The 144,179-nt window shown below is 39.0% G+C and overlaps 6 protein-coding genes, 1 long non-coding RNA gene and 1 other non-coding gene across 12 annotated transcripts in view; 3 read left to right on the top strand and 5 right to left on the bottom strand.

Annotated features, from left to right (window-relative positions):
- Positions 1-33,809: 33,809 nt before the first annotated feature.
- On the bottom strand, positions 33,810-40,296 carry LOC129347831 (uncharacterized). Of its 2 annotated transcripts, XR_008600109.1 has the most exons (4): positions 39,923-40,296; positions 39,297-39,398; positions 38,419-38,560; positions 33,810-37,448 (listed from the first exon to the last, which is right to left on the bottom strand). It is a non-coding gene; the product is annotated as an uncharacterized LOC129347831 (long non-coding RNA). The 2 variants fall into 2 exon arrangements; XR_008600108.1 differs by lacking the exon at positions 38,419-38,560.
- A 3,126-nt stretch (positions 40,297-43,422) lies between these two features.
- Positions 43,423-57,687, bottom strand: gdi2 (GDP dissociation inhibitor 2). Its single transcript, XM_055006609.1, has 10 exons — positions 57,529-57,687; positions 50,821-50,928; positions 50,471-50,570; positions 49,895-50,029; positions 49,589-49,787; positions 49,315-49,446; positions 48,565-48,664; positions 47,716-47,887; positions 46,378-46,577; positions 43,423-44,629 (listed from the first exon to the last, which is right to left on the bottom strand). The coding sequence occupies exons 1-10, from the start codon at positions 57,571-57,573 to the stop codon at positions 44,477-44,479; spliced, it is 1,344 nt and encodes a 447-aa protein (XP_054862584.1). The 5' UTR covers positions 57,574-57,687; the 3' UTR covers positions 43,423-44,476.
- Positions 57,688-58,167: 480 nt separating this feature from the next.
- Positions 58,168-68,277, bottom strand: ankrd16 (ankyrin repeat domain 16). The gene is made up of 7 exons (XM_023286514.3): positions 67,422-68,277; positions 64,497-64,717; positions 64,317-64,359; positions 63,845-63,953; positions 63,596-63,757; positions 60,853-60,931; positions 58,168-59,312 (listed from the first exon to the last, which is right to left on the bottom strand). The coding sequence occupies exons 1-7, from the start codon at positions 67,754-67,756 to the stop codon at positions 59,149-59,151; spliced, it is 1,113 nt and encodes a 370-aa protein (XP_023142282.2). The 5' UTR covers positions 67,757-68,277; the 3' UTR covers positions 58,168-59,148.
- trnay-gua (transfer RNA tyrosine (anticodon GUA)) lies at positions 67,237-67,323 on the bottom strand. The gene is given in 2 exon segments: positions 67,237-67,272; positions 67,287-67,323. It is a non-coding gene; the product is annotated as a tRNA-Tyr (tRNA).
- A 998-nt stretch (positions 68,278-69,275) lies between the features above and the next one.
- On the top strand, positions 69,276-82,211 carry glt8d2 (glycosyltransferase 8 domain containing 2). Its single transcript, XM_023286497.3, has 10 exons — positions 69,276-69,462; positions 74,544-74,587; positions 76,268-76,360; positions 77,273-77,474; positions 77,585-77,702; positions 77,824-77,908; positions 78,235-78,347; positions 78,622-78,788; positions 80,905-81,017; positions 81,246-82,211. Exons 2-10 carry the CDS (start codon positions 74,569-74,571, stop codon positions 81,422-81,424), a joined length of 1,089 nt encoding a protein of 362 aa, XP_023142265.2. The 5' UTR covers positions 69,276-69,462; positions 74,544-74,568; the 3' UTR covers positions 81,425-82,211.
- A 1,975-nt stretch (positions 82,212-84,186) lies between these two features.
- Positions 84,187-87,604, top strand: LOC111579290 (E3 ubiquitin-protein ligase TRIM39-like). Its single transcript, XM_023286518.3, has 2 exons — positions 84,187-84,341; positions 84,582-87,604. The coding sequence occupies exon 2, from the start codon at positions 84,584-84,586 to the stop codon at positions 86,210-86,212; it is 1,629 nt and encodes a 542-aa protein (XP_023142286.2). The 5' UTR covers positions 84,187-84,341; positions 84,582-84,583; the 3' UTR covers positions 86,213-87,604.
- Positions 87,605-111,744: 24,140 nt separating this feature from the next.
- On the bottom strand, positions 111,745-123,572 carry adm2a (adrenomedullin 2a). The gene is made up of 3 exons (XM_023286517.3): positions 123,416-123,572; positions 122,823-123,109; positions 111,745-113,710 (listed from the first exon to the last, which is right to left on the bottom strand). The coding sequence occupies exons 2-3, from the start codon at positions 122,918-122,920 to the stop codon at positions 113,293-113,295; spliced, it is 516 nt and encodes a 171-aa protein (XP_023142285.2). The 5' UTR covers positions 122,921-123,109; positions 123,416-123,572; the 3' UTR covers positions 111,745-113,292.
- A 17,830-nt stretch (positions 123,573-141,402) lies between these two features.
- Positions 141,403-144,179, top strand: part of sbf1 (SET binding factor 1) — a 67,567-nt gene continuing 64,790 nt past the window's right edge. For all 4 annotated transcript variants that reach the window (XM_023286502.3, XM_023286501.3, XM_023286500.3 and 1 more), the window contains exon 1: positions 141,403-141,608. In XM_023286502.3, the coding sequence (XP_023142270.1) occupies positions 141,554-141,608 (55 nt within the window). In that variant the 5' untranslated portion in view covers positions 141,403-141,553. The remainder of the gene's footprint in view (positions 141,609-144,179) is intronic.

The raw sequence follows: 144,179 nt of genomic DNA, 5'->3' as shown, positions 1-144,179 counted from the left end.
CTTGAGGATGCTACAAAGGTTCTCAATAGGTTTGAGGTCAGGGGAGGATGGGGGCCACACCATGACTTTCTCTCCTTTTATGCCCATAGCAGCCAATGATGCAGAGGTATTCCTTGCAGCATGAGGTGGTGCATTGCCGTGCATGAAGATGATTTTGTTCCAGAAAGCACAGTTCTTCTTTTTGTACCATGGAAGAAAGTGGTCAGTCAGAAACTCCACATACTTTGCAGAGGTCATTTTCACACCTTCAGGGACCCTAAAGGGGCCGACCAGCTCTCTCCCCATGATTCCGGCCCAAAACATGACTCCGCCTCCTCCTTGCTGACGTCGCGGCCTTGTTGGGACATGGTGGCCATCCACCAACCGTCCACTACTCCATCCATCTGGACCATCCAGGGTTGCACGGCACTCATCAGTGAACAAGACTGTTTGAAAATTAGTCTTCATGTATTTCTGGTCCCACTGCAGCCATTTGTGCTTGTGAGCATTGGTTAGGGGCGGCTGAATAGAAGGTTTATGCATAACTGCAAGCCTCTGGAGGATCCTACACCTTGATGTTCGCGGGACTCCAGAGGCACCAGCAGCTTCAAATACCTGTTTGCTGCTTTGTGATGGCATTTTAGCAGCTGCTCTCTTAAGCCGATGTATTTGTCTGGCAGAAACCTTCCTCATTGTGCCTTTATCTGCACGAACCCGTGTGTGCTCTGAATCAGCCACAAATCTCTTAATAGTCCGATGATCACGCTTAAGTTTCCGTGAAATATCTAAGGTTTTCATACTTTGTCCAAGGCATTCAACTATTTCACGCTTTTCAGCAGCAGAGATCCTTTTTCTTTCCCATATTGCTTGAAAATGGCGGTCTGCTTAATAACGTGGAACATCCTTCTTCAGTAGCTTTTCCTTTAATTGGGCTCACCTGGCCAACTAATTATCACAGGTGTCTGAGATTGATTTCAGTGATCCAAAGAGTCCTGCGACACAATAACATCCATGAGTTTAATTGAAAAACTAAAAATTTAATCTTTATGACACTTAAATACAATTTGCATAATTTGGAACGTGGTATAATATTTATTTTTAATTGTCACTACCACCAGTACTACTAATACTACCACCAGTAGGATTAATCACTACTTTTAATGTACCACTCCTCCCTCAGTAGCCCGCTTTACACACACACGCTGTAAATGCTGCTGTTTATGGGTGTTTATATTGTTCTGGTTTATTTCTTTACTCCTCTACTTTACTTTTAGTTCTTAGCTTATTTCCCTGTTTACTGCACACAGAGCTGAGACTCACCAGAGTCACATTTCTTATTTATGTGTAAAAACTGGGCCAATAAAGTTGATTCTGATTCTGATCTGATTCATTTCTTTCTTCTATTGTTTAATTTCGTGCTGTGTTTTTGACTTATTCCTGCTGGAACCAGAACAAGGACCTGTCCAACATGTTCTACGCGGACCTACAGACCTCAGGTTCCAGCTGATAGATCCTCATGATGAGAACATCTTCATGTTCCAGCTGACAGAGCCTGATGATCAGGTTGACCTTTGACCTCTGTGTGAATGTGTTTCACTGAGCTGTTGAAGTTCAGACGTTCTCACTGTGATGGAAAGAAACCAAGTGGAACACTGAAGATGCAGAGTTTTCCTTTATTCACGATAAAATCAGACAGAAGAACCAAACAACAACCTGTGCGTAAATCAGAGTCGGTCTTCAGCTGGTCTTCAGTCTCCAGATCTTCAGCTGGTCAGTAGTGATGGCTGATCGAGGCTTTGTTGAAGCTTCGACACTTCATTCAAAACATGGTTCATTACTCGAGGCCTCAATGACACACAGTGCTCGAGTAGGACATCTAGTGGTCAATAATATGAAGTGCAATCAAGACGTGGTCGGTTCATGGATTGTTTTGGATTTGATTCGCCATGCACACATTCCTGTTTGACTACACTAGATGATTGTATGGGTTGTAGTGGACACAAAAATAATATTACTAGTAATAATAATGACAATAACTATTGAAGAGCACGTTTCTTATTTCCCATGTTTGTCTGTATCCCTATATACTCTTTGCTTATATTCTGTGTTATGAAACATTTAAACGGTGCTGCTACATTCATGAGATGCTCTACAAATACAGACTGATGTCATTTTCACATGGGGCTGGTGCAAATAAAGATTTTATGGATTATTATGGATTTTGGCAAAGTATGTCTTGGGGTTTATTGATAAAGAGGTCAGTAAAGAGGGTGTGCTTATGTAACTGGCTATGAGTTTTTATTGAGAAATAATTTATCAACAGTTTTGGGACCACTGTTCCCTCTAAGCTGCGCGCGTGCGCAATTGCGCACTGCTGACACGGTCTCCGCGCACAGAAAATCTGCGCTGCGCACAAAAAAAAAATCCAACCTAAATTGTAAATAAAATAAACACGTAACAATTCATTCTGTGCTATTTTTCAGTGTGAGTCTGTGAGTTACCGGTGACTGGCTGCTGCAGCCAATGATGCGATTCACATACGTATTTACCATAGACTGTATATAATGGTATTTACGCAGCTAATCAACGTCATGCGTCCTTATGTGCAGCCACTGTTGTTCTCATAGATATGAATGAGTAGATAGGACACGCCCCTTTGAGCTGCGTGCTACAGGCTAAGCTAGTGGGGACAAAGTTTCAGTGCATTCTGTTGATGTAGACGGCGTGAAAACGAAAACAAGTATGCCGTCTCACTGTGCTGCGTACAGTTACACACTACGTCGTACGACTGAGACAAGGAAACTTGGAATGACTTTTCATAGGTAAGAATAGTTTTTGGCTCTTTTTTCATTATGAAATCTTGTTGAGAGCTTCCAGTCTATGAGAGCTAACTAGTTAGCCACTAGCAAAACACTAATGCGAGCTAGCAGCTTGACAAGCAAATACCAGACGATTAATAGTAGCTGTAGTATAGTTGTACAAGCAGTAGTAGTAATACTAAAAGTACAAGCAGCAGTAGTAGTATAAACAGCTGTCAGAGTCGTAGAAGTAGTATCAGCATTTGTAATACTATTACAAGTTGTAGTAGCAGTGCCAGTATCAGCAGCAGTAGTGTCCTACCACTACTACTAGTAGTAGTCATATTGCTATTACTACCACCAATACTACCAATAGTAGTTATAAAGCCTAACTCATGTATATCCAGATTACCATCTATGTTCTTCCTCCAAACCCATTTTATGATTGGGATTACAGGCAATTCTTTAGGACTGCTCTCAAATAATAGAAATGTTACTAAACAAGGTTATACTTATCAAATTAAATAGCTCTGGTCTCCAGTATATTGGTGAATTCGGTTCTTTGTACTTAATTTATTAGCATGATTTCTTTTTAATATGTTGTCTACAGACTTAATTACTTCTCTGTCTACTTTTCTTACTCCATGTAGGTTTCCCAGAGACTATGGGTTGAGGAGGAATTGGAAGTTTGTCGGCTTAGACCTGGTGTCATTCCATCAGTGTTAAACTTCCCGGCTCATCTTGGAAGAGTACGTGCCAGAAAGACCACGACCAAGCAGCCTTGAGATCTTAGGCAGCGTCTCCCTCAGGTGGGTGTCGACGGTGTTCACGGTCAGGTCTGTAGAGGGGGGAGGCCGCCACCCACCTCCCCGCCTACTCTCTACCCAGACTCCGCCTTGGCTCCACCCATGTGGTCATTTTATTAACTACGATGCCAAACGGACGACGAAATTACTTCTTTTCCTCTGATCTGTAGCTCAGTGAGTTAAGGGTTTATCTGTAGAGCTGCAGGTCGCTGGTTCAAGACCAGACCCTTCTTAAATTTTATCAAAATCCTGACAAAGACAAAGAAAAATGCCAGTGGTGGGTCTTGAACCTACTACCTTCCACTTGGTAGTCTCTCTTCTGACCCCCTGAGCTACTCACTCAGATACTTTTTTTTTTTTTTTTTGCGCATTTATCATCTATTTTTTTACCATTTTCAAGTTTTTTTAACTTGAGTCTCGACTCGATCGTTTTTCTCAGGAGGTTGGACTTTAGCCTTTGTGCTGGAGGGTGGAACCCTCAGTTCCAAGACTTTCAAAGCCTCCAGACCTCCCGAGTCCTCAGGACCTGAGCTTTCACACAGTCTGAGGGCTGAAATTTTCTAAGTCCCACAGTAGTTCTCTGTTAGATTGAACTTCCAGACAGTCCAAGGACTGATATCTTCTAAGTTCCTGAGTAGTTCTCTGTTAGTTTGAACCTTCAGACAGTCTGTTAATGTTTCGACTAAATCCTTAAGGTTTTTCTTTTTAAATGTTTTACCAACTTTTAATGTTTGATTTTCTTTTTAAATCCTTCATTGTATTTTCTGTGTAATTCCTATTTGAACTTTTATTGTCTTTAAGATATAATTTTCTAATTAAACATTTAATTTTTTAATTAAATGTTTTGTCTTTTTATTGGATAGATGTAGTGAGAGACAGACAGGAAACAGGGGAGAAGAATCAGGGGAAGACTTGCAGCAAAGGGCCACTAGCGGGACTCGAACCCGGGACGCTGCGTCAGGAACCAGCCCCTGTACATGGATCACCTGCTTAACCCGTTGAGCTATATGGGCGCCCATGTTTTGTCTTTTTAAGGGTTTAATAATCTGATTAAATGTTTTGCATTTTTAAAAATGTTTAACATTCTTCTTGTTTAATTGTATTTTTTAAATGTTTAATGATGGAAAATACTTTATCTGTAATTTCTAATATTTGTATTATAAAAATTTTGTTTAATTTCATAATGACATGTATTGTATGTTGTTGAATTATCTCATTCCATATTTTTGTCTGTTTAATAGAGTTAAACATTAAATTACATTAAATTATATTAAACAGACAAAATATGGAATGAGATAATTCAACAACATACAATACATGTCATTATGAAATTAAACAAAATTTTTATAATACAAATATTAGAAATTACAGATAAAGTATTTTCCATCATTAAACATTTAAAAAATACAATTAAACAAGAAGAATGTTAAACATTTTTAAAAATGCAAAACATTTAATCAGATTATTAAACCCTTAAAAAGACAAAACATTTAATTAAAAAATTAAATGTTTAATTAGAAAATTACATCTTAAAGACAATAAAACAAAATATAAAACATAAGACATAAAAAGACATAAAAACAAATAGGAATTAAACAGAAAATACAATGAAGCATTTAAAAAGAAAACAAAACAATAAAAGGTGGTATATGTACATATAATTTAATTGTATTTAATGTTTAACTCTATTAAACAGACAAAATATTGAATTAGATCATTCAACAACATACAATACATGTCATTATGAAATTAAACAAAATTTTTATAATACAAATATTAGAAATTACAGATAAAGTATTTTCCATCATTAAACATTTAAAAAATACCATTAAACAAGAAGAATGTTAAACATTTTTAAAAATGCAAAACATTTAATCAGATTATTAAACCCTTAAAAAGACAAAACATTTAATTAAAAAATTAAATGTTTAATTAGAAAATTACATCTTAAAGACAATAAAACAAAATATAAAACATAAGACATAAAAAGACATAAAAACAAATAGGAATTAAACAGAAAATACAATGAAGCATTTAAAAAGAAAACAAAACAATAAAAGGTGGTATATGTACATATAATTTAATTGTATTTAATGTTTAACTCTATTAAACAGACAAAATATTGAATTAGATCATTCAACAACATACAATACATGTCATTATGAAATTAAACAAAATTTTTATAATACAAATATTAGAAATTACAGATAAAGTATTTTCCATCATTAAACATTTAAAAAATACCATTAAACAAGAAGAATGTTAAACATTTTTAAAAATGCAAAACATTTAATCAGATTATTAAACCCTTAAAAAGACAAAACATTTAATTAAAAAATTAAATGTTTAATTAGAAAATTACATCTTAAAGACAATAAAACAAAATATAAAACATAAGACATAAAAAGACATAAAAACAAATAGGAATTAAACAGAAAATACAATGAAGCATTTAAAAAGAAAACAAAACAATAAAAGGTGGTATATGTACATATAATTTAATTGTATTTAATGTTTAACTCTATTAAACAGACAAAATATTGAATTAGATCATTCAACAACATACAATACATGTCATTATGAAATTAAACAAAATTTTTATAATACAAATATTAGAAATTACAGATAAAGTATTTTCCATCATTAAACATTTAAAAAATACCATTAAACAAGAAGAATGTTAAACATTTTTAAAAATGCAAAACATTTAATCAGATTATTAAACCCTTAAAAAGACAAAACATTTAATTAAAAAATTAAATGTTTAATTAGAAAATTACATCTTAAAGACAATAAAACTTCAAATAGGAATTAAACAGAAAATACAATGAAGCATTTAAAAAGAAAACAAAACAATAAAAGGTGGTATATGTACATATAATTTAATTGTATTTAATTTTTAACTCTATTAAACAGACAAAATATTGAATTAGATAATTCAACAAGATACATGTCATTATGAAATTAAATAAAATTTTTAAAATACAAATATTAAAAATTACAGATAAAATATTTTCCATAATTAAACATTTAAAAAATAAAATTAAAGAATATTAAACATTTAAAAAAATGCAAAACATTTAATTAGATTATTAAACCTTTAAAAAGACAGAACATTTAATAAAAAAATTAAATGTTTAATTAGAAAATTACATCTTAAATTTCTTAAATCTTTTTAATAATAAAACTTTTAAAAAGTTTTATTGTATTTTTTTTTGTTTGATTTAATTGCTTTTTTTTATGTAGTTTATTTCTTTAATATTCTTTTTCTGTCAAGATTTTAACCCCAACCTTAAAAATGAAATAAACCCTTAAATCTCAATGAAAATACTTCTGTTGTCACAATCATGAGTTAGTCAATTATTCAGTTTATCAATTCAACTTTATTTGTTTAGCACCTTTTACACAGATGACAAAACTAAACAAGCAAAGACAAAAAACTATGATTAAAACTCAAAAACATTAAAAAAACAAACAAACAAAAAAAAAAACATTTAACATGGTAATAAAATATGTTGTGTCCAGGGGATGGAGGGAGTTTATTGAAGTCTTCTTGGGCTCACATGGGAAATCATTTAAAATATAAACTTGATATTCAGTCTAAGGAAAGTGCAGAGCGACAGAAGAAGCAACAATATCTCCTGTTTTCTCCTTTAATGAGTCGACTCTTCTTGTGCTTTCAGACCAAAGAACTACAGACTCTTCACAACCTGCTCAAACTCTTGGTACAGGACCTCACCACACGGGTCAAGAAGGTTTCTGTCTCATTTCTACTCTGAAGCTCACCTTCTCCTGCTCAAACTGCTGACAAATGTTTCTGCTGCTCTAAAGTCTGCTCTCCAGAACTTCCTAAAAACTCTCAAAGTCTTTTCTGCTGCAGGTTGCTTTGTAGAACTGTTCCAGAAAACCTCACTAAACCACATGGAGGAGCCTCAAGATAGTCGTCCAAATGAAACCGTACAAAAACCAAAGTAGCACAACCCAAACACTAAAGTCTCCTGCAGCCTACCAGAGAACCTCTGAGAACAGAGAATCAGGACAGGAACTCTTACCTTCTGGACAACCAACGTTGGTTCACAAACAAGAATACAGAATGTGTCTGACCAAAAACCTCTAAAGACTCACTACAGCCAAGATAAAGACACAACTCAGCTGCACCAAATCCACTAATCACTGCACACATTAGCACCATGTGCTAACTGTGGCTAAAGAACCACATTTACCAAGACAGCTATCCAGTACAAAGCCCTAAAACACACCAAGAAACACATTAAAGACGATTTTACTGCTGGAAGCTGCAAGCCAACGCCTAAAGAACAAACTAAAGCAATGGCGCCAAACCCAGTTCAGTTGGTGAAGAGAAGCAGAGGAAATGTTTGTCTGCAGCTAAACAAAGCAGGAAGACACTGAGCTGCTCAGGTGTTCCTGATAACACCAAGCTGCTCAGGTGTTCCTGATAACACCAAGCAGCCACCTGGACAGCCAATAGGAACACAGCTTACTGGAAGTCCAGAGGGCTGGGTTAGTGAAGGAAATTTAGTTTAAAGTTGAAGCAGAAAGTTAACAAAGAAAGTTGAAAACCACCTTCTGATACCTGAAATCTCTGAGTTTTCACACAAAGAACACCTGAACATGTCAAACTGGTTCCATAGTAGAACCATCATTGTAAAAACATCATAGTATGGTGTGTTGCTCAAAAAACATTAGGACCCGGCTGTCAGGGGACAAACATGTAAGAAACATGAGACCAGAGAGAACCCAACCAGTAGGTCACAGTTTATCATCCCCCAGTCATCTCCTGAAGTCCATATGGTGAGAGACATCAGTATCTGGTTGTTAATTTACCAGAGGATGCTTATAATCATGCTGATGTGGTCTGCACTCTACAGTATTTTAGTGACTCAATAAATGCCTAAGTTGTTTTTTTAAAAATGCTTTTTAGTTTTTAATAAACATTTAAGAGCCTATATGTAATCAATAAATGGCCTTTGCCTATTTTAAGAAAAACTCACTCAGAACTCTGATATGTTAACAGTACTAAATAAATCAATAAATACATGCATACACACATAAATAAGTTAATACATTAACTGTGTTAAGATAAGATTTAGATTTTTTTTAAAAAGTTGTTTATGTTTTTGCAGAATCCAGTATTGCTCACTGGTTGGTCATTACATTTTATTAGTTTGATTTCACTGTTTAAAATGATGCCACCTCTTTTCAGACAGAACCTGTAATAATAAAACAATACAAAATGTTTAGTTCCGTGTTAATAAAGCACTTAAAGCTTTAAGTATGGCTAAATGCTTTTTTCAAAATTAAATATATCACTCCTTAGGTGGTAGTGGCCCCAAGTTCAGTAAAGTTGGAAAGATATTCAGATTCAGACTTCCAGCATCAATAACTCATTAGATATAGGTTGTCAAAACATAAACGGTGCCTCTTTCCCATTGTTGCAAGGCAGACAATGTGCTACAAGCCCAGTTTTATCAAAAGTAGCTGTCTTTCAAGCTACAGGAATAACACTGGTGTCTACGGAGTGAACAGGGTCTGTCTGCAATTTGCAAAACCGCTGCAAGAGTAAAGAGAGACAAATATTCAATAACTTCACTCTTATACATTGTAGTGTCACTAAAATCACTGCAGCCTTCAACTGGCTCCTGTTGACAAAGTGTTTTAACAGAAATGTAAATGCTGTAATGTGATTCTTTTAATGAACCATGTAACTTGAATGGATGTGATGCTGGTGTGACCACAGTGCACACGTCTGATGTTGCTCACAGTGGTCCAAGGGATGCTCAGGGAGTTTGTGTGTTTGCTCAGACTCAGGAAAAATTACAGGGAACATTGTTTGGGACTCAAGCAGTTCCTTCTTTTACTCACTATCTCCCCAGCCTTAGAAAAAAAAACCTGTTCACACGGCACAGATGAGGCTGAGGTACACAGGAAATGTTTGGCTCCATTGTACAAGTTTGGGTAAACAGTTTTGTGGGTTGCCCAGTAAGCCAGTGGGTCTGCCGTTCTTTCTACAATTGCATTCGCTGTGGCGCTTTGCATTTGCCAGGCTCTACTTGCGTCTTCGTCTAATAGGCTCCACAGTTGAACTGAAAAATATTGAAGATTATCATCATCATCATCACCAGAAATGTCAGTCATTCCCTATTCAGAAGAGAAAAAAAAATACCTGTGGAAGGTGCTGCTGGTGGTGGAGGACGAGGCTGTGGTGGTGCTTGTGACGTAGATGACTGCTGCTTGGCATTCTTTATGTTAATTGTTGTGCATTCTGTTATTAAACGTTCTTTCACACTGGCTGCCACTCTGATTGGTGAATCCAAAAGTTTTGAACTGCAGAGCCACAAGTGTAGCAACAGCCAGTGAACTGTTTTGTTCTTTGGTATATATATATATATATATATATATATATATATATATATATATATATATATATATATATATATATATATGTATATGTATATGTATATGTATATGTATATGTATATGTATATATATATATATATGTATATGTATATGTATATGTATATGTATATGTATATATATATATATATATATATATATATATATATATATATATATATATATATATATATATATATATACACCTATTTATCTATATCTAACGTTAATGAGGACAATCTATCTATCTATCTAATTTTTACTTTTTTTCAGTCAAAAACAACAAACAACAAATTTTTCTGGTGTTTTGGAGATTCCGACATGAAAGCTCGGATCGTTCTGCAGTTACTGTCCTCAGCTCCTCCCCGTCCCAAAGCACAGGCGGTCAGTCTACTAACCCCACAGCATCCCGCTGTCTCATTAGAGGAGACCCACATCACTCAGCGGCCACACGGCAGATCAATCACACATGCGCAAAGTCGCTCAAGATCCCGTCCTGGCTTACAGACGGGATGGAAATGAAAATCTTTCTTCACTGTCCTACGAAAATAAATCACTGCATTTAGCCTCTACTTCAAAAACATATGTCGGCTGTTTTATACTCACTTTTTATCTCTCCCACAATGCTATTCCTCTCTCCCACACCCTTAATGACAATTACGTGCAAACCAAAAGCTATGCAAATTAGGCGATGACGTCATTTAGCGACTTCTGGCGACTTTAAGGACAACCAATAGCTACTTTCCTTACTGAGGAGTTGGCAACACTGTCTGCATGTACAGAGGATCCATGAGGACCCTCAATGACTTTGTGAATGATGGAATTTATGTCATTTACATTCTTTCAGACGGACTCGGAAACCGTAAAGTGGCCTTCGTCCTCCTGCAACAGTTGTTTAGCAATTTCCTCAGACATGCTTAAACTTAAATTTGACCCGCAGGACAACGTAAGGGTTAAGCATGTTGTAAAAGAACAAAGCATCATTTGAAAAAATTTTATTTTCTGAGGTGGGCGTCAAATACCTGTTTACGATAAACATATTTTAGGATTGTGCACATTTTTATGTGTAATTTAATTGTAGACTTACACTTTATAGTCATTTACCATTTTCTAATCACTAATATGCAATGTAATAAAACTGAACATTTAAAATTAACAGTAAATTCAAGTATGTATAAAAATTTTATTAAAACTGTTTAAAAAGTATATTTTCCAGTGCACCAAAGATATATAGTATTATATAATTTGTGCAAACCATTTACATTAATTTCTGTTTATTAGTTCATAAAGATAGAATGTGCATGAACCAACTTCAAAATAAATGCAAATATATCTGAGCTATAGCCACAGTAATATTTTTTTTTTATCACCAGTGTCTTTTAGTGATGCTGAGATATTTAATATAATTATTTATAATCCAGCATAATATGTCACATTTCACGTATGAGACGTCCTGGAAAACATCTAAAACAGGTTGTTCATGTTCTCTTTTCTGTCAGTCTGTAAACTTTGTATTTGCACCATTTTTCTGCATTTGTGTTTTTAGTTGTTTTTTTTGTTTTTTGTTTTTTTAATCTCTGCTTCTGTCACTCTTCAGATATTTGCAGTGAAATTTCCTCCCAGACTTGGTGTTCAGCAAGAACTTGGAGAGCTGCACAAATGAAGTCTTTTATTTCTTTTTGTGCAGAGTGAAGTTAAAATATGACAGCTTTTCCTCCTTTTACAATCATTTTTTCTTGTGTCTATGGTGAAGTACGACTGTAAATAAAGGCTCATGGGGTGGTTTCTACTAGAAATGAAAAAGAAACTTTATTAATTAACCCTTGTGTCGTCCTGCGGGTCAAAATTGACCTGTTTTAAAGCTTGAAAATGTGAAAAAAAATATATTTTCACAGTGAAAGTTCTGATGTCCACATTTTCAACATTTTTGGGAAATCTTTGAACAATTTTTGGTGGAAAAAAAGAAATGTTAAAAATGTTTCTTAAGAACATTCACAAAAAATCAACCAAAATCCAACGAGTTTCGCTGGATTTTGGTTGATTTTTTTGTGAATATTCTTAAAGAAAATGTTAGAAGTTTTACTGATATATATGTAATCATTTTCGATATTTTTTTTAGGATTTTTTTTGAAAATTTTTACTCATTTTTTGAAAATATTTACAAGAATTTTCTTGCCAAATTTGGGGGATTTAAAAAAATAAATAAATAAAACCTTCAAGGAAAACTTTTAAGGAATTAGTTGAATTTTCTTCCTGGCAGTTTTGCAAATTTTCTGAAATTTGGGGAATTTCTTTTGCTTAAGTTTTGGATTTTTTTCAGACAAGGAAACAATATTTTTTGGTGCTTAAAAATGAGGACAACAGGAGGGTTAACAGATTCACAAAACTGCACTTTTTGCTACTGAAACTGATCAAACAAATCAACGAGGGCAACATCTAACACCATGGTTTTTTTTATTACTGTTTTTAAATGGCTGGTTCAGGTAATTTTTTTTTTTTTTTTTTTCCAAGATGGCGCCGTGCCAGCGGCAGCTAGTTACAGCAGCTCCGGTTAACTTTAGGTCTGTTTAGTTATTTTGTAGTTTTCTTCTCTTTTTAAGTTTTTCTTTTCAGCAAGTAGGGTGACGCTTTTGTACGGGACAGACATGGATGTGCAAATAGCGTTTTCCCTACTTTGTTTACTACTGTTTTCGGAACTTTTTAAATCCGCATCTGGTGACCCGTTCAGCCATGGCTCCATTGTTTACAGTCGGGAACAGCTGTTGGCGCTGAGCCAGGCCAGGCCGCCGTCGTGGGAGAGACCAGACATCCCAGCTGAGCTCCGCAGAAGGAGGAGAGGATGCCGGGCAGGACTGAAGCGTCGGGAGAAGAGGAGACGCTACAAGCCGTCCGTTCCATCTGTGATTATGGGGAATGTGAGGTCTCTCCCGAATAAGATGGAAGAACTGACGGCGCTGACCAGGCTGCAGTGGGAGTATAGGGAGAGCAGCCTCATGATGTTCACGGAGTCATGGCTGAACGAACTCACTCCGGACTCACTTTTAACTCTGGACGGATTCCATCTGGTCAGAGCGGACCGGAACGCGAGGGAGAGTGGTAAGAGAAAGGGTGGGGGCCTCGCGATGTATGTGAATGAGAGATGGTGTAATGCTGGACACATTAGCGTTAAAGAGCAGCTCTGCACTAAGGATGTAGAATTACTGGCGGTCAGTCTGCGTCCGTTCTATCTGCCCCGGGAGTATTCACATGTAATAGCCATTACTGTGTACATCCCTCCCTCGGCTGATGCGGCTGCAGCCTGTGAACTCATCCACAGTGTAGTGTCCCAGCTGCAAACATCTCACCCTCAGTCTCTTATTATCATCTCAGGAGACTTTAATCATGCATCGCTCTCTGCCACTCTCCCCACGTTCACCCAGTACGTGACCTGCCATACCAGAGACAATAAAACCCTGGACCTGCTGTATGCAAACATCAAGGATGCATACAGCTCCTCACCCCTCCCCCCACTGGGCCACTCAGATCACAACCTGGTGAGACTGCAGCCCATTTACATACCTATGGTGAAGAAACAACCCCCCACCACCAGGTATGTGAAGAAGTGGTCTGACGAGGCCACTGAGGCGCTGCAGGACTGCTTTGAGACCACAGACTGGGATGTGCTGTGTGGTCCACACGGGGAGGACATTGATGCACTGACAGACACTGTTACGGACTATATCAACTTCTGTGCAGAGAACATCGTACCGACCAGGAAAGTACGGTGTTTCTCTAACAGCAAACCCTGGGTGTCCCTGGAACTGAAGGCCCTGCTGAAGGAGAAGAGGAGGGTCTTTGGATCTGGGGACAAAGAGGAGCTGAGGAGGGTGCAGAAGGAGATAAAGAAGAAGATCAAGGCGGACAAGGCCAGCTACAGGACCAAGATGGAATCTCACCTGCAGGACAATAACACAAGGGAGGTCTGGAGAGACCTGAGATCCATCTCTGGTTACAGCAGAGGCCATGAGAGGGGAGCTGCAGCAGGAGGCCAGGAGTGGGCCAATGAGCTGAATCTGTTCTTTAACAGATTCGACTCTGCTCCCACTCCTCCCCCCTCTCATCAAAGCACCGACCAGCCAGCTCCTTCTTCACACCTCAGCTCTCTACCACCACCACCACCAACAGCACCCCTCCTCCCATCCCCGTCTTCTACCACCTCCGGACTCCGCATACAGCCCCATCACCCCTCCTCGTCTCACCCCCCACCACCACCATCACCCCTCCTCCTGCCACCCTCCCCCTGCCTCTCCATAACAGCTGATCAGGTGAGAAGTGAACTTAAAAAGATCAAGACCAGGAAAGCTGCAGGTCCTGATGGAATCAGCTCCAGACTCCTTAGAGACTGTGCAGACCAGCTCTGTCAGGTGCTGCTGCACATCTTTAACCTGAGCCTGAGTCTGGAGAGGGTTCCTCTGTTATGGAAGACTTCCTGCCTGGTTCCTGTCTCTAAGACCAGGAACCCCAGGGAGCCTAACCACTTCAGACCTGTGGCCCTCACTTCTCACCTGATGAAGACCATGGAGAGGATCGTCCTCAAGAACCTCCGTCCCCCAGGTGAGCCAGTATCTGGATCCACTGCAGTTCGCCTACCAACCGAACATTGGAGTGGATGATGCAGTGGTCTACCTGCTGCACAGATCACTGACTCACCTGGAGAAACCCAGCAGCACTGTGAGGGTCATGTTCTTTGACTTCTCCAGTGCTTTCAACACCATCCAGCCTTCTCTGCTTAGGGTGAAGCTTGAAGGAGTGGGAGTAGACTGTCACCTGGCTGCTTGGACCATCGACTACCTCACCAATAGACCACAGTACGTGAGGCTTCAGGACTGTGTGTCTGATGTGGTAGTCAGCAGCATGGGGGCCCCACAGGGGACAATGCTCTCCCCCTTTCTCTTCACCCTGTACACATCGGACTTCCACTACAACTCTGGGAGCTGTCACCTCCAGAAGTTCTCCGATGATACAGCCATTGTTGGGTGCGTATCTGAAGGGGACGAGCGGGAGTACAGGATGGTCATCTCTGACTTTGTGGACTGGTGTGAGCGAAACCATCTGCAGCTCAACGCCAGTAAGACGAAGGAGATGATCGTGGACTTCCGCAGGAGGAGGACACCCCGGACTGCACCGGTGAACATCCAGGGTTTGGACATTGACATGGTGGACACATACAAATACCTGGGTGTTCACCTCAACAACAAACTGGACTGGACACACAATACAGAGGTCCTGTACAAGAAGGGCCAAAGTCGTCTCCACCTGCTGAGGAGACTGAGGTCCTTTGGAGTGTGCAGGACTCTGCTCAGGACATTTTATGACTCTGTGGTAGCGTCTGCTATTTTCTATGCAGTGGTCTGCTGGGGAGCAGGGAGCACTGAAAGGGACAGAAAGAGACTAAACAGACTGGTCAGGAGGGCTGGTTCTGTCCTGGACTGTTCCCTGGACTCCATAGAGGAGGTGGGTGAGAGGAGGATGTTGTCAAAGCTCACATCCATCATGGACAATCCCTCTCACCCACTGCATGACACTGTGGGGTCTTTAAGCAGCTCCTTCAGCAGCAGACTGAGACATCCACCCTGCAAGAAAGAGCGCTATCGCAGGTCCTTCATCCCATCTGCTATAAGACTTTACAACATCAGCATCACTGGCTGATGTTAACATAAACTGGACTATATCATTACCACCCCAAACCATAAAATTTGCACAGACATTCTTGCACTGCACATCTTTGCACTTTTAAACTTTATTTTTATTTTTATTTTTTCTGTTAAAAATTTTGCCACCCTTGTATATATTGTAAATAAAACTGCTGTAACAATGTAAATTTCCCCTGGAGTGGGGAGAAATAAAGAACTTTATCTTATCTTATCTTATCTATTAATAATTTCTTGCAGTTTTTGAAAGATAACCCTGCTGATGTGTGTAAATGTGTTATTCTTCCGTTTTTTTGTAGGAGTTTTTCTCTTTTGTGCATTTTTTGTCATTACGTGCCTCTTCGTGCTCATTTTATGTGATTTAGTGAGAGTTTTACTTCTTTTAATAACCATTTTGCATCTCACAGTTTTGTGTTTCTTTCTTTTTGCATTTATTTTGTCTATATGTGGAGTAATGAGTCTCATTGCTATAATTTTGCATCTCATTATAGTCATTTTTTGTGTACTCCATCTCATTACACATTTCATTTCTTTTCTGTTTGATTTGTGGGTCTTTGCTTTCATTTTTGCATTTCATTGTGGTGCCTTTGTGAATCTTTGCATGTCTTTGTGGTGTTTTTTTGTTGTAATTTTGCCTCATGTCATTTTGTGTGCTTGTTTTGTCATTTTGCATGCCATTTTCATTCTGGTTGTTTTGTGTACTCATTTTGTGTGTCATTGTGGTAGTTCTCTACATTTTTGAGGCCATTTTGCTTTTTTTTTTTTTTTTTTACTCTGCAGTCGATTTCTTTCTTTCTCTCTACAAAATTAGTGTTACTTTGCATGATTGTGGTAGGAGTTTTAGGTCCTTTTTTCTCGTTTTCATGTGTTTTGATCTGGCTGCTTTGTGTCTTTTTGTAGTGGTTTTGTGTCTTTTTTGGTTTGTGTTTATTGGGATTTTCCATGTAAATCTTGCTATTTTGGGTCTATTTCTTATCATTTTGGGTTTTGTTTTCGTTGTCATGGTTTTGTTTTCGTTTATGGTGGATTTATGTCTCGTTTTTGCCATTTTCCACTTCAGTGTGCTGGTTTTGTATCTCTTTGGGGCAGATTTTTGGTCTTCTTGTCATGGTTTTGTGTTTCTTTATCATCATTTTGCATCTGTTTAGGGTCAATTCCGGATCCATTTGTTCGTATATTGTGTTGTGTTTCTCATGTCTCACTTTGCATTTTATTGTTTTGCGTCTTTTTGTGATGTTGTTTTGTCTTTTTGTAGTGGTTTAGGTTGTTTTTATTGGCATTTTGGATGCATTTCCTGTCTTTTCACTTTGCTTTGCCACTGAATCGTGTCACATTTGCAGTTTATTGTGGGATATATTTTAATGTTTTGTGTCACAAATTAAAAAATACATTTCTAGAAAATTGTCAATGTTGCGTTTCCTTCTATACACTAAGAAATTTCCCCGTAAATTCACAGTAAAGAGCTGGCAGCAAAAGTTGCCAGCAGGACGCTGTTATTCTACAGTAAACCTACCGTATCCTACAACAACAGTTTATTACTGTAAAAAATATTACAGTATTATGATGTTCAGAGTTTATGCTTACAGTATATTACTGTCAGTATTTTGGTGTCATTATACTGTTATTTTACTGTTTGTACTGTAATCTTCATAAACAGTTTATTACTGTAAAATTGATATCAAAGAATGTGATGATATGAAGTGATAACATTGCTGAAAACTAATGATTTAAAAATGTCACATCTCAAAATGAAAGCCCCGGGAAATAGCATAGCATAGAAATGGCTCAGACAAGAGATGACTTTTCAACATTCAGCTTTTATTAAAACCAATTCTGTATCAAACATATTTCAAAAACTGACTTATTTAACCCATTAAATTTTAGTAACATACAATCATTTCCTCATGGTGAATAGGTTCCCATTGTGCATGTTCTAGTTCAGGTACACTGAGTTTGGATTTCCATTTTTCCTGAACTGTAACGAAAGATATCTATATATCATTTAAATTATTTAATACTGCATTGAGCACATTCAGCAGCTAACAAATTTCAAGTAATTCAAGTCTTGCAAAATAAAATCTACAAAAAAAAATTAATGATGTTTAACATGTTGTCAACAATCTGCTTAAAAATTGCACATCACATTTCAGGTACTCTGCCTTCAGAATCAGTCTTTCATAACTCATGATCATGTTCAATAAACACCACATCATGGAACAAACCTGGAACTTCAAAACTGAGAGACGTGGACTGAAGTATTTTATACTGAACCAAACACAATACTGAGACTTGTTACCTTAGAATGACAGCATGAACATCTGGTTGCAGACTGGGCTTTTCCTTTGTCAAAGTGAGGTTCTGTGTGGAGAGGTGCTGTGGGTTTACATGAAGTCCCACTCAGAGTCCATCAGTCTTTTTATAAGGGTGACTACATGGGGATTTACAGTAGATGCCTTCTTCTGGAGCAGCTTCCCCGACCTCTTGGACATCACCTTCTCCTGGCTGGCCTTTGTTCCCCTCTCAGGGTTGATACCAAGGAAGCGCCTACAATGAAATGACAAAGAAAGAGTATATTAGGTGTGGTAGGCAAACATCCCTTAAACTCAGTATGGAACTCTGTCACATTCATCAAAAAAAAAAAACAAAAAACAGACAAAAACAAAAACAGGAAACTAAAATTATTTAGCAAAACAGAGGCTTCCACTTATAACAGCTATTTAGTTCAGTACACATTTAAATCTAATTTTTGCAGCCGTTTGCAAAACAAGCAAATTTACTTTTCCTAAGTGGAGAGAAAAGCAACATGACACATCCTACAAACTTTTTTTAAAACTTGAACTTCATGGAGGACTAAAAGTGCCAAAATTAAATAAATAAATCATTAAATAATTAATTAAATATGTCATAAATTAATTAACATTGGAATTAAATATGTCATTAATTAATTAAAATTGGAATTAAATACATAAATGTGTTATTAAATATGTCATTAATTCATTAAAATAGCAATTCATTTTAGGTTAAAAAAACATATATTATTATTTCACTAATTAATTAATTATTTCATGGTCCTTGTGTTGCAGGGGATCATGAATTTATTTTATCTGTCAACCTCGCCCGTCAAAGTCGGTGGGCGGATCCTAACATCTGATTGGTTAACCTGCACATCAAGTCAAGGCAAATCGCTTCCAGGTAATGGATTGATGCAGAGCTTGTGAACACATTCCGATACACTGGGTGGCGCTATTCACCTCTACGTTGGTTTGGATTAAACAAAACTTTATTGGCAACCTGCTAAAGACTCGGTCCTCTACCCCAAATGTTGATACAAGCACGGTGCAAGACAAAATTTCCTTTAGCGTTTCCTTTAGCACCTACTCGGCGCGGTACGGCTCGCCACTACTGTACTGGACTCGGCTCGTCTCGGTTTAGTTGTTTTTCCATCACATTGAGTACCACCTCATCGTGGGTGGAGTCGTCATAGCACGGCGGACCGAAGGTCCTTTACCGTCATTTGTGTGCGACACAAATGCAACACAACAATAGACATGGAGGCGATGATTCACCTGCTGCTCGGTCTGTGGCTTTCTGTCAGATTCAGAGTAATAGAAGAGTCGGAGAAAGCTGAGAGCGACGAGTCGAAACACTCAGGAGACACACAGGAGAGTTTGGGAGGCGATACAGCAGCATCAAGCCGAAGACAAGAGGATATGAACTATGATATGAGGGTAAGCTAATGCTAGTTCGCTAGCTATCGTATATTAGTCCTGTGAACGACCCTGTAATGGCTGCAGTTTATCGCTATTAGGTATTAAAATATGTAAGTTAGATAAAATTGTTAAGATATTCACAGATTCGGACTTCTGGCATCAATAACTCATGAGATACGTTGTAAAATCATAAATAATGCCTCTTTCCCATCGTTGTAAGCTAGACAATGTGCTACAAGGCCAGTTTTATCAAAACTCGCTGTCTTTCAAGCTACAGAAATAACATTGATGTCTATGAGCAGCTGGCTGTGCAACGAGTGAACAGGGACCGTCTGCAAATAGCAAAACCGCTGCAACAGCGAAGAGAGGCACTACACAAATATTCAATTACTTAACTTTTATACACTGTAGTGTCACCAAATTTACTGCAGCCATCATTTGTCTCCTGCTGGTCATACTACAACTCTTGGTTTGACACTAAATGCAAAATCAGAATTTTAAGGAATTTTTATTATTTTATTATTATTTTATTAGTCATAAAATTCAATAACTTCACTCTTGTTTACTGTAGTGTCACCAAAATCACTGGAGCCTTCAGTTGTCTCCTGCTAGTCATACTACAACTCTTGTTTGATACTAAATACAAAATCAGAATTTTAAGGAATTTTCATTGTTTTAGTATTGTTTTATTAATAATAAAACTCAATAACTTCACTCTTATATACTGTAGTGTCACCAAAATTATTGGAGCCATCAGTTGGCTCCTGATTGTCATACTACAACTCTTGGTTTGACACTAAATGTAAAAAAAATCTGAATTTTAAGGAATTTTTATTATTCTATTATTATTGTATTAGTCATAAAATTCAATAACTTCACTCTTATGTACTGTAGTGTCACCAAATTTACTGCAGCCATCAGTTGTCTCCTGCTGGTCATACTACAACTCTTGGTTTGGTAATAAATTAAAAATCTGAATTTGAAGGATTTTTTTTTCTTATTTTCTTATTATCTTATTAGTAATAAAATTCAATAACTTCCCTCTTATGTACTGCAGAAAGATTACACTCAGTCTAACTATCAGTTGGCTCCTGTTGATCATACTACAACTCTTGGTTTGATATTTAACTATTTTTCATGATTTTAAGGATTTTTTTATTAGTATTGAAATTGTTATATATCTCAAATATTTTTTGTTGTAACAGATAAAAGTGCTCATCCATTTTTTTGGTAGATTGTGGAACATTAATAACCAAAAGTAACTGAATTTTATTTTATTTGGGTTGCTTATTGCCATGTGAAGGTGTGCACACTATTTAGTGTGCATGCTTGTGTATGAAGTTTAAGGATTATGAGTAAATTAGCTTTGATGGCTCTTCTCTTGATGCATGTGGTGCTATATTTTTAGATCCACAGTGCACCTGTTTGTCCAAATACAGACCTGATCAAAATCTTAAGACCAGTTGAAAAATAGCTAGAATTTACCTTTTGCACATTTGGATCTTAATGAGGTTTTAAGTAGAGCTACAACATGCAACAGCAAGAAGGGGGAGTGAGACAAAAAGCACTTTGAAAAAGTAATTTATTGAAAACAACAAGTAAACTGAAATATGCTGTTTATCAGCTGATCAAAAGTTTAAGACCATCGCTCAAAAAATTACAAAAAACTCTCCAAACCAGAACAAAAAAATGTTCTCAGTAGGACTCAGTAATGAGTAGCTCCACCGTTCTTGTTAATCACTTCAAAAATTGGTTTGGGCATGCTTGATGCGAGTGTTTCCAGGAGGCTGGTGGGAACATTGCTCCAAGTGGTGAAGATGGCTTCACAAAGGGCATCAACTGTCTGGAACTGATGGCCATTTTTATAAACTTCCCTTGCCATCCATCCCCAAATGTTCTCTATGGGATTTAAATCAGGGGAACATGCGGGATGGTCCAAAAGAGTGATGATATTCTCCCTGAAGAAGTCCTTGGTCAAGCGAGCATTGTGAACTGCAGCGTTGTCCTGTTGAAAAACCCAGCTGTTACCACACAGACGAGGGCCCTCAGTCATGAGGGATGCCTGCTGCAACATCTGCACGTAACCAGCCACCGTTTGACGACCTGCACCACCTGAAGCTCCAGTGTTCCACTGAATGAAAAAGCACCCAGATCATGATGGACCCCCCTCCACTGTGCCGGCTAGAAAACATCTCAGGTGGGATCTCCTTGTCATGCCAGTAACGTTGGAAGCCATCTGGACCGTCAAGGTAAAATTTTTCTCATCAGAGAATAAAACTTTTTTCCACCTTTCAATGTCCCATGTTTGATGCTCCCTGGCAAAGTCTAAATGGGCAGTTTTGTGGTGTTGTAGGAGACGAGGTCTTTGAATTCATTTTTTGTTTTTGAAACCCTTTTCCCACCGTCTGATGGTTATTGCGCTGCAGTCGGCACCAGTAAGGGCCTTAATTTGGGTCGAGAACCGCCCTGTGTCTTGACGGACAGCCAATCGGATCCTCCGGCTCAGCGCAGGTGTAATTTTTTGGGTCTTACCACTTGACTTTTTTGATCCATAATGCTCAGGATCTTTCAAAAAATTTAGAATGACTGTCTTACTGCGTCCAACCTCAGCAGCAACGACACGCTGCGAGAGGCCTTGCTTATGCAGCTCGGCGATCCGACCACGTTTAAGAAGAGAAAGTTTCTTAGCTTTAGCCATCAGGAGGGCATGACCGTGTGAATGCCTGACAGAAAATGAGAATTTTGAGCAGATTTGGGCTTTTATAGCCTGTGGTCTTAAACTTTTGATCAGCTGATAAACAGCCTATTTCAGTTTACTTGTTGTTTTCAATAAATTACTTTTTCAAAGTGCTTTTTGTCTCACTCCCCCTTCTTGCTTTTGCATATTGTAGCTCTACTTAAAACCTCATTAAGATCCAAATGTGCAAAAGGTAAATTCTAGCTATTTTTCAACTGGTCTTAAGATTTTGATCAGGTCTGTACATGATACTGAATCCTCACCAAAGAGAGGATCAGATAACACCAATATACCAAACTAAACTGTTTAGACTGTCTCCTCAAGTACTGACGATTGGGAAGAAAGACAATAAGATGCCTTCTTACAAGGCTACAGCGTTAACTGATTCATTTAAACCATAATGTTAAACAGCTAATAATATTTTCCAAGTTAAGGACTGTACGGACAATACTTGGAAGAAAAAACCTGAAGGTATGATCAGTACGACCTTTTGATGGTTGGATTGAGTTTATTTTTTCTGCAGTGTTTAAGAGTAAAGTGATTGAAATTTATTTACTACAAAAATTCCTTAAAATTCTGATTTTTTAAAAAAATATCAAACCAAGGGTTGTAGTATGACAATCAGGAGACAACTGATGGCTCCAGTGAATTTGATGACACTACAGTACATAAGAGTGAAGTTATTGAATTGTATTACTAATAAAAATAACAATAAAATAATAAAATTCATTAAAATTATGAAAAAATGTTTTTATATCAAGCCAAGAGTTGTAGTATGACCATTAGGAGTCAATTGATGGCTCCAGTGATTTTGGTGACACTACAATGTATAAGAGTGAAGTTATTGAATTTTATTACCAATAAAAATTCCTTAAAATTCAGATTTTTAATTTATTACCGAACCAAAAAATGTCATAGTATAGCATGTCGCTAAAAAATCGTCATAGTATAGCATGTCGCTCTAAAAACGTCATAGTATAGCATGTCGCTCTAAAAACGTCATAGTATAGCATGTCGCTCTAAAAACGTCAGAGTATAGCATGTCGCTCTAAAAACGTCATAGCATAGCATGTCGCTCTAAAAACGTCATAGTATAGCATGTCGCTCTAAAAACGTCATAGAATAGCATGTCGCTCTAAAAAGTCATAGTATAGCATGTCACTCAAAAAACATCATAGTATAGCATGTCGCTCTAAAAACATAGTATAGCATGACACTCAAAAAATGTCATAGTATAGCATGTCGCTCTAAAACGTCATAATATAGCCTTTCGTCCAAAAAACGTCATAGTCTAGCATGTCGCTCTAAAACATCATAGTATAGCATGTCGCTCTAAAACCGTCATCGTATAGCATGTCGTCCAAAAAACGTCATAGTATAGCATGTCGCCCAAAAAAATGTCATAGTATAGCATGTCGCTCTAAAAACGTCATAGAAAAGCCTTTAGTCCACAAAAGCTTGTTATGTCCCGGCTGTCTGAAGTAGATGAGGAGCAACACAAAAACAGTCCAAACGCTTGTTTCCAGAGGGTTAGACGAGTATTTATTGAAACTGCTGGCTAAAGATAATCGTAAATACAGTAAGATTGTTATTCATGTCGGCGGTAATGACACCCGGTTACGCCAATCGGAGGTCACCAAAGTTAGTGTGGCATCGGTGTGTAACTTTGCCAAAACCATGTCGGACTCCGTAGTTTTCTCTGGACCCCTGCCTGATCTGACAAGCGATGATATGTTTAGCCGTATGGCATCGTTTCGCCGCTGGTCGTCTACGTGGTGTACTGCAAACGACGTTGGCTTTATAGACAATTGGAGCTCTTTCTGGGGAAAACCTGGTCTGATTAGGAGAGACGGCATCCATCCCACTTTGGCTGGTGCAGCTCTCATTTCTAGAAATATGGCTGATTTTATTAGAACTCCTAAAGCATGACAACCCAGAGTTCAGACCAGGATGCAGAGTTGTAGTCTTCCACACCTCTCTGCAGTTTCCTCTCAGCTGTCACCCTCCAGTAATTCAGCTAGCTTTATTGAGACTGTGTCTGTCCCCCGACCACCAAAATTCAATAAATTAAGCAAATCAAAAATAAACAAAAGACATAGTAACCATAAAAATCTAATTAAAATTAATACCACTATTTCAACTGAGCGAAGAAACAGGACAATTAAATGTGGTCTGTTAAATATTAGATCTCTCTCGTCTAAATCTGTTAGTAAATGATTTGATAACTGATAACCAGATTGATTTGTTCTGTTTGACTGAAACCTGGTTGCAGCAGGAAGAATATGTTAGTCTAAATGAATCAACTCCTACTAGTCATACTAACTGTCATGTTCCTCGAATCACGGGCCGAGGAGGAGGAGTGGCAGCAATTTACCGCTCTAGCTTAAAAATGAACCAGAGACCTAAACCTAGTTACAGTTCATTTGAAAATCTTACTCTCAGTCTCTCTCATCCAGATTTAAAAGCTCAGAAACCAGTTTTATTTGTTGTTGTATATCGTCCTCCTGCTCCTTACTCTGAGTTTTTATCTCAATTCTCAGACTTTTTATCTGATTTAGTGCTCAGCTCAGATAAAGTCATTATTGTGGGTGACTTCAACATTCATGTTGACGTGGACAGTGACAGCCTTACGACCGCTTTTAATTCAATATTAGACTCAATTGGGTTTTCTCAACATGTAAATAAACCAACTCATAGTTTTAATCATACCCTTGACCTCGTTCTGACTTATGGCATAGAAATCAAACAGTTAACAGTATTTCCCCGGAACCCTCTTCTTTCTGACCATTTTATGATAACATTTCAATTTACAACAATAGATTGTATAGGAGTTAAGAATAAATATCATTACAGTAGATGTCTGTCTCACAATTCGGTGACTAAATTTAAGGAAATAATACCCTCTCTATTTAGTCCAGCACCACTTACTGATATAATGGAAGGGAAATATTATAATTTTACCCCCACAGAAGTGGATTATATTGTTAATAATGCTGCAGCCTCACTGCGTACAACACTTGATAGTGTTGCACCTGTAAAAAAGAAAGTTCTATCTCAGAGAGGACCTGCTCCTTGGTATAATTCCCAGCTGCGGACTTTAAAGCAGGCGTCCCGAAAGCTGGAAAGGAAGTGGTACTCCACTAATTTAGAGGAAGTTTATGTAGCTTGGAAAAAAAGTCTAGTAATTTATAAAAAAGCTCTTCGTAATGCCAGGACAACATATTATTCATCTTTAATAGAGGAAAACAAGAACAACCCCAGGTTTCTCTTCAGCACTGTAGCCAGGCTGACAAAGAGTCAGAGCTCTGTTGAAACTTGTATTCCTTTAGCTTTGAGCAGTAACAACTTCATGAGCTTCTTTACAAATAAAATTATTACGATTAGAAAAAAAATTAATCTGGCCCTTCCTGCAAATGTCACAGATGTATCATCGAGTACAGATACTTTAGAATTGGCTGTAAGACCAGATGGATATTTAGAATTTTTCACCCCCATACATCTCTCTGAACTCATTTCAATAGTTTCTACATCCAAACCATCAACATGTCTTTTAGATCCTATCCCAACTAGACTGTTCAAGGAGGCTTTACCTTTAATTAATTCCTCAATGTTAGATCTGATTAATCTCTCTCTAGTAACAGGTTATGTACCACAGGCTTTTAAGGTTGCTGTAATCAAACCTTTACTTAAAAAGCCCACTCTAGATCCAGATGTTTTAGCCAACTATAGACCAATTTCCAACCTCCCATTTCTCTCTAAAATTCTGGAAAGAACAGTTGCAAATCAATTATATGAACATTTACAAAGGAATAGCCTGTTTGAAGAGTTTCAGTCAGGCTTCAGAGTGCATCATAGCACAGAAACAGCTCTGGTGAAAGTTACTAATGACCTTCTCATAGCGTCAGATAATGGACTGGTCTCTATACTTATTTTATTGGACCTTAGTGCAGCATTCGATACAATCGACCACAAACTTTTATTACAGCGACTAGAACATTCTATTGGCATTAAAGGGACAGCACTGGACTGGTTTAAATCCTACTTATCAGACAGGTTCCAGTTTGTGCATGTCAACAATGACTCTTCTGAGCATACTAGGGTTAATCATGGAGTTCCTCAGGGTTCTGTCTTAGGACCAATACTGTTCACATTATACATGCTTCCCTTAGGCAACATTATTAGGAAGCACTGTATTAATTTCCATTGTTATGCTGACGACACTCAATTGTATTTATCTATGAAGCCAAATGAAACTAATCAGCTAGCTGGACTGCAAGATTGTCTTAAGGACATAAAGACCTGGATGACCTATAATTTCTTACTACTAAATTCAGACAAGACTGAAGTCATTGTATTTGGCTCCAAACATCTTAGAGAATTGCTTTCAAAGCATATAGTTACTCTGGATGGCATTACATTGGCCTCCAGTACTACTGTGAGGAACCTCGGTGTTATCTTTGACCAGGACATGTCCTTTAACTCGCACATAAAACAAATCTGTAGGACTTCCTTTTTCCACCTGAGAAATATTGTGAAAATCAGGAACATCCTGTCTCAGAGTGATGCAGAAAAACTAGTCCATGCATTTGTTACTTCTAGGCTTGACTACTGTAATTCCTTATTATCAGGTTGTCCCAATAGCTCTCTGAAACATCTACAGCTGATCCAAAACGCTGCAGCCAGAGTACTGACGGGAGTTAGCAAGAGAGATCATATTTCTCCTATATTGGTTTCTCTTCATTGGCTCCCTGTTAAATCTAGAATAGAATTCAAAATCCTTCTTCTGACATATAAAGCTCTTAACAACCAATCTCCATCATATCTTAAAGACCTGATAGTACCATATTACCCTAGCAGAACTCTTCGCTCTCAGACTGCAGGCTTACTTGTTGTTCCTAGAATCTCTAAAAGTAGAATGGGAGGCAGAGCCTTCAGTTATCAGGCACCTCTCCTGTGGAACCAGCTCCCAGTTTGGGTTCGGGAGGCGGACACCCTCTCTATTTTTAAGACCAGGCTTAAAACCTTCCTTTTCGACAAAGCTTATAGTTAGGGCTGACTGGGTGACCCTGATGGGGTGAGCTGGTGTTTTCATTTGCACAACTGACTTCCCCTCTTGACGTCCCTTTAGTTTGCCCCTAGTTATGCTGCTATAGGCCTAGGCTGCTGGGGAACCTCTCTGGATACACTGAGCCCTTCTCTAACTACCTATGTATTTACTATATATACCATTATTGCATTACATTCACTCTGTTTCTTTCTGTGTCCTTTCTCCGAGTGTCCCTGGTCCCAGAGCTGGATGCTGGATGCTTCAGATGTGTGGCTGTGTTTTATGGTCCTTGTGTCCCACCCCCCCACCTCTCTATCTCTACCCCTCTATCTGTATCCCTCTATCTCTACCTCTACCCCTCTATCTCTACCTCTCTACTTCTTCTGTCCCTCTCAACCCGCCCGGCCAGCAGGCAGATGGGTCCCCCCACATTAGAGCCGGGTTCTGCTCGAGGTTTTTTTCCCTGTTAAAAGGGTGTTTTCCTTGCCACTGTCGCCTTTTGGCTTGCTCTGGGGGTCAGGCATATGGGTTCTGTAAAGCGTCTCGAGACAATTTGACTGTAATTGGCGCTATATAAATAAAATTGAATTGAATTGAATGAATTTATTTGAAAGAGTAAGTTTACAACAACACAACATGTGAGGGGGTTAAAAGCAAATGGGTGTTAGTAAAATAAAAATAAATAAACAGAACTAAAAGTGAACTTCACATTGACATTGATGGGCATTCCACCCAGGAACAAAGTAAAAGACAATCAATACAAAAAACCTCTTCCTGTTCACTTATTAAAACCCAAAAACAAACTGCAGTAGCACCCTAAACTAAAACTGCCAATGGGTTCCCTGTTTTCCTTTCTGAACAATTCAAAGGTCCCTCTCTATCTCCCCACAGATCCACCAACCACTGGAACACATCTCCAAAGTTCTGCTGGTCCAGCTCAGCTTCCCCTCAGAAGAAGTGGCGCCACCTGCCAGATGAAGGAAACTTTTTAGAGGCAGCTGGCATCGTGATTGGACTGTACTTTGGTCTGTTCCAATCCAGCTTCAGCTCCAGAGACGGCAGGCGGGACGAGTCAACGGAGGCCGGGTGGACGAAGGCATGCAGCTGAGTACAATCCAGAAAACAACAGAGGAGGAGGAAACAAACATAGTAGCATAGTGTAAAATATACATAGTATATTGTATAAATAACAAGTCAAAGCAAAGAGACATACACTGTAGAATTGTAGTAATTGTGGGCTGACTGATTTTCTGATTATTGGTATTTTTTACCGGTAATAAATACATTTACTTTGGCTCTGAACCTTTATCTACCTGTGGTCGCTCTGTCTTCTGGAGTGATTTGATTGGTTATACGTCACAAAAAGTTTCCTTTACCTTAACATCTGTAAAACATGAATAAACAACACGGTAACAACAAAGTTTTCTGTTAAAGTTCTTCTAAGTTTAACACCAAGATTTTAAATACTTTCATTTACTGCAAATGAATATCTACTCCAAATGTCTCACTCATAATCATTGTCAGCCTTAAAAACCCACAAAACACCCCTCTATACTCGACCACACTTAGTACAGTCTGGTTCCCCCTTCTATAAATCTGCTTGGAATCTTCCACTTCCTGTTTGTCAAAGTGGCCTTCTACCTGGACAGGTTTTGTTGGAGCTCATGCAACAAACATTTTGGGTAACTGCACTTTAATATGGATGGATGACACTGAATTAGAGTCTGTTTTAATGAAACTGAGTTAAGATGTGTAGCTCTGTCATTAAATAGGAAATTATTTCTCAGAATTCACAGAGAAAAGTCTGAAATGTTTGCTAGGTTAGCGTCCCACATGTTCTTTGGCTCAGCTAAAGCTAACTCTCTCCAACTTCTGGATCTCTTGAGTTGCTTGTTGTTAAAATATCTTGCTAGAGGTGCTGAAGCTCAGAAAGTCTGAGATGTTTGTTCAAAATAAGCTCATTCTCAAGTCTTATCTGAACTGTCCTCTTTTGTTTGAACTTTCCCTAAACTTAGGAGTTAATGACAGAGCAGCACATCCAGACTCAGTCTCATTTATGTAGAGATTAAACTTCAGTGTCATTCATTGATGTTAAAGTGCAGTTTTTCAAATGTTTGTTGCACATGCTCCCGACCAAACCAGTCCAGGTGGAAGACGATGTGAAGAGAAAGCTCCAGAGGATGAATATCACACATTTACGTTGGAAATAAATGTCCTTTAATTAGACATTGTCATGCAAAAGTTGGATTTCCCTTTAATGATGTTCAAATCTTTGTTGAGTGTTTTGTTGATGTTGGTTTCTAAATGTTTTTTGACACTCGGCCCCAAAGATTAAAACCTTCTACGGCTCACAAGCTGCAACAATTCACACATTATCAACTATCTTTCTGACTAAACTAAGATAAAAAGTGAAAAACTGCCTGATTCCTGCATCATGAATGTAAATCTTTTTGGTTTTTATGACAGTAAACTGAATATATTTGGGTTTGACATTTTATAAACCAAAACAAGAAATGAATTACTGGAGAAAACAATCAACAGATTAATGGACAAAGAAAATGTGTTTTCCAACATATATGGCTGAATTACTCCAACATTACAAGATACATACAATTTTAATTCAATTTTATTTATATAACGCCAATTACAGGTCAAATTGTCTCAAGACGCTTTATTTTTATATTTTTTGTCATATTTAAAATATGACAAAGTAAGAAATTTAAACCTCTTGACTAATCCAATTTATTATTTGGTTTTTAAGAGACTAATGGACAATTAAAATAACTTTCTCCACTAAAACTAATAAACATGAAGTCAAATAGAAGGAACAGTTTTAAATACTGCAGTCCCACGATGACAAGACTAAAGTTTGTCAACAAAGTCTAAATCTGCTGGTGGATTCCATTAAAGTCCTAATAAATGATAATAAAGTGTGATACTAAAGGTTTGTGGTGCTAAAAATCTCCAAGTAAAGTTATCAAGTTGAACATCTGGATGGAGGTTGATAAAAGTTGACCTTTCATTTCTCTGGAGCGACTCCATCGATTTTATGGATGGTGGTTAAAGACCTGCTCTTCTAGTGGTCTTCCTTCTAGTCGCTGTAAAAAGTCAGTCCATCCTTCAACACCGCTTCATGACAACTTGTGCCTCCGACCTCGTGGAAACTCCAGAAACTCGGGAAAACCTGTGGAGACTCGAAGAACTCGTCAAGATTCGAAGAACTCGTCGGGCGGGGGAAGGTGTGGTGGGTGGTGGTGGGAGGTGGGGGAGTAGAGGGGGGAGGCCGCCACCCACCTCCCCGCCTACTCTCCGCCCTGACTCCACCCAGACTCCGCCTTGGCCCTGCCCATGTGGTGACTTCAGTAACTACGATGCCAAAGGGACGACGAAATTATTTCTTTTTATCTGATCTGTAGCTCAGTGAGTTAAGGATTTGCCTATGGAGCTGCAGGTCGCTGGTTCAAGACCAGACCCTTCTTAAGTTTTATCAAAATCCTGACAAAGACAAAGAAAGAAAACTGCCAGTGGTCGGTCTCGAACCTGCGACCTTCCACTTGGTAGTCTTCTTCTTATCCCCCTGAGCTATTCGCTCAGATACTAATTCTTCTTTTTTTTGCGCATTTATCATCTATTTTTTGTCGTTTTCGAGTTTTTTTTTTAACTCGAGTCTCGTCTCGACCGTTTTTCTCAGGAGGTTGGACTTCAGCCTTTGTGCTGGAGGGTGGAACCCTCAGTTCCAAGACTTTCCAAAGCCTCCACACCTCCCGAGTCCTCAGGACCTGAGCTTTCACACAGTCTGAGGGCTGAAATTTTCTAAGTCCCACAGTAGTTCTCTGTTAGTTTGAACCTTCAGACAGTCCAAGGACTGATATCTTCTAAGTTCCTGAGTAGTTCTCTGTTAGTTTGAACCTTCAGACAGTCTGAGGGCTGAAATTTTCTCAGTCCCAAAGTAGTTCTCTGTTAGATTTAACTTTCAGACAGTCCAAGGACTGATATCTACTAAGTTCCTGAGTAGTTCTCTGTTCGTTTAAACCTTCAGACAGTCTGAGGACTGAAATCTTAAAAGTTTCTCAGTACTTCTCTGTTAGTTTGAACTTTCTGGTGAACAGAAGCCTTAAAACTTGTGACCATGAGTCTTGATTTCACATTTAGATCATCCATCTGAGTTCTTCTCAGACTTTCACCTGTGGGTTTTTTAGAAATCCTCAACAAACTTTGATTCTCTTCACTGAACAGTAAAGTTTGTGGAGATCAGAAGGTAACATTAGTTTGATAAATGCCGTCAACTACTAGTAGACTTTATCTGGAAAGCAGTTTTCTGAAATGAGTTCTTAGTAAATCTGTCCACAATCAAACCAAGAACACAGAAAGAGGAAATGTTTGAAGAAACAACTTGATGTTTTCATTTCAGACTAGAAAAGACTTTAAGGTCTTTATCTGTTTTTGCTCTTTTGATCATTTTATTGTCTCCTCTGTTTAATTTGATCTTCTAAAGTTTAACTGGTGTCTTTTCAAATGTTTTGTCTTTAGTTTGATTCTTCTTAAACGTTTAGTTTTGCTGTTTTCTCACCCTTTATTCTTTCTAATGTCTGATTTGATTTAGAAATGTTTTGTCTTTTTAATGGTTGTTTTTTCAAATGTTTTATCGGCTTGTTTGAAAATTTTCTTTTCTTTCCCAATGTTAAATTTTTTGATTAAATCTTTAAGGTTTTTCTTTTTAAATGTTTTACCACCTTTTAATGTTTAATTTTCTTTTTAAATGCTTCATTGTATTTTGTTTGATTCCTATTTAAAGTTTTATTGTCTATAAGATTTAATTTTCTAATTAAACATTTTTTAATAAAATGTTTTGTCTTTTTAAAGGTTTAGTAATCTAATTAAATGTTTTGTATTTTTTGAAATGTTTTATCATTCTTGTTTAATTGTATATTTTAAATGTTTAATTATCTAAAATATTCCATCTTTAATGTTTAATATTTTTGTTTAAAAAATTTTGTTTAATTTCATAATTACATTTTGTATCTTCTGTTTATCTAATTAAATATTTTGTCTGTTTAATATAATTTAATTATATTTAATGTTTAATTTTTTTTTCAAAGTTTTATTGTATGAAATGTTTTTCCTTCGATTTAATTGCTTTTTTTAATGTAGTTTATTTCTTTAATCTTTTTTTTCCTGTCAAGATTTTAACCCCAACCTTAAAAATGAAACAAACCCTGAAATCACAATGAAAAATACATCTGTTGTCACAATCATGAGTTACTCAATTATTCAGTTTATCAATTCAACTTTATTTGTTTAGCAGCTTTCACACAGATGACAAAACTAAACAAGCAAAGAGAAAAAACTATGCTAAAACTATGATTAAAACTCAAAAACATATCAAAAAAAAAAAGATTTAACATCATAATAAAATATGTCATTTCCAGGGAATGGACGGAGTTTATTGAAGTCTTCTTGGGCCCACATGGTAAATAATTTAAAATATAAACTTGATACTAAGGAAAGTGCAGAGCGACAGAAGAACCAACAATATCTCCTGTTTTCTCCTTTAATGAGTCGACTCTTCTTGTGCTTTCAGACCAAAGAACTACAGACTCTTCACAACCTGCTCAAACTCTTGGTACAGGACCTCACCACACGGGTCAAGAAGGTTTCCATCTCATTTCTACTCTGAAGATCACCTTCTCCTGCTCAAACTGCTGACAAATGTTTCTGCTGCTCTAAAGTCTGGTCTCCAGAACTTCCTAAAAACTCTCAAAGTCTCTTCTGCTGCAGGTTGCTTTGTAGAACTGTTCCAGAAAACCTCACTAAACCACATGGAGGGGCCTCAAGATAGTCGTCCAAATGAAACCGTACAAAAACCAAACTAGCACAACCCAAACGCTAAAGTCTCCTGCAGCCTACCAGAGAACCTCTGAGAACAGAGAATCAGGACAGGAACTCTTACCTTCTGGACAACCAACGTTGGTTCACAAGAACACAGAATGTGTCTGACCAAAAACCTCTAAAGACTCACTACAGCCAAGACAAAGACACAACTCAGCTGTACCAAATCCACTAATCACTGCACACATTAGCACCATGTGCTAACTGTGGCTAAAGAACCTCATTTACCAAGACAACTATCCAGTACAAAGCCCTAAAACACACCAAGAAACACATTAAAGACAATTTTACTGCTGGAAGCTGCAAGCCAACGCCTAAAGAACAAACTACAGCAATGGAGCCAAACCCGTTTCAGTGGTGAAGAGAAACAGAGGAAATGTTTGACTGCAGCTAAATGAAGCAGGAAGACACTGAACTGCTCAGGTGTTCCTGATAACACCAAGCAGCCACCTGGACAGCCAATAGGAACACAGCTTACCGAAGTCCAGAGGGCTGGCTTAGTGAAGGAAATTTAGTTTGAGGTTGAAGCAGAAAGTTAACAAAGAAAGTTGAAAACCACCTTCTGATACCTGAAATCTCTGAGTTTTCACACAAAGAACACCTGAACATGTCAAACTGGTTTCATAGTAGAACCATCATTGTAAAAACATCATAGTATGGTGTGTTGCTCAAAAAAACATGACGACCCGACTGTCTAGGGTCACCGAGGAGCAACACATAAAAACAGGACAAACGCTGGTTTCCAGGGGGTTAGGAGGATATTTATTTGAAAGAGGAAGTTTACAACAACACAACATGTGAGCAGAAAAATCACAAAATCTGTCTTTAGTTCAGCTGAAAATATTGGTTTTTGTCTTTTTTATTGACCAAACTTTTCAGGAAGTAGATGAAGAATAATTAAAGCTCTCATGTAGAAGTCCAACTTATTTTGGATCCTTGTGGAGAGTTTAATCTTAGAGTTTGTAAAGCTGTTGAGTTTTTAGAGTCACATGGATTGTTTTGACATTTAATAACTGAGTCCTGAAATAAAATTACAGTTGTAGATTTCTGTCATTTAGACTGGACTAAACAAATAACAGCAGCATAAATCTCAAACATCATTATGAGGAGTCTGGATTGAGGTTTCTCGCTTGATAATGATTAAAACATGAAATTTAGGTTGGTTTAAAGGAATATTCCACCTTAAATCTTTGGATGTTGACCTAAAAGTTTGGTTTCAGGAAGTATTCCACCGACAAGGTCCTCAAACATCCACATTAAAGGAACATTCCACCAAAAATCCTTGGACATGCACCTAAAATGTTGGTTTAACTGAGTATTTCATCCAAAATCCTCAGAGAGCTGAGGGGCTGGTTAAAAGGAATATTCCACCTAAAACCTCAAATATAGACCCGAAAGGGTGGTTTAGAAAAAATCCTTCAATGTAGACCAAAAAAGTTAGTATGGAGGAATATTCCACCTGAAATGTAGACCTGAGAAGTTGGTTTGGAAGAATATACCATCCTAAACATCCTTAAATGTAGACTAAAAGACGGTTTAAAAGAAATTCCACCTAAAATCCTCCAATGTAGACCTAAAAGGTGAGTTTAATGGTATATTCTACCTAAAATTCACTACTGTAGACCTTGGAGGTTGGTCTGATGGTATATTCCACCCAACATCCTTGAACAGAAACTTAGAAAGTTCGTTCAAAGGAATATTCCACCTAAAATCCTTCAATGTAGACCAAAAAATCATGGTGTAAAGGAGTATTCCACCTTAAATGTAGACATAAAGGATGGTTTGGAGTAATATTCTACTCTAAAATCTTCCAATGTAGACCTAAAAGGTTTATCTGATGGTATATTCTACCCAACATCTTGGAACATTTACCTAAAAGGCTGGTTTAATGGTATATTCCCAGAAGAACCCTTGAACATTGGGCTTATTGGTATATTCCACCCAAAATACTTGTACATATACCATGAAGTCAGTGTCAAGGAAATGTAGACCGAAAAGGATTGTTTAAAGGAGTATTTAAACTATTATTTTCATTATTTAATAATCTGTTATCAGTCAGAACCCTGGCAAACTTATTTTCATCAGTTTTTTTAGTGGAAGTCACAAATAAAGGAGCTCTTGGCTTTTCCTGGCGTTACTGAGTCCAAAGCTGCTGTTTCAACACAGAACTTTCACATGCATCCACAAACCTCTCAGCACTCAAACACCCACAGACAGGAGGCCGGCTGGGCCGAGGCTCGGCGGCGTCCTCAGACCCACGAGTCGGGGAGTCGCTGAACTTGTTGGTCCGGTTTGAAGGCCTCCGTGTGGTCCAGTAGAAGTCCACGTAGTCGGTGTTGGCTTTGAACCGCAGCGACTGGCCGCCATCAGGTGGACCAGCTCGTCCTTGTAGGACTCCTCCTGTAGCCTTGAGGGGACCACAGGAACATTCAGTAGCTGGAGGAGTTCTTCCTGTCAGGCTCATGGTAGAACGGCTCTGAAGAATCTTGTACTTGTCTTATCTGGAACAATCTAACAGCTCTAGGTCACTCTGTAGGTTGTTTGTTGGGTGAGACTCTTGGACCTCCATCAGCTGACGTGGATGTTTGATGGTCTTCCTCTCTAGTGCCAGATGATTCATCCATGAATTCAGCAGCTACAGACTGAAATGAAGCTCATGCTGCCGTTATTGAATTCCTGTTCCAGATCAAATGTTCAGAGCTCACCTTGAATGCAGCCGTCTGCTGTCTGATAGTTTTTCTCATTGTAGTCTTCAATAAAGTCTTTTTCCTCATGTCAGGATGTGGTGAGACTCTTTCTCAGTCTCTGCAGACGTCCCTCATTGTGCATCTCCAGAGAAGAAACAGAAAAACTGATCACTGCTTCAGCATCAAACGCTCTCCAGCATTGAGAGTGTTTTAGGAATTCATTCATTGTGTTGTGAACTTTGAAGGAGCAGAAACTTTACAGCTGCCAAAGATATGAGCTCCAATTCTGGATGTTTTAGGAAATGAAGTTCATCAAATGAATACTTGATTTTTGCTGATAACTCATTAAATTACTGAAGAAATCTAACATAAAAACCTGTAAACTCTCAGGCAGCTTTTGTTAAAGTTTGTCTATAATTCTATCATCATGTTCTGGAACCAGGACTCTGCAGAAGTTCCTTCAATCAGATACTTGTGTGTTTCTATTTAAGGCCTCAGGTTTGAACGTACAGCAGAGGATTAGAAAGGAGTGATTTTAATATTTAAATCAGTCCAGTAAATGTTTGGAGTAAAAATGATTCAAATTTTGATTTCAATAGATTTGTGTCAAATAATATTGTAGAGTCTCATTTAAATATATCCAAATTCAGTGTATTTACATTTTAAAGAATATTTGATTTCTTAATCTCAATACTGTAGGGTCTGACCCTAAATATTATAATAATGATGTCAATTTAAATAATATTTTAGTGCAGAGTCATAAACTTTAATCAGCTAAACTTACATAATAAATATCACTGCACAATCTTAACCTGAACATTCATATTATTGAGGTAAATTTAAATAAATCATGATATTCTAGAGTCTTAAATGGAATATTTCTAACATTAATCTTTTTGTATTGTGCTGATAAACAACAATAACTCGACTTTCAGATGATATTTATTGTCTGTGATTGTGAGACTAAATTCCTCCACATTCTAGAACTTTAAATGCAGCAGCTGTAGGAATAAATAAAAATCGAATCTGTTCATTTCCACATTATGCACATTTATTTATTCTTAATATCTCAGACTGAAAGGTAGCTGGCAGTAAAAACAAACTCATCTGATCATTCTTATCAATATTCCATGATCAATATCAGGACAGATGTTGTAACTCCAGCTGTTCCATTAGACTGCAGTTATTCACAGAGAAATTCAAACATCACATTCCTCATAAAAACTAGATGGGACTTTTATTAAATAAAGTGTTGGTGAATAAACAGTGTAAAAAGTGCAAAGCAGCTCCATTAAATCAGGAGATGTGAGACTTCCACAGCATGGATCACCATCTGCTGTGTTGATTCATAGCTGAATGTCAGAATGAACTGAGCTAGAAAAGCTGCTCTGAGCTGCAACATTACGGTCTGACAATCCAACACCATCACAGTTTTCATCTGGAAGGATTTACTTCTAAGTTCTAATTCAAGTTTCAGTTGGAGCACATTGCATTCACAAAGAAAAACAGTGATACCTTCATAGCAACATTTAATAAACCTAAAGCTTCCCTGTTGGCTCATTGGTGGAGTTTGTTACTGAGCATCTGAACCTTAAATCCAGTGAGACGACCATCTTCAGTCGAGGCCAGTCAGAGAACTTCAAGACCTTCCATCAGCTGGACCAGATGTGGCATCATCTCCCTCTGAACATCTGGATGACAGGAGAAAAGACAGAAATCAAACACAGATCACAGAAATACAATTTATTCACTTTCATCATTTTATAAAAGTAGCATGAACTTTATTAAAACTTGACAACATCAGTAATGAAAGTAAATGTTTTCATCTCGTGTTGAAGCTAAATTTAAAGTCAATTTTAATGACAGTTTATCCTGAGGAGTGAGAATGGTGTGTTTCTTTCCTTTTTACAATAGTCCCTCAAAATATTCAGTTTATTATTGGCTTTAGAAGCATTTTTCTTTACTTATTTATTTTTAGATACCTCAGACTGACACACTTTGCTGGTTTGCAGATAATTTAATGTACAATGACAATAAAGATCTTCTATTCTAACATATTTTGCTGAAACAAGAACTGAAACCTTCTCAACCATCTCTCAGTCTGCAAAATTCCAATTGTGACAAAGAATTATCTGATGTAGTTATTATTATAATCTTTACTGAACCAGCCCTGGAATTAATAAAAATCTGTATATGGATATGATTTTCTCTGATGGGACCACTATGGAAGCCGTAGTAACAATTAACTATCCTTTGAAGGGAAAGATTGGGTCTTCATTCAGGTGGATAAAAAAAATGATCTCCCTTAAAAAAACTGCATACAGTAAAGTAAATCTCTTCTGCACTGCACACATACTACACTTTTGTATAACTCTGGATGTCAGAGTAAAGGCAGACAGATCCACTGATCAGCCACAACATTCTGACCACTGACAGCTGAAGAGAACAACATCCATCATCTTGTTCTAATGCAACGTTCTGCTGGGAAACCTTGACATTCATGTGGATGTTTGACATGTACCACCACCTAAACACTGCAGGACAAACAACCCCTAGTCTCCATGGCAACAGCAGTCCTTGATGCCAGCTGCCACCCTCAGCAGGACAAATTAAAACTGCTCAGGAGTGGCCCGAGGAACACGACAGAGCTAAGCTGTTCACCTGGGTTCCACACTCCTCACATCCAGATCTGATGGAGCATCTGTGGGATGGTCCAGGATCAGCCTGGTCTAGGTAGGACCCACCCTGCAACCCACAGGATCCACAGAATCCACAGGACATCCCCAGAGGTTCTGATGAAACACTGGGTCAGAGGAGTTTTAGCAGCATAAAGGGACCAACACAGTATTAGTCAGGTGGTCAGAATGTTCTACTGTTATATTGTCATGCTGATTATATGATCAGTAAATGTTACCATCAATTATAACGTCCACATTGATCAGGAAAAAAAAACAACTATCAGTTCATTCAGAAACTGTGGGGTTAAACCTAAAAACACAGACCTCAACTGCAGTTTGTTTCAAAGCAGAACACCAACCGGTTTTCACTAAAGAAGCTTTCAGAGCAACAACTAAATGACAGTTTTGTTCTCATTAAGTTCACAGAGTCAGAGTCAGCCAAAATAATGTACACACATCAGGAAAAGAAAAACTTTTACAGATATTTCATTTGTATAAGTACTTATATACATATAGATTCCTCTTTCTAAGTTTGATCAAATCACGATAACTCTGTGTCCTGTTGTACGATGTTTTCCCAACAGATGGCGCTACCCTCATGAATGGAGCATCAACAAGTGACGTCTACAACACAACAGAAATGTCTGGAAGCCAGTGGCCACCACTTTGAGCACCTCTTGTAATTGTAGAGGCCAAAGATAACTTTTATTACTCTCATGATGTCTGAATAAATTTGGTATTGAAATATTTATGCAAGTTTTTCTTTTCCTGATGTGTGTAAACATTATTTTGGCTGACTCTGTATGATGGGTTTCTGACAGGTCACCAGGCAACATCTTTTTATAATAATGACAAACATACCTGCATTCTACAGGAGTGATTTTCCTCATGTGCAGGTAAAAGATGTGTGAGGAGCTTAGAGATGACAGGAGCAGGAGTCATCCTCACTAATTCAGCTTCCACCTAGAAACAGAAAGACCACAAACAAACACACTGATAAACTCTCAAACATTCAACCTCACAGCCTCAAAATATCTGTTTAGGAGGTGTTGTGTTTCTAAATTCTGCTGAAAGCATTGACAGAGAAGGAATTTAATGAAATTATGGAGATTCAGAGAGATAATGTTGCGGAATGTTAAGTTTAGCGTGGTTTAATTCAAACCAGCTGAATGTTAAACTTCAGTGCAGCTGAACGAGTTTGTTAACCTTAAAGTAAAATAACTTTTTTAAAAGCTAAAATACACAGCAGAGAAATACAGGTTGAGAAGTTCACTCTAATAATGAGGACAGCTGCGACAGTAACTAACACAGGTGTTCAGCGGTAAGTTAGCCACCTGTGTGAATTAGCCCGCTAGCTAACTTAGCCGCTTAGCTAGCTAGCGCGTCTGGATCAACTGCTCAAACACGACAAAACACAAGTCTTCACAAGTCGCTGACTTAACGTACAACAAAACAACGCTGCTGGTTAGAAGTATTTATCTTCTTACCATGTTTTACTCCAAAAACAAGGTCAACAGCAGCCAGAGATGCTACCAGACGTTCCGACCATAGACATATATAGCAGACTACATCCGCTAGCGCGTTGTCTTCTATACGTCTATGGTCTGACCAATCACTGCTCTCTGGCTCCGCCCTCTGAGAATCTTGTTGTCGTTTGGCTCCACACTTGAGTTAGGTAAAGTTGGCAAGATATTCACAGATTCGGACTTCCGGCATCAATAACTCATGAGATATACGTTGTAAAATCATAAACAATGCCTCTTTCCCATCGTTGTAAGCTAGACAATGTGCTACAAGGCCAGTTTTATCAAAAGTCGCTGTCTTTCAAGCTGCAGAAATAACATTGATGTCTATGAGCAGCTGGCTGTGCAACGAGTGAACAGGGACCGTCTGCAAATATCAAAACCGCTGCAACAGCGAAGAGAGACACTACACAAATATTCAATTACTTAACTTTTATACACTGTAGTGTCACCAAATTTACTGCAGCCATCATTTGTCTCCTGCTGGTCATACTACAACTCTTGGTTTGACACTAAATAAAAAAATTCTGAATTTTAAGGAATTTTCATTGTTTTAGTATTGTTTTATTAGTCATAAAATTCAATAACTTCCCTCTTATGTACTGCAGAAAGATTACACTCTGTCTAACTATCAGTTGGCTCCTGTTGATCATACTACAACTCTTGGTTTGATATTTAACTATTTTTCATGATTTTAAGGATTTTTTAATTAGTATTGAAATTGTTGTTATATATCTCAAATATTTTTTGTTGTAAGCACAGATAAAAGTGCTCATCCATTTTTTTGGTAGATTGTGGAACATTAATAACCAAAAGTAAGTGAATTTTATTTCATTTGGGTTGTTTATTGCCATGTGAAGTTGTGCACACTATTTAGTGTGCATGCTTGTGTGTGAAGTTTAAGGATTATGAGTAAATTAGCTTTGATGGCTCTTCTCTTGATGTATGTGGTGCTATATTTTTAGATCCACAGTGCACCTGTTTGTCCAAATACATGATACTGAATAGTAATGAAACTTGGAATCCTCACCAAAGAGAGGATCACATGAGACCAATATACCAAACTAAACTGTTTAGACTGTCTCCTCAAGTACTGACGATTGGGAAGAAAGACAATAAGATGCCTTCTTACAAGGCTGCAGCGTTAACTGATTCATTTAAACCATAATGTTAAACAGCTAATAATATTTTCCAAGTTAAGGACTGTACGGACAATACTTGGAAGAAAAAACCTGAAGGTATGATCAGTAGGACCTTTTGATGGTTGGATGGAGTTTATTTTTTCTGCAGTGTTTAACAATAAAGTGATTGAATTTCATTTACTACAAAAATTCCTTAAAATTCAGATTTTTTTAAAAATTTAATATCAAACAAGAGTTGTAGTATGACCAGTAGGAGTCAATTGATGGCTCCAGTGAATTTGGTGACAATACAATGTATAACAGTGAAGTTATTGAATTTTATTACCAATAAAAATTCCTTAAAATTCAGATTTTGTACTTAATATCAAACCAAATGTTGTAGTATGACCATCAGAAGCCAACTGATGGCTCCAGTGATTTTGGTGACACTACAATGCATAAGAGTGAAGTTATTGAATTTTAATACTAATAAAAATTCTTTAAAATTATTTTTTTTAATTTAATGTCAAGCCAAGAGTTGTAGTATGACCAGCAGGAGACAACTGATGGCTCCAATCATTTTGGTGACACTACAGTAAACAAGAGTGAAGTTATTGAATTTTATGACTAATAAATAATAATAAAATAATAAAAAATATTTGTGTAGTGTCTCTCTTCGCTGTTGCAGCGGTTTTGCTATTTGCAGACGGTCCCTGTTCACTCGTTGCACAGCCAGCTGCTCATAGACATCAATGTTATTTCTGTAGCTTGAAAGACAGCGAGTTTTGATAAAACTGGCCTTGTAGCACATTGTCTGGCTTACAACGATGGGAAAGAGGCATTGTTTATGATTTTACAACTTTACCTAACTGTCAGCAGGTCCTGCTTCCACATACTCTGCAAGGTCTAAAATATCTCTCACCAACTCTCTAGAAAGTTTAGTTGTTTAGTTCATGTCACCTTGCCCCTGTGAGGTCCAATCAGACCTGGTTTAGTCCTGATTTTTGTTCATATCACCCTGCTCCCATGGGACAGAGTTTAGTGTCTGACTGTAATTCGGTTCAGTAAATGGATAATTTAAATTATGAAGATATGTTTTGTTTTTGCTTAAGCACTTTTTATTGTTTATTTGGCTGATGTGGTCAACTTGAAGCTGTTGAGTGTGTGCATTAAAATCCTCCAAGACAAATGTTACAAAGTGGTTGCTGGAGTTATTTCAATTATGCATATATTTATGGAAAATACTGAAATGTGGTGTGCACATCCAGCCACAGAACTTTCATCCATATTTTACATGAAGAACCATTTTCAGTACTGCCTGCCCTTGCTGTTTTTTCCCTGCTTTTTTCAGCTCAATGTTTTTTGTTTTTTTCTATTATCCCTTAATGTTATCTCTATAATAAGATTTTAACAGGCAAAATGCTCTTAAAATACACCAGAATGCAGGAAATAGGAACAATAATTTTCAAAATTTTCTGGGGGGGGGGTGGGGGGTGGGGTGGTCCCCCAGACCCCCGTCAGCATCCTGCACAAACCAAATCTCACTCTAAGGTCTGGTCACAAGTTGGCAGCCCTGATGCAGTTAGGTGCAAGATTATTCCTAGTCATGCCTAAATGTAGATTTATGATGAGTTTTTATTTGATAAATAGGTTTATTTAGGCTGGAAATACCATTAACAAGGGTCAACAGCCAATAAGACTTTGATTCCTACTAGAGGTTTCTCACAGCATGGAACTTAAAGTACTTTTTGTTTTGCACTGTGGCCACTGGCATTTTGTGTGCAGTAATTTAGCCAAGAGTTGCATTTGACTAGTGACTGACAAGAGAAGTACTGCATTGGCTATTCTCAGGTTATAGTGTTTCAGAATGCTGTACAATGGTATAGATTTTACCAGAATCAAGACAAAACAGAACTAGTGTAGACATATCCTTAACATTCCCAACACAGTATCTTCCATCTTCTCTTGCTTCCAGCCAAAAGAAACCGACTGAGCAAGTAAAAAATCATTATAAATCAAGGGTTAGCATGAGTGTGAATAATTTTGTTTTTAACATTACGTTCTATGGTAATTGCAAAGTGAATACGTCGAACATCTATTAAGTGTTACCAACACTTCCTGTTTGCATACCCTCTAATGGATTTGCTGTCCAACTGAGACCGACATCATTTTTCACTTTTAGTTTTTGGATCAAAGTTGGAAGGTTAAAATGCAAATTTAGTGCCACTATTTGTGTTATAAACTGAAACCCTGGCAAATAAAATAATAAAAACTCCCCTTAAAATATAATTTGTTCCTTTCATTGCACATCCACTAACTGAAAAATAAAGAAACTGAATGCAGTTTTGGTTATTGACTTTTTTTTTTACTTTGCAGTACAGAAATCATTTGAGCCCAAGATTTTTTTTAAACAGTTGTTCAAAACAGAAGATATCACAGGGCTCTCATCAATTCAATACTGCTGCAGTACACATTTGGTCCTTCTTAAGCAATTACAGTGAACCACATTTGCCATCAATCTGCTGTTAATGCTTGGGTCTTCCATCATTTTGCATAATACAGGAACTAATATATCTCCTCTGATGCATTATAGTAACTCAAGCTGTTGAAAACAGGTTCAGGTAGTTATGCTGAACTACAGTTGCCACTGTGGCTTGGCTTACGATTTACTGTCTGACAACACTGGGGGTTAAAAAAAAAAAAAAGAAAGATTACACAAAAATTTCAAGCCCAAACACCACTACACCACTTTGTTTCACAAAATCTGACCATATGATGTGACAGCTGAGGTGCCGCTTGGCACAGCAGTGTGCTGGGGCTGAATGTGCTCCAGCTGCCACATCCTATGAGGAACACTCAGCTACTCGCATGATTTAATAGAGATGCACAAAGCCAAGCCACTTCTCTCTCAACCTGACATGAAAAAATACCTGCAGAGACAAAGTATCGCACGTGTAGATGATGTACATCTTCCAGAACTTTCTATACAATGACAGAAAAATTGGACCCTCCCCCCGCCCCCCTCAGGACACTCTCTTCAATATACTAATGATTATGAATTATCATTTGATTTGGCATCTTTGGGCTATGCATCATCTTAACATGATGAATCAGAAGAATGTAGGGTATTACTGTCAATTAGGCATAATCAGTGTTTAGTGCAACATCCTCCTGAATGTGATCTGAAAAAGCATAGCTCCCTCCCTGAACCCTATCCAACAATACTATGTCATATCTCTCTATATATCATGAACTTCCTCAATGGGCAAACATTATACTTGGATAATCAGCTGGCCCATTGGTGTGTACATATTTGTGTAGATTTTCTATTTTTTGTAAGATTTCAGTTGTCGGCAGCGTTGTCTTTGATGTTCAGGAGTGTTGCGGACTGTCGTCTCTACTCTGCGGCGTCGCCAAAGATATCCTGCTTCTTGCGCTCCATTTCGGCAAAGTCAAAGTCTGAGCCTGTCATCCTCCGGTAGATGTCCTTGATGTCATCGCAGGTGGTCTCAAAGTGAGTTGTTGCATCATATGAACGGGAAATGAAGATCTAGAGAAGGAAAAACAAAATTAAGGGTTCTTTAGGTCAGATATAGTTTTAATTATCAAAGGATGTCCAAGTCCACACAAGGAATATGCATAAAACTACACTGAACAGAAATAGAACTCAGCATGCAAATGGTCTTTTTTCTGGCTTAGAATCAAAGTCCTATTGTTCTAGTGTGAAAATGGTTACATTTCACCAGTTGTGCACTAAAACTTCTTGAGTTGCTTAACTGATGACAAATTTCCAACAACTGAGTTAAAATGAATTAGGTGTGTCTTTAGGGGCAATGATCAGATAGTGACCAACACACAGATCCTCCTTTGACCAGTGACTAAAAGGCACCTTCAAGTGTCGCTTTATTAAATGACACAATGCCATAGTTGACAAGAGAAAGACGGAAATGGGTTGTTGTCCTGTTGAATGCTTGCATGTCAGTTAGTGCTGTAGACAGGCACTTCAACGTCTAGTGTTCTACCATTTGTTCCCAGGAATTCATTTCAGACAGCACAGTACGATCATCTGCCACATGCCTACACACCACCTGAGTCCGAACCCGTCACACTGAAGTAGTCCATCTTTGAAATAGTTTGTGATCGGTTACAGAGACACTGATGAAGCTGTTGGTGTGCACAACTAGAGAATGTCTGTGCAAACTTGCAAACTTTGAGGAATAATCTGAGGAAAGCTAGCTTGTGTGCCTATTCAACAATAGGACAGCTCAATTCAGACGTGTTGAAAGTGATACAGAAATGTTACATGTCCAACCTAGTAAGTTTACTGGGGTGACTGTTGCACAACGGAGTGAAAATATGAAAGGAGCTTCAGTGATAAAAGTTATGGTAATGGGATATCTATCCTTATTACTCTGCCAAGGAACATGGCAAAGTTATGTGAAGATCACCGTTGGTTTTTCTGTCTGTCTGTTTGTAACATTACTCAAAAACAGATTAAAGGATTTCTATGAAATTTTCAGGGAAGGTCAGAAATTACACAAGAACCAAGTGATCAAATTTTGGCAGTGATGCAGCTTATAGTCTGGATCCACGATCTCTGTATCATTGATAACGGCATGGAGTCACTCACGATGACAACAAGTGAACACTACATCAGCTGCCTGTTGAAGATCACATGATTGTGATCCTACTACAAACCCACCGCTGCGGACTTATCTGTCGGAAATGATACAAGGAATGAGCAGCCTTGGTGGAGTACTGCACCCTGAGTGCTTTTCTAGTTCCCATATTTTAAAAGAGACATCATATTTATTGCTATGTAATGTTTCAGTTCAGGTTATAATTCAAACTGCTGGTTAGTAACATCTGAGAATTAAGGCTGAAGGTATCTGATATCTCAGTTGTTCCTTCTGAGAGTCCTAAGCTGATGCTAACTAGCTCAGGAACCAGACAATTATTGTGCAGAGCTGAAATTTGAGGTCTGTTAATGCTAGATTGTTTACATACAAACAGAAACAGATTTTTTTTTTCACTTTTTTCTCAACCATAAAATAATGTAATACTCGGCAGTTTTGCAGCCATCGTAACAGTACAGAGAAAACATCTTTCTGAAACAAACTAACTTTGGCCAGTTGTATGCATACTGAGTTGCAATAGAAGTTCATCAGATAACAACCGTCATTTGAAGGCCACCATAGGTACACCTGATAACATGTAAAATAGGAGAAACCCATTAACAGCAATGATACTTCCCATCACAGTAGCTGGACATGACTCATCGTGTCGCAGTGTTCATACCTGGCTGTCAGTGCCCATGTCAGTGGGTGCATACTGGTCGCTGATGCTGACAAACTTCTGCTCAATGGGCTCCAGTAGATCCAGGGCCGGCTTGATCTCTTTCTCAGGGTCGCTGGTCTCCACTGTGGTGCTGACAATGGCGATATATTTCCCCTGTGCTGCCACATTGTGAGCGAAGGAGATCATACACACGTAGATGTCTGGAAAGGAAAAAAATTCAGTTATTTCTAGCAGTTTCACTGTGCAGAAGATCTCACATTAATTTCTATCACCCAACCAGTTCATGTTGGTAGACATTTAGAACACTACATTTCCTGTGTGTGTGTGTCAGCATTCTGTGTATGAACTCTATTCCATCTCACTACAATGGGTAGCAGGTTACAATATGAAAAAAGTCTGCTATAGGCCTGGGTAATAACATTATAGAAATATGTGATGACAGTTATAACCAGTCTTTGTCTTTCAGCGCCTTAACTTTTGCACAGTGAGGCAGCTTCAGCCCTCATTGCCATCAGTGCATCTCTAGGTTTTACTTGCTTACTTTATGAAATGTGTATCAAGGTGAGAAAATTGTTTCATCCATATTTATCTGTATATGTAGATTATTTTATTTATGTTTTCATTATTATGTTGTGGTAACAGTAAAATGACCAGTTTGCATTGATAAATGGGCTAAAGTAGTTGAATTAAAAATATTCTATCTGCTGGTTTTGACCAAAATTGAGCATTGATTATTGACAGACTGAAAAGAAACCATTATTGTGGTGACACTTTTTAGCTATATTGCCCAATCTTTCTTTGTCTGAGGGTTTAAAAGGCATGTTATTTTTTATTACATATTTTATTGCCCAATTTAAACCATTAATCATAGCAAATAAAGTGCAAAAACAGAAAGAATTGTACGATTTTTAACTTACTGAAAACTTTGATAAGATAAAAATCTGGATATTGCTACAAAATTCCCGTCTTTTACATGTTTTTAAAATTTGCAGATCCAGACCCAGATTCAGCACTTCCCGGAGCTATCAAGAAACTATTATTGTCACATTGTGGTACTTTTTGGCTGAGATGCAGACTGCATTTACACAGAGCAGACAGGAGACAAAGATGGAATCAAATAATTAACACAAAAAGTAAAATATTTATAGCATATAGTCTCCTCTTTTCCTAGTAACACCTGTAAGCACCTGTGAAATTGTTGTACATGTCTGATTCTGTGGCAACGTTCCCATGTCTATTTCAAGTAAAGATGCAAAAAAAAACATTTTTACTATTCACTAATCGGACTACTCTTATAAACTATAAAGTCTAGGTCATCTGCTCATTTTCCGGGCTCACCGTGCTTCCTGTTGACCTGATTCTGGGGGATGATGATTTGGCAAGAGTTGATATCGCCAGTGTTGCCAATGGGATGACTCAAGATGCAGATGACTCTGATCACCTGACCCACTTTCTTGGTGCGATCCATAAGGTAGCTGGGGTCGCAGATCAGCTGCTTGCACCTGGCAATCTGTGGTGGACAAACACAGTCAAGGAGGAAACGTTTACTTCCTGAGAAGGGGAAAATAGCAAAGGATGTCTGCCTTAATACTACGTAAAAAATAACGTCATAAAGCCAATTAAGAAAACTGTGTATGGACTCCTGAACTTTTACTTTAATGCAATTAATGTATGACTAAATTCGGATTCCCACATAAACATTTAACTAGCTGAAGACTGAAATTGTTAGCTGCTGCTAAATTTGATTCCATATGTTACTGCTCATTATGGTTCGAGGTCACAAGAAAACCCGTCGCTATGAGCACTGACAGTCTGCTAACATTGCATCACCACTTTGGACCCAAGAAACAGGGATTGTGATGTAGGACAAGCACAGACTGTGCAACAGACAATAACTCAACGGGTGCTAAAATAATAAAAATAATAATAATTCATTTTATTTGTATAGCGCTTTTCAAAATATTCAAAGATGCTTTACATAAAAATCATCAAACACTAAAAATATAAAAATAAAACAAGTCATGTAATACATCATAAAAATAAGTTCATATAAAAATAACATGAATCAAAACTAACAGCGAGTGGTATCCTGCATAAACCTGAACGAGCTTCTATTTTCTCACAAAGTGGATGCTTGTTAGCCCAGCGTACAAACTCAAAGAACAGCGTTGAGGCCAGCATGCTCACCTCTCCCTCAGACTTGACTCCCACCACCTTCCCATTCTCCACCACGATCTCTTCTATGGGCTTGTTCAACATGTAGGTCCCTCCATAGATAGCACTCAGTCTGGAAGGAAATCAGAGTTGGGCACATTCATACTACAAGATCATCTTCAAACTTGATGCCCTCAATGAGCTGATTCTGGAAATCACTTTATCATTTTGGGAACACAATGTGAGGTGTTACTTTCTACTACCAAAAGGTCTTTTAAATATATACATCTGGAAAAGCTGAGTCTTGAAAAAAGCAACAAACAAAAAACCAAATACAAGACAGGTCATTACCTAAATGCTTATGATGCGGCTACACATGTGCACTATCCCACTCCAAATAAGAACTATGCTGAAGGAACATTTACAGCCTCAGTAATGTAAAAAAAAACCACACTGCTTAAGTGAGTATTAATGGGATATTTTCATTCCTATTCTTTGTTACTTCTATTAGTGGCATGATTATGCTCCTAGTATGACGTTGATGTAATTTGCAGCTTACTAAAGTTACTGTTAAATACAAATCCACTGTATCTAACTAGTATTGACATTAAGACAAGGAGTGAAGGTTCCTGTGCTTTTCCTGACATTCTGTAACATCTACAAGTCTATTTTGATGTTAAGTCTTTTTAAACATTTATTTGGCTAATTAATGTACACTATATGCTCAATGCACTGACACACACAAATATTACATATATGTATAATTAATACACATTGGCTTACCTGGCAAAGCCTTGTGGCAGTTCTCCCAGGCCGTAGAGAGGGTAGAGGTATGGACTCTTGCCATATCTGGCCAGAGACTCGCTGTAAAGCTTTATCCTGTTTATTGTGTCGATGCAAGGCAGATCCAGGTATCTGGGTGCAGAGAAGTAAAGGTAATTTAAACTCTACAAACTGTACAATTTACCACGTTTGAGAGGAGGAGGCAAAATGCCATGCAATAATAATAATAATAACAAAAAAAAGAACTTATCAAACAGCTACAAAAACCACTGACTCGTCTGTGCGGTAGAGTGCAAGGGAGTGGCCGGTGAAGTCAATGACCTCCTGGCCCAGGCTAAACTTCTGGAAAATGGCCCTCATCGTTGTCTTTTGGGGGTCAACACCCTCCATAGTCTTTGGGTCGTTCTCGTCAAAGTTGGCGATGAAGATCAGGAATTTTCTGAAGCGCCGTTTCTCAAACAACCCCATTAGACCTTTAGGAGACAGACATTGGACATTAAGTGAATCTGAGCCAAAAGCAGCACAGCATGAGTGAAAAGGACATCTTACGTCAAACTGTTCAGTAAATTACAAGACTTACTAGATGCCAGAGCCTCAGTCTCAGTGGATGGGACTTTATAAATTTTGCCACCCTTGTACACATAACTGCCTTCAATCACTTTGAAATCCAGGTAGCGAGTCACCTGTGTGATCAGCAGCATGCGGACCAGTTGACCTGAAATAAGGAGGTACAAACATCAGTGTTACTTTCACAATAACCAGAAGTATCAGCATCCTCATAATTATAGCTTCTTCATTGATCATTTTTAGCCACAGATGGGTGGTAATTGTGGTTCTTGTTACTACATAAGGATATTTTGAACACCTAACACCATTTTAACTATTATATGACTAATATCTATAGCACATTTGTTCCAGTAATGGTTACATCTGTAGGCAATGTTTGTAAAGTCAAGATACAAAAAGTTCAACTTTCAAGTCATGGCTGTGCTGTTTCCATTGAGGTGCAAGACTTGATATTGCTTTGAAAAATATTCCTACAGTACATTAAAATGTGACAGGAGCAAAAGTAAAACAAAAGCGAAAAGTAGTTCAGAGAGCTAAATGGCAACCTAAACCTGCATGTCTTCATAAAATGAGAGTGATTCAGGTGTACCGTTGGCCATAAGGAATTTGGGGATGAGGTCCACATTCCAGTCCCGGCCTTTTCCCATTGACTCAGGAGGTTTGCCAGGGAGGTTGAAACGCTTGTAGAGCTGTAGGAGAGACAGAACAATCACATTAAAATACAGCTGAGCTTACTGTAAGAAATTAGCCTTAATTTCACAAAAAGGTACAACTAAGCTGAGGGTAAAGGGTATGGTTTTTCAGGTTAACTCATGTTACAAAAAAAAGCAATTATTCACCACACGGTAGAAATTATATGTTTATCAAACTTCCAAATCCAACCAATCTGACCTCCCCAGTATAAATAAATGAAACCACTGGGGTCAAGGGTAAACTTACATCTTCCAGAGGTGTGATAGAGGCGCTCTCAGCTCCATAGTAGGAGTTGCGGTCCATGTGCAGGACCTTCTTCCCCTTCACTGACATGATGCCTGATAGAATGCATTCCTTTTAGGAGACAAAAAACAAAACAAAAACAGAGAAGTAAGAACAAAAATCAACAGTCTGCTATTGTTTTATACCTGTGCTTAAATACACAGAAGCAATCCGAATATTCGGATCTCAAAATTAATATTGGGATACCACCGTAACGACTAAATATTTGGATATTCGGGTCCAGCCCTATACCTTAGAAAAGCTGCCTAAATCATTGTGGTTTTGCAGATTTTGCAAATCTTTGCTCACAACCCTTTGGGCAAATCAGAGACAAAATTTTGAGGTTACAGAGTAGACAAATCTCTTAAATAGCAGAGGAGGCATTCATGATACAAATCACGCTCCTTTGCATGTAAAAGGTTAAAACAAATAGTTCTGGTAGCAACCCATGGAAAGCATTACTTCAACCACTGATTTATTTAGAATAAAGGTCAATAGCTGGGTTATTGCAGTCCTATATATGCAGTGAGGTGTGGAGAAATGCAGACATACACTCAAGAGTTGTCTGAACTGTCGTGGCAACAATCTTTGGCCTCATAAAACACTACAATGATGCTAATCAATAAAGCAGAGTTCTTTATGGAGATACAGTGGTCCCTTGTCTATCGTGGGGTTACGTTTCAGATTAAACTACAGTGAGACCACGAAAAGTGAACCGCGATATGGCGAGGGACCACTGTATTTACACATTCATCTTCATGGACAACTGTTCACACATAAATGTAGCATCCCAGATTCTGTTCCAGCCACCCTACAGCATTTTGCTCTCCACCAATTATTCTGTCTATTTTAACAGTCTACCTATTGTATGAAACCACTTAAAATATCAAGTTTCAGAAAAATTATTTTTTCAATTTGTCCAGTAAAAAAGCATCTTTTCACTCAAAGCAATGGCAGCACTGCTGCAAGTTCAGATTTATAGCTGAACCTCATTAACAACAAAGCAACATTTAACAGCAGTACTGTATGTGAGCTATCTGTGCTTTAACTATACTCCCCACATACTGTGTTTAAATTCTTGTAATCACTTCATAATACACAGTAACAGTGGCCTACATATTCTTACACAATCAAATGCACAACTTGAAATCCTCGCAATCATGATTTTATGCATGACTAGTTTTTCCTTGAGCTAATGTTAAATATGGTTTTGGCCACATCAGTACAGTCAGATATTGGCAGATTCAAGAATTCAGTTCCGACACACCCAATACCAGTGGATGCATGACATGATTGTGTGGCGCTGGTAGGATAATTGCAGCTTTCACAGGACTTTAAGTGTCAGCGGCTTGGTAATGATGAGGGGAAAATGTTAGCCAGAGTCTGGAATTCCCACACACTAAAGGCTTTAATACGATTACAGTAACAGGTCTGCAGATGCAAGCAAACGCTGTGTCCACCATGTGACTGAGGACTTTTAAACAAGTTTTACTACTGAATGAGAGCTTACACTCAGCTAGTACATGGCATAACTTCCTCACATGATAAAAAAAACTACACAACATAACTCTCACTGGGTGATACCATCTAGTCTCAATGTTTGTGACAAATGACCGAGGAAATAATGGGAATAGTACAACTCGGTTCTTTCAATTAGGACAAACTAGTGTGTTATTGCATTACAGACAATACAATAAAGAATGGTGACAACAATCAACTTACATGTTCCTCACTAAATTAATCAATTTTATTTAAGGCTGTCAATCAATAACTGTGAAGAATGGTCAGTTGGCCACTCTGAAAATGTAATGTATCACACATGAACAATTAAGTAAAGAGACTACAAGCTAAAAATGACAGTTTAAAGCTGTAACACTTCTCTACGGAAATTCTACAGACCACAAAACCCTATGTTGCTCAGTTTGTCTATTCGGTACATTTTCATACCAACTACAACTATCTTTTTGACTTTAACATTTGCTCACAACTCTATATAATACATGCCGTTGTCCCATTATATCCATCCAGAAATAGAAAGAGGAAAGTCAAACTCATTAGAAAAGGTGGGTTGAGCTCTGAATGGCAAATGCTTCAACTAAACACTCCTTTACATTTCCTGTCTCTGACAAAAGCTGAAAGACATAGATAACATTTTCTGCAGTCATCACCAAATCAAATTTAGGACTTGCAATACATTTTAATTTCACTACAATTTAATATCTCATTCACAGTTAAAAATTATGGAAATCAACAATCTACAATTCCTTATCAAGGAAATTAACTGATTGAAATGTTCAGCACTTTTGTCAGTGCTTATTTCTACCTGTTTCCATACTTCCCAGTAATGCAATGAATCAACAAGAACTTGACTCATGTATGGATAACTGAACAGACCTGGAATCAGGCTGACCATGAACTGAAACCGTACAGCTAACATGTATTGTTTGACAGGAAAAGAACACACAAAGAGTAGAACTACAGACTCAAACCAACAGAACTACTGCTAAAACTGACATTTGTCCACTTCATAGAAACTGCCACCCAACAAGCAAAATGCTACCTCCAAAACCATTTGAGGGAACCAAATAAAATACTGAACTTCAGGTTCTCTACAATACACAATTAAATCATATTTAATAGTGTTCAGTTGCACAGCGTAATATGCAACTTGTTAAGCTTCTAAAATGAGCCAATATATTATCCATCTATAAGCAGCTTAATGTGAAATTTTTCACTGTAAGTAAAGCTATCTCCACACTCAACACCTTGTCTGCCTGACAACAAATGGTAAAACCTACAATATATATGAAATTCTTGACAAATCAAGCTGGCAGGCCTGCACAAATTCCCCCTGCCAAGGCCAAAGGAAATGTGGTCACTCAATTGTAAACCCTCTGCAGTGACACCGTCTAAAAACAGCGCGTCTCTCTGTTAGCTTTCCTGGAATGTGGTAAATATAAATGTAAATATAAATTTACCTGAGTGTCTAATCACTCCTTTCATAACCTTGGTGTCACTTCTCTGCATCCTGCACCATCAGAGCGAGCTTCTGCATAGATGTTCTCCCAAAATAACACATGCTGCAGTGAAATCAGATCATGTCCATCTGTAAATGTTTCACCTACTGTATGATCTTGCAATGTCCTGACTTAAAGGACATGCAGTCAGGCATGTAAGACATAAATCTTTGAGGCAGAAAGAGCAGTTGTGATGTGTCACTGTCACTCCTTTGGGGTGATGTGCAACTGAGGCCGACCTGCTGCCGCCTACATAAATGCAGGCTTTGACAGAGAGCCGGACGCAGCCTAGTCATCAATACCTCAGCCAGATAGTAGTGGCCATGCTGACAGAGGGGAAAACACACTGATCCAGCGTACAGTCAGGCACAAAGTTTAGCCAATATAAAATATTAGAAGCAGTGACAAAGTCCTAGTTCAATTTTTAACACATACGACCCATAAAAATCAGAGACGGGGGCTGAGAAGCAGCAAAGTCCAACACAGGCCAGAACTGATGACTTTGCCAAGATACAACCACATGACAGAAAAACTACAATTACAACATAATGACACAAGCCTTGAATTTGCTGCAGTGAAAATTCACAACACACTCTCAACCGTTATGGCACTCTGTCACAGATAGATTTGAATCCACATACATCTGTAAAGATTTTATCAGGCATGAAGTTTTACAGCTGGAAATGTATTTATCAATAGCCACTTGTCATGTTGGTAGCACAAAACAAGGTATCTGAAGACATCAGCTTGGAAAAGTACCACAGCCACTTTTCATTATTTTATAAACAATAAGACTGACAAATCAATAAGGAAAGTAACTACAAATACTATACAATACAACTTGAAAATAAACTGTAGCCTACTGTACTGCATGGTTTAGTTCACCACAGCAGCCTGCCAATTAAAGTTCTACAAGCAAAACATGTGATAAGCTTACAAAATTAGAATGGAATGTGCTAGATACAGGGGAATTTGGATTTTTAGAAATGCAGTTTATACCAATATTTGCTAATATAACGCTAGGCATGCATCTTTATAATTTGTATGCTTTTTGTGATTGTTTATTATCACCTGATCAGCAAATTCTCAAACCTCTATACAAGCAAGCACTGTGTCCATTTCCTTTCTTTTAAAATCATTTCCTCCTCTTGTTGGACACAAAGATAGCAGCAGCTGCATGCTTCCTAATGGAAAACCCAGTGATAGCCTAGGTAAATGAAAACAATTTGCACTTTTAGTACAAACCATTTGGTACATTTAATTTTACTACTACTTTACTATTTTCATTGTGTACTCAAGCACAACGGTCATTTTGGTTTATCGTATTGTCACAAAATAATCGGAAAATGCATCGATTTCTGGAAATTGTTAACAAAAAGTCATGGCGTTTACTGTATCACACAGGCAAAGTCATCCCTCATTTGCTCCATTTTGTTGCCATTTGATTATTGGTGCTCCATTGTTAGTAGATTTCATCATCACAAATTTTACCCCACAAACACTGGTTGATGCATCAGTCATTGTTGATGTCCTGTTTGATGCACAATTGTCACAGCAGTCTCTGTACACTCCTCAACCACTAAAAGTTGCCCTATTCCAACAGCATCATAACATGAAGCAGACTCCACTTATCTACAGTTTGATATCTTATGCCAAGCCACGCCCCTAATTTGTCATTAGTAGTGGACAGATGGGGAACCCCATCCCCCAGCTACACATCAAAAATGCTAACTGGGATACAAAGGTCTGCCTGATCATCTCCTTTCAAATGCTACAGCAGCAAGATGAGTGAATTTGATCTTTTAAAATTGACAAAGCGTAACAAACTGTAATATTAACAGGGGTTGACTTCTGACTAGAACTTCTAGTACTTTTAAAACATGTTTTAAGAGGCAACTAATTTAGTTTTTAAAAATCCTCTTTCCTTGAAATGCAACCCTGAGCAAAAAGTTCATTTTTCATATTAAGTATTTACACCAGTAAGAAAACACAACAGGTGGGAATTCCCCTGTAGCAACATCTAATGTGAATAAAATAACATACACATGTTCATGTTAGTGTGTTGCATAAAAGGAGAAGATGGCTAGTATACAGAAGTGAAGCTGCTGATTTGCATGAGGAACTAAAGCCATGTAAAGCTACTCTACACGGCCTCAGCCTTTTAGTCTGCATGTCTGTTTTGGCTGGCTGGCCACCAATTCTCAGTAAAGCAGGCCTGCAGAGTACTTTCGCTTCCTTGGTATTGGTAGAACCACACCCTAGTGTGAGCTAAATCTACATCCCGCCCACCCTAAATTTTAAACCAACGTCCCTTCTGCATGACTGCTTTTACCCAGCTTCCCTGGTCTATTGTGAGTTTGAAGCACTTTAGAACTCTTCTGTTTACAGGAACTTCATCTCCACAAGCTACCAAGACTAGGTTGGGTCATTCAATAATAACACTTAAATGGTATACTAAAGTTTCTCAGGTTAACAACAGTCCAATAGATGCAATCAGTGTAGTTCTTCAGAGTTCAGAGGAAGCTACAATGAAATCTTGAAGCCATCACGGGATTTCGATGACTTGCTTCCGCGACATACAACTGACGGCAAGTCAGGAGGCCTATCAGAGTAGAATATTCTCTATGAGGCTACACCATGGAGAATGCTGACTAAGATAGTTCCGTGGTAAACAAATCCTTCACATACGAGAATAGCTCATAAACTGTTCTGTGTGTGTGTGTGTGTGGAATCAGCTTTTAGGGCCTTTTACTGAGCAGGTTGACGTTCGCATAAAGTTCAACTTGAAGGTCCAGGTTAACTGCCCTACTACTCAAGTGACCGGCTGTTAGTTACAGGGTTCAAAGCAATGCAGCGATTTAGGATAAGGAGCCATTCCGGTATTTTCCCCAAATGTCTTCTCCTTTAATAACTAGAGTGCTGAAGCTTCTTTAACTTTGAGTCAGGCTGCTATATGAAGCACGTAGACGATCTATCTTTACCATTCAGGGTGTCCAGCCCACAATACGGACAGGCGCTAAACGGAAACTTACGGCAGACTAAGTTAGTTAGCAAGTTTAGGTTACAACTACTGTCATCAGATAAGTGACAACATTTGCCGAAATGACAGCAGACTGTAAAAAAAAATCAATAATCTAGTTACTAGCGACGCGTACAAAAGATTAATTCGAGGAAGCTGTGGCAACTCTGTCGTTAGCAGGCTAATTAGTTAGCTTAATGTAGGTCGGCTAACGTTAGCAGACTAATCGTCCGCGATATAATCTTATCTTGACTGTGAAAAGCTGCCCGACCTGGCGCTAAACTTTCAAATAACCGGTTGAGATACTGTGACAGTTGCATTCAGAGTTAACTGAATCCTTACTAACGACAGAAACAGCCTGAGACTTTAGAGTTATCTTGTGTAAGTTGGTATCGTTAATCTTTTCAGGCAGATAGCAGCTCCAGGTAGCACATTGCTAACCGCTAGCTACTACCGTTTCCATTACCTAACATGCAGTTGCTCACTCTCGGTTAGCAGCTAAGCTAGCTACTTAGTGTTAGCCCTGCTTATAAGGCCTAGTTATCTCAAAGCCGAACTGTCAAGCGCTAACTGCGTCGGTTAACAGGTTGCAAATCAATTCCACGTTGCGTATCACAACGTTTCAATTTGTCTCACCGTGAGCCCGGTGCCCAGGACGATAACGTCGTATTCTTCATTCATTTTTCCAAATCTTTACTCTTCTGCTCCTGAATATGGGGAAAGAAGAAAATGGAGATCTGCGGGGCTGGAAATGAGAAGGGGCTGCGGTTCAGCGTCAGGCGCCTCTGGGGGCGGGGCTTATCCGCCTGTCAATCACCTGGAAGAAGAGGCGCTGTGTGTGACAGCTGAGGAGAGAACAGGTCAGACGACCTGCTGATGTCTTTACAAAGTCCACACAACAGGCCTTCAGTATGGATCACGTAGGTAAAGTTTTAGCACAGTGAATAAATAATTACAGCATCTACTTAAAGAAATTAAAAAGTCTTATAACAATTCAAAACATGCAGTAAACAATATTTTTAAAGTATCATATCACCCAATAATGCCTAAAAGAAGAGCATTGTGAGATGAGAAGACAGTCATGTCCATTCTTAACAAAGAGAGATACAGCAAGAGAATCCTAGCTGGCTTGGAATCAGTAAAGCAGTTGTCCATTACAACCTGAAGCACAAATACAGTGTGACTCCACCAAAGGAAAAGGCAGGAAACAATTTTTTTTGAAACTGCATTTCATAAAACTGAGGTACAATAGGACAGCCAAGAAAGAGACTGACATGTTTAAAGATTGCGACTTTTTATTAGGTCCTCACAGTCACTACATCCTAAGCTTCTTGCAGCTTGGTAGGTTTAAAATTCTGTACGTTTCTTTAGAGTCACAACAAACCAGTCAGTTACAGTCTTGAGTTAATTACTAAGTCTTGTAGGTTTCTGAAAACAGAAAAACACCTGAGTGCTCTCTACAGTCTCTTAATTACCTCCCTGCATAATAAATAAACACTCAGTATCATTCATTAAAGCTATAGCAACTTTAAAAAAATTTTTTGGCAGGAACACATCATCATATCTCAGGAAGAGTAATGATGTAACAGCATACCTTCTCTATTTGTGTTGCCAGTGTGAACTAGTTTCATGGCTGACACACCTGCTTAACAAACCCAGTGACAAACAGTAAAACTATTCTCATTGTTAGCCGTCAATGTCCTGCATCAGTCTGCAGAGGCCACACAGGCTGCCAGCAAACTAAAGAGAACTGCAGTACAGAACATATCATTTCAGGGAGTAAAAACCCCAATAAATTACTGAAGGCCAAGACAAAACTCTATTCTCAAAAACTATTTCATACTCATGCTTATACTCACTTTTACAAATGGTACTTTCATGAAAAGCCATACACACTATCCAGCAAAGGGGACTATGGAAGCACCTGAGGTTTGCTAATAATAAGAGCTTCATTTTTGTTTTGTGTCAGGCTTGTACTGGCAGGCTAAAGGCTTTATGATGATATCAAAATACAATCAGACAAGGCAGCTGAGCTTGTCTTTAGCATGTCTAATCATGTGCCACCCCTACCTCACTGCACAGCTTCTCCTAAATAAAAAAAAAAAGATGCCAAACCACAAGTGTCCGAGATTTACTACAATCAACACAACCAGAGCTGATTAACTTGCATCACGTGAAATGTTAGTCTCTTTTCTTTAATTAAATTAGATATTAAAACCAATTACAAATGCGCAGTTGGATTTAGAACAGTATTGTTTACGATGTGTCTGAAGAGCCACATTCCAACACCTTCACTACGTCTGGTCTCCTGGCGAGCTGCCGTGCTGTCGTTCCAGACGCGTCCTCGGAGTCTCTGAGGCCGAGCAGCAGCAGCGTCCTGGCTGCTTCTGCATGCTGCCCAATGCAAGACATGTGAAGAGCTGAGAGGAGAGAAGGAGACGGAGCTGAGCGCTGAATGGTAAACTGCAGTAATAGTAAACAATGAACATGAAGAAAACTATTACTTATTATTGTTTTTATTTTTTATTACTGATTGACCTTTATTTGACCAGGAGAAATCCCTTTGAGGTTAACAACCTCTTTTTCAAGGGAGTCCTGGCCAAGATAGGCAGCAGCAAAGACAAAACACTTATAAAATGACACGGTTAAAACAGAATTAAAACACAAGCAAAAAACTAATACAAAATTTAATTCACAAGCACGGTATGAAAAACAAGTTCATGTTGTGGAGTCGGCCTCAAGAAGTCGCAGTTTAGAATTAAAAACGCACAATGAGATTAACTCGGTTATTTTCCAGTCTTTCTACAACACATTCCATGCAAAAGGTGCAGAGTAAATACAAGCCATTTTAGCCAATTCAGTACAGGAATATGGAAGAGAAAGCAACAAATGATCTTGTGAACAGAGAGAGTAACGATCAGCACTTTTCTGTGCAGTTAGAGAACAAATGTAGGTGGGCAGTAGTTCAAGTATTGCCTTATATATGAAAATATACCAATGACAGATCCTTCTGGTGGCTAAATCTGGCCATCCCACCCAAGAACAGAACTCACAGTGGTGTGTCAGCACTTTACAGTTCGTAATAAACCTCAGAGAAGCCTGGTAAACAGTGTTAACCATCTACAGGCATTGAGCACAAGCATTCATGTACAAAAGATCTCCGAAATCGAACACAGACAAAAAAATCACAGCGACAAGCCGCTTTTTTTCATTAAAAGAAAAACACAACTTTTTTTGGAAAATAAAAACAGCTTCTTCACAAGATTCTCCACATGTGGCTTGAAAGTGAGGGAGTCATCGATCAAGACACCCAGATATTTATACATGTGAACCCCCTCTAGTTCATCTCCCTCAAGTGTGGACACAGGGAATCATTTGTAGCCATGTACTATAACTGGAAAACAACATTAGCTTGGTCTTGTCTGCTCTCTTGTCAGTTATTAAATGGCATAATCTCTTTGATTGTAGTCATTTATTCATGGTTCATTTCTCATGTGTTTCATTTGTTTTGGGATTATCAGCAGCTGACTCAGATTTCTGAAGCTTTTCACTGTTTCTTTAATGCATTTGGTTTGCAGGTGAAGTTCAACATGCAAACACAACACCACTATCTACAAGTAAGCGGTGACTATTTGTTCACAGAGATGCTCACAGTACTATTCACATGTTTCTGCAAGTTCTAAAAAGACATGAGAACAAAAGCAAACTACAATGGTAGATGTGGGCTTGTTTGTTCTATGCTGTCAGTCAAATCTGATGAGTTCACACCCACACAGCTGTGATGAACCACAGCCAGTTTGGGGTTTTTATCTCTCGATGAAACACCCTTTAAAATGTGATTTTGATTGCTGCTTATTTAGACATCACCATTTAACGCTATTGGACAAACCTCAAATTCATGGGCTTTACATTAAATACTAAATTTTATTCAAATAAAAAACAGCACATCATGGGGCTTACCAGATCTTCCCTTTTTGTCCCGAACGTGAAGATCTGCTCCCAACTCCAGCAGTGTTTTTATAGTAGACGTGTGTCCTTCCTGAAAAATGCAGATTCAGCTGTGAATAGCTGTCATACTGTGATTCCACTACTGTCACTCTGTATCACAGGAGAGGGATCTCTACACTGTGGCTCTCACTGAGGGCTTTTAGAGCAGTTTGCTATGAAAAGCTGACCACGTACGCTTTACCTGATTTCCAAATGGTATATAAGCTAACAAAACATAGTTTGTCTATTAATCTTTGTAATCACAAGTGCAGTTTTGCAGCCTTCATTTTGAGTCATGTCCTCACATAAGTCATATATTGTTGTGATTCCTTGAGTCTTGTTGTAATTAATATCAGTTGATAAAAGTAATCTATAATCGTTAGCCCTGTGTCTGATGTCGGAATCCGAACGTAAACTGCCTACTTGTCTGAATTTTTTCAGCAACTAAAATAGGCCAAACAGGCAAGAATAGGAACGTGGAGGCTGCTTTTCTGTGCCAGATGGTGAAAAATTAGCAACTGCAAATGAAGCAGCAGATTAAAAAATGTAATTGCTCCTAGTGACTGCTACAGAAACGTTCAAATCGATTTAAATTAAAAAAAAAAAAAAACATAGACAGATTAAACCTTTATTGATCCTGTAGCGGGGAAATTTTACACTCACTCACTACTGATGGCTTAGTGCAAGAAAACATAACTACTGACACAAAGAAATGTCAGATTCTATGGTCAAGGGTAACAACACTGGCTATAAGCTATTTGGTCTAACTATCAGGAAACATAATCAAATCAAAGACAGACACCAGCCATGCTAGTAGATCTCAGCAAGTTCTGATAGTCTAACTACCTAATTTAATCATTTATTTACAGAAAAATATATGAAACCAAAGAGGACCTATTAAATTAAATGAGCACTATTTTGTCAGAAATCTGGGATTTAACCTTGGATTCTAGCCTTTTGTCAGACGTACCTCTGAAGGCCTAGCAGGAGAATTTAAGCACCTCTTCATCAATGCTACTTTTTAATTCAACCTTTTATCCATAAGACTTATCTGTTTTTACCATTTAGCCATTACTTTTAGCAAAATATTCCATGCATTTTTGAAATATTTTTAGCTAACCAACTAACCATTTCAGCCTTTAGTACTTTAAGCCACTTTGCTATTAATCCTTGACTTTTAGCTAATAATTTCAATGATTTAATCAGTAGTTTTAGCTTTTTTACAGTTTATTCATTGCTTTTAGTAACAGTTTCAGCTACCTTTTCATCATTTTTAGCAGACAGTTTCAACCCCACATGAGCTAACAATGTCAATGTTTATTCATTTCTTTCAGCTAATTATTTTAACTATTAACCTTTTCCTTTAGTTATTTCAATAAATTATTACTTCTGGCTATTTTACCTTGACCCATTCATTGTCAAACTGTACCAAGAATTTCAACCATTTGTTCAATAGTTTTTGCTATTTCACAATTTAAGTGCTCACCCATTGTGAAATAACTAAAACTATTAGCTGCTTCTAATAGCCGATACCTAATAGTGGCTGAAATGGTTAGTTTAAACTTTAAACTAACCATTTCAACTAACCATTTCAGCCACTCATCATTTACTTTAAGCTGGCATATTTAGAATTTATTTCCCCCCCTTTAGCTAATCATTTTAACATTGTATTCATCATTTTCGGCAATGATTTCAACTCTTTATCAACTAGCTATTTCAGTCCTTTATGCATTCCATTAACTAACCATCTCAACTATCCATCATTTATTTTAACCTAACAAATTCACAATTTATTCATTGCTTTTAGCTAAGCATCACAATGCTTCTCACAGTTTTACTGTTTGTCATTTTCTTTTAGCAAACCATTTCAATCTTATGTCTCTAGCTGCTATTTTAACTGTATATCCATTACTTGAATTTTCACTAAGCTAGCCATTATTTTAACTCAGTTTATTTTTTTTAGCCAGTTATCCATTACTTTTAGATTGCTTACTAACTAGTTTCAATACATTCTCAATACATGGTGTGTAACAGCTGACTCAATATGTAGATATACACTGATCGGACATAACATTATGACCACCTGCCTAATATTGTGTTGGCCTCCTTTATGCTGCTAAAACTCCTCTGACCCAGTGGGTCATGGACTCAGGACCTCTGGGGATGTTCTGTGGCACCAGGATGGTGGCAGTGAATCCTGTGGGTCCTGTGGGTTACAGGGTGGGATCTACCTAGATCAGGCTTATCCTGGTACATCCCACAGATGCTCAATAAGATTTGGATCTGGGGAGTGTGGAACCCAGGTGAACAGCTTAGCTCTGTCATGTCCCCCGAATCACTCCTGAACAGTTTTTGTAGTGTGTCGGAGTGAATTGTCCTGCTGAGGGTGGCAAATGGTATCAAGGACTGCTGTTGCTATGGGGTGGAGGGTTGGGGGGTTACTTGACCTGCAGTGTTTAGGTGGGTGGTACATGTTAAACATCCACATGAATATCAGGACTCAAGGTTTCCCAGCAGGACGTTGCATTAGAACAAGATGGCTGATGTTATTCACTTCATCTGTCAGTGTTCAGAATGTTGCGGCTGATCGGTGCATATGATTTTCTTAAAGTTTCTATTTTCAGATTAGATGATCTATTCTATAATCTTTCCACATCTTCTACTGGAAGTACCAGTTAAAATATAAGTCCTGCTGATTGGGAACAAGTGATCTAACCTTGGCAGCGTAGTGCAGCGCAGTGAGCTGGATGCCAGTCGCCCTCTGATTCACGTCTACATTAAGCTCCTGCACCAGGAACCGCAGAGCCTCCTCCTGACCGGTGACAGCGACCTGGTGCACCGGCTGAGCCCCCAGTACGTCAGCTGATGTCGGAGATGCCTGCAACACACAGGTCAGGGTTAGAGAGTACACAGAAAGGTCTATACCAGCACTGCAGAATTAGTGCTTTTAAATGCCTTATTCTACCTGGTGCTTCTCTAAAAGCAGCCTGGCCACAGAGATGTGTCCGTTCCTCACAGCATCCATGAACGGAGTGACTCCACAGCTGTCGGTGCAGTCTGGGGTGTAGCCACATCTGGAAGAGGACCAGTGCAGGTGAAGGTCAGACAGACGCAGTTATCCCTGTAACTCATCAACATTCCAAACAGGTCAGATCAGCGTTAGCATTGAAATCTCTCAGTGGAATAAAAAAGTGCTGCACATTTCTTTTCCACCAGCCGCATTTATCCTGTCAAACTGAGAATCACAACAGCCACCTCTGGGTCATGATTATGTGGCTTATCAGGTTTATTTTTTTTGTTTTATTTTACGGCATTTTGAGCAGCAATTTTGTGAAAAAAGTCTGGGGAAGCATATGCCAAACATCACACATGACATCCAGAGCTGACTGGAAAAATGTACAAATGCTACTTTTCCTATGATGTATTCCTCAGCCTACCTCTCCAGCAGGATCCTAATAACCTCCTCACAGCCGTGCATTGCTGTATGATAAACACAGAAAGTATCAGTCAGAATTAGGCAGTTCATGTAAAACTTGTAAACCAGCTAATATGTAGCCACCCGGCTATTAGGTCACATTTCATAGTTGATCCTGGACCTGGGGATGCGGATGCTTTACCTGCCGTGTGCAGCGGTGTCCTGCGTGTCTTGCTCTCCGTCCTCCAGACGTCCGGCGCAGCATTAAGGAGATGCTGGATGACCAGAGGATCGCCCTCCCTGCAGGCGATGTGGAAGGAGTTCCAGCCGTCCTTGTTTCTAAGCGCAGGGTCGGCGCCGTGGCTCAGCAGCTCCTGGATCACAGGGAGGTTCCTCCGAGTGCAGGCCATCATCAGAGGAGTCCTGACGGAGCAGACAGACCGCGATGAGGCTGCAGTCACATTACAGCAGAAGGCAAAGCATGTCCTGTGGTATTTTGCAAAGAGAGTTATATGTAGTGTACAGATTCTGTTTTGGGGAAGTAGGGTAGAAGCAAAAAAAAAAATACAGAAAGGTTTCCAGTTAATTATTGAATCCAGTAACTTTTCACAAAATCCAAAAACCTGGAATTGTACATTCTGCCAAGATTTTCAAACGGTTAATAAAACTGCTAAAGCTTTTTCACAGTATTTACACTAAATGGTGTGGTGTCTTTGATGAGTCAGTTTGTGTCCAACATCTTTAAAATTGAAACTTATATTGCTCATTTGCGAGAAAAATATACATTACCTTTCAAAGGTTTGGGGTCACCTAGACAATTTCATGTTTTCCATGAAAACTCACACTTTTATTCATGAGCTAACATAACTGCACAAGGGTTTTCTAATCATCAATTAGCCTTTCAACACCATTAGCTAACACAATGTAGCATTAGAACACAGGAGTGATGGTTACTGGAAATGTTCCTCTGTACCCCTATGGAGATATTCCATTAAAAATCAGCTGTTTCCAGCTAGAATAGTCATTTACCACATTAACAATGTCTAGACTGGATTTATCATTCATTTAATGTTGTCTTCATTGAAAAAAAAATGTTTTCTTTCAAAAATAAGAACATTTCTAAGTGATCCTAAATTTTTCACGGTAGTATATAAATAAACACTGAAGTCAAGAATGATTGTCTTTGAAATTATTGTATTAATGCTGCTGTCTCAAGATCGCAAGTAGATTTATTTCAATATCACAAAGAAATAAAGTTCATATTCCCATTATAACAAGTGATTTATCTAGTTCAATACAATTTTAAGTGAGGAGTGAATCTTTTTTCCTCAAGAAATGTTTGAAAAAGTTTGAATGAAATGCTTTCCAAGACAGAGAGACATCCAACAGAAACTCTGACATGGAATTATGAATTGACATATCTAAACAAATAAACAATATTCTAAATAAAGATTTTTAACAACATATAATTCTCAAATAGGCTCTTATGACCATAATTAAGGAGACTGACAGCTACGTGGGACTTGATGAATGAATATGGCGACCATACCATCCACTAGACCTATTATTGATGAGCAAACTGCACAAAAATTGCAAAAAATAAAAATCTTTTATTTCCAAGAAATGCTGTCTTATTTATGTATTATTTTATATCGGCTGCAGTTATTAAATTTTCAGAGGATTTTGAAAAACATTTATTAATGCTATGCCATTCACGTAATAACCAACCAGTAACGTAATAACTGATTACATTACTGGCTTTATTACATTTTAAATGGCCAAATTTATTCCATTTTTGGCTGGTATTAACAACAACTACGAGTCTGAACTCTGAAACTTTGGATTGTTGGGTTTTCTGTTCTCTGTTTATGATTCATAAGGTCTGTATCTTACTATGCTGAGCGCTGTGAGACGACATGCTGTGAATCTATAAAGATATAAAACTGAAATGTTACTGAAGTGTCCCCAGTGACATTAACAGACAGACATGCAGGAACAATGGACCTCAAGTTGTAAGAAATGGTTTGTGAAAGACTTTTTTTTGGCATTTTAGCACAAATATTGGTCCAAAAACATCACACAGAATAAAAGACACCTTTTGCTGCCAAAATCATAAAACAACTATCTCATTTACGTTGCTACCACTGCATTAAATGAAATGTCCATTAAAATGAACATTAAGACAATATGTCAGAGATTCACCAATAATAAATGCAACTGAGGATTTGACAAAACATTAACAGGAGCTAAATGTTAATTTGTTGCTTCCAGCTGTTTGTAGGAGTTTTTTCTCTGAGTTTATGAAATACCTGCAGCACGATCCATACGAGTGTTTTCAAAGACAGAAATGTGGATTTACATATGTAATGCATGCAATTCATTACTTATAATTATAAATGATCCCCCTTATGAAGGCAGGACTAATCAGGATTTAATGGAAGGTCACATGGTGTACTTCAGGTCACTTCAAAAAGAGAAACTTTATTTCTCCCCACGCCAGGGGAAATTTACATTGTTACAGCAGCTTATGTAGCAATAGATGTAGTAATAGGAATAAAATAATAATAGAACAGTAGTAATAATATTTACAATATATACAGGGGTGAGAGATGAGGATGAACTAGTACAGTATTGACACACTGTAAGACAATGCAGTATAAAGTGGCTTAAAAAAATAAAGTTTAAAAGTGCAAAGATGTAGCAGTGCAATAATGTCTGTGCAAATTTTATGGTTTGAGGTGGTAATGATATGAGTCCAGATTATGTTAACATCAATCCTTTAACACGAAAAATGTGGCGCTAAACGTAATTCCGGCGGCTCTGGGCTTCCGTACATCCACATACGCAAAAGAAACCAACCTAGATCTATTCGTCTGACGGTTGACCATCGATGATATATATATTGGAAGCAGTTGTATTGATTATTAAATCAAAAGGGTTGCTCCTTCGAGCCGGATTCGAACCAGCGACCTAAGGATTTCAGCGTCAAGCCCTACAGTCCTCCGCTCTACCAACTGAGCTATCGAAGGGAGCTGGATGCCACCTAGCGACGGTTCCTTTTTATAGCTAGCAATATGATGTTGATTCTGGAAATCAATTAATTTGACTTTAAAGCGAATACTCTCACCAGTCAGCCTTCTTCAGACTGTCCACCTTGGCTCCTTCCTGCAGCAGGTAGCTAACACAGTTCTCGTGGCTCATGGAGGCAGCTTCGTGCAGCGGCCTCTTGTAATCGTTGTTGTAAACCTCCACGTCCATGTCCAGCTTTAGGAGATACTCCACGATGTCACGGTGTCCGTGTCTGGCTGCGTAGTGCAGCAGGGTGTCTCCTGACCGGCCGAAGTGTTTGCTGCTGACCGCCTGCACCGCCGCGGAGCCGCCTAACGTTATCTGTTTCTCCAGAGAGCTTAGCTGTCCCTCCTGGGTGAGCTTCACCAGCTGTTTCAAAGTGTTTTCATCCATGCTGGGTGAAGGAGAGTGGCTGCTGCTGGAGCACAGAGTCACTTAGCGCTCAAACTGACAGAAACACTAACTGTGAAGCGTAGAAGACCTGCTGGAGAGGAATGTTTACCTGCTCTGTCTGCACGCTGGGAGGAAATTAGATGGCCAACAAAGACCTTACCCTGTACCCTCTGTCAGTACAAAAGACACGCAAAACAACAAACACAAAACATTGCTATTATCACTAGTATTCATGTAGTATAATTAATCATATATTATTGGATATTTTACATAGCAATCCATGAGTAAAAAAAGCAAAAAAAAAAAAAAAAAAAGCATTTCTGCTACCTCAATATGCCAGATCAGGAGGATTTTTTAACGTTTAGTTCCAAAGTGTTTTACGATATTTTCCCCAAATCACACACACAGTAAAGGTGGCAGAGATAGCATGCAGGTCGCTAGCCTCATTGGGTCCAACCTAAGCATCAGCGTCCTGCCTAAGGACAATTTGGCATGTGGACGGCCCGGGGCTCGAACCACCGCCCTCCCGATCAGTGGCCCTTTCAGTAAAAGAAAGTCCCTATTAGGTATGTACTCCGATAGATGGCCGAAACAGCACGCTGTTCGCCTTTCCTTAGAAATCGCGATAGCAAACTTAGGATTTTGTATGTAGTAACATTCATTCATCACTTTAAACAAGGCACAAGTCTGAACTACACTCAACAACATTACCAGAGAACCTGTAGACCGAGCTGTGTGCATCGTTTCTCAATCAATGTGGGAGGTGTGTCTATGCTCTGAAGTCGTGAGGAACATCAACAATAAACAGCACTATGTTTGGATGACAGAACTTTGTAACGTTAAGAGACGAATGAAGCTACAGTTTTGCATAGCTCGTGTTTTAAAGGGGATTAATATGGTGGCAAACCTTTCAATACAGCATCATCAAACCAAGTTTACTGTACACCACAGTAGAATGGCATTAAAGAGGTAGCTAAACAATTAAACAAACTAAAAACGATAAAACCTGGAGCTGATAAATCAAATAAATCAAATAAATTAAATAAATAAATAAAGAAAGAAAGAAAGAAAGAAAGAAAGAAAGAAAGAAAGAAAGTGACGAGCTCAAGCTGACCAAGGGTTAGATTTTTGTTGTCCTTTCCAGCAGAGCAGCTCCTTTGGCATTATGGGAAATGTAGTTTTTTTCCCCACAACATGCGATTTTGTTCTTAAAGGCTCCACACTGCTTTAAATCAGGTCTTTCTTACAAGATGTGACCTCGTGACACTTACTTAATATTAGGATAATAACTACCTCTAATTATACACCACAGCTCATGCTTATGGTTAAAATACAGCAGAAGCTTTTTTTTTAATTAATTTATTTTTTTTGCAGTTTTGGCTGACTTTGTTTTTTCTTAAATCATGGCTGAAGTCACAAATCTGGGGCAGACACTGTTTTCACAGCAGAAATTAATCTTTCAGTATCACTGTTATGATTCCATGAGAGGAGAGATGATAATCCAGTTTCTGGCTAAATGACAGCGAGGAGTAAAAACACTGGTGAACAAGATGAGTCACATCTGGTGGGAGGAAGGAGGGGAAAAAAGGTGGGAGAGGAGAAAAAGTGGGATTGTTGGTGAGGGTGAGCCTCAGTCCTCAGAGGTTTTACAACATGGACCATGAACTCCAGGAATGAGACTGACCAGAACAACCACCCTCTTGCTGGTGAGTACATTTCAGATAGTAATATGTGCTTAAACTGGGCTTAATTACAAATGATGATATGCACATCAGAGCAGCAGTGACACGCCTCCTTCACTTTATCTCTGTTTCCTAAAGCATGCATCTACTAATATAATGTAGTTTTAAAGTTTTATGTCTGGTATGTATGTGTGCTGTAAAATATGCCTCTTGCATTTTGTGCTTTGTTGCAGCTTTGCTTCATGTCAGACTTGGGAACTTTTTGTCCTGTTACACTGAAAGAAATATCATTCCTTAAAAAGTGTCAAAAGTTAATTACTCTTAACTTTAAAAATAGTTCTAGAGTTTACCAGTGCATGTTGCATGACTCAGTTTTAGTTAGTTTCTACACAATTCAATACTTTTCTCCACTTATACTGAGGGACAATGTAAATCTCTTTTTTTTATTGTGAGGGACGGGGGACAAACTGTGATCTGCCTCCTATTTGTTTGTTTCAAACATCTGCAGTTTTTTATCTTTAAAAAACTTGAAATGCTTAACGCTTTCTTCTCCTGGAAATATGAAGCACTCGATCCAGGCTGGGATATTTCTTGCAGTGTGATGACTTGTGTGTCTTGGTTTGGACCCACAACCCCCATCCACCACACACTTACACACTCTGTTAGGAACTCCTATTAAAAGAGCACTTTATTAGCTGTCAGCTTTATGCAAAACAACCAAAAATAACTCTGTTTATCACATTCCTTAATGACGTCTTAAAACAGAGTACAAACCTTTTGCATTGATATTTAGCGTCTTTCATTTCACATTTTCTCCACAGTGAAGAACAAGCTTTAAATGATGTAGGAGAGTCTGTGTAGATTCTCAGTCATCCAGGTCATGGTAATTGTAGGAGCTTCAGTAAAAATACAGTAAGTTGATTTTTACCGCAACTCCTACGATCCTGTGAGAGAGGAGTAAAAGCTGGACAATGTGGCTCTACTTGCCGTGAAATCGAAGGACATCTTACATGTAAGCTGGAAAGCACTGTGACTCAAGAAGGTCTTGAATGGATCGCTAATTGTTCGAATGCTGACTGGAGGCAGTACGTTTGGGAGCGAAGCTGATCAGTTCCAGATGTTTTGGGCGGCTCTAAACAGCGACAAACAAACCAGAAACAAATGCATGGCACAAACCACACGTCCTGTTTCATCTCAGCTGACTGGAGTTTGACTGGGTGGGTTTCTGGGGGAGGGCTGCAACACTGAAAGCAGCAAGAGGAGTAGACGTCTGACTCTTAGCTGATGAGTTAAAATGTTGTGATTCGTCGCTGCTAAACTGATGCTCACTGATCCTAGGATGAGGAGGTAGAGATAGAGCGAAGCCAGGGAGGGACTTTAGAGCTTTAAGACTACAGAGACGTGTGTGGACCTGAGAGTCGAGGTGTTTGGGTGCAAATGGCGTCAGCAGTGAGTCCCAGCCGGCTCGGACCTTTACATCATGTGACTCTCCTTCCTCTAATTTCCTGCCTCTCTCCTCTGTCTAATAAAACAGCCAAAAGCACCAAACAAAACACTCTGTAGAGATTCTTCTCAGTAATGTACAAAGTTAAGGACATTTACTGGAAGAAGTAATGTCAATTTTATGTTGATGTTTGCCCCTTAGTTCAATATGTACATAATACTCTTCAGTCTTTTGGAGTTAAGTGCCATTATAATGCCAGTGCAGTTGTTTAAGTACAGTTTTAAGAGAGGACTGAATCATTTTTCCTTTAGAAATGTTTGAAAAAAGTTTTCATGAAATGTTATCTGAGAAAAAAAAAAGAGTAAATTAATTTGACAATGCAGCATCCAGCCGAGACGCTGACATGGAATGATGAATTTACATATCTAAGCAAATAAACCATATTCTAAATAAAGATTTTGTGCAATAAGTAATTCTCAGATTGACTCTGACAACTATAATAAAGGAAAGTGAGAGCTACATGGGACATGATGAATGAATATGATAGCTATGTCATCCCTTATACCTATTGTTGATGAGCAAACTGCACAAAAACTACAAAAAATTATTTTATTTGCAAGAAATGTAATCCCATTTATGTATTATTACATTATCAGCTGCAGTAATTACATTTTCAAAGGATTTTTAAAAACATTTTTTAGTGCTATGCCATTCACGTAATAACCCACCAGTAACGTAATAACTGATTACATTACTGGCTTTATTACATTTTAAATGGCCATATTTATTCCATTATTAGCTGGTGTTATGTTATTGGCTGTTATTGGCTTCTACACTGCCAATAAAGATTTTACTATATTTCTGTATCACTTTCAACAACTGCGAGTCTGAACTCTGAAACTTTGGATTGTTGGGTTCTCTGTTCTCTGTTTATGATTCATAAGGTCTGTATCTTACTATGCTGAGTGCTGTGAGACGACATGCTGTGAATCTATAAAGATATAACAGTGAATTGAACTGAAGTGTCCCCAGTCACATTAACGGACAGACATGCAGGATCAATGGACCTCAAGTTGTAAGAAATGGTTTATGGAAGACTATTTTTTGGGGGGCATTTTAGGACAATCATCACAGAGAGTAAAAGACACCATTTGCTGCTGAAACCACAACACAACTGTCATTAAGTGAAACGTTCTTCCCCTAATTTCCTGCCTTGCTCCTCTGTCTAATAAAACAGCCAAAGGCACCAAACAAAAAGACTATAGAGATGTGTCATTTTGTCATCCACTGTGTGAGCTGTTCTTGCAGTTCTATAAAAGTTTGAGAGGCTGGAGGGCAAATAGATTCCTTGATGAAGCCCTGGCATCAGGAAGGAAGGAAGGAAGAGGTGGACGGTTCTGGACAAAATATAGACACATGTGTCGGCCAGTGACTCCAGACTGTAGGACCTCAGTGGGTTTACTGCAGGTCAGGTCACGCTGGCAGTTAGGGTGCTTTTATTTAAAATAATTTTATTGTGTTGTGTTGATTTTCAGTGTGATCATAGCTTTTGGAGAAACACAGCCAATGCTTCTTCTTTATTACTTGCATATAATAGACCTGAGGCTGATAAAATCTTTTTGAATTTGATCACATTATTTTATATACAGCCTCTCATTGTCCAAATAACTTTTAGCTTCTTTTGAAATTTGCTCGATACGTGTAAGTTAATGAAGCAAAGGATATAGTTCAAGAAAGACAGCCTGGTTCAGCAGGAGCTTCATGTGCTAACTGAAAGTAAAAAACACCAAAAACAACAGATAAGTGTGGACATTTTTATGTGAATTGAAACAAGCAAAAACTAGAAAAGCACTCAGAGAGTACAGTACTCCACCAAGGCTGTCAGAAATGCAACATTTTTTTGTCAGAAATGCAGCATTTGTTTATTAATTACTGATGATCAGAAATCAAGGCAACATAGAATGTGTCCATTTAATATAGATGTGCCCACAAACAAAATGACCTTGTGCTGAGTACAGGTGTGTGTTATGCATGTGTACGTTATGTACGGATACTGAATCACATGACCTAAATATGTAGCAGGTGGCGGGAATTGATGGGACTCAGAAACACTCCCCATACAAATGCAAAAACACATTAAGAAGTCAAGTTATTTTGCAAATGAACCTTGACAAGGCACACCTGTGAAGTGAAAACTATTTCAGGTTCTACCTCATGAAGCTCATCCAGAGAATGCCAAGAGTGTTCAAAGCAGGAATCAAAGTAAAAAAATCTAAAATCTAAAACATGTTCAGACTTTTTTTGTTTACTACATAATTCCATGTGTTTTCTTTCATTGTTTTGATGTCTCTGGTATTAATCTATGATGTAGAAGATAATTAAAGTAAATTAAAACCATTGAAAGAGAATGTGTGTCCAAACTTTTGACTGGTACTGGAAGAGAGTCCTCCAAGTGGACTCCAGCTGAGTAGGAAAGTAGTACAGTAAGAACAAGTACGTATTTGTGGTGTCTGCAGCTGTCCTTGTGTACATCTGCAAGGGAGTAATAATCAAGGCTTTATACCAGAATCCATGAGAGTCAGCATGGACCCCTCCACAGACAACCATTATGATACAAGGGCAGTGTTTGGTACTACTGTGCAACACACAGACGCTGACCTGCTGCACAAGTCAGGCAAGCAGACTAGAAAATAGTATAGTAGCAACAAAAACGTACCTGTGATGTCCACAGCTGTTCGTATGCATGTCTGCATGAAAGTTTAATCAAGGCTTCACACGAGACAAACTGCAGATCCATGAGTCCAGATAGTTCCAATGTAGCCTCGTCACTCCACAAAACTAACTCGGTGAACATTACTGCTGGCCGTTTCACTTTTTTACTTGTATATTCAAGTTAACTTTTTCTGGTCAAGATTTTAAGTGCCTGTTCGGTGTTTCTCTTACAGTCTGGGGCTTTGTCTCCTGCCTTCATCAGGCCTCTAGCAGGTTTTCTCAGCTGTCCAATTCCCCTTTAGAGAAATTGTACCTTTTTCTTCACATCTAGGAAGGTTTGCTGCTGTGCCATGATACTTAAACTGGCATGCAGTGTTATCCACGTTGCCTTTTGAAACTTGAAGTGTGTTGGAAATCCACAGCCTTTTTCATGACATAAAAACGTTTAAACTTCACAAGAAGGCATCATTACATGTGAAAATAGCATCTCTTATTCTGCTATAGTCAACACAAACATTAAAAATGAACAGATTTTAGAGAATCTGATATTTTCAAAAAGATTCTTCGTGTAGTCATGAATAACTTAATAAAATTTTATCTCAATTATTCACTGTACCTTTTAGATTTCCGCTGTATTTTATGTGCTTTAGGTTTCGAATGCATTCTGTTGATCTGTCATCAGATTATTTCACAGCAATAATAAGAAAAACTTGACAGCTAAATGTTTTTTAAACCCACTTTTACAGTTCATCTCCTCTCCACAAACATCTGAGAGCTGTTGTCCTTATAAGTGAAAAGACACTTCAGTCACTCAGCTGTGTGGACAGACTCCAGGGTTAACACCTCACTAAGGAAACTGGCAAATCCTCCAGAAATAAGAAATAGCTCATACTATGTTTCTGTTGAGTGACTTCATCGCCTCTCTGTCTCTTTCTCTGTGTGTTTGCAGATGTCACTGGAAGCAAATGTGAAATATGGCTCTCTTGAGGAAAAGTAAGTAAAAATAATACAAATGTAGGCTAATATGACAGATTTATGGTCTTGGGTGACATAAATTTACATGAGATAAAGGGAAATGTCAATGTCTGTCTTGTGTTCTTGTAGATGGGCAGTAATACATTTAGATCATTTTGTGTTAAATGTGGAGTTGAGCTTGTGCAGTCATTGCCAGTAAAGGAGCTTTAAATTCTCTCCAGGGATGGAAACGGGGAGCAGAAACACACATGCACTGAATGTGAGTGTGGTGGGGGAGGGTGTAATGAAATAACCAGATGACAGGAGTCTGTAAGGAGCTACACTCAATGATTCCATCCATTCGCCTACCGAGTCAACAGCTGTTTGGACTGAAGGCATGAATTTACTAAAAGGATGCAGGCTTTCTGTGGCAGTTTAAAAACTAGTGTTGTTTTCCTCCTGCAGATTTGAATTACCTTAATCTGCTCTTTCAGAAAATCTACTACCTTCTAGCTGATGAGATGTAGCTAAATGATCCTAAACATTTACAACAACTTACTACTGGATGGTCCTTCAGTTAAACAGACAGATGAGTAAACTGCCTGGATGTTTCAGTGAACAGATGCTCCTCAGGTAGTGTACTGTACAGCAGCAGGGCTTTGGAAATTGTGCCCACTAACATTAGCTATGGTCCCACAAGGCCAAGAATGATGAAATGAGCTTGTAACAGGTTGCACATGGGTATTTGACCCTATTTTTTCTGTAGTCTGTCTTACGGCTGCTGCGAAAAGGATGTGATCACAATGTGAACCTCCTGCTTTGTGAAAATTTTAATTCCTGTAAAATGTCAACTGATTTCATGCAGATTTTGTGTTAATGTTTCATGCTAAAGAACTTAGACAGCCAGTAAACTGATTTTAATGCAATGCTGATAAACGCTTGAATTGATTAAAGTAATAGTTTGAAATACCCTCTTCTTGGTTGAGCTTTAGGAGCTAAGCTGTTAGCCTGGGTTAGCAGAAAGACTAGAGGCAAGATTTGCCTGATTCTGTCTGAATTTCAAAAATGCATCTATCAGCTCATCAAAAGCTCATTAACACAGAATGAAAACAATTTCATTCATACTTAAACATAAAAGCTATTTGTGGTTGTAAAGGGGAGTTACAGGGAGAGTAACCTTCTTGTTGAACAGTTTATTAGCAGAGCAGGCTGTTTATCATTTCTCCATTGTGCCCATAAACGCTTTTTTTCCTGTTAGTGTGTGGATTAAACACACAAACCACAATGTATTCATTATCTTTGTTTGTTTGTTGTTTTATTTTGGATAGAACCAGAGTAATTGTTTGCCCCCAGCTTTAAGTCTTGCTAAGCTGCGTAGTCAGAAGCGGTATTTATTTTTCTGGCCCAACTAATTAGAAAAGTAATTATTGACTGAAGTTAATTGTTTAGCAGAAATTGTCTGTTTTACATCACTGTACCATGATTGTTTTGGGGTTTTGACTGATGGCCTTACAAAATATGCAATATGAAGATGTCACTTTGGCCTTTATAATCTAACAGGGGGACTTTCATCTTCTTTTTCTGTATTAAACAACTGAAAAAACTAAAATATTCACATTGATACTGAAAGTACACATGCTTGTGAATGCTTCACACCAAATACTTAGAGATTTTTTTCAAATTTGACTGGAGTGAAGTTACGTATAAACTGTGTTTCAGTAAATCGTGTTCTCCTGGGTCTGCTGGTGCTGATGGTGTGTGTTCTCCTGCACAGTACTCTGCTCAGAGCCTCCACTCGGCCCACAATCTCAGGTACAATGACGCTTTAAGTCACTGCTTGGATTTTTCATAATTCATACATGTTTTTCACAAGCCTATGTGATAGATATAGATTAATAGACCTTTATAATGATCAAATATATTATTTATCTGGAAGTCTTAGGATGTTTAATTATGTCTGGTGATGTTTTTTTTCATATTTTCAACAAATACCATATAAAGAGCCAAATTTACAGCTAACATGCATTCCACTAATATGCATTGTTAAAAATGGATGAATTATCTTTTCTGTCTGCATCATAGAAGTGTATTTTGGGAATAAATCTGAATGCAAATTCTGCAAAAGTAATTACAAGCAGATTCTTGATGCACATTGTTGATCTCATTTTCCTTCATTAACATAAACACTGTAGTTATATTTTGACATAATCCTGCAGATCCTATACCATCCTGCTGCTAGAGGGGCTCACTATAGAGCCAAATGTGCATTAATCCGCTGCTGAAAGTAGTCCCATACAAATGCATAATTTATTTCTGATTAACTTTTGCTAAAACCGGCAGTGTCCAGCTTTTTGAGTAAATTATTGAGCCAAATCTAAATGTACATGTATGGTTGGCTATAGAGAACACATTACTCATTTTGGACTTTTTACAGGTTTTGTGGACACTAAGACAAAACTTGTGGCAAGCAAATATAGTCAGTGCCATCAATATCTCATGAGCTCCATTTCATTTTATATAAGGATCATGCATTTGTTAAAAGTTTTGACAACTTAAAAAACTAAATGAGAAGAAAAAGCTAACAAAAAAAAGGTTGTGTAAGATTTTGTAGGGAGGCATCGACAGTTTAATACTGTAAACCTGATCGTTCTTATCTGAAATCACCTGCCTTCAAAATGAGATAACAGTCTCAGCTCATAACAGTTTGTCCCTGATTCTTCTCAGATCACAGGAAGCGCCTCAGTGGTGCAGCACAGGTTTCCTCGGTGGGAGCGTCAGAGGTGGATAATGTCGTCCCTGTCATCATCTGTTCATCTGAAGAGCATATGGGTGCAACCATGGCAACCATCAACAGCATCATCAGCAACACAGATGCTAGTGTTTTCTTCTACATTGTTACTCTGCGTGATGCTGTCAAACTTACCAGGTGAATATAAAATAATGTTGATGTGGAGATCTGGATCACCTGACTCCACAGTAATACTGGCTATCATGAGGAACTTCATAACTAACTGGACTTTTTTTGCATTTTCCCAGGAGGTACATACTGAAGTCAAAACTGAAAGGTATCCAGTATAAGATACTGGAATTTAACCCGATGGTTCTAAAAGGAAAGGTGAAGCCAGATTCATCCCGACCTGATCTCTTACATCCAGTGAGTTCTGAGTTCTGGCAGCAGTAAACATATTATACAAGCACAGATGCATCTCTACAATGTTCTAGCTCACAATTTGAAGGTAGAAGAGAGCCGAAATAACTTTGATTTTGTTTTGCAGCTCAACTTTGTGCGTTTTTACCTACCTCTGCTCGACATTAGCCATAAGAGGGTGATATACTTAGACGATGATGTCATTGTGCAGAGTGAGTATGTGATCATGACAGGAGAGAACCAATGTGAAGAAATGTTATATACATATCCTTCAGATTACATGATTAAATTGTGCTTCTTTTAAAAATCAACTGCAAACACCTTCAGGAGTATTTGTTAGATTCTGTTACCATATAGTGATATTGTGTGTAATGATTGTAACTTCTGCCATGGAGGTTTTCAAAGTGTCTCTTCTTTGTCTGTAATGGAAAAGTTGACAAAACCAGTTTAAATGACATTTGACAGTAGTGGCAGCTGTGCTGTCAATATGGACTGTGTCTATATATTTCACACACTAAGGGAATTTTTTGCTTTCCAGGTGACATCAAGGATCTGTTTAATATCAAACTGAAACCAGGACATGCTGCTGCTTTCGCCACAGACTGTGACCTTCCCTCCACACATGAGATGGTGCGCAGCATCGGCATGCAGGTGGATTTTTAATGCTCTTATTAAACTGCATTGCATACCAATTTGCCAATTAGAAATGGAAGGCTTTAAACTTTACCATATGACTTTCAACTGCATTGCATTTGATTCAGTTTATAATGAATACATGTTGTCGTGAATTGTTGTGAGTGGCGTGGAAACTAAATGTTAGAATCCTGGAGAGCCACTTTTGCAATAACTCTCCATAGTCACATTTGAAAAGACTCCACTTTGATAGCTGAAATATGGTGTCCACTCCTCTGAGCTCGTCCCCTAGACAACCTACATGGGGTTTCTGGACTACAGGAAACAGGAAGTTAGAGACCTGGGCATCAACCCCAGGGACTGCTCTTTCAACCCTGGAGTGTTTGTAGCAGATATGAAAGAGTGGAAGAAACAGAAGATCACCAAACAGCTGGAGAAGTGGATGGAGGAGAATTTCAGGTACACACTCTGAGCAGAGATTTCTGGAAACTTTCATGCTGCATTTGAGCACATTTCTTGCTCAAAGATGAAGCTCTGGAGAAATACACAGAGACCGTCTTGAAGAATGACTTTCTGAGGACTTGTGTTAGCAGACAAACAATACTACTGGGAAAGCAGACATACATGAGACAATGGAAGGATTCCTGAGTGGAAAATGGCAGAATAAAGACAAAATTTAGGCCTAAATAGGAAGACTCCAGTTTTACAATAGGAGCTATTCAGAACACTGATGGTATTTGCATGGGTTTTACCATGAAAATGTCTTTGGTCCTCCTTCAGATAGGTCTGTGGTTCAGTTATGCTACAAGAAGCTACAGGATTCTAAACATACATAATAATAAGGACTTTTTCCTCTCATTTTGGAGATTGTGTGTCATATATGTGCTCAGACTACTCTTACACTGGATAACACAGGGCTACTCCCTCAGCACATTAAAATATTACAAAAAACAGTAACATTCAAAGTAACACAAGGTTACAATCATCAACTCACTGAAAATGTGTTGATCGATTTAAAGTGAAAAAATATATAAAATCTAATTTTAAAAGAACTGAGTAGTGTCTGTATGTGATGTTGGCATCTTGATTGAGAGTGAAGCAGCTGCAGGGCCTCCCTCTGCTGGACACTTGCAGATAATCCAACAAGTCCACCGACTTCAACAACCACATGTGGGTCATTTTCTTTACCACCTGATACAACCCATAGTAATGTACTGATGACAGGAGACATTCCACAGATACACTGTTAAAAACATTTTAGGACTAATCACTGTAAATAAACAACTAACCACTTTATGATTAGGCAGTTAGGTTTAGGTACAAAGGAACTTTCTCAGCACTTTCTTCGGGTTAGAAGGCCTTACAACCTTTATAAACACACATGTAAGGTTATGAAGTGACATTGTTGAAAGAAACATCCATCCATCATCTATACACCACTTGATCCTCATTAGGGTCACGGGGGGCTGGAGTCTATCCCAGCTGACTAATTTAGAATCACCAATTAACCTCAGCATGTTTTTGGACTGTGTAAGGAAACTTGAGAACCTGGAGAAAACCCACACATGCACAGAGAGAACATGCAAAGTCGAAGCAGAAAGATCTCGGGAAGCCCGGGACACAAACTGGGGATCTTCTAGCTCCAAGGCAACAGTGCTAGCTGTGCAGCCCTGAAAGAAACCATGCTGAATATTAGTTTGAAAAGGAAAACCAACAGCAACAGCATCGCTCAACATATATAAAAGATGGAGATAACCATGTGGTTTCAAAAGTGAAGCCAGCATGGAGGTACCTTAAACCTGCATGATTTTTCCTAACAGCCAGCAGAGGGTGACTCCTCTGGTTGTAAAAAGAAGCCTTGATTGTACAGAAGTCTATATATTACTAAACCTATTTCTCACCTCATTTGTTTCGTTTTGTTTTTTTTTAAAAAATGTTCATAATGAGTTTATGGTTTTGATCTCTAGTTCCACCATTTTTTGAATATAGTATGATGTTAATTTCATAACTCATAGAGTAATTTAGAGTAAAATAGGTGGTAAAGCATACTTATGCTTCAGGGAGAGACCACCTTGTTATTGACTAATTGTTACCGTATTGTTGTGTCCTCAAGTTCTCCAACTCTTGCTTGCTTTGTCTGGTTTCAAACGACCAAGATGGTGACAACCAGATTTCAAACTCAAGGATTTAAAACAATGATCCACAAGCCAATGGGTGATGTCATGGTGGTGACATCCATCTGTTTTATTCTGTTCATGCCTCACCCTCCCTACAGAGACTTGGTGGTTCTATAACCTTATTGTAATTCCTAAAGCCTCTAGGGTTCACTGTCATTAAAACAAAAACTTACAAGTAGAGTTGGTGCAACAATAAAACCGAAAATATAATAAAATAAACAAAATAAGCTTCTTGCACAAAGGTCCGAGTAAACTATTTTATCAGACAGTCTCAGAAAATTGTCACAGATGTCATCCTATAGAATTTACTAGGTTGAATTAGATGCTTCAGTGTATTGTAATTACAGGCTAGTAGAAGCATCTGTCTGATCAGAAACCTTCTTTCTTTTCTCCAACAGGCAAAACATATACAGCAGTGCTATGGCAGGCGGTGTGGCAACTCCCCCAATGCTAATAGTGTTTCATGACAAATACACAACACTGGACCCCCTGTGGCATGTCAGACACTTGGGTAAGTTTGTCACTAGTCTTCACACACAACTGGCTCAATCAGGCCTGAGATCACAACAGGTGTCAGAAGATGGAAAGCTAAAATAAAAATGCCATTGTCAGATACAACACAAAGACAATAGTTCATCATCTTTCTTTGTGTACAAAGTTTTAAACACAGATAAACAGAGAATTGTAGTGTATAGCGCCACCCTCAGGTTCATTTTCAGAAAGCTTTCTTTGTGTCCAGGCTGGAGCCCAGATGCCAGGTACTCAGACACCTTCATCCAGGGGGCGCATCTGCTGCACTGGAACGGCCCATTCAAACCGTGGAATTACCCTGCTGTCCACTTGGATCTGTGGGAGAAGTGGTTCATCCCAGATCCTTCTGGAAGGTTCACCTTGGCAAGACCTGATAGTGACAGCTGAAGTCTCCAGAATATACAATGCCAGAGACTGTCGGGGGCAGAAACATGTGAAGGTGTGATAGGAAACATACAATGAATGCACAGAGTGGATATAAGAGATGGACATAATGATTCAGTGACCTGCCATGCCACCACTGGCACTTTCGCTAATGGGCAGCAGGGGGCGACTCTTCTGGTTCTCATACTGTAGAGACATCCATTAAAAAATAATTGCATTTCTCACCTGATTTGCCACTATAGTAATCATTTGCCTAATGATTTTATAATCTAAATTGCTAATTCTGAGACTTTCTGACTACAGCACTATGTTCATTTTGTCAATGATGGTCCCCCTTAGAGTAAAATAAAGTCCACAAACCAATGGGTGACATCATGGTGGCTAGGTCGAGCTTTCATATGGACCCAGTGTGATTAAACAGATAAAATACAACACATCAGCTGTCCAGAATGGTGTTGATTTGTCTCACTCAGCTATTGGCAAGAAAAGTAACATGAGAGTACAGTCTACAGTCTATGAGAGAATGGAATAAGAAATGTCCAATGAGAGCTGTATTGGATGAGAAACAGTGACAGAATGGCTGTTGTGTGTGCGAGATGTAAAATGTGACTAAATGCAAAACTGTGACTAATCTAGACCATGCCGTATTTCCATGTTGTATTATAGCTGATGGATACCTGCACAGCATTTAGAATGTTCCTTGGAGTGCAAATGAAAGTAAAACACAATGACTTGATTTTTGTGTGTTTGTAAATTGTGCTAAACCTGAAATAAAATGTCGGCATTCCAATTTTATGGTAATTTCTCATCTTTACTGATACATTCCTACTTTAAGTCTGGCATCACAATCTTAAAGCAAACCTAATACAGAACTGTGTCTTGTTCCCACTAAGAATATATTACAGATAGGGTTAGGGTTACAACAACATTTAACTGCAGTTTTTGCTGCCAAGGGTGGACTAACCAGTTATTAGGTTTAGGTGGGCAATTACATTTGACAGGGATGATACAGGTTTTCAATAAATCTTTGATAAATCATCATTTATAAACTGCAGTTTGTCTTTTGTGATTTATCTCTGTCTAATATTGAATAAATATTAATTTGACGATATGGTACATTTAAGTGTGAGAAATATGCAAAACTAGAAGTAGACAAATACTTTGTCATGGCACTATATATATAAAATATGGATATGTGCTTGGTGCAAATACTATAATCTAAGTGTGCAAAACAGTGCTTTTGTAACATTCTGTATTTTCACTTCTGACCATGATACAGTTGGGTCAGTCCATTTTGGCCTTGTATGGTCAAAAACTGTACATAGATCAGCTGAAGTGGTGAGTGACTGTTACCACGTCTGATATCTATGGTGGATTTCTGCCGATCTGATCATCCCTTACTGGATGACGCTCTTTAAAACAGCTTCTGGGAACAGTATGCGAGTAGTATCAGTTTTGGCACTGAAAGCTTCAGTAATTTAAAGTTGTATTTTGGAACACAGCAAACTCATAAACACTAGTAGAATGGGATGTAAGTTCTTAACTGATTATAGATAATCACCGGCATGCAGTTTTCATTCTGTGCCATAGTTTTATGGAGCTGTTTATGGGATACCTCACTGTGTCTCCGTCTGATCTAAGAAAAACAGAAAATCCTATCCTGTCTCCAGGATTTTCTGATTGATACATGGCTTCATTTTCTTGGTTATGCATGTTTCTTGTCTTTCCTTTATTAGGACTGATAATGGGGAGGGAGATTTTGTTCTTGTTTACATGCTTTTCACAGATTTTACCTGTAGTGCATTATATTTACTTGGAGGACTGACTGTTTTTACTCAGCTTAAGATCAAAAAATTTCTTTCTCTTCTCAGCTAGATTTTTTTTCCTTAAAATTCTACTCATGTTTTCAGTAGGAAGTTTCTTTTTCATTCCCAGAACTTCCTACTTAAGGCAGGATAGCATTTTCTAAAGAAATCCTAAAATGATTCTTCCTGAAAACATTTGCAGAATTTTGTACTGAGAACGTCTTTCCTTTGCTATTATGGAATATCGTAGACATGTTGTGTGGAAGAATGTTATATAATGTATTACCTGAACAACATCCCCAAAACATGCTTAGAACATTGGAGGCTAAATGTTCCACCTTTGTCCATATGTCACATTAAAGGAATGTTTTATAGAAAACATGAGGCCTCAATAACATCTTGAAAAAAAATTTTGAATGTTGGTTTGAGAGCGTTTTTCTAATCAACATATTCTTACAACCATGACAACGTCCCTCAAACATCCTGTGAATATTCCAATACAAATGAAATGTATTCTTTCAAGCATTATTACAACTTGTAGGTCATATAGTCAGTGTTGTTGGCTGTAGCTGGCCTGAGCTGTGGGCTTCCAACATGGCCACCAGAGGGCGTGACAGTTCAGGAAGTTCACTGGAGAGGCTCTGATGGACTGACTGCAGAGAGCAGATCCTCTGGTATTCTCTCTGGATGAACCAACGACTGTCTCAGCTTCAGCCACAATAACCTCCCTCCACTGACAGAATCATCCCGGTGTGATCAGACAGCTCAGAATACACACATGTAGCAATAAGAAGACTCACTGATGACAACAGTCACTTCATCAGCTTGCATTTGTGCAAAGAGATTTAGAAGACATGAATCTTTACCTCTTCAACACTGATCCTGTGATTCTGTCACCTATTATAAAGCAGCATGTCAAAATCATCCATAAGTTCTCCTCTGTACTTTCACGCTCTGCATGAGGGGGCGGATCAACAGTGAGAAGTCCTGTTTTACAGGAAATGAAACAGAAAGTACCTCGACAGTACAACAGAGCCTCCGATTACAACCAGTGAGAGCAACAGACGCTGTTTGTTGTATTTTAAACAGCATTCAAAGGGAATTAACAAGAAACAGTGAGTACTCACAAACACAATGTAACGTCTGATGTGACTTATTCTCTGATGGGCTGTTTGCTTGAACAGGAGCTGCCTACGTCTCTAGTCACTCGTGTTCTCTGCTGCACTTTGACCAGTGATCATCCTTGTTGCCACATCTGACTTTAAATGCTTAGTAACTGTTTTTTTTTTTTATGACATTTTAATAATATCTGTTATTTCACAGTTTTAATCTGTGGCTTGTGCTTTTGTTCCTAGACATGGCAACAGCCAGCAATGTCCTCTCTGAAGATCAGTTCCTGTGTTCCATCTGTCTGGATGTGTTCACTGATCCCGTCACCATTCCATGTGGACACAACTTCTGCAAGAACTGCATCACACAACACTGGACTGTTAATGTCCAGAACAAGTGTCCCATGTGTGCAGATGTCTTTGTTAGAAGACCTGAATTGCGGGTCAACACATTTATATCTGAGATGGCTGCTCAGTTCAGAAGGTCAGCTGTAAATAAAGTCAGCAGCAGCAGTGTAATGCATCAGGGAGACAACGCAGGAGATGTTCTGTGTGATGTCTGCAGTGAAACCAGACTGAAGGCTGTGAAGTCCTGCGTGGTATGTCTGACCTCCTACTGTGAGACTCATCTGGAGTCTCATCATGGAACACCAGGTCTGAAAAGACATCAGCTGATGGATCCAGTGAAGAACCTGGAAGACAGACTGTGTAAGAAGCATGACAGACCTCTGGAGCTGTTCTGCCAGACTGATCAGGTGTGTGTTTGTCAGTTCTGCACTGAGTTAAATCACCAGAGACATTGTATTGTTCCTCTGATTGAAGAATATCAGCACAAGAAAACTAAACTGGAGAGGACAGATGCTGAAATTCAGGAGATGATTGAAGAGAGACAACTGAAGATGGAGCAGATCAAAGAGTCGGTGAAGCTCAGTAAAGAAGATGCAGACAGAGAGACAGCAGCCAGTGTGCAGGTCTTCACTGCTCTGAGCAAGTCTGTAGAGAGAGGTCTGGCTCAGCTCATCCACACGATTGAAGAGAAGCAGAAAAGCACCGAGAAACAGGCTGAAGACTCCATTAAAGAGCTGGAAGAGGAAATCAGTGAGCTGATGAAAAGAAGCTCTGAGGTGAAGCAGCTGTCACACACTGAGGACCAGCTCCTCTTCCTCCAAGGCTTCAAATCTCTGGACCCTCCTCCTCCCACCAAAAACTGGACTGAGGTCAGAGTTCACGCATCATATCAGGGGATTGTAAGGAGAGCTGTGGTCCAGCTGGAGGAGACACTCAGCGAAGAGGCGAAGAGACTTTGTGCTGAAGTGGAGCTGAAGGGGTTCAGGAAGTTTGCAGTGGATGTGACTCTGGATTCTGAAACAGCAAATCCCTTTCTCATCCTGTCTGAGGATGGGAAACAAGTCAGCCATGGAGACAGACAGAATGTTCCGGGCAGTCCAGAGAGATTTTCCTATAATTGTGCTCTAGGAACGCAGGGTTTCTCTTCAGGCAGATTTTACTATGAGGTTCAGGTTAAAGACAAGACTGGCTGGACTGTAGGAGTAGCCACAGAGTCCATCCATAGGAAAGACTCCTCCAGAGTTATCGGTAAGAAACACCTCTGGGGTATATGTTTGACAAAAGGAAAGTGTCAAGTTGCTGCCTCTACAAGTTGTATCTCACTGAAGTCGAAGCTTGAGAAGTTGGGCGTGTTCGTGGACTATGAGGAAGGTCTGGCCTCCTTTTATGACGTAAACACTGCAGCTCTCCTCTACACCTTCACTGGCTGTAACTTTACGGAGAGAATCTACCCACTTTTCAATCCTCGCAATAATGTTTATGGTACAAACTCCACCCCGCTGATCATCTGTCCTGTCACTACACAGTGAAAACAGGGAATCTTGGGTACCTCTGAAAATGCATCCAAACTAATTCCACAGCATTTTTTTTTTTATTGTGTTTTCTTTATGCATTTACATTTTCTACAATTTACTATCCTGCTTTAGGTTGAACTCAAACTGGATTGAAAATGATCTTAGTTTTATTGTAGATGGTAATTGTGTTCATAGTTTGTATACATGGTTTGATACTATCAGATAAATATCTCAGAAAGCACTTTGACTCAACATATATTGATTGAAATGTGACATTTAAATATTGGTGACTTGACTCAACATGTTGTTCTTTGGTTAAAATGTAATGTAATGTTGTGCCAATTAATCTATAAACATACATGTGGCTGCAGAAAAGATCAACGAGCAAAAGGACCAGTGTGTGTTTAAATTCTGCATCCCATCGTCATCAGCAGAGGTACACCAGGATGTTCTCTTGCTTTTCATTCAGAGGGAATAGCTCTTAAAGTCTTTGTGGGAGTCTGTCCAGTTAGCCTCTTTAGTTTCTGTCACTTCAAAAAATTCTTGCTGTCTGATGTTACAGATTCTCGTCTTACAGCTCATTTCAGGATATACCTGAGAGGACAACAACTCATGTCATGTGACTCTATCAAAGATGCTAAATTCTTTGTATCCAATATTATGAATAGCATGTATATTGAACTAGAAGTTATGTTGACATTCTGAGATTGAAACTGTATTGTAGTACTCCTTGTCATTCAATTTCAGTGACAGACATAACATTTGCTCAAGTACAGTACTTAAATACAGCTTTGAGGTACTTGCACGGCAATTTTCTTTTTGTGCTACTTTATACCCACATTTCACTAAATTTCAGAGGGAAATATTGTACTTTCTACTGCACTGCATTTATCTGACAGCTTAAGTTACTTTTAAAATGAAGATTTACAGAGTGGATAAGATAACAAGCTTTAAAAAACACAAAACAAACTCTACCAAGTAATGGACAAAATTCCACAAATGCACCTTGACAAGGCATTTCAGGAGACTACCTCAGGAAGCTCATCCAGAGAATGCCAAGAGTGTGCAAAGCAGTAATCAAAGCAAAGGGTGGCTATTTAGAAGAATCTAAAATACAAAACATGTTTTGACTTATTTCACACTTTTTTGTTTACTACATAATTCCATATTTGTTCATTCATAGTTCTGATACCTTCAGTGAGAATCTACAATGTAAATAGTCATGATAATAAAGAAAAAACATTAAATGAGAAGGTGTGTCAGAACTTTTGACTGGTAGTGTTGTTAAAGATTAAACCAGTGGTTTTCAACACATTTGGCTTCTTCAAAAAATCAGTGTGACAGTAAATGTTCCAGTGATCGAATATCTCATCAAAACTAAAAGATTAAAGGAAAACTGAAAACAGATCTGAAAGTGTTTTTCTTCTTTCTTCTCATTAATCCTGTGATGAACTGTCAGATTTATGTTCTGTCCCTGTTTGTAAAGGTGCATATAAAGTAGTTCAAACCTGCAGCAGCTCCAACAGTAACCTGCACAGGACACACTGATGCTTCACTATTAATTGTATAATGATGACATACTCTACCATTCAAAAGTTTGGGGTCACCCAGACAATTTCATGTTTTCCATGAAAACTCACACTTTTATTCATGTGATAACATAACTGCACAAGGGTTTTCTAATCATCAATGAGCCTTTCAACACCATTAGCTAACACAATGTAGCATTAGAACACAGGAGTGATGGTTGCTGGAAATGTTCCTCTGTACCCCTATGGAGATATTCCATTAAAAATCAGCTGTTTCCAGCTAGAATAGTCATTTACCACATTAACAATGTCTACACTGGATTTATCATTCATTTAATGTTATCTTCATCGGAAAAACTGCTTGTATTTCAAAAATAAGGACATTTCTAAGTGACCCCAAACTGTTGAACGGTAGTGTACATAATCGTACATCAGTCAAAGAGAGCAATTCACCTTTAGCGTAATACTTTAAATCCATTTTACTGCTAATATTTATGTACTTTTACTGAAGTAGGATTTTTCAAGTGGGACTTGTGCCTTGTGATGAAATGCTTTCACATTGCTGTATTTAATTAAGAACAGGATGTGAGCACTTCTTCCACCACTATAATTAAAGCTGTTGTTATTTATCTGTTATGGGAGTGGATGTCCTCTCCTATTATGTTTATAAATGATATTATTTAAGTGCTACGTCCAAGTCAAACTGGTTTGAACATCCATCTAGTGTCTACGGTTAAGGTCACAGGTACATAACTGTTTTTATGTGTGTGTGTGTAGGTGTGTGTGCATGTGTAGAAAAGAGATAAATAGTTTGTATCACTCCCCTGCACACCTCGTGGAATCTGTTAAATGATTTTTGAACACTGGGAGCTTGGTTGAATGCGTCAGAGGTGGTGGCGTGTGTCCTCTCATGTCATCAGGACATCACAGTTCAAGTTCACGTTGTTGTGGAGTTACTGGACCTTAACATGAAACTTTGGCAGAATGCCAGAGCCTGAAAGTTCTGAAGGTTATGTAGCATTTAAAGGAAACTGATAGGACAAAAAGCTAAACATCTGCACTGGGACTGTCTGAAGAGCAGAAGTTGAAAAGATATTTTGTGGGGTGAGTAAAGGGAAAGCTGAAGAAGCTAAAAATGTAGTACTTCAAGGCTGTGCACTGACAATGTAGTGAAGAGAAATTCACTGGACTCATAATAATAAAATGTGTTGAACACGTCACCATAGAGACACAGCAGTGAATTATCCAGGTCTTATGTTAATAACTAGTGCGAGAAAAGGGTTGTGGCCTGTGAGGAGAGGATGTGTGAGCCGGCACGTATGCTGCTGCACAGCTGGCAGACAGGAAGAGGGGTGTGTGTGTGTGTGTGTGTGTGTGTGTGTGTGTGTGTGTGTGTGTGTGTAAAAGAGAAACTGTCTGTAGATGATACATTAGTTGCATGTTGAAGGTTAAAGATAACTACTACACTTGTGGTTTCAGCATGTCAGTGTGTGTGTGTGTGTGTGTGTGTGTGTGTGTGTGTGTGTGTGTGTGTGTGTGTGTGTGTGTGTGTGTGTGTGTGTGTGTGTGGGTTGTTTTGCTTCTTTATGGGGACCAAAATGACTCATCATTGCTGTGAGGACCTTTCAGCTGGTCATTACAAATTCAAAAGGCAATCTGAGGATGTAGACTTGCTTATACAGTTAATGTTAGAAATGGGTTAAGTTTGGGGCAGGGTGAAGGTTAAGCTTTGGCTTTAGCCCTGAGTCCACACAGACAAGTTTTGGGCTGCATGAAGACGTGTGTGCAGACTCTCACTGACTCTTACAGACTTGTAGTGATGATGTGATTTACAGACCTTAGTAGATTCTCTTACAGTTACAGTTAGAGAAAGTATAACACTGGCCATAGGGTACTTAGTTATGCTTAGTTTGGTTATTTGTTTATTTGTACAGATACAGTGCACAAAGAAAAGTAATTACACCAGAGTTAGCCAGCAGGTAATTTGCATCTGTTGTCCCTGGGCAGGTATAGAAAAATACAACAATCGCAAAGCAATACATAAAACAAAAGAAAACTTAAAAGTAGTGCTGTGACTATAACGTGTTAATATTGATTAATTAATTACAGAAAAAATAACACGTTAAAAAAATAATGCATTTAATCACACCTTTCTCAGTTCCCTATTTTCTGGCACACCGTTAACGCTCATGAAGACTCCAGCCCAGTAGGTGGCGCTAATAAACCTAAAATGTGTCTGCAGCGGCAAAGAAGATACACAGGACGCACTGAGTGATGTCAGCACAAGAAAGTTTGGTGAACAGTGAAGGAAGACGAGACCACAATGAGCTTGTTGGGCAGAAAGTTTTCTTTTAAAAAAGCCTGGTTGTGTGCAAATTGTGAAACAAAGAGTTTTCTGATCACTGCAGCACTTCAAGCCGATGGTATCACCTCAGTGCAAAACATGTTGCTATGAGCACAGACACCGGAACTAACATTATGTGTCCACATGGTTGTTTTTTCTCACATGGAAATGCACCCCAAGAAAAACTGCCCCGGTTTTGTTTTTTATTCTGAAAAAAGTTCAACAAAAATTATTTCTGCAGGAATTTGAGGCAAGAAATAAGCTGCTGAATCTGTCCTCATTTTAGTTCAGTGACAGCTAGTTGCGACGTTTAACAAAAGTTTCGTGATGCGTCGGACCTCTGCTCACCACATCGAATTTGCATGAAGTATTCCTGACTTCTATTTTATGCATAAGAGCTCAGGGGAGACGCCTCACAGCGCTACCAGCATGCAACGTGGTGCGTTTTAACATAGACAGTGGGGATGCTAGAAACTGACAGATCCTGTGGACACATACCATAACGTTAACTACAACAGTCCTGGTACCAGCAAACGGTGTAGCCATCCCATAATAGACCACTTTTCAAGACACTGAAAGTGCTTGAGTTTACAAAAAGTCTTAAAATGCTGAATATAATCGCTATAATTGCACTTTAAGCTTGTAATAATCTGTGAATGTAGTAGACAGATGAGAAATGCAGATAAATAGAAATGAAACAAACATTTTTGATGTTTAAGTTCACATATATGTCTATTCATCCATTCAGTTGTCGGTTAAAATTTATTTGAATTAAAAACTTTGCTTATTGTGTCAAACATTACTATTTAAAGAAATATGATTAATCGTGATTAATCACAAAGCATCTAATTAATTTGATTTTTTTATTTGCATCCCACCACTACTTATAAGTCCATCAGCATGAGAAAGTCATTAAAATCAGTAAAGACAATAAATAAAATCAAACAAAACAATAAAAAGAAGTCACTGGTGGTGACAACTGTGTGCTGACTTCAGCCAAATCTTGAGGCTGGTTTTAAACACTGCAAAGCTTCCAGAATCTCTCATGTTTGTGGGGATGGAACTGTGATAGCTCGGTTTGGTGTAAGGGGCCACAGAATGGATTTTGTCAGTGAGGATCCTCACAAACACAGAAAAACCTCCAGAGTGTGGGTGTGTGTCAGTACAGTCACATTTATCTTTGTCTTATGGAGACTGCAGATTGTGTGACATCACTGCCCATGTGACGAGTTTTCCATGGATTAGTTTCCTCTGCTCTGCCAGAGTGTCTGCTTTTACACACACTCTCTCTCTCTCTCTCACACACACACACACACAGAGAGAGAGAGAGTGAGACTATTTATTTTATTGTTCATAAGCCCTATGTTGATCAATAAAATCTATAATTGCAAAAATAAATTGAACCTACTAATGAGTGTTATTTTTCTGTGTCACAAAGCTCCATTATTGTCCACAAACCATGAAAAACACAACAAAGAGCTACACTGCTGCACTAGATAGCATGTTTCACACTTTATTTTAATGTATTACTTCATACAGATGCTAAAAATATTCACCAGAGTATCAAATGATTATTAATCTACCACTAAAAGTAGTCATGCAGCATTTACTTCTGTTTGAGTCAAGTTAGTTAGAAACTACAGCCGTCAACTGGTAAGTATTTCCTGAACCTTTTTAAAGAAATGTTGTATTTTGAGCTGAATTTAGTAAGAATCAGTGACCTGGAGACTAGGAGTCACAGAAAGGTGGTACATTTTGACTTCTTCATACATTTGCTCCTTTATATTTCATTTTACTCCAGTCTTGACAAATTGTGCATTTGGATGAATCCAAAACTAAGTTACTAATTTGTCTTTGATATTCCATGCTGGTTGGTATGGCTTGCTTGAAGGTGGCGGCCACATGTGGTAGTCATGTACACGTTTACCTGCTGTCATTCCCTGCTCATCAGATCCTACCAATGTGTCAAAGCTGCTGGTGTTTCAGAGACAAACACAAGGTTTCCTTTGGTGTCAGGGTCACCTATATTCAATATTTGATGCCAGTAGACATATTTTAGTTTTTGTCATGTAGTTTTTACGTTTCATTTTGTTAAGTTTTGTCTTGGGGGTGCACAGTGGTTTGGTGGTTAACATTGTCGCCTTGCAGCTAGAAGGGGATCCTTCTGTATGGAGTCTGCATGTTCTCTCTGTGCATGTGTGGTTTTTCTCCAGGTTCTCCAGCTTCTTCCCACAGTCCAAAAACATACTGAGGTTAATTGGTGATTCTAAATTGTCTGTAGGTGTGAATGTGAGTGTGATTGTTTGTCTCTATGTGTAGCCCTGTGATAGACTGTTACCTGTCCAGGTGTCCCTTGTCTTCACCCTAAGTCAGCTGGGACAGACTCCAGCCCCTCACGACCCTAATGGGAATTAAGTGGTGTATAGATAATGGATGGATGGAAGTTTTGTCTTAGTTCTTGTTCCGGAAAACATATTTTAGGCTAAAATATAGCCTTTTGCTAAAATAAACACATATTACTTAATTTCAGTAACATCAGCGGAGAACATTTAGCTAATGGTGCCTGTTTTCTATGATCACTGATTGTTGTTTGTCTATCAGTCTATTCTGTGTTCTGAAAGATGATGCTTAATGGTACTCACTGTGTTTACATGTGATACCTGAAAAAGTGGCCTTGTATGAAAAGTTGGCTTGGAAGTGGTCTCTGATCGAGGCAGTCAGTCAGTCGGCTCCAACACTGAGTGCAGTGCGGAGCCGGTCTTTATTGCCACTAGTGGATGAGCTGCAGGTGTGCGTCTTGCACAGCAGTTTTGCATTCACATCGATCTCCAGCAGCGCAGATGTAGCAAGTAGAGAGACACACACCTGCAGCAGAGGGGCAGACGGCAGTGAAAGGGGGGTCAAAACCCTGAATGTGACATTTTCACATAAATCTGAAATCATTTACATGCCTACACACTGCTATGGGTACGTTAGAACACTTTGTGTGAGCTGATCAATTAAGCACAGACAGCCCTAATAAAGAGAACAGTGCAGAGTGTTGTATCGACTGGCCGATCAATGCACCCGCTGTGTAATTGTTATTGACTACATATAATGAATATTAACTGGTGGCTAGAGGCTCTGATAAATAGAACAGGCTCTGGTTTGTGCTGGCAGGACAAATCATGCAGTCAGTGGGCCAAGTTTTATGTGGTATTTCTCCCCATGCTGTTAATTATGCATTTTTAATAGAAATGTATACTATCGTTCAAAAGTTTGGGTTCACTCAGGCAATTTCATGTTTTCCATCAAAACTCACACTTTTATTCATGTGCTAACATAACTGCACAAGGGTTTTCTAATCATCAATTAGCCTTTCAACACCATTAGCTAACACAATGTAGCATTAGAACACAGGAGTGATGGTTGCTGGAAATGTTCCTCTGTACCCCTATGGAGATATTCCATTAAAAATCAGCCGTTTCCAGCTAGAATAGTCATTTACCACATTAACAATGTCTAGACTGTATTTGTCATTCATTTAATGTTATCTTCATTGAAAAAGATGCTTTTCTTTCAAAAATAAGGACATTTCTAAGTGACCCCAAACATAAACAGTAGTGAATGAATACAAAAATATTTCCCTCTCTAGAAAAACAGATTTTTTGTGAATGAGCTTTCATTCCACTGTGCACCTGTAAAATAACATTTGAATCTTGAGTGATCTTCACTTTAAAGAGTGACTAAGTACTTGAATGTAAGGCAAAAGTTGATAAAATCCAAAATGTCTTTGTCAGTGTCATTACAGACTTTCAAAAAAAGTGAAACTTCAGTCACTATTTGTGACCCAGTTTTAAAGATTTATGTCTTCAGTAGGAATGAATGGGCTTGGAGCTGATTGGTTCACGGAACATAGGGGCTTCATGAGATTATTATTTATGAGAAAAATATAGAATGACTCTGACCTCATCTTTACGTACGTACCACACTGGAAATGTGTCAGCATACCAACATTCAGTGCTCTGCCATATATTTCCTTGTCCTCCTCCTGTACTATATGTTCTCTCATAGCTACCATGTTGTGTAATAGTTATTTTAACAGAGTGCAATGCACAACCTTAGAACACAGTTACCCCAGTGACCCTGGAAACCTGTCAACCATCAGAGTGTCTAAGTTTACACCACATTATTACTGTCAGTCAGAATCCAGCTGCAGAGATGTGGGGCAGGTGGTTAACTCTCAGGGCATGCTCACTTATGTTTGACAGGACATGTGATTGCAGTGTCACATCTGGTTTTTCCAAGCACAAGCTGTCTCAAATGTTCCCTCAGTGTGAATGTGTCACTCGTATCCCATGTTTGCTTCCACCCACACATCCAAGTTTAAAACAGTGATCACTGGAGGAAAATAGTGTTTTAGCAAAAGGTAGAGCAGCCAAACTGCATCTGCTTCCTGTGGTGGTGCATTATGTCAGCCACAGCCTCTGTATACATTCAAAGTATATTCAAAATGACAACAGGAATCCTTGTGTGTTCCTGTCTGTGTGCTCTCCTGTTTGCATTGTCTGCACTGAGTCTATATGCAGCCATTTTCCTTTCTTTACTTTTTTCAATCTGACCTTCTCTGTAGGTGTGTGAGGCTTTGCGTGGATCTATGTAATTGTATTGTGGTTTACCAAAGACACAAACCTTTTTCTTTTTCAAATCCCTGCCCCACCTCCTCTGCTACGTACAGTAACACGTTCTTGCTCAAGCCAGTGACTCACTGTCTTATTCCTGTCTCGGCAACCACCTGACACCAGATAACTACTGAACGTGATTTCTGAAAGCAGAGTCAGTATTTAACTCTTGGCCAGCACGCTCGTGTAAAAGAGATTCTTAATCTCAATAAGACTTTTCCTGGTTAAATAAAGGTTAGATAAATAAAAAAAATAGGCTAAAGGACAAAAAGGCTCTTGCTCTACTTGATAAAATTAAACTCCAGCAACACAAGTCTCTGCCAGTGATCTATAAAAACCTAGTGGTATAAGAGTGGACTTGTGACAAACAAAAAAAATGCTACTTCTTGCAGAGAAGGAGAGGAAAAACTGGGATATGCACTGATAAATGAAGCAAATCTTAAATGATTTACTTTTGCAGAGTCACACAAAAATATCCTCACCAGTTTCCTGTCTGTAAGCTAAATAGAGCCAATGGGTGATTAGTATAGCTTAGAATAAAGACTGGAAACAGGGATAAACAGTTGGCCTGCCTTAAGTCAGTGTTATTGTACGTGTCCACAGGACACATCATTTCCACACTTCTGATTCATTGTCCACATAAGTAGCTGTGCAAGGCATTGAAGTAGCAGCGTGTAACATTTCAAGGGACGAGGTGTTTTCTTCGCTGCGACTCATTTGTGTACATTAGATGGTCAAGGCTACTCTGTGCAAGTCAGTGCTGTCCAGTCACCACTCACTGTCACTGGAAACTCCTGAGAAAATAAAGACTGATTCAGCAACTGCACCGGTGTTTTCACAAACACCTTTTGGTGAACTGTCTTTGTACTATAAGCAAAATATTTCCAGACGAGGAACCACGTTGGTCCAGTTTGAAATCCAGCAGCAAACAGCCGTCAAAAGAAGTCATCGCCCAATCAGGCACAGCCAGTGTTTATACAGTTGTACAAGCCTGTAGTGGTTTTCTGTTGGAGAACACCTTTCCAAAATCTATTGTGACACTGTCTTGTTGTATTCCCATCAGGCATCCAATGCTGGGAATCACCATGATTTCTCGTGCCCTAAAATGCCCCTGTGGACTTGTACAGTTCCACGTTTGCAAGTTTGCAAGAGTCCACTAGGGTTCATGTGATGTAAATTTTGTCTTTTGCACATTTCTGCAAGAGTTCATAGATCTCCCACTTACTACTCAAAACTTGTGTCTGTGTGGCAACAATGCTGCAACAGCTGTAGTGTGCATGAGCAGAATAAGTAGATGTTGATCATATGTGGGATGCATGGAGTCCTCCCAGCAAACTCAAAGTGGTCTAGAAAGTAGTGTAATAGCAGTAACTACATGTCTGTGGTATCCATAGTGGAGTATGTTCAAAGCTTTTCTTGGACCAGCACCTCATTTTTACTGATGACCATGTTTTATCTTGCCTGTTTGATTCAGTATGTGTATCACTCAGCATATTTATTCCTTTGTGTGGAACAAAGTACCTGCCAGTCAGTGCTGCTTCTCCTTCATTATAACAAGACATTTTTATATTTTCTGCTAAAAACAGGTGATGACTGTGTGTTTTGGTTACTATCCAGAGTTAGCACCAGTTAGCTCAACTCACCAGGGCTTGACTTAGCATGGAGACCATCATCTTAGCTCAGCACAAAGGCTGAAGGCAACAGGACACAGCTAGCTGAGCTGACTACAAAGACCTCTGAATTGCAATAACTAACATACTTTAGAGTGTTTGTTTAATTCAGTAAGTGTTTTCGCTTTTATTGGAACAAAGTACTTTTAGCCATTTTTAATGCCAGACTGTTAGTCCAGAATTAGTTTCTACCTCAACAGTTTCAGTAAATACACCAATAAGGCACAACATTATGACCACAGAAGCAGGAAGTCTAAGGATTTGAGTGAGTTTGACAAGGACCAAATTGTGAGGGATCGACGACCTGAGAACAATGGAAGAAGGTGTCCTGGTCTGTTGAATCACATTTTCTTTTACATCATGTGGATGGCCGCTTACCTGGGGAACACATGGCACCAGGATGCACTATGGGAAGAAAGCAAGCTGGCAGAGACAGTGTGATGCTTTGGGTAATGTTCTGCTGATAAACCTTGGGTCCTGCCATCCATGTGGATGTTACTTTAACATTTACCATCTACTTAAGCATTGCTGCAGACCATGTACACCCTTTCATAGAAACAGTATTCCCTGATGGTTGTGGCCTCTTTCAGCAGGATAATGCACAGTGCCATGAAGTAAAAATGATTCAGGAAGGGTTTGATGAGCACAACAATGGGTTTGAGATGTTGGTTTGGCCTCCAAATTCCCCAGATCTCAATCCAATCCAGCATCTGTGGGATGTGCTGGACAAACAAGTCTGATCCATGGAGGCCCCACCTCACAACTTCCAGGACTTAAAGGATCTGCTGCTAACATCTTGGTGCCAGATACCACAGCACACCTTCTAGTGGAGTCTATGCCTTGACTGATCAGGGCTGTTTTGGCAGCCAAAGAGGGACCAACATAATATTAGGCAGGTGGTCATAATGTTACGCCTGATCGGTGTATCACCTACAAATATGAATAACAATGTACTTTGATTGAGACCCAACTTTTTATATTATGAGACAAGCATCTTCCTCCAGACTCTGAGAATGTGTTCCATACTTTTGTATGATCCAGTACAGAAGGTGTAAATGCTGTAACTGTTTACACTCATACATGAGTGTCACATATTGGGAAATTCACAGCCCGAGGCAGTGGATAAACTGTCCGGAGCTGCGATAGAAAAAGTGCACTTCATGGCTCCAGCTCATGGTTTCCTTGCATACACATATGACAGTGGTGGTGACAAACCATCCTGGTTTTGGACTCGTGGCTTTGTTGCCATGCTTCTCAGTTCTTTGCTTCTACAAACAATACAGCAAGCCACTTACTTTGGTTGGAGATGCCAATCTATTCATTTGACCCAAAAAACAACAAACATCCAAACTCCAACTCAAAGAACACCGCCAGCCTACGACAGCCTGCAATCAAAAACAATGTATCTCTTGTGCGCCACACCTGAATTGATCAGTGGCTCATTTTATGCGCACTCCTGTCCACACCTGAACTAATTAGTGGCTCCTTAAAAGTGCACTCTACTCATCCCACAGCACCCCTCTGGTGACCTTTAAAAATGGCTCCAGCAAGTGGTATCAGTGTTTTTTTTTTTTATCTATCTCTGGACAAGAAAGTAGTCGTATAGTATCTGAATGGTGATCATTTGTGGTTCCTGAAAAACACAAGGTGATGAGAGACAGCCACATATGTTTTAGGGATGTATTAAAACTGCTCCAGACATAAGGAATAAGTCAATGATCAGTTGATTTGCTTTATATTATCTTTTTCATAGACTTTTCTGAACAATGTGCAAATTAATTGCATTAAACAAACACTCAACAAATGAGCTAATTCTGTTGCTGCTAACTTGTCAATGCAGCTTTCAAATGCTGCAAGCAGCTCAAAAGAAATGCTTTTGACCTCTCTTCTGCAAGGCTAGAACCAGGTACGTCAGATCTCCAACCTGAGTACATAAGACCAAAAATGTCTGCCCTGCTGGATTCCATTATAGGTAATGTTGTGTAATTTAGGTGAACCAACCATAGAAAAGGTGTTCTGTGTCCTCTGGCTGAATCTCATGGTTAAGAGAGAAAAAAAAAGATTTGACAATCTCATGTTTGGGTGTCTGGACTCATTTTGTGGCTCCTACAGTATTTCTGCAGATAAACAGCATCACATGGATGGAGGACGTGACAAAATGTTATTTTATCAAAAGTAAGCTCTCTTAGAATCAACCAGAAAGGACTGTTTCTTAACTCAAATATTCTGGCACTGACTGCAGAAAAGGCCGACTTCTACACCTGCTGCAGCACCACCTGCTTCACAACTGCTCATTTCACATGTAAGCAGACGTTTGAATTCTACACAAAATTAGTTCCTGGGAAAATAGGAACCAATACCTGAAGTAGAAGTACACAAGGGTGACAGAAAATATGTACAGCAGCACAGCTCCTGCTTTAGGGTTACATTTTATCTGAAACACGTTAGTGTGACCCTTGCTGCTAGAAACACAGTTCATTACCACAGTATGTCAAGGTCCACTGACAGAGACAGCTATACTGTATAACACACTATATGTTATCTGAGGACAGGTCTCTCTTGAGAAAGAGACCTCATGTCTCAGTGAGATTACCTGTATAAGTAAAGGTTAAATAAAATACTCTATCTCAGTATTAGTGCTGCAGAGAAAAAGCCCCAACAGCTGTAAGTTTACATCACATGACAGAGAAGAAGCAGAGCAGCCTGAAAACCTTGAAAATATCTCTTGTTCTGCATTTATCTCAGTGTTACAGCCCAAACTGTTGTCAGCTGACAGATAACTGCTGTGCACATTGTACTGGATAACTAAACTGAGCAGGTCAGTGATATTTGGTGGCAATTTATCAAACCACAGCTAACTGACTGACAAGCTACAGTTTTCTCCCACATATAGTTGAAACTAGCCTCCTCTTAGCTGTACATTCAGCCTTTTATCCTGGCTGGCCTGCTGATAACACCTTCGTAGAAGTCACATGTTGTACTGCATTTACTGCATATTTCACACCATATTACTGTACATAAAAACTCCTCTAAAGCGTGGTTCTGTTGTCACTTTTTTGAATTTGCAATTTTTCTTTAAATGGATTAATTTACCACTAGTAGCGCTATAAGTGACAAACTGGTCTCTTTTGTTTGTGTCGAGAAATGCAGAAATATGGCAAAAATGCAGGGAAAAAGAAGATGAAGATACATATGAAGTCAACAATACAGGTTTGATATGTTAAAGGAAAAAAAATCAAGATTGCAAATATTTAATGACATGTCAAGGATACTGAATTGGTGAGAAACAATTAATGTAAAAGCAACATTTGTGTATTTACAATGAAACGCCACAAAGCAACTTTAAGAAGCATGAAAGGTCTATTGAAAGATATAGAGGTACATACATTATGGAAATTAGTAGTCAGATTCAGTATTTCTAAAGCCCCAGTGTTAACAAAAAACAGCTTGTACATGTAAAAAAAAACACAAAAAACAATGTTGTATACTCTTAGTCAGGTTGCGTTTAACATCCAAGAAATATATATACACTACCGTTCAAAAGTTTGGGGTCACTTAGAAATGTCCTTATTTTTGAAAGAAAAGCAGTTTTTTTTTCAATGAAGATAACATTAAATGAATGATAAATCCAGTCTAGACACTATTAATGTTGTAAATGACTATTTTAGCTGGAAACAGCTGATTTTTAATGGAATATCTCCATAGGGGTACAGAGGAACATTTCCAGCAACCATCACTCCTGTGTTCTAATGCTACATTGTGTTAGCTAATGGTGTTGAAAGGCTAATTGATGATTAGAAAACCCTTGTGCCATTATGTTAGCACATGAATAAAAGTGTGAGTTTTGATGGAAAACATGAAATTGTCTAGGTGACCCCAAACTTTTGAACGGTGGTGTAAATATATTTCTTACATATGTTTTTTAATACCGAGAACTGATCCCTGTGCATCAAAGTAACATATTTAATATTTTTTTCATGAAAATAATTATCTGCATTCAAACTTTGCACTGTCACTTCCTCCAGAATGTGAAGATCTATGAGTTCCTGTGTCTCTCTCCACCCACCCCTCCCAACACGCTGCATCTGGAGCACACCATCTACAACTCTGCTCAGACACTGTAAAACTAATCTGCACTATGCAATAGCAAGTTGTAACATTGGAGTAATTCAGCCATACAACCAGAACACCTGATTTTGAAGAATACTGATACAGAAAGTCTTACCCTAGATGTTGACAGGACTGGTTCCTTAAGGTTGTTACGTCTGAATCCCTGAAACTCTGAATCTGACATTGGTACACTGCTGAATTTCCTCATGATGTTACCTCCAGACAATAAAAAATGCCATATAGACATATTAACAATGTTACAATGTTAAGGGAAAAGCTGGATCTTTTGGACTTCTTGTCTGTGTCTCTCTAAGGTATTGAAAAATGGCTTAAACATGGCTAAAGTGAGCATGGTTTTGTGAATTCTGACACATTAAAGGACCAGTGTGTAGGTTTCTACAGAAGCTTACACTGGACCAAACACTGTCTATAGAGGGCTTTTTCGTGTCTTTACGGCCACCGCAGGTTATCCTATATGCCTAAAAATGGAGGAGTGTTCAGTTAGCTGCAATCTGCAGCCTAACCACCAGATCCCACTAAATCCTACACGCTGGTCCTTTAAAGGACTACACTGTACCTTAGTTTTATCTCTTAAGTGTTCTCACCTTCGGTAGTCTAGATGGCTCTGAAATGTTGTGTGGAAAACAGCAGATGTCGTCACTGTGACTTCATAGCAATTAGACTGGATTTCAATTGCAAAAGAGTCAAAAACACTGCTGAGTCAAGAGCGTACATTTGGTCTTACCATTGTTAGGGACACAACATAATTCATAATTAGGACCTCACCTACAACCATGAGAATACACCTTGTCTAGCCTGTGAAGTCTGAATGGTGAAGACTAAATTGAAACTTAAACTTCTTTGTGTGTACTATCTTTGTACGTCTCCTGCTCGCAACCAGACGGCTAGCCTACAGGTGACAGAGGCCAGGGTTAGCTTGCTAGTTAACCCCTGCTAACACTGTAAATTTCGGTCAGTTGACATTTTCCAAAGTAGAAATACTGGGGATAGAAAGTAGCTAACAGTTTTTCATTTTAGATCTGTGTGGCTAATAGCTACTTAGTTTACTATGTAGTACTTTAATATTGGAGATGCTAAAAAAGCTCCTGAAGTCCTTTCTCTTTTTTGTGTTATCTTAAAAGCATTGTCAAGGACAATATTTTGTTATATATGTGTGCTATGCAGTACAGGTGACAGAGGTAAAGGAGTAAGGCCAGAGTCTAGCATTCATTATACTTTCTTCATAGACAGCTTTGGACACCATGGATGCATTGTTGTTATATCTATCTATCTATCTATCTATCTATCTATCTATCTATCTATCTATCTATCTATCTATCTATCTATCTATCTATCTATCTATATATGATCTATCTATCTATAGATAGATAGATAGATAGACAGACAGACAGACAGACAGACAGACAGACAGATAGATAGATAGATAGATAGATATAGTCTTCTGAAGTTCATGTGGAGGACTGTTCGATACATCTGCAGTAGTAGTAGTACCCTCCACTCTGCATACAGACATGTACAGAGGAGTCCATCCAGATTTGGGGAGGTGACGGAATTTAGGGATCCTTGCATACTCAAGGATGCAAAAAGTATAACACTTATAATTTTCCTGTCCACAAATAGGAGAGGGTCCACACAACAAAAGCGTTATGATCTGCTCAAATCCATAAGAGTCTGCAGTGCAAAATTTGTGTATTGGGTTCATATACTCATCAGTAGTGTGTACAGAGCACAGCCGGGTAAGCTAACCACAAAGCAAAACTCTTGCCTCCTGTCTGTTCGTCTTGGAAACCTAGACTCTGGGAGGGCACATCAGAGTGATCTAATATGACTTCACTCCAAAGATAATGTGAAGAAGTTTACTCCAGTATTGGAAGGGACAAATCTATCACTCACCAATATATAGTTATGTCTTAGTATACAAACCCAGTGTAGTATTCAGGGCTGCACAGTGGCTTGGTGGTTAGCGCTTTAGCCTTGCAGCTAGATGATCTCCGATTCACCTTCCTGGGATCTTTCTGCATGGCGTTTGCATGTTCTCCCTGTGCATGTGTGGGCTTACTCCACGTACTCCAGCTTCCTCCCACAGTCCATAAACATGCTGAGGTTAATTGGTGATTCTAAATTGTCCATAGGTGTGAATGTGAGTGTGATTGTTTGTCTATATATATAGTCTACATGTAGACATTTGTCAATCTGTGCAACAAATATTAAGTACTCAAAAGACAGAGTTTATGTCAGGGATTCCTTTGATAACTCAGTACTGGTTCAGCCTATCAACTATCCTTCAAACCTAAATACACTGTTTAAGTGTATTTAACACAAAGAAGCAGCAAAGGTAGCAAATCTGTGCTCTGTCCAGAAAAACACTTCATCCACTCTTCCTTAGTTTTTAGCTTCTATGTGGTGTTCATAACAACTGCAGCACTTCTGGGCTTCCATGCATTGGCTGGTTGGTGGATGCTTGGTGTAGCTGATGAAACAATGAGGCATATCACTCCTTATAGACACTCTGAGTATGAATGTCTTCTGCATTCCTATTTATGTAAAGGTTTAGGCTGGAGTCATGTCATGTGAAATGTAAATGTTATGACAGTGGAAGGGGGTCGGTGTGGATCCAGATGCCTCTGTGGACAGGTGTGTGAGGTGTCTGTCTTCTGTCTGTTTACCACTCACTTGCAGGGACAGTAAATGCTGGATTCATTTGCTCTAACAGATGTATTTACAAGTCTAAAAGAGCCAAGGACATTATTGTGTTACTTTATCCTGTTCATGCATCAGAAATGGCAGGCTTGCATGCTGCCAGCTCAACTGCAGAATTACACTAATGCACATGTTCTATGGGTTCAATACGATGGAAGTTGGAAGAAATATCAAAAACACGAACACATGGGGGCATCCAATTCCCCTTCATACATCTATGGTTTGGAGGAATTTGATCTACTTGGCAAATTCCGTTTTTGCTCAGTTTTAGGCCCTCCCAGCTAGTGCAAGATGTCTATAGTAAATCCTCCACTGAATCCTGTTTAAAATGGATCGTGATGTACATTTCATTTTATGTAATGTAAATATGAGTTTTGCTCAGTTCTAGCTGAATAAACTTCTAATGTCTCGTTTTTATTTTCTGACCTTTTTAAAACTTAATAACAGGAATGATGAGTTGAATTAATGAACAGCTGAGCGTTCACTCAACTCATAAAATGAAGTTTATAAGAAACAAAACTAGCCTATAAGCAGACTTCCCAAGATTCATTGTTAGAGTTCAAACTCTCCAGACACTTGTTTTTTAATAGTTTTAGAATGCAGACAGGGTGGAAACATGCTGTGTGTCTTTGTTAATTTAAGTTATGGTTGTTTCTTTTTATAATGGTCAAAACAATTCTAACCACAGATTGTGTTTGTACCATTAAAAATGTCTGCAACACTTGAGGCTGTAAATTATCACTGCCAAGTGAAGAAAAAACTCTTCACACTTAGTTTGCAAAGGGAAAGGAAGTCTGTCTCTAACCAGTGTCTGAGCGACGAGTTGACTCAACCTAATATCTGAAGTTTATTGGAGTTGTTTTCTCACATTTGACTGATTTAACTCAGCTACTTTAGCACATTTACAACTCATGAGACGACTTTGAACTAACTGAAGAAACCCAAACTCACCTTTTGAAACTTTCTAAACTGAATGAACTTAAAATGATTTTGGTAATCTCAGTCTTGCTACATAATGAAAATACGCGACTGTTTCACTGCGAAATTCTCCATTATGTTCCCCAGTGAAGTCTTTGTCCTCTACTGTAGGCAGTCGTCAGTGGGTTTATGAGGAAAACAGCCTTTTTGCTGTTGTTGGAAACAACATGCTGTGGGCCCTAAAAACAAACAGCAAGCTCAAAGCTTACTTATGCTTAAATACTTAGCAGAGCTGTGGGAAACTGTAGAGTTGGTGATAATTACTTGTGGATTTGTCACAAAGTCCGACCCCTTTCACATTACATTTGATTTCTGTGTTATATAAAACACTCATTCAGGCTTTAGCTTGAATTACCAGCAGGGTTGTTTGTCTATTTCAACCTATAGTGAGGGGCGATTAACTGGTTGATCAAAAGAAAAATTTGTAGAGCAATTTGATGGTTTGAGGTTTTCAAAAATGAAAATTCACTTGTCTTGGCTTTACACTGTAGTCATTTAAATATTTTTTTAGTTTTGGACTGTTGTGTGGACAAAACAGGACATTTGACAGAGTCAGTATGTGTTCTCATATGTATATATCGAGATTTTAAAGACTAAACAGTTAACCAATAGATTCATCAGTCCTACACAAACATTTTTTAAAATTATTTCAGAATGGTGAAAGACTTTCGTTTCCTCTTCATGATTCCCTCCCTGTGTTTCCCTTCTGCTCCTCCTCTAATCTTAGTGTCTGTGGCTGCTGCTTTGCTTTCCACTGGTTGCTGTGGAAATTTTTACAACAGTTAAGTTTGTGCAGATCTGCCTTGTGTAAAATCTTGTGCCTTTTTTTCCCACTAGGCAACATGAACCAGATCTGGCTTCCCGTGAGTTTCCAGTGAGTTAGAAATCACTGCAATAAGTCAGCTATCTCCAGTCACTTGACCTGACCACTGCTTCAGTTAGTGGCTTTTCATGTGCTTTCCACTCTGAGTTTCTACCACTTCACGGAGGTCGGTTATTCTGCTGTTCTACAAATTGACACATATTCTTCCAATCTCTCATTATATGTAACTCCAAGACTGTGGGAGTCAACTAGGACTTTGAAATTTAATTGAAAATATGAGGAATAGTTCACTGGTGTGTGACACACTTTCTGCTGGCTGACACACAGCAGCTGCAGGCAGGACGATATGACATAACTTGTGTATTTGATATTTACACAGTGATAACGTGTTGGAGCAAAGTGATAACAGAATAAAATATAAACATGTAGAGAGAATGTCTCTTTCCAATGTAAATGCACTTCAAAAATGTTGGAGGGCTCATAAGACACAGTGCTCATAATTGATGCTTGAGATTTGCGTCAAGCTCCTAAAATGTGCGATCACGGCTTTTACCTCATGATAATCACTGATGATAGAAGCCCTAAGGGGCACAGCCACGGCACGCAACTCACGATGCTAAATGAATTTTTTATCTGGGCTAGTTGCAGATCCACACTCCACTTCCCCTTCCCCAAGGAGGGTGGTCGTTCTGTATCATCTGTTTAGGGTGGAATATTGTATTGTCATTTAATTAGGTCTGGGACTTTAATGCGTTAATTTCGATTAATTTATTACAGAAAAAATAACGCATTAAAAAAAATAACGCACTTAATCGCACCTTTCTCAGTTCCCTAATTTCTGGCACACCGGTAACACTGATGAACACTCCAGGCCAGTAGGTGGCAGTAATGAACCTAAAGTCTGTTTTCCAGCCGTGAAGAAGAAGCACAGGAAGCACTGAGTGATGTCAGCGCAAGGAAGTTTGGTGAACAGTGAAGGAAGACGAGACGTTGAGCTTGTTGGAAAGTTTTCTTTTAAAAATCTTCCTGATGTCAGCTTGGATAAAAGTGTGGTTGTGTGCAAATTGTGCAACAAAGATTTTTTTGATCACCGCAGCAACCTGATGCTATCACCTCAATGTTTACCATGTTGCTGTTAGCACCAGAGCAAACGTTAGCTACGACAGTCCTGGTACCAGCTGACGTTGTAGCCATCCCATAATAGACCACTTTTCAAGTCGTTGAAATAGCTTGAATTTACAATAAGTCTTAAAATGTTGAATATAATTGCTATATATTGAGTTTGCAGTAATCTGTGAATGTAGTAGACAGATGAAAAATGCAGATAAATAGAAATGGAACAAACATTTTTGTTGTTTAAGTTCACATATATGTATATTCATCGGTTCAGTCCTCAACCAAAATTATTTGAATTGAAAATTTTGCTTGTTGTGCCAAATATTGCTATTTGGCAAAAATGGGATTCATCGCAATTAATTAATTACAAACCCTCTAATTAATAAGAGAATTTTTTTTTTATCTCGTCCCTCCAACTACATTTGATACAAACTGCAATGTCAGGTACGCTGATGGTGTTCTTTATTCCCCTCCCCAGATGTATGAACAAACAGAACATTTCAATAAATAAGTGATAGCATTTACTTGTGTTGTATGTGTGTTTTTTTAAACAAGAATTTACAAAGAAGACATGACAATGTCAAAGTGCGCAAGTCATTGTCAATGCATGCAAGAAATGTAAATTAAGTGACTGCGTAAGTATTCATCCCCTTCAAGTCAGTATTTAATAGATGCCCCTTTGACCTTAATTACCACACTGAGCCTGTTTGAATAGGTTTAAGGCACCCTTGAACATCTGGACACTGCAACTTTGTTCTTCTTGCTAAACTGCTGAAGCTCTGTCAGATTGCATGGGGATTTTGAGAGAACAGCTCTTTTTAAGTTCAGCCACAGATTGGATTGAGGTTTAGGCTCTGACTCGACCACTCCAGAACATTCACCTTGTTGTCTTTAAACCATTTCTGTGTAGCTTTGCCTGTGTGCTTTGATCATTGTCTTGCTGAAAAACAAATCTTCTCCAAGTGTCAGCCCTCTTGCAGACTACATCAGGTTGTCCTCCAGGATTTGCATTTATTTTATGCTCTGCCTTTACAAGCCTTTCAGAGCCTTCTGCCTAGAAGAGTCCCCACATCATGGTGCTGCCACCACCATGCTTCACAGTGGATGTGTCATGTTTGTGATGATGTGCAGTGTTTGGTGCCCACTATATATATCGTATAGTGTGATGTCCAAAAAGCTCAATTTTGGTCTCATCAGACCAAAGAACCTTCTTTTTTCAAAATTATTTTTTTGGCCTTTTGTGGACTTTATTGGCCGGGTTAGCAGAGAGGCAGACAGAAAAGTAGGGAGATGAATAGGGGAAGACCTGCAGCAAAGGGCCATGAGCTGGAATCAAAGCCAGGCCACTGCATCAGGAAGTACAGCCGCTGTTCATGGGACGACCACTCAACAAGTTGAGCTATCTGGGCCCTGTCAAAGAACCTTCTTACAGCTGACTGTCTCCCACATGCCTTCTGGCAAACTCTAGTTGAGGGTTAATATGAGCTTTTTTCAACAGTGGCTTTCCCTTTGTCACTCTCACATAAGGCTTTGACTAGTTAGGAACCCAGGCAACAGTTCTTGTATCAACAGTCTCTCCCATCTGAGCCAAAGAAGCTTGTAAATTCTCCTGAGGATTCTTAGGTGTCTTTGTGACCTCCTTCACCAGTCTCTTCCTTGCGCAATCACTCAGTTTTTGAGGACGTGGTATATTTCTTCCATTACCAAATGATATATTTAATTGGACTTCAAGGGATATTTAGTGATTTGGACATTTCCTTGTATCCATGCTCTCATTGTTTTCAATAACCTTATTATAGATTTGCTTGTTCTTTGTCTTCATGGTGTAGCTATAGCCAGGAGTACTGATTCACCTGTCATTTGTTTTCATTTTGACAGGAGTCTTTTTCTGCACATTCTTGTCATTCTTGAAAGATCATTCTGACAATATTTCAATGTTTTAAAGCAATGAAAAAGGAAAACTTCCAAGGGTGGTACATGCTTTTCATAGGCACTGTATCAAAAGGTTGTTTGGGCTGTACACAGCATTCATTTCTCACCTTGCTCTCCTGCCAGTTGAGGCAGACGCCCCATTTCCCCACCGTGAGTCCACTTCTGCCAGAGGTTCCTTCCTGTTAAAACTCAGTTTTTCTTCACAGATGTCAACTAAGTGCTATACACACTACCATTCAAAGGTTTGGGGTCAAACTTTTGACAATTTCATGTTTTTCATGAAAACTAACACTTTTATTCATGTGCTAACATAATTAAACAAGGGTTTTCTAATCATCAATTAGCCTTTCAACACCATTAGCTAACACAATGTAGCATTAGAACACAGGAGTGATGGTTGCTGGAAATGTTCCTCTGTACCTCTATGGAGATATTCCATTAAAAATCAGCTGTTTCCAGCTAGAATAGTCATTTACCACATTAACAATGTCTAGACTGGATTTATCATTCATTTAATGTTATCTTCAATGAAAAAACTGCTTTTCTTTCAAAAATAAGGACATTTCTAAGTGACCCCAAACTTTTGAATAGTAGTGTAGGTAAAATTCAGTTGAATTTGAAGACGTCTTCAGACGACACTCAGTGCTGTTAAAAAAGTTACAGCAACTTTTTTTTCAGATTAAAAATACAAATTGAATCTACATTTTTGTTCACTGTCTATTTCCCCCTTCAAAGACAGGATAAGACAGTGAACTGCAGAAACAGCATTCTATGTCAGAACATTTCAGAAGGGGTTTACATAGCATTCCTATTTCTGTGTATGTGTTTAAACTACCACTGCGCATAAGAAATTCTTGTTGAGAATCTGGGACAAGGAGCAGTTTCAGTTGGTTTGTCACTAGCTTGGAACTAAAGTAAAGTGGAACAAGCAGATCCAGACCAGTGGTATGTAATGACTTGGTTGAACAGTGGGACAAAGATGGGATAGCTGCTGTGATGCTGATGAATTCAACTTTCTGCTCCCGCAGCACCTTCAAGAAATGTGTTCAAAAACATATTTGCTATTGGTTTTGGTTGATAAAACAAGCAGATTGTAAATGGATACATTTCTAAATCCAGTTGTCCTAATTTGCCCTTCCTGTCTCCTCCCCTCGACCGGATGTGAAATGAACCAATAGCTTGTCCTTCTCTGACCAATCCCCCTGGACCCTATCAATCATTACCTCTGTGCAGTCATACGACCTGTACTGCTAACGTGGCGTTATCAGATCATGTCCGGATTTCTCAATGTTTCATTCACACTGTCCCTGTCCCCCATTACACATTTGCCATGTAATGATTGACTTCATTCGATCGGGTCAGAACAGTTGGTTAAAGGCATAGCAACATGCAGAAGGGTGAAACTTACAAATACACTCCATAATATATATGGTGATCACATGATCACTATCACATAGGCCTACATGTCTTGCAAATACATGCACACACACTCTTAAATCATACTCTATAGTCATCACACTACAGTATAGGTCTTTATTTTACAGGATGAAGGACATTGTCAAACAGTAACATTTGAACTACAGTTAAGACTTTCTCTCCTACTGTGTGTAAAGAGCAGGAAAAATGAGATAAATAGTCTTTGGTGACATACAGATATTAACATACAAATATAACTTAAATACATAACTTTCTTTAAATATTTTAGATGAATATAGATATTTATTCACAGGTGCACACGACGTTCATCTTGACGCCACATGGAGTGCACTAACATCTTGAAACACATTCGCAGACAATCTCAAAAGCAACATTTACAAGTGGAACCGCATCCAGCTTTCACAAGTTCATTATAGTGAACCAAATTCAAGTTGTGAGAAATTATCCACACACATGCTTGCAATAAAGTGCTTTCCTGTGACACTAAAGGAGATCACGTGACTCTCAAATCAGCAAGTACAAACCTACAGAGATCTAGCTGTATCTTACAAAACTAACAGAGACATTTTCAAACTCATTCCTGCGTGTTTTTGCAATAAAGAGCTGCGAGGGGCTCTAGATGTTGTCTGTGGGGAGGTATTAGCGGTTGTGCACAGTTTGCTCACACAACTCCACATGACGCAATGTCTGACGTCCCAAAAACATACTACGCAAAAAAAAGAAAAAACAAACAGCAAGATTGGGAGCACAATGGTCAAGAGCGCTGATCAAATACAGGAGATAAGCGTCCTGATAGGCTAGCAGCACAAACACATATTCACACATGCATCATGTGTGATAGAGTGAATTTTTACAAAGTAGAGAGATCAACCAGGGTGTTTTAGCGTTTGAAAAGCCTTTTAATGATCTGTCACGAGACATTGATTAGCTCCATTACAGCAGAGAGAATGGCATGTTTCACCTCAGCAAGCCTTTGAACAGATTAGACTTAAGACCAAGGAACCACTGATTAATATTACCCTGTGACCTCCCAGCCCCCATGATTACACACAGAGCAGAACAAAAAGACTAAATATAAAAAGAAATGGCTGATGACAAAACTTAGAAAGACACAAAGAAAAAAGCACAAAGATATAAAACAACTCACTATTATATGATGTAGATCACATACTGTAAAGTCACTTGATTTGTCAAGTATTGCCAGGTATTTGGTGAGTATAAACTCTTGCAGGAATACCAAACTTTCATGTTGTGAAATTACAGGCAAAAAACAATAATAATAATGCACAAAAATCTCAAAGTGGTCTGCATTCCTACAATGAAACACTCTGCAAGTTAAGAGCAGCCCATCATATAGTAAAGGCTTGGAATAGAAGTGTAAAAGTATGTAAATAATATGTAATATAATGATGTTTCTCACCATGTGGGGTTTTATAGTTTTTTAAGTGGAACATTTAAGGACCGTCGAATTTTTAGCAAAATAAGAGCTTGACCTCAGTTATTCTGAATCCATTATCCGCCCACCATTTCAGAGTCGAACAAAAATAGAGTGAAAGGAAATGTCTCGGTATGTGTTTTTGATGGTGCTACGCTATTTTGTGTACATATTTGAAATTGGGTGCTGTTACACCTAACATTTTGGTCGATGTGGTCTCTCATTACAAACCCGCAATGTAACAGTAAAGCTTTTAGCCGTCGTCTCTGCACTAAGTTAAACCCATTAAACATATGAAGAGCAAAGATGCAGGCAGTAGGGTTGTCAAGTGTTGCTTTAGGAAAATGTGAGGGACAGCTGACCTTTTCTGAATAAAAAGTAGCGTTCTTCACAAAATCTACAGCTCAATGCGTTTTAAATTAAAGATTTGGCTTATTGTTGAATTTGTGTAGTTATGGAGCCTCAATATGGCCTCCACTGGGATGACTTAAGGAGAAAGTGCTTCTAAATCACAGAAGATCATACCCTGGGACAGACTGATGACCAAGTGGTTAAAATGCATTCCATAAAGGCCAGTACTTTAGAGCAGCAGATCTCTGGCTCAGTCCCTGGGCTGTTTTCTGCCTGTGCTCCATGTCTTTCTACATTGTCCTATTAAATAAAGGCAAAAGCCCATATATATATATCTATATATCTATCTATCTATGTGTGTGTATATATATATATATATATATATATATATATATATATATATATATATATATATATATATATATATATATATATACATATTTTTTATTTATTTATTTTTTTAAAAAAAAGAAAGTCATGCCCTAAACATCTCTTGGACCACAGTACTTGGTCGTAAAACTGTAATATATTAATTTGTACACACAAACCGTTGGCACCGCTTTTACAAAACTCCCCCAGTCCACTTTGCCTAATTGGTCCCATGTAAGTTATTTTACTGTTTTGGCTCAGTTCAACAAAAAGAGTGCCATGTTACTTTGGGGTGCTCATAACACTGCAAAAAAGAGTAAAGATTTAACAGTAACATCTGTTTTCTAGAGCAGGCATAACTGTGAAATCTACAGACAGAATCTGTAATTTATGGTAAAATAGGTTTTTTGTTTTGCTCTTTTGGTGAACGAACCTTTAAATATGTGTAAACTTCAAGCCAGCATGTGTGCATATTTGTGAATGCCGTGTTCTTTTTATGTATGTGTTAGTGTTGCAGGCTGTGGGAGGCTCAGGCCCCCCTTCCTGCTGGGGTGGTACTTATGACTGAAGTGATTAGGTCAGGTTTATTAAACTGCTGTCAGCCCAAAGTCCTGACTTGCAAGGAGAACTTATGAATCACGTGAAAAGGCTAATATTTCAGACTTGGCCTCCGGCAGGGAAAATGCCAGCAGTGGGGCACTGATCCATGGCTTCAAGGTTCACTTTGTAGCCTACTGTGTCAGCCAACTGGGCACTGTAATGTAAAAATGAAACTGATCCTTAGGGGACTCAGTTTCTGTTTGCATTCCTTCCAAACCTTGGGATTCTGACCCTCTCCTTTGTCTTTTTTGGTGTAATTTTTTGTGTTGAAGTTCAGACTCAAAATGCTATTGAGCTCTGGTATAACTGAAGTGCTGTGGCTGGTGTCAAATATAAACCATGGTCATGAAACATAAAGTCCTGCTGAATGATGAATTCCCAGTTCAGCTTAGATCCTGTGGACGAGTTTAAGGATGTTCATGTTAAATTGCATATGAGCTCCAAAGTCGGCCAAAAGGGGGGCAAAAAGAGAGGTGAAAGGGTTCATTGGGTCATTTACAAGGTCTTTGGGAATACATCTCTTTCGGCAATTCTCCGGCTCAGACAGCAGCTTGAAATCCACATTAGGGGCTTAAGGGTTTGATCAATGAGCTGCTGGATAACCACCACTGGGGAGGTCAGTTGTCAGACAGGACCAGGCCACTGGATAGTGTTGAAGACAAGCCTTCGTTATCTCATTAACAGGATTAAAATTTCAGTCCAAGGCCTCTTGGCCTCTTTTGAACTTCTGGGAGGGAGAATCGAAGAAGAGCTGAATGTCCTTCAAAATGTTTTCAGGACGGTGGGAGAACTCAGACTGGAGGATTCAAAGAGGATTCAGTCGGTCATGATCTTGAATCTGATTCTTCAAATCCAGCACTTGAGCACAAAAAGTAGAGGCAATGGTGATTTAAGATGAATGTAACTGAAGTTATGGACTACATCAAATTCTAATGCAAAGACTACCAGTAACACATTAAGAGATAAATAAATGGAAATATAGATAGACTTGCTGTGGGTGCTTGAAGGTATCAACTAACTCATCCATAACTATGGGGGCTCCTAGGATTAATGGGAGACGAGTCCTCTCTGCCGCTCTGGCCAATGAGCTGATAGAGTCGATGGCTGAGGTTCTGGACTTGACAGGTTCCCAGGACACAACCCACTCTCATTAGCTGGGCGTGGTGAGGGTAGTGATGACCCCCTCGTGATCCCGAGTGGACATGGCGACGAGCCCTGAGTGCCCTGTGCTCCATTTTCAAAGCCTTAGCAGGTCGTGCCCATGCCAGACCAGGAAAGGCTGCTTTCGCTCCCGATGCTGGTACATGTCTTAGAAAACCAGGCAGCCATTCTGGGTATTGGCTGGCGGCTGCAGATGGAACAATGCCGTTAGTTTGGCTTCCTGGCGTTAAGGAACCATCCTCTCTCTGGCCAGCCAGTTTGTTGAGGAGATCCAACCTGAGGGGAAAAGACGAATCCAGTGAAAAATTGTCCTGTTCAATATTCACTGTGTAAAAGATTTAAAATGTGATGGAGAATTACTACATGAGACACCATTAGAAGCCGTTTAAAAACTGTTCTGCCCTAGTACAGAGTCAGAGAACTAGCTTTGAGCTAGATGCTCAAAGCTTAGCTACTGTGTTCACATGCTAAGCAGGTATAATCCTTACCATGTTCAAAGCTCAGTGCTCATGCTAAAAAGTACTACTGTGCTGTCATTACTTTTGCAAGTATTTGGTCATGAACCAAAGTTTCAAGCAAATTCTGACTAGATGATGAAAAAGTGAATAAATTATCATTCATCCTGAGCAGGGTGTACATGCACATCATGCTTTCATTACATACAGTTCATCCAAATTTCAACCTCATGGGGATGCTAAAGGAAAAGTCTTGAAAGTCAACAGATTACATGCAATAGCAATACAACCAATAGTTGTTTAGATATTTTAAAATTGGTGGCCTAACAGAGCAACTGGCTAATATGGCTAAAACAGCAAAAAGTGACATAAAACTGAGCGATAAAAGATTTTTAGTCATGAAAAGATTGTTACTCCATTGGTAATTTTGACAAATCTGATTAGCCATACAAAGCAGCTTTAATAAACAAATAATTGTTGCCTGCTGTTTGGACACAGTGTGGCTCTCTGTTCAGTCCCCCATCCAGATGGACACAATGCTCATCTCTTGCCAAAAACAACATGCATCTAGTTGGATTTGCCTATATACATACATTTTTTAAGGTCAGCGGACAGTAGCTGATGTGCTGATGACTCAAGGAGAACACTAACGTCTGAGCTAAGAAATAAAACGATTTTGACTAGTTGTGTCTTGTTTTAAAAGAAATTGAAACTTAATATGAATACTCTCTCAAAACAATGTTTTCTGCTGGCGCTATCTAGTCATGCAGACAGTTTTAGTTTTTCAGCTTCTCTTTAGAAAAGGGGCCTCTGAGACTTGCACATCAGACTAAATGATCTGTTAAGATGGACACGGTCTGCAGTGTGGTGGATCAGCAGGTACGGGCCGTTCAACAAACAACACCGACCGACTCGCCATCTGTTCATTGTTTGACAAAGACAGTTGCTTCTCACAACTTGACCCTGCAGCTCCTCACTAAACTGTCAGCACTATGTTTGTGCAGCACAGTGTGACTCAAGTCCCTGAGTGTTAACCCTTCACCACCGCTGGAGGCTGGGAGAAGTAAATAGGAAAGTGATGTTGCACCTGGCAGTCAGAGGACACACAGGATAAAAACATTAAATGTTAGCTCACTTGGTTTCCTGAGTCAAAGGAAAAATCTTCCATGGTAGCAGGTTTGGCACTGTTTCCCCATGTCTTGGGAGTCTGAGGCCACAATTGATGTAATTAGTCTGTTCCCCTTGTGAAATGCTGACTTGTGTTATTCCATCATGAACACTCAGTCTTTACTCATGACTGGAGGTTTTGATGTGAGACATCACAGAGGACAGTATTTCTTACAGCCTGTGCTGCGGTACGTCTGTGATTCCTCTCAGAAATGTGACGCTTTTGATTTATTCAGCTAGTTCAGCTGCTGGCTCATTGCTGGCAGGTTTGGTAGCCTGTAGAGGAGCTGCTGTCCAACAGTGGCAGTGGTTGAATAAATAGTTGCGTGATGCCAGGCTGCAGACGGAGGCGAGCACTATTTGCAGAAAAGGCTTGGTGTGCCATGGTGCCACATCACCAAGTTACACCCACCTGGTCAGCACAGTGGAAGTTACATCTGAGTGCACGAGAAAGCTTTTCACATGGCTGCAGTTGCGGCCCTGGACCAAACTGCCCTATAATTGTTACATACGTTTGTAACTATCGCATCGGAAATACATTTGACTCCACAGCGCAATCATGAGATGCATATTTTGAGTATTTCAGTCAGTAAATTTACAGTAGCTGCAGAGCACTTCCTGTTTACAGGCTAGCTTTTAAGCTGGTGATAATTTATGTGACTCCTATTCTGACTCCATTCTTCTATAGAAGACAGAACTGTAATCTGTGGTGTTGATGACTCTTTTTTGGTATTTCGATCCAGGAGGTCAGAAGTTTAAAGTAGGAATGAAAGCAACCTATCCTGTCCAGTGAAGACACACTTTATACCCAGGGATAGATGAATCCATCCCTGTTGATCTGGAAATGGGCCCTATCATTTTTGTTTAAGGTGCAATCAAAGGTATGACCACAAACTAATGAGGACAAAACAAAGCCAGAGTGTCTAAAACTCTAGGGTAGTTGCCACTTTTGCCCAGTTAGTAATCCAGCTTTGATTTTTTTAATGTAAAAATAAGGATGTAAATTAGATTAAGTTCTAAATTCTGTATACAATGCTCTGAGGCATAAGAAAACCTTTCTGTCTGTGATCATGACACCAGTGCTTTGACTTGTTTATTTCCCTGGCAAATAGTTAATTAATGATGCTATCTGAGTCACAGAGATGAATAAATAAGAGACTAAGAACAAGGTCTCCATTTTGTTCCTGGTCAGGTCACCATCACCTGCAGCTGAAGACAAGGCTTGGTCTCTCAACAATCTAATACAAATCCCTAAAAACAAATGCACAGAATTGGCTGTCAGAGGGTCTGCATCCTAATCAGTCCCACTCAGCCTAAACTGGCTGGTTAGGCTGGACATCCAACATCTTATCAAAGATTTACCACACAAACACCTATTAAGTCAATCTATAATAGCATACAAGCAATCTAAATGTCAGCTATAATGTTACTGACTGTGTGAAGTGTGTGTATTAAGGCAAAACCCTAAATTAGCCTACCAAAAACACAGCTTCTCTTACAAGCTCTTCAAAAACACTTTTGACTACAGTGCATTTTCTTCAATGTGTTAAAAGAATGTTAGATTAGAGAACTGTTTCACTCTGTCACATTTCATCTCACAAGACCGGCTCATTTGGCTATTAGGAGACTAATCCCATAACTGGACAATAATGGAGATCTCTGTGATTGGCAGATGATCAAAGATATCCAAGCTACTTCATCTGTAATTATTCCGTCCACTGACATTTTTGACGCCTTGCAGGATATAAGCTTAAGGGCTTTAAGCAAAAAAAAAAAAATCCCTCTGATTGAAGATGATTTCTTAGAATTTTACAGTTCATAAAAAGGCAGATACAATCCCTTTGTGCTGACTTGTTTCGCTGTCTTCTGTATGAACCTCAGTGAGCTGCACTGCTGCTTTTATGAATTAAAGCTGAAATCTTCACATTTTGATCACAAGTTTCAATTACTATGCTCTTCTTGCAGGGACTAAGGCATAGTCCCAATTATTCCCTTTGGCCCTACCTGTCCAAACTACTCTTAGATCCCCAAAAGAAATAGGACACCCTTTACTACGTGGCAGCACCAAATGGAAAGCTAGGGCCAAGTGGTTGGGCGAAAGGGGTGAGGGAGAATTGAGACTGGGCCTAAGCCATGCATAACCCTAAATCCAAATCCTAACCCTGTAGAGGATAAGCCATCCAAACCCTATGTATTTATAGCTGTTGTAAACATTCAGACTCAAAGGTGGGGTGAAAAGTGTCTGTCACTGAAGGGAGCGAGAACTGATAATCAGATGGAGCATTCAGTTGCGCTCATGAAAAATGACGGACATATCTGAATGAAAAAGTTGGATAGGGGGTACTTTATCCGGGTGCCATGCTGTTGATACATGATTCCAGAGAGGCTGAAGCTTACAGAGGGCAGCCTTAATCAGCAACATATATGGTACATTCATTTGTAATCTCCCAGAAGGCAACAGTGGAGAGATTGTTGTTAGCAAAAAGCACGACACATATAAAGTAAAGGTGATTTGTTTCACACAAAACACTGGTCCTACTTGTTCAAGAGCAGTTTTGTTTTCATAACCTCCTCAGCTGGATGTAACTTACTTTACATAAGCAATAACAGCAACTGAACATACTTAGTACAGCCAGAGCATTACATTAACAGACAGGATGCCAAGTTAAAAACTATACGTCTGCTCTGAAACCACATAATTGCGACCTGAGTAGACAAAACAATCACAGCATCAAACGACAAAAGGTTTCCTTTCCCCTGAAAATCCGCCTTTGTTTTCCTAATGCCTTTTGATCAGCATTCCCACTATAAGCTGCTCCCGTTGTATGGATATAAGGTCTATGTGTACACTCATGCCTCTACAACGATGTGGCTTTCTGCGTGGAGCGGAAACCTGCTCTTTATGGATGTGAATGTTGGAATTCAGGTCTTAGACATTAATCCACAGTGGAATTCTCTGCTTTCTTGGTTGCAGCTTTCACCCTCTATAACTTCAGCCACCATGGAGCCATATGACTGTTTGTACTTTATACATATTTCTGAGCAGCTCAAGCCAAAACCTTTGTTTACAAAATGCTACAAATTAAAGACGACATATGAGAAGGGCCCTCTCTTGAAATGATATACAGGAGAGGTAATCGTGATTTCAACCATTCCACACACATAAAAGTGGTTTTCTGAGAATGTAAACACGATAAAGTCAGAGTAAGGCACTTGTTGTTCCTTTATAAGGTGTAAACATGTCAAAATAAAGATATCAAATCTACAGGATGGACCCAAAGTCAACTGGATGTGCAGTGTTTCTCAGCAAACACCAGTAAGGCAAGAAGCCACCCTGTGTGAGGTGAACCCAGTCTGTTTCTGAGGTAAATATTTTGTTAAGAGTATCTAGGTTGGACGTCTGAACTAAACTCTATTCAAACCTAGGGTGAGTTAATAATTTAACAAAAATTGCTTAGTGAATAACATGACTTTATTTGGCCCTGAAAACATTTGAACACTCTTATGACAACAACGTATACACACAAACTGATGTGTCATGTCATCATATCCTGGTCCAGACGAAGCAGAAGCCGATTGAGTCGATGTAACAAAAGCTTGACCGCAAGTCAGCTTTACATGTCCTCCGTCTCGAAGCAATGAGCCGCTTCTGGAATCTGTATTGTAAGCTGCTTTGCCGCTAAAGCCATATTTAACTTGTTTGGCTGCAGATCCCAGCTATTTTCCTTGCAAAAAAACCTCAAGATGTTATGTAAAACGACAATGAAGGGTATGTATTGCATTTGATCCGAAGAACATGCAATTTCTCCTTGTTTGGGAAGCGCCCGTTCGGCATTGTCATCGCATCTTTGGGAGATTTTGTTGTGTCCTTATCAGGACACATAGAGACAACATGAACACACACGGAACAGGGAAGGAATGACAGACATCTGAGCTCTGACACACTCAGCGTCCAACAGGCAAAAAAAATGTGGAGTAGTCATGTCTGTTATTATCATGCTGTCAGTGTGTGATGGTAACAGAACAGCATGTGCTCGATGGCGTTAACAGAGGCAGGAGAATTTATTGTCCTAATAAAAGCATGACAGGACATTTATGAGAGACGATGTGCAAAGTGAGAAATGTGGCGGCTTGCGAAGCAGATTGGGTGGCAGCAGAGGGAAATCTCTCAATGTTGTCACAATTAAATATTTTAGGACAAACCGTAATCACAGACAGTGCAAAAAGGCTTCATATTAAATGACAAAACCCAACTCCAGACCCTCAGTAAGTGTATTTATTCCTCAACAATACTTTGATTGCTATGAAGGCTCACCTTCAGGCATATAATTTGAAGTAATGTGTTTTCTCTTATAGCATTTATTTATTATTTATCCATCGTAAGCAAGTCTGGTATAAAGGAGGTGTCCAGCTGGCTGCAGGGATAAAAAATATTTGTCCACTAACACAAAGACCCGTCAGACCCTGTTTGTGTGGCTTTTGGCTTTTATTGATGCGATGGTGGGAAGCCAGGGAGGGATCATGATGTCATGCTGTGTTAGCAACTTCTGCTGGTTGACTGTGATGCCTTGGCTGGTTTATCAGTTGTACTCCCTTAAAGCTACTCTAACTCCATGTGTAAGGGAGTTGACATCTAAAACAGATAACAGTAACAAAGGCAGGAATGTTCAGGCTGCTTTAGAGGGGTCTTTGTGACTGTTCCAACCACTAGACCTGTCCCTGTCGAACCTCTTTTAGAGTTGTGTTCAGGAGGGAAAAAAGCACCTACTCCAGGGTAAGCGTTTCTGAGTGGCCCTAAAAACCTGCTGTCCACGTTTGGGTGCTGTTTGGTTAAACTTAAAGAGAACAAATGCTATTTTTTCTGCCTTCTCAATGTCCTTGTCAAGTAGCATATTTTTCCACTCTAACATCGCAAAAAATCAAACATTTACCATATCGGCTAATATTACAAACCCCCTGCTCTAATTCAAATAAGATCACAGAACTAGACTAAAATTCCGTAAAAGCTTTTTTTTTTTGTTCATAATGCGTAAGGACAGCAATGAAGCAAGCTTGTCCCTGAAAAAATGCATTTCTATACAACTAAAAGCATTCTTAATTAGATTCTCCATTTTCTGGATTACCAGGTTTATGTGTCCCACTCTGTCTAAAATAGGATTGGTTGGTTGACAGTAGGAAGCAAATGGCAAATATATGTTGATCACAGATGTGTTTGTGATATATCACAATTGGATGTAATCCAGTGGAAAATATTTCCTGCAAAACAAGACTGAGAATGCAGTTTAGTTGAATAGAGACACAACCTTTAGGAGACAGGGCTCAGTGAAATGGGGAACTGATTATTCTCCAGAGGGAAAATGAACCATGTGAAGGTGTTCAAATCGCATTTTTAGTCCTTTTTGGCATTGCTTTGCTCAGGTTTAGACATTTAGTGTGCTTGTAATATAACTGAATTTTTAAAAAAAAAGTAAAAAATGCCCAAAAAGTAAAACAAATGGAATGTAATTCAAGGAAACTAAACTACACAGCATTAAAACATGATGAGTGCTGGGTACATAGCCAAAACTGCCATTTGGGCATAACTGAATGTTCTGGTTAGTGTGGGGCAGTTTAATTATACAACCTGTCAATCCCACTCAGCTGCTGTATCACACCGAGAGATGCAAAACCACAGTGATGGCTCAAGCCTCTCAAGTTCTCAAGCGGAGATGGGACTGATGAAGGATTACAGTGCAGAGCAGGTGCAGTACAAACAGAGAGCTTCCCATTCATTTCGGTTGGGTTTCAGCAGCAGGTGTTCATTGGTCATGCACACCTTGAAACACAACGGATGTCCACGTGTGCCTGCCCACTTGTAGGAAAATTCCACCCACAGATCGTCTTACAGTATAATGTTATCAGTATTAGACTTTGTTATTTTAAAAGCCTTGCTTTTTTCCAGCCCCCTTCATTTGTGCCTTACTCTAATGTCTGATGCATCACTGAATGTGGATCATGGTTATTCATTACTATATTATCCCCACAATTTGCAAAAATGGCTAGTTATGGTGGTAATAAGCGGCCCAAGACATGTAGAACTGAAGTATCACTGGCAATAGATTCACATAAACTGGTGCATAAAGATTTACCAGAATACAGGGCGCTAAGTTGCATCAAAATTTCAGAGGAGGAACCCCAGACCCAATGTTTGTCACTATCCAGGGCCACCATCTAACTCTGATTTACATGAGTGGTGACAGCAGACTTAGATCCAAAACCTACCAGAAGAGGGCACCCTTTACACTAACACGTCCACATTCCACACTGCTCCTCAACAACGCAACTCCACACACATATTGCATCGCCAGCAGACCTCCCTCACACACCAGAACGAGTAGGCTGCACGTATGTGTGTCAAACTGTCAGTAATCACAGTGGTTGTTGTGCTGTTGCCCAATGCCTTACACACGGCTTAGCAATTAAAAGCTCTTCCATTTAATGGGTGGAAAAATACAGGTGCCATTCATTGCCTAACAAGATCCTGCACCACGATGGTATTTCTGGCCAGTCTATTCAGAGACAAACTGGTTTTCCAAGCTTGGAAATAACATATTCCACACATAACCACAGGGAGATCAAACCAAACAAAACCTCTATAAACAGCTATTCATGTGTGACAGCCACTTGGACCGAGAGGTGGTGGAAGAAAAAGAAGAATCAGAGAAAAGAGTCATAACTATGATAAAGTAGTTTAAAACTTAGATAAATGAATGGCAGTCAAACCAATAAACTCAACTGACATGTATCACTAGGGAAGATAAATGTAGGAGGCATGCTGTAGACAAATTTTACACATTTTAATATTAGGTTTTAACTTCAGTAATGTAATGTTTTATTATTATGGTAGGAAGAGTGATAGCTTCTCAGAGAAATAAAACTGTACAGCATATTAAGGTCACCGTGCACTTTCTACTGATATCTACATTCTTCAAAAAGTCTCACAGTAGCACAATGGATTTTTGTTTGGTTGGGTCTTTTTGACGTTATAAATACTAACAATGATTTATTTGAAAGTGAAACTGCAATGCTACTTATCTGAAGGAGAGAGAAAGTGTTTTATTGTACCATGGGGCAGCCTTTGACCTTGCAGTGTGTATTATCCTCTATCTGCAGGACACAACAACAAAGCGCTTTACACACACTAACCCCGGTGTGACTTATTACACACAGGCTGCAGGCCAAATCATTCAGCCTGGGCTAAAAAGTGAACAAAAACACAAATCTGGGGGGAGTTTTAGACATGCTAATGTGGCATTTGTGTCCAGTGGTTGTGTGTGTGCGTGTTCAGACCGTACCACTGAAAAACTACTTAGAAACAACATGCTCACGTTAGTTTTTTTTTTTAAATCACTGTAAAGCATTGCAAATTATTTTTTTTTAAAAAGTACTGACAGAAAAAAAATGTGTTAAACCCATAATATAAGACACTAGCTAATTAACATTCAATAATTATTACAATGTTGCGCTTAAACCGTTCAACAATCAGGTTGACGTTGCTAATAAATTGCTATAATTAGCTTACTTGGTGGCGCAGTTTATTTTAATTGAACGTAAAACGGCTCCAGGTGTTTTCAGAGCCAATTAGGAGCGACTCTATGTGGAAAAGTAGGAGTATCACAGCGGTAATACTCGCAATAGGAGGAATAGTAGTAGTAGCAGTAGTAATAGCAGCAGTAGTAATAGTAGTAGTAGTAATAGTAGTATTAGTAGTAATTCGTTGGTCCTACCTGTTCGTGTCGGGACGCTCCTCTGCCGGCAGAGCCAGCAGCTGCTGGAGGGAAACCAGGCTGATGCAATACACAGTAAGCGGGAGAAAGGACCGCATCTCCGGGCCAACTTTAACTTTACACCCTCTCTCTGGGAAGGAGGGGGCAACCTCCGGGACTGGGCGAAGTTTAAATCCCAAAGAGTGGGAAGAAGATAAATAAATAAATAAATAAATGATGGTTTAAAAAAAAAAAAAATTAAAGATGCTGGGTCCAGATATCCAAGCTTGGCAGATTGGAGATGAAACCTTTGGGGATAAAAAATATATATATATTATATACATATTAAACTTGTGTGTATAGCATATTACAGAAAGGAAAGCTGGTGCGTTTACTGTTATTTCACCCACTAAAAAAAAAAAAAAAAAAAAAAAAAAAAAAAAAACGTCACTTGAGTATCTGCACGAAAAAAATACCCTTTCAGCAAATACACCAGGTAAAGACTTCACAGTCTGCTGAAAATGTCCAGAAAATGCTAAATCCAATATGCACATGTGAAGTGTTACATGTGATCAATAGAACATGCTCAGGACGACAGTGGAGGAAAGTCTTACCTTGTAGGTGATCACAGCTCGGTGTCTGAGTTTAGCTGGAAGTTTTTCCCATGAATCCAAACGTGTTGGTCAAGATCAAGTTCTCCAGTGTGAAGCTGAGCGCCGGGTGACATGTGTGGTTTAAATAGTGAGTGGGCGGAGTTGACTGCCTGGAGTGCCCCTGGGCAATTTCACAGGCAAAGGTGCAGGAAGGTTACTATCCCACAACGTCGGATACCCTGCACTGGTCTGATGACACGTGTTTATATGGATTATGACTGCACTATAAGAGATAACTCATGACTATAGTAAGTTACGCAGATCCCTCATTTCCTTATGAGAAATGACTACTATTATTTATGCCTGGTGTATATTTGAGAATTATGTAATTTAACAAAGTTCCTGAAGGTCAATAAGGAAGCTTTAAAAATGTATTAAGTTTGGTTAAGATTACTACAAACTGAACATTGATCACCTCATACTCTCTTTAAAGTTTCGGGGCTCTTGCAGCAGTGCTGAACTGATACCATAACTGTTAAGATGCTTAAAATTACTATAATCTTACTGTAAGTGCAACACCAATACCATTTAAATACCATCAAATACATTAAAGATCGCTTTAAATGAACAACCAAATATCACAAAAATTCTCACAATCACAGATTGATCACTACAGTAAGGATACCTGCCATCCTGTTTGTTGCACTATTCCAGACCGAGTGCTTTATCACAATCCACCATGTGCAAACTTAGAAAAATAACCCTCTTTTTCACGAATTTCTCAAGCAGTCAAACCCTCCCCCTATCTTTTATCGCTACCCTCAGCCAAGTGTGCATGATAGATATGAAGAGATGCAGGAATCTTCCCAGACTCTCCCTTTGCCGTAAAGTTGCGCATACAGTCCTATCACGAGGCATCACTAATATATTTCCTGGCATGAGCATTTCCTTTATTGCTATTATCACCTTTTACACTGTAGTTCCTGGTAAGCAGCGGGTTACTGTTTGTCTGATTCAGCTGGTACTGCAAAATAGCCAGAAAGTTGTCTGCATACTTTGTTATCAAACCGTGACTCCACCACTTTCAATTGTGGTTTTATTCTAAAAGATATGGGGCAGATATGCCACAGGTCTAAACATGCATCTTACAACTCTGTTTAATGACTCAGATCAATCTGTGCAGCTTATTTCATTCCATTAGGGAGGATTGTTGTATTGTGTCCAAGTTCCCGCCTACCTTTCTTTCTCAGTTGACTGATAGAGTGAATGCTAATTCATAGACCTGATGCTGCCTCAAAGGAAGTTATGCAACATTCATTTCCAAGAGAGCTGGTTGTCAACAGTTGAGTGGACGCCCTTTGTTGGTGCTGGAGGAACAGTGACAGGGACTCCATGAGGAATTTAGGGATGTAATGTTTGTTATTTGTCCTGTTACTGATGTAAAAATCATCTCATTCTCATAACTTCTTCATCTAAATAAACATCAGCAGGCCTGTTGCACAAGACAGGGCATGTAGCGGGGGCAAAGGAAAGATACTTGGTTTAACTTTGACAGAAAATGCATATTTTTTGTATTAGCAACATTAACCGGTGTTTTAAAGGTGCAGTAGAATAGAAATGAGTACACCCCTGTTCAGTGTCACCTCTGTTATTTAGAAATGACTAAAGAGAGTATTTTCTGTAATGATCAATCAAAATAAATACTTTAGAAAGACTAACAATACAGGTCACAAAGTAAAAGCTTAATGCAACAGTGAATACATGTGTTCTGGATCTACGAACTGTGTCTTTCTGCATGTCTATGTCCACATGTGAAAGAATTACCAGAATTATCAGTGGAAATACAGTTGCAGCAGCGATCAGGGTGTACAGAATGAACCCCATAGTACCACTAATCACAGCTGCAGTGGGCATACTGCTAAAATAACGAAACGGACTGTGCACTGCTTTCCCAATCTAGCTCTGAAAAACAGATGGACAAGTGCTTTAGACTTGTTACAGGGGTTATAAAGAGAAATCTGTGATAGCTCATGGTCCATAACATCAGCCTCTGTGGAAGAAGACTGCATTATGAAACTTTCCTAAGGAACATGAACAGGAACCTGATGAACACTGGAAGCACATTCTTTAGCCAGATGAGATCCAGATAAATTTGTTCAGCTCAGATGGAGTCCAGCTTGTTTAGTATGAACTAGACCAGGACCAACAGTGAAGCACGGTGGAGGTAGTATGATTATCTGGGACTGCATGAGAGCAAAAGTGTTGGGGAGGTGACATTTATAGATGGCACCATGAATATCTGTGCACATACCAAAAAACAGTGTGACAAGATGATTCCCATTCTGCAGAAGTTTGGTAGAAGAGGAATATTCCACCATGATCACTATCATCAAGTATGTTGCTTAACCTGAATCCACTGAACACCTTTAGGGTGCAGCAGAAAAAAAATCTGTTTCTGCAGAATGATAGAACCTCTCTCCAGAAATATGATAACCTTCCTGCTTAGGAGGACTGAGTCTGTGATTAAAAATGACAGTGGACATCAGAAGTGTTGAAAAAATAAAAGATTTAAATCTCAGCAGTCGAAGATGTACTGTCTGCACATCTTTCAGACCCCACAGGGATCCTTCTGTCTGGTCTGTAATTGTATTACAATAATTGCAACCTGTTAGATTTCATTTTAACACAAGAGCAAATTCCCCACTGTTCAACTTTGGGAAAAAATCCAATTATCATGAAGAGATGCAGTTTAGAATTCTATAGGTGTATTTGGTTGTGTTGTACACTGTATTGTAACCATCTGTGTATGAAATATTGTGTCTGAAGCACCATAAAACCGAGTTTCAGTTTGTTCTGCTGGAGCTGCATTCCAAAAAGATTACATTGGATTGTATGTGAATACAAAATTACTGGGAAGTAACATCAGTATAAACACTGTTGGAACCCATGATAAAATGATGATAAATGATAAAAAATTTTGGTTCACATTGAGCATTTTGAGCAAGACCGCTATCTTTCTTTCTATCTGGACCTCAGCATGGTGATTTTCACAGTGTGAGCCTCAGTGGATATTTAGTTTTAATAGTGCATGCTTATGTTACATGTTTATACAAAATAATGGATGAATATTTAGTTTACATTTTATTAAAATAGCAAATACACTTGTCATGTCCAGTTTCCAAGACTCAAAATCACAGACACAGGCTTTTTAACATAGAACAGTAGGAATATTTTTCCATCCAGATGATTGGAAAAAATCTCTAAAGATCATGGAAATTCCATGAGAACAATAGCAAGTTTTGTCAGATGACCTTATGTGGTTTCTAAAGATCGCAAGGGAAAAATCAGATGATAACTCTGTGACTCCACTGTAATTATAATACATATCATTCTTTTTAGATTTTTCTTTCCAAACCTTAATTAAATCATGTAATAGTTAAATCTTCCCAGGAGCTGCAGAAGGAGTTGGGTTTGGTTTGGTAGGGAAGTCTTGTGACAATAATCCACAGCAAAAGCAAAGTTGGAAAAAAACTGAAACAGTCCAGTTTCTTCACCCTTTGGTTGAGTTTTGACTCAATAAAAGCATGGAGAATCTCAAATTAATGTTCAAAAAATTGAGGGCATCCCAAAGTAATTTGGAACATTGCAAACTCCTCATGATTCTGTTTTTAGTGCTGGATTTTGGCTTGACTGTGTTACGTGATCGCTGGCTTTTGTGCAGTGTGAAGCGTAACAAGAGTGATATTCAGCAAGACAGATTCGTTAGTGATAGTTGCCAACTTCTCGCCCTCACCGATATCGTCTTACAGCTTGGCTCCGCTTTGATCGTCTCATGTGGTTGTAATACCATCAGAGTCAAAATGAGCAGCCAGTGACAAACTAATCCAGGTTTGGAAAGGTCCTTCTGCTCTTTGGTTTGTCTTCATTTTCACAAGCCAATTTGGGCTATTTGACCAATTCATTCCCGTCATTGGTGCAGTTTTAACTTCAGCTGTGCTGTCAGGTGAGGATAGCTGTAAAATGTGACCTTGTTCCCAGAGTCAGTTAGGGTTGATTCACTCATACTGAACACTGCATGTTTACTTCCTCACTAACCTCCCCACGCACTCTGCACTACCACCTACTGATTTGTGATTACACAGAGGTTCAAGAAGCATTTCCCAACATAGACAGCAGATCGTAGTTCATTTATCAGTCTGATTTGGCAGAGAAAACAGGTCAGTTCTTCAATGGTTCTGACCCGTTTATGTAAGAGTTCTCTGGCATGTGACAGCAGTCAGTGCATCAGTACCCGCTACACTCTGAACTCCCCGCCTGGTTTGATCCTTCAATCGTGCACTGTCCTTACTTTGTTTTAGGCGGCAATTAGTGAACACGAGTGTGTTGTCTGTGGTGCTGGCAAACATGGCACAGGACAGTTTTAAAAGAAACTCCATCTGTTTCTTTGGAACTCATCTGAAAAGGAAAAGTTGGGACGATGTAGTCAGCTGATCAAAGAGGGAGTCCTTTGCTAGATTGTGTGGAGTTCTCTGTCTTGTGTTTGATGATGTGAATCATGGAGTGGGACACAGTTTGCTTTAAAGATTGCGTAAACGGTACAAATGAGCAGTGTCGTCTCATTAGGCATGATAAAGGAAAATAACTCTCATGCATTAAAGCTCTAAAACTCTACACTTTCTGTAGAACATATATTACCACTTTTAACTCAACAACAGAATTACCATACCTGTGACCGATGCAAGAACATTGGCAAAGGAGGAACTTGAAAATTTATCCACAATTTGTGAGGAGCAGTTATTTTTGAAATAATATGCTGGCACCATTTTTAACCTGTGTGTGAGTGGTGTTTTATTGAATAGGTCTCTGGTCATTTTTAAGAGTTAACCTTACTGTTTTTTGTTTTTTTGTTTTTGTTATTGTTGTTGTTTTTCATAAAAAAGTAAAATGATGCATTCGTCCCTTCACTGATGACTAAACCCTGTTTTTTGTTAGTTCCTCCTGAAAGTGTAAATCTTTAAAAACAGCTCAAGAATATGTAGATTAGTTATTAAAAAATACATTGATATGTCCTTAAACAGCTGGGAACTGTGGTTTTTAATGAATGTTACGTTAAAAGGACAAAAATGGAACTTTGTTGGGGACTATTTTCAGCTGCAGATTAATCCACAGTTGTTGCCTTAGTGAATATTTCTGAAAAGGTGGATGGTAATTAACTAAAAGGATGTGATTTTACTAGATGTGTCTCATGTTATCGTCAGATTTTTGTTTGTTTCTTTATTTATTTTATCTTGGAGCAGCTCAATAGCCAGTAGATTCTTCATTGCATGTAGTTCCCATGTTCCTCCATTGTGCACTGTGAAAGATGCATAGTGGCTTTAAAGGGCTCAATCGACTTACTTTTTAAAAAAGCAGTTTTCTGTGTAAAGATGAGTTTTTTGTTCAGTTTTTGAGAGATCTGTCTCTCAGATTGGTATACAATAGAGGAGAATGGATTATTCTCTATTTTGTAGCTCACAGAAGAACTAGTAACAGCTCCGTTCTAAGCCTAAATAGTAGTTTAACACACCTTGGTTCAATTTTTTCAAGAGCTTTGGCCAGATCTCATGGCCTTCCTCAAATGCTAGACTTAGACTTTTATGTTACAGGTATGTTCACATGATGACAGGTCTCTCAGTGACAACAAACCAAACTTCATTTGCCAAGGAAGCTGAGGCTGGAGAGGAGGTTGAAAGTTCTAGACAAGTGCTGTTGAATATATTTCATTTTCACTGATGTGAGCACAACAAATTCAATTCTACTAACATCAATTGTCTTACAATGAAAGCAAACTCAGAATTGGGCCAAATTAAACCAAAACCATGTGTAAAACTACATACCACTACTTAAGTGTCCTCTACATGTGTCAGGGTTCGTGGTGCAATGTGAGGCATTCAGAGAAAGGCTCCAAAAACAGAACCTTGATTCCGTCCTTTACTCTGAAATGAGATGTCCTGTGATGCAAAACAAATGACTCATCCCTGCAGAGGCAGTCGGGTGTTCCATGGCTGAGCTGAAGGACTTCATATACAAACACACAACACCGAGGAGGGCTGCAGCTCCTCTGAGAGAACGTCTGGTTTCTCCTGTTTATGACCGAAGCTCAGCTTCATTTATGTATCTAAACAATGGCTCACGTGCATGTTTTTATGACCTTGCACCACCTGATCTGGTAGAAAACAGGATATTCTCCCTCGTGTCCACTTAAGCAGCACATGGTCAAGGATTCTCAAGTGCAAACGTCCGCAGCAGCTTGGCAGATCTTTCTGTCCTACACTGTTTATTGTAATGAAAAGATCATCAAAAATAACACATTTTACACAAAAAATACTCTTTTTTGTTTGTTTAGTCCAGAGTGCTGAATATAGACCACACCTGAGGAACACACCCTTCTACTTTCTTCGGCCTCCTTGCACAAATAAATGACACAGCCAGGCATAAGTGATGTGAAACTACATGTTCAATGATGCTGCACTTTGCCTTGTAGCTATTTCAGAATAAATTTAACTGAACCTTTTCTCCCAGAGCCAGATTTATTCCATCAGTATCCACTGTGTGGTAGTCTAATGATTGCTGCCCCCTAGTGAAGCTCATGTTAAATCAGCAGAAGACTCTGCAGCATCTCACAGCGGATAACAGTGGATCTGTTATAGTGCTTCCCATGAAGACCAGCTCAGTTAAACCTCCCCAAATGTTAAACAAATGGCATTTATCAGTATATTTCCACAACAGCAAAAAACCCTTCAAACTAGGGCGATGTCTTGGATTTTACAATAACTGTTGCACAAGTCTCCATGCACTCCCTGTGAAAAGTCTGTTTTGAGGCATTTTCCCACTGCTAGTGTGCTTTGGCAGCTTCTGTAAACTTTATTTACATTGTTTGTTTGAGATGCTGTACAAGCGGGTTTGTTTGAACGGCTTGTTGTCTCTGTCCGAGTCGTCTCAGTCAAGTTTGTTTGGCATGGCTGTGCACCAGTATAGTGGTGTGTGGGAGGAGGCAGCCAACAGGACAGTGTTGTGAACAAATGTGGGATTGAGTTTCATTGTGGGAAAAATGATGGAGAAGGACAGAAATACCTGATAACAGTGGAGCTCCCAGAAATCACAGCGCCTAAAGGCAATGTTCATGGCACCAGTTCAAGGGCAGAAAAAACTTTGCATACATAAAACCAGTGTAAAAAAAATTTTATTTTTTTTATTGCACAGATTTTTCCAGTAGTTTTGAAATACAAAAAATAGACTGTGAATTTAAATATCTGATGTACAATAAATGCAAATAACCCTGAAATTTCCATTTTTCAAAAGAAATGTGAAATTTGTCGACATGAAAAGGCTGTTCTAATTCCTTCGCAAATGTAATTTAATTTCAATCATATGTATTCTTTACGTAGTAGATGCAATTGTAAATGTCAAGTTTCAAGCAATGGGCTAAGAGCCCAAAAAAATTCTGGGTTTGTGATTTTCAGTGGCTGTAATTTGATTGAAAGTAAATCTGACAGGAAGATGTACCTGTGAAGTACAATATCAACCACATAAAGTCAGTTTATGCTCATTGTAATTTCTGAATTTATTTTGTCGAAAATTAGTAATTTTTTATTTAAAATGGCTCAAGCAATTAATCATTTACCAACACTGGAAGCAAAATCAGTAGATTCTCCAGCAAACATTTGTGCCATATCAGCTCTAGAGTACTTGCTGTACAACAAGAAATATTTGCTCAGGGCTCATTCGGATTTGAATCTAGCACTGCATTATAGAATTTTAATATAAAATCAAAATAACAAGATCATCACAAAAGCTTTTTCTGCACTTTTTGCACTGTGTAGTTAATAAGAGATGATGGCACATTTCTGCTCCACAGTCACATTTAAATCAGATGTTTGTGGGTTTTGTTAAATTTGTTACCAGAACTGTTCAATCAGATTAAATGCCTTTCACAGAACCATAATGAAGCAACAGTGTGGCTTTGTAACTTGAGAGAAATAAAATCACAGCATCATGCAGTATTCCTCAGTTCAGTACACTCAGATGTAAAGCCTTACCTGGTCTGATTACCAGCAACATATAGTGGTAGATGTTAGCTCATCCCCTGAACTTCAGCTGCTTCGATGATCTTATTGAGTCACTTCACTGACTTTATGACTGCTGTGTCATTGCTACACAATGTTTTGGTGCAGACAAACCAGCCTTCAAGGCAAATTACTCAAAGCAACTCATGTGCCGTTACTCCGTAATTACCACATGATGTCACAGTAGCTGTTGTTCAGCAAAAATCACTGCCACATTTAAGTAATAATAATAAATAGGATGGAATTTTCCTTTCAAATGTACATTGAAATTGTTGCTAGTTAATTGGATTCTTTGATGTATGGAACAGGCCTCTCCACCAGTTACATACTGTGTGCTTTCAAAGACTACCGCAGCTAAAATTAAGTTTTTTAGTTAGTTAACATGTCTACATGCTTTTAACGTACTGGAAGCCATGTGAACAGTGAAATAAGCAGTCAACACCACAGCAGAGGATTCCCTCTTGGAACCTGCAGTATACAGATGACAGATAACAAAGGAAACAAATTTAGCAACTTGCAAGAGGAAATTAATGGCAGGTTTCAAACCTCTTTGACTGAATTACTCCAGTAATTTAATTTGCCATTATGTGTTATAGAGCAGCATCGTTTGAGCAGAGTCATAAGTGAGCTGGTGAGGTGAGGATAGGGATGGATTATATGGATAAATGCCAGAACTTCATAGATCTAATGGTGTAAAGTTACATCTAAGGCAGAGAAGGATTATTTTAATGGAAAAACCTTCTAAATATGTAACTTTGGTACACTGAGCTAAGTTTGCGTGAGTTTGTACAATGACTTGACATGAACTTGCCTTTATGGATCACATTTTTGAATGTATACTGAAATGCCAGTGTCATCAGGAGAACTAGACTTAGCTTCAAAAAAAAATAGAAAAATTAGAAACTGGAAAGCTTTATAAAAATGCTGCTTAATGTCTTCTGTGACTGTCTGCAGTCTGAGACAGTATCCTAATGATGTCATGGTGATGTTATCAGAGTTATCTGGGGTTTTATAACAGAAAGGTGGGGTTACATACTGGTGCTGTGGTGCTTGTAAGGGCCAGTGATAAGTGACTTTCAAATTGCATTATGGAAGTTGTAGGAGCCAAACTTTTCGGGATGAGCTGATTTCAGCCTCTACTACTTCACAATGGAACAGAATAGCTTTATTGTCATTGAACGCAAAAATTGTAGAACAAAATTGGTGGGCGCATCTCCCCGTAGTGCACTTGAAAAATAAAAATGTACAATATGCATGAGATAGTAAGAGTGATAAATAGAAAGAAATCAATAAAAGTCCACATGTGCACACACTCTTGTTGCACTGCCCTATGTTTGACCAAGAGAAAATTGTCCAGAAGTATCTGTGGGGGTTACTCCTTTGAGTTTAAAAGTCTAATTGCCCATGGATAAAAACTGTTTCTCAGGCGGTTTGTCTGGCATGCAGTGTTTCTGTTGAAGAGACCCTGGCCAGGGTGTGAGACATCAGACAGGATCTTCTCTGCTTTGCTGAGACCACGGGAGTTTGCAATGTCTTCCAGGGAGGGCAGGGGGCAGCCGATTATTTTCTGTGCTGATCTTATCACCCCCTGCAGGGCTTTTCTGTCACCGGTTGTACAACAAACATACCACACTGTGATGCAGGATGCCAGTACGCTTTCTGTCGTGGAGCGATAGAAAGTCTGCAACAGATTTACCACCAGGTGACATTTCCTCAACAGTCTAAGGAAGTGCAGTCTCTGTTGAGCCTTCCTGACCACTGCTGACGTGCTGGTGGACCATGTTAGGTCATCAGCAACGTGCACCCCAGGAACCTGAAGGAGGAAACTCTCTCCATGGAGACACTGTTGATCTGTAGTGGAGCATCATCTCCTCTCCATCTCCTGAAGTCCATCACCTTCCAAAAACCAAATAGCTACATTACCCCTTTATAAATGTTGTTTGCCTGGAGTCAAACTTGCTATATGACACAAAGTTATCATTTCACGGCACAGGAGACATAGCAAATACTCATCATATTTATCTATCTGTGGTCATCTTCCCTCTGTGTTATGGGTAGAAACACATGAGTCGCATTTCACAGTTTGCAGCGGTTTACCGTATACACACCCTTTGCCACATTGCCTTTGTGTAAGCAGAAATAGAGGATCTCCAATTACAGCAGTGATACACAGTGGAGTCTATGTGTGTTTTTACATGATCAGGAACTGCTAGTACAGTGACAGTATCAAATGAAATCATTACTAAAGCATTTGTTTGTCTCAGCTCAGCTCAGGGGAGTTAAACTTATGAGTTCAGCATTTGCTTAATGAAGCGTTTTCATATTCTACGCTTCACCTGAGCTGAGGGGAAGTCTGCTGTTGGAGTGGCCCTGTAAAGAGCAGCGATGTGCAAGAGGCGTCCAAACCACTTCCTGTCTATTGGTTAGTCTGCAGGAAGTCACATGGTTGTTGCATCCTGCAGAGACGGGCTTTGTGCTCTGATTGGGCTGCATGTGTAAAGAACAGAGACTCAGTGACGGGGTCGGCATGCCACTGTCTCTCTTCTTTATTCCTAGAAACAAAAGATGTAAAGAGAGATTTAAAAAAAAACACATGATGATGTCAGAATACTAAAATAGCAAAGATCCTGTTTCTATTAGCTACAATGTAAATATTTAACTGCACTTCGGCTGACTGACAAGTTCAAAGTCATCTTACCAGTTGTGAAAGCAGAAAACTAGTTCAATTATCTGAACATGAGAAAACAGGTTGAATAAACTTTACATATTAAGTTGAATCAACTAGCACATGGACAGTTTTTATAGCGAGACCTGCTTTGGTTTAGAGTTTAAGGTCAAAGACTTCCTTCTTCATTTAATATTGAGATTTTACAGCCTCAGAAAAGAAACAACTATAACTTAACATGTAACTAATCAAATATGTATTATAGATGTTAACATGGAAATAATATAAATTTCAACCATGTCTGTTTCTTAAACTACAACAAAAAGTCTCTGGGAAGTTTTTACTGTTTAACAAGGTGTCCTGGGAAGTCTGCTTATTTTAGTTTTGTGTCTGATAAGTTTAATTTAGTTTGTTGAGAGGACTTCAGCTGTTTATTCGTTCAATTCATCATTTTTAATTCAAAATGCCTTTCAAGTTCTAAATTTGTCTAAAAATCTTTAGTGAACTACAGCTAAGCAAAATTTTGTGTTTACAGCAAAATAAGTTGATCTGATTAAATTCTTTGAGGATATTTTATGCTGTACTGTATAAAATATACCAAGTACATGTTGCTCTGTATGTGCAAGACCATCTTACATCTGTAATATAATTATTTTATTGTTTGCTATTTTCTAACAAACTATTTGAGTGAAAGAAGTTATTACAGGCAAAACAATGAAACAAGAAAATAATCAGGTAAATCAAGAATGCTTTTGGCCTCCAAACAAATCTGTTACATGTGTCACATGAATTTCCATTACTAACAGTGTTTAATACAAATTCCAATCTTGATTTTTTTTTAAAGGAGTGCTTCCCTATTTCTAAAATATACTTATTCACTTTTTTGACAAGAGTTAGATGAGAGTTAGAGAATACTCACTTCAGTAGCTGTTCAGCTTAGCTTAGCATATGCTTTAAAAGCAGGAAAAATACCTATTAATAATACTATATTTGTTAATATTCATCTATAACTAGTGGTAAAAGGCAGCAAAATCCATCTACAAGTCCCATTAAAGCTCAATATTAACATGTTATTGCTTGTTTGTTTGTTCTGTGGGGTTACTTAATGTTATGTGCTGGATTGTTTGTTCACTGGGGGCAGCAACATTACGGCAATGTTATGGGGTTGCCAGGCAACCAGGAGGGTCATCAGGTGTTATTACTCTGCCAAGGAACGTGGCAGAGTCATGTGACGATTGGCGTTGGTTTATCTGTCTGTCTGTCTGTCTGTCTGTCTGTCTGTCTGTTAGCAACATTACTCAAAAATGGATTAACAGATTTGGGTGAAATTTTCAGGGAAGGTCAGAAATGACACAAGGACCAAGTGATTAGATTTTGGCAGTGATGCGGCTTATAGTCTGGATCCACGGATTTGTTAAAAATTTCTGTATCATTGTGAGATAGCGGCACGGCGTCACTGTAACCATGACAACAAGTGAACACTACGTCAGCTGCCTGCTGATGATCACATGAATGTGATCCTACTACAAATCCAAAGCTGTGAATTTATCAGGACTTATCCGTTGGAATTGAAGCAAGGAACAATTGATTAAATTGTGGGGGTGTTTCTGAGTCCCATGTAGCCACCCTCTACATATTTAGATCACGTGATTTAGTATCCGTACATGCCATACACATGCAATACACAGGCCTGTGCTCAGCGCAAGGTCATTTTGCTTGTGAGTACATCTACAGTAAATGGCCACATTTTATGGTGCCATGATTTCTGATCATCAATAACTAATAAACAAATGCTGCATTTCTGACAATGCTGTATAGGGGAATGAGTACTGCACTCTCTGAGTGCTTTTCTAGTTTAATTTAGTGAGTGTTCAATGTTCCTCACAGAGATTTTGACGTGCAAAAATCCTGTAGAGACGTTTAGAAATCGCCTTATGGGTGTGAGGATGTACATGTGGCCTTTGTGCTTGTGGTTTTATACTATTTTTAGGCAGTGGTAACATGTCAAGATAGAAATGAATGTACTATTAGAGATAGGGAAAGACAAGATAGCTCATACATCCTGGCCATTTTTCTGTGAATGCTAAAATGACATTCTTACTAGGTTGGACATAATACAATTTCTGTATTGCTTTCAGCGCCGCATAAGTCCAGTTATGTTACAAATAGGCAAACACATGGGACTTTACTTCAAGTTGAGAGAAATGATTTAACACTTGTTCCGTGTTTCAGCAATAATATTGATTGAAAAACATCACAGAGGGCAAAAGACAGTTTTCTGCCAAAATCAAACTAGACGTTGTCATGTTGGGGATAACTATAACCTATATCAGATCACATCCTTGATCAGGATGCAGCAGCAGGTCACACACTACTGTTCTTCACTCAGTCAGGTGATCTGTCACACAGAGTCGCAGTTTATCAGCTGCAGTTAAATCATTTGTAATGTAGCGACCATCCGTAGGTTCAGTCATGAGCTTCATCACAGCCGACGGCATATTTTTATTTTTTTCTGTAGTAATTAGATTATCATCACACATGGACAGAATTTTTAGTATTTAGGAAATCATGCATATACCAGGCTGCAAGTTTGGTGGAGAATTTAATAGGATGTAGCCAATTTAGATTTAGTTTTCACTGTGGTTGGTATGTCTGAATGAAGCTGTGAAGAAGATGATCATAAAAGTGACTGATGTCTGAATGACAGAATGATGTCACTCTAACAGATTGATGAGGCAGCAACGTTGTGTATTCTGTGGCTGAAAACGGTGTTTGTGGTGGAGAGTGGGTCCTGGTCAGCTCTTTGTGAGATGACCAATCAGAGCACACTGTGCTCCTCTGGAGATGGGGTTGCAAATGAAAATCCAACCGTCAAAGTTGTGTTTGACTTCAGTCGTTAATCACTTTCTCTAGCTAATCTGTGCTTTGATTTGATGACAGTAGTCAGAGATTCTAATCCAATACACTTCTCATTCATTTCAGTGAATATCATCTCACTGTTTAGTGGCTTGGTGGTTACCACCGTCGCCTTGCAGTTAGAAGATCCCCGGTTTGGGTCCCGGCCTGAGCCTGGCATCTTTCTGCATGGAGTTTGCATGTTCTCCCTGTGCATACGTGGGTTTTCTCCGGGTTCTCCAGCTTCCTCCCACAGTCCAAAAACATGCTGAGGTTAATTGGTGATTCTATATTGCCCATAGGTGTGAATGTGAGTGTGATTGTTTGTCTGTATATATTGTCCTCTGATAGACTGGTGACCTGTCCAGCGTGTCCCCTGCCTTCACCCTAAGTCAGCTGGGATAGACTCCAGCCTCCCAGTGACCCTAATGAGAATTAAGTGGTGTAGATAATGGATGGATGCTTGGCTTGCGGTTTGTAAAATGGAAACGAACAGAGGACAAAGTGGTTGGACTGATCCACACATTATTCCAGTGCATACTGCACATTTGTGCACAGGACAGAGGAAAAGCGAGGGGAGATGAAGGAGAGGGGGCAGTAAGAGTGAGAGGGATGTTATATTGCTTCAGCATCTTTAACCAAATATGACTTGTCACAGAAATGTAAAATATCTCTATGTATGTGTTTTCTCTGTTAATGAAAGAGGAACAACGACAGCACAAGTTTCCAGCTAGGAGCACTCAGATGCACTGCATGTTATTTAAGTCAAAGGTGACATTAGTGGAAACTAAGCACTTGGACATTTGTTGAGTTCAAGTTTGTCCAGCAGAAACCACTTCATTACTGAGTGTATCCCTGTCCTGAAGGGAGAGTCTGAGACAGACTGAGCTCATGTTGTCTCCTCCTCTTCCTCACCCTGCTGTCATCCCTCATGGCAGCTTGTCAAGTGTGGCTCAAGGTTAAGATACAGTTAACATCAACTGCAAGAATCAGTACCACAATGGTGACCCCAGAGTGACACCCTGAAAAACAGCATTCACAAAGCAGCTTCAGATGCATGTTATCTCCTGTTAACATGACTTTGGTTGTCAGAAGCTGTGTTTATCACCGAGCAGCTCTGTCCCCGTCCTGCCAGGCCCCAGGTTTCAGATAACTGTGTGAGAAGACAGGGAGAGGCCACTTTTTACTAAGTGTTGGGAAAACAAAGCTCTTAAAGAAAAATGTGACATCTCATGCTTGGGATTGTTTGGAAGCTGAATATGATAAGCACTTTAGGTCAAAGGTCAAAGCGCAGGAAGTGTTGAATTCTCCTGAGGTTGTTACAGTGCTGACAGCCAAGGACAGGCCACACGGATGTGTCCAATCAGGCCTTCCTCACATCCCACTGACGTGTTATCTGTACATTCTAACTGACACCACAGCATCGTGCCAAGATTCTCTATAGCCGTATTTAACATAATTCAAGTTGTTTCACAGTCAAAAAATTCTAATTTTTCTGATAATCCCCAGTATCTTTCTCACTGTGGTCCTTTCTATGCTACTAAAGGCTGCAAACAGATGTAATAATAGATGTTAAAGTTTGGGAAATTGTTTGAAACAGAAATTTGGATTAATGCTGCACAAGCGGTTCAGTGAAGTCTGTCTCAGTGAGATTTTATGTTGCTTGAAGCTGCATTACCTAAAGTGGTTTGGCATTGAGGCTCAGTGTTTGCATTTCTTTAAAACTTTAGGCTGAGTCCACAATTAATGAATGAATTGTAATTTTGGTGCGAACTGTGCCTTTAAATGACTATATGTTTCACTCAGTGCATTAATTCCCTGCCAAAACCTGAAGTGAACCTACATAATCTACATTATAGCTGCAACTTTTATTAAAGTTCAAACTACAATCTCGACAGAACATTGTGTAATTTTTGGTCATTTTCAGCATGATGACATGTAAGTAAAATAAAGTTTTGTTTTTTGTTTTTTTTTTCTTATGCAGTTTCCTCCTTGTGAGGCTGCATAGTGGCTTAGTGGTTACCACCGTCACCTTGCAGCTAGAAGATCCCCTGTTTGCGTCCTGGCCTGGGCCTGGCATCCTTCTGCATGGAGCTTGCATGTTCTCCCTGTGCATACGTGGGTTTTCTCTGGGTTCTCCAGCTTCCTCCCACAGTTCAAAAACATGCTGAAGTTAATTGGTGATTCTATATTGCCTGCAGGTGTGAATGTGAGTGTGATTGTTTGAACCTATGTGTAGTCCTGTGATAGACTGATGACCTGTCCAGGTGTCCCCTGCCTTCACCCTAAGTCAGCTGGGATAGACTCCAGCCCCCCATGACCCTAATGAGGATTAAGCGGTGTATAGATAATGGATGGGTGGATGGATGGATGGGTGGGTGGATGAATTTCCTCCTTGTGTTATAATGGCAACCCTCAGGACTGAACTACAGTTCCTCAAATGACCACTTGAGGCTGGCCTCAAAATTGAGTCAGTCCCTGTAGACCCCCATGTTAAAATGTCCAACTTTACAGCAGAAATAAATATGAATACATAACGGCACCAAGAATGGATTTTGTCGCTATAGCTGATTTCCCTATTCATGGCAACTGTGTAGGGGGTGAATTTTCATGTAACTCATCCATTTAAATTGTATTAAGTGTTAAAATTCTACACAGTTCAGAGTGTGGCTGCTGACAGGTGTGTACTGTCACAGCACAGTCCAAGGCCCAGAGATGTCTGCATGGCTCACCTCAGCTCCACTCACACTCCACCTCTTTGCTCATTTTTGGATTTGCTGGGAGTAAGGAGGAGTCAGACACTGCAAAGACGGTGAATATCGGAGCCACCACACTGAGCTTCAAAGCCACACTTCATGAAACCTCTGGGTGACGTAACGGAGGGCTTGTCCGTCTTCACACACAGTCAGTAGTTACTCTAAAACCATTTGATTTGGTTAACTGGCAGCTTTTGAACAATCACCCACCTGCGACAAACTGGTTCAGAGCCCCCTTGAACAAAGTGAGGAAAATATCCTTCAATTCTCCCAGCATCATTTTTTCTAAACCAGGATGTCCACTTTTCGTGTCAGTCACTGTGTGTTCATGTCACGTGTAATTGTGTTGTACAGTATGCTCTACTGCGCAATAGCACAACAAACAGCACTTCTGACTTAATCCATTGGGAGCCTACTGAGACTGTTATAGGTTGTGGTTAGAACTGCAATGGTCCCTGTTGCGGTGGTTTGGCCCTTCACACTGGACATTCCTGCCATGCTGCTCCTCCCTGAATGCACCACAGAAAGCAAAGGTTGGAGCTGCACCTCCACAAATGCCAAATTCAGTCGGTTACTGGCTAGGTCAGGATGTGAGGGGATGCAACGTAAATCCACGCAGTTGCAGTATAGGAAATGACAAAAAAAACCATCTGCTTAAGTAATTATATGTTTCCTGACTTTATCTCATTTTTGCTCATTTAGTAGGAGAAACAGAATAGTTTTTCCTCTGCATGCATGAGATAAGGAAACATCTCTCACTCATCAGGTTGTGAACCTGCAATTATTTGTATCACTGATAAACTTGTCAATAAGTCAGTCATCTAGTAAATTACTTGATTGCTTTATAAATATCAGGCAAAAGGGAAGGTTTTTATTATAACATATTCTCTAATTCCAAGTTGTCCTCCTTCAATCATTTGGTTTGCTTGATCAGTATTCTGAACCACAAAGGTCATTAGTTTATTCCCACATAAAACTGAAAAAGCAGAAAATTGTCACAGTGGAGAAGATGGAAGAAAAATCAGTGGCATTTTGCTTGAAAATGTTGATTCTTTAAATGATTGGTGATGAATTATCTGCCAACCAACTAATTGCTTCAGTTGAGCTTGTTCTGACAAACATAAAATATTCATTCTCATTGACAAAAGTGTAACTTTAAAGACATCATTTCAATTCAGGGGCCTGACAAATGCTAATTCATGGTCTACTGAAAATATTTTTTATTTCCTGGTGGCAATATGTTTTGTAACCTAGAACACATATGTGCTCTCTACAGAGAGTCAGGCTCAAAAAGTCATTCTGGGCCCTGTTGTTTAATGAGTACTGCTCTTGGACAGTCATTTCAAAGTAAAGCAGTCCCACTAGATTTTTGTGGGTCCTCTTCATTTTAGAGGACCCACAAAATCGTCACCACCTTTCACCCCTTTAGCGCCGGCACTGTTGAAACTTCATTGGGTTTATTATAGGTTTTGGTCAGACTTTTGGCCCCTGAGCTGGTTTGGCTCCCCACATGGGACATTCCTGCCGAGCTGCCCCTCCCTGGAAGTCTCTCACTGCGCAGACTCGCGGCTCTCCGCTGTCAGGGCAAGGCAGACTGACAGTATGGCGGCGGGGTGCAGCTGGAAGGATGCTACTGTCGCCCGTGATGTGTCTATCGCCGGCAGGACGTAAATGGACTATTGACGGCGAAAAGAGAAGAGGATTTAGCGAGAAAGGCCTGTCGCCGTGAGCTCCCAAGATGGCCAGGCTCGCCGACTACTTTGTTGTGGTCGGTTACGACCTCGACAAGCGAGGTGGGTGCCTGAGTTAGCCTGCCATGCTAGCTCTAACGGCGTATTATTAGCTGTGGGTAAACAGGAGGCGGGGAGGGAGGCGGGGACGGGCCGGGCCGCCTTTCACAGCTGACCGACTTTAGGCGCTGTCAGCGGGCTGTTACTCTAATTTAGGCCAGGGACGCGCAGGCCTCACGGGATTAGTGTACTTGAATGTGAGTCTGTCAGCCGGTGTCACCCATTTCTGACTTAATAACACACCGAATGCACAACTCCATTACAACCCTCAACTTCTAGAAGCGATTCAGCTTCAGCAAAACAACCTGTCTCACTCCACTGACAGCAAACTTTGGCTAACTTTATCTACTAAGAGCTAATGCTAGCCGGGCTAGCTGTGAGGGGGGCTGGCTGTTTGGTCGACTGCGACCTAAGACGGATTTATTCATTCGTTTCACCGTTTCAACTGCATCCTACCCTGTTGTCGCTCATTCACTAGTGGCATTTTAAGGTGACATTTTGAAGCAGAACTTTACCCGGAGTGTGATAACGAGTTGTCAGTGTTGTGGCTGCAGGGTCCTGAGTAGTTACATGGGACAGTCGCACCACGAAAACCCTGGCGATTTCCACCTGGACCTGATTCAAAGCGTGATTTTTAAACTAGAAATCGATGCTTCTCCACGTCGGAGTTGCTGATTGTTTTCTTTGTCTGTGTTTTACGTGGATTAACCCAGATGGCTTTGCCCCTCCCTGAGCCCCCTCGGACCGGAGCTCTGTTCCCTTGCGTTGTTGGGACGGGGTTTGGACCGTTATCTGAGCCCCCCTCCCTCCAGCCTGAGCCTTGGCCTAGATCTTTGCAGTATAATGGTCCGTTTAATCATGAAATATTCAACTCACCGATCCGATGGAGGCATGCAACTTGTAACATGGTAGTCTTTTATTTAGAGTGGATTTTTCCTATGATTTATTCAAGAGGCAAATCGTAACATGACAATTCCTCCGTGGCTAAAAGCAGGCAGAGAGCTAGCTTTTATCTTGATGATGCTGGAGCAGCCTACATCACTTTTCTGATTGCATGAATACACTTATTGCATGTTGTATTTTTTCAGAAGGGGGTGAATACAGGATGTTATAACGTGGACACTGCAAACGCTGCAGAAACTCTCCTTCCTGTTCTACGGTGCCTGAATGCAGTACAGAGCAGAACAAGCCTGTAAAAAGCATCTGGGAACCAGACATTAAAGCCACACTGGCTTTAATGGATCAAGGCTCCAATGCCTTGTAAAAACCAAACACTTAAGGGTGATGATGATTGTTGGCGTTGCTCCTCGCCTGCTGCCTTACTGTTTAGAGTAACTTCACTCCATGCTAAGTTTCTAGGTGGAGGCATATTGTTGTGGTAAACCTCTCCAGTTGCAGCAAGATTATTCCCATCACTATTATCATCTCCTTTAATACACCATCATCATTAACTTCCTGAGTACATCCTATGTTCAGTGTGCCTTTGCACAACCTTTAATGCTGTTTGTTGCTCTTCTGTTTCTGTCTGGTTTCCCACACATTATTGCCAAGTCCTAGAAAGAGATGGGAGAGAGATTTTGTTATTACTTCTCTTGAAATCACTAATCAGTGTTGCCTGTGGCATCAGTACAAGTTGTCAGGGGTTGGGTTAAAGTGAATTACTTCAGATTTCTAGCTACATGTGTATGCATACAATATTTTTTTGTTTGTATTATCGTTTTTCCAGCTGTGGTGTGCTGCCACTAAATGACTAACAGAAAACACTTGGCTACACATCAAGAGGGAATAGTCCTCGATCATAAGAATACCAGGAATTCTGCAGTACAGTGGAGTTTCCTTCTGTGTCTAAATATTTCATACATCCTGTCTACGTGTTTGTGTGTGTGAGCGGTTGCTGGTTGTCACTCTGTTAGTGGAATGTTTTGCAAGCGTGGGCACTGACAGGTTTTCAGGGCTGACATCATCTGCCTCTCAGAGTGCTGTCACCAACAGAAACCTTGTGGGTGTTTACAAACAGAACACCCTGCAGGCAGAGGTTCTTTCAAACCTGCTCTTTTTTATGATTTTACATGGGACTCATGTCTTTTGTTCACTTTTAAACAACTAGTGACAGTTTGGCTCGACTAACAGACGCTTGCCCGGGGGCAGAGCCTTGAATCTTCCATTCATCCTCACCGTTTGTCTCTTAAGTGTCAGGTTGCTCACATTGTGCTCAACCTAGATGCTGTTAGACTATCAGTGGATCTTAGAGCCAAGATGGCTGCCTTTGGATTGGGAATAGTCCATAGTTGCAGGGGTGTGGTCCTCCTAGCAAGGGTCTATTGAGAAACTCCACAGCATGTCACTGTTTTGACAGCGGTTCCTCCACTGTGCCGAAGACCCAGCAGCCAATTGAATTCACAGTCCGAGGCCCAAACAGGAAACTGGGGAGAGGACCCGAGGGAGACTTATGTTTAGAGTGAGAATCCAGATTGTCCCCCTGTGCGTGTCTGAAAACCAGGAAAGGGGCGTGTTTGGTTTGTGTGCGTCTGTGCGAGGGGGTCTCATTCAAGACAGTGAAGGGAGACACACACA

The sequence above is a fragment of the Amphiprion ocellaris genome, chromosome 21 (assembly GCF_022539595.1).
Source record: "Amphiprion ocellaris isolate individual 3 ecotype Okinawa chromosome 21, ASM2253959v1, whole genome shotgun sequence".
In the NCBI taxonomy this organism is placed as follows: domain Eukaryota; kingdom Metazoa; phylum Chordata; class Actinopteri; family Pomacentridae; genus Amphiprion; species Amphiprion ocellaris.
The sequence above is the reverse complement of the archived record's forward strand: the minus strand, read 5'-3'. Positions and strand labels throughout refer to the sequence as shown.

What these genes read in the sequence shown, in the direction of transcription:
- glt8d2 (XM_023286497.3), top strand. An exon ending in GACCTGATCTCTTACATCCA is followed by an intron (nt 77,703 to 77,823) that starts GTGAGTTCTGAG and finishes TTTGTTTTGCAG; the next exon opens with CTCAACTTTGTGCGTTTTTA. An exon ending in TGCGCAGCATCGGCATGCAG is followed by an intron (nt 78,348 to 78,621) that starts GTGGATTTTTAA and finishes CTCGTCCCCTAG; the next exon opens with ACAACCTACATGGGGTTTCT.
- gdi2 (XM_055006609.1), bottom strand. Translation starts at nt 57,573, where the DNA reads ATGAATGAAGAATACGACGTTATCGTCCTGGGCACCGGGCTCACG. An exon ending in CTATCACACCTCTGGAAGAT is followed by an intron (nt 50,571 to 50,820) that starts GTAAGTTTACCC and finishes TCTCTCCTACAG; the next exon opens with CTCTACAAGCGTTTCAACCT. An exon ending in CTGCCACAAGGCTTTGCCAG is followed by an intron (nt 48,665 to 49,314) that starts GTAAGCCAATGT and finishes ATTTCCTTCCAG; the next exon opens with ACTGAGTGCTATCTATGGAG.
- adm2a (XM_023286517.3), bottom strand. Translation starts at nt 122,920, where the DNA reads ATGCGGTCCTTTCTCCCGCTTACTGTGTATTGCATCAGCCTGGTTTCC. An exon ending in GAGCGTCCCGACACGAACAG is followed by an intron (nt 113,711 to 122,822) that starts GTAGGACCAACG and finishes TTTTCCCCTCAG; the next exon opens with GTTGGATCTCCTCAACAAAC.
- ankrd16 (XM_023286514.3), bottom strand. Translation starts at nt 67,756, where the DNA reads ATGGATGAAAACACTTTGAAACAGCTGGTGAAGCTCACCCAGGAGGGA. An exon ending in GACACCGCTGCACACGGCAG is followed by an intron (nt 64,360 to 64,496) that starts GTAAAGCATCCG and finishes TTTATCATACAG; the next exon opens with CAATGCACGGCTGTGAGGAG. An exon ending in CGCTGCACTACGCTGCCAAG is followed by an intron (nt 60,932 to 63,595) that starts GTTAGATCACTT and finishes TGCATTTTTCAG; the next exon opens with GAAGGACACACGTCTACTAT.
- LOC111579290 (XM_023286518.3), top strand. Translation starts at nt 84,584, where the DNA reads ATGGCAACAGCCAGCAATGTCCTCTCTGAAGATCAGTTCCTGTGTTCC.